Source organism: Vulpes lagopus, chromosome 2, assembly GCF_018345385.1.
Source record: "Vulpes lagopus strain Blue_001 chromosome 2, ASM1834538v1, whole genome shotgun sequence".
Taxonomy (NCBI): domain Eukaryota; kingdom Metazoa; phylum Chordata; class Mammalia; order Carnivora; family Canidae; genus Vulpes; species Vulpes lagopus.
This window is the reverse complement of record NC_054825.1, coordinates 154397529-154540101: the sequence shown is the minus strand read 5'-3', so window position 1 is coordinate 154540101 and position 142573 is coordinate 154397529. Positions and strand designations below refer to the sequence as shown.

At 48.5% G+C, this 142573-nt stretch overlaps 2 protein-coding genes across 10 annotated transcripts; both read left to right on the top strand.

Annotated features, from left to right (window-relative positions):
• The first annotated feature begins 42090 nt into the window (after positions 1–42090).
• Positions 42091–116442, top strand: SPIN1 (spindlin 1). Of its 9 annotated transcripts, XM_041739646.1 has the most exons (9): positions 42091–42154; positions 43467–43587; positions 43776–43837; positions 79444–79654; positions 80456–80540; positions 94422–94470; positions 105076–105329; positions 109618–109851; positions 113064–116442. In XM_041739646.1, the coding sequence occupies exons 4-9, from the start codon at positions 79649–79651 to the stop codon at positions 113261–113263; spliced, it is 828 nt and encodes a 275-aa protein (XP_041595580.1). In that variant the 5' UTR covers positions 42091–42154; positions 43467–43587; positions 43776–43837; positions 79444–79648; the 3' UTR covers positions 113264–116442. The 9 variants fall into 9 exon arrangements, with proteins under 9 accessions (XP_041595580.1, XP_041595543.1, XP_041595532.1 ...); XM_041739609.1 differs by lacking the exon at positions 43776–43837; XM_041739638.1 differs by lacking the exon at positions 43467–43587 and having other exon boundaries at positions 42123–42154.
• An 18178-nt stretch (positions 116443–134620) lies between these two features.
• On the top strand, positions 134621–141865 carry NXNL2 (nucleoredoxin like 2). Its single transcript, XM_041733580.1, has 2 exons — positions 134621–134922; positions 141697–141865. Exons 1-2 carry the CDS (start codon positions 134621–134623, stop codon positions 141863–141865), a joined length of 471 nt encoding a protein of 156 aa, XP_041589514.1.
• Positions 141866–142573: the final 708 nt, after the last annotated feature.

Below are 142573 nucleotides of genomic sequence, written 5' to 3'. Positions count from 1 at the left end.
ATGGCCTATATAAACGGATAAATGATCCATATAGTAAGACTCAGTGTTGTAGAAACAGAAAAAATGCCAAATGTAAGTTCATTTTGTTTAAAATGATAATTAAAACTGTAAGTGATGTGTATCCCATAGATGTGAGGGTATATAGTAAGAAACCTTCAGAGAAAGAATCAGTTCATTCTGTATTTGATCTAAAGGCCAATATTTAGCCAGTAACTAAGATAAATAAGACTGAGAAGATCTTCATTTCATGGTCTCGAAAAATTGACAAATAATTACAGAGCAAAGAAACAAAATTCTTCATTTTAAACTTATATGTAATCATATTTCTTCTTAAATGTTTAATAAGTAAGAGTAGAATGACCCTATGATATTCAATTTATAACTAAATAGGCTGTTAATCTATAAATTCAAAGAAAATTCAAGGATGATCCATAAACTGTATTTGCTGGAATGTCAGGATGTTTGTTACATACACATATAAATTATATTTATTCATTGAAATCTAGGAAGAATGTTTGCTGTAAAATATTTTTTTAAAGATTTATTTATTTATTTATTTATTTATTTATTTATTTATTCATGAAAGACACAGAGAGAGAGTCAGAGACACAGGCAGAGGGAGAAGCAGGCTCCATGCAGGGACCCTGACGTGGGACTCGATCCCAGGACTCCAGGATCACACCCTGGGCCAAAGACAGGCACTAAACCACTGAGCCCCCCAGGGATTTCCTATTTGCTGTAAAATATTGAATTTGTTCCCCTACGTTATCATGACCTACACACCGACTTAGAACTCTACCAACATACAAACACTATAAATTATCTGGAGAATTAGGGAAAATACATCTAGATATTTCTCCCTGGTAATTTCTTGTTCATGAACAATTTCAAATCTGTGTAACTTAATTCATAAATTTAATACAACCCCATGAGGATATTTTATGAAACCGGACAAGATAATTCTAAATTTGATTAGGAAAAGAAAATGTAAGGAAGTAGCCAAGAAAGTTTTCAAGAGAAGAAACGAGGGAGAAAATGTTCCTGCCAGATATAAAAGCATGAATAACCGTATGGATATATATTTTACATGATACATTACACACATCCTAGCAACTGAAATGTTGGCACAGAGTTGATGCAGGAAACCGTGGGACAAAATAGAGAATCCTGGAACGGTTACAGCGGAAAGTTAGATCTTATCTCACGTTGTACAAGAAACAGGAAAAAATACTCCAAATTGTGCACAAAAGTGCACTTTACAACAGAAAAAGAAAACCTTCTGAAGAAAGACACGAAGTCCTACAGACATGATAGTATGGTGTATGGTGACTGTGGTGCATCACATGTAAAACTTTCACACAACAAAAGACTGTAAACCAAGTAAATGGATGAGAGAGACATGTGCTGTGTCCACGAAGGATTACGAGTCAGAGTATGTGTTTGACTCAACACTGGTAAGTCGGGTTTTAAAAATAGAGAGGAACCCAATGTAATTAGACCATGTTCATGGATGGTTGAACAAATGGTGTGAAAACACACATATCAACATGTCTCCCCTTTACTAACAATCCTAGGAATTATTTAAAATATCTAAGACGGAGGTTGTTAACTCTCTCGGAGGGACTTCCTCTGTTTAATAGCAAACCACAGAAAAGAGAGTAGGTGGGGATAGGCTCCTGGAGGGCATCGTGGCAAGTCAGCTGCTCCTGTGGGTAGGTGGACTGGAAGAGGACACATTGCCACTGTGCATCTGCCCTGTCTTCTGGAACAGGAGTCCTGTCTGTCTGCCACGTGAGTCCCCTAGGACCCTCAGCTGGGAGCACATCATTGTCCGGCCTAAGATTTCAAGGCTGCCTTGACATCTTTGAGCTTCACAGGCCCCAAAGGCCTGACTGTGAGATCCTCTGCTCCCCCCTAGGCACGCCCCTAATCCGACAGCAACACTTCCCTGCCTCTCAGCTGGTCCTTAGCCCAGGGAGGGTCCAGCTCCCGGCCAAGTGAATCTGCGGATTCAAGACAATTCCTGTCAGAATCACCACTGACTTCTTTGAGGAAATTAGTGAACTGATGTTAGAACTTACATGGAAATTCAAGGGTCCTTAGGGACACCTGGGTGGCTCAGTGATTGAGTGTCTGTCTTTGGCTCAGGGTTTGATCCCTGAGTCCTGGGATCAAGTCCCAAATGGGGCTCCCTGAAGGGAGCCTGCTTCTCCCTCTGTCTGTGTCTCTGTCTCTCTCTGAGTCTCTCATGAATAAATAAATAAAATCTTAAAAAAAGAATTCAAGGGTCCCAAAGTAGCTGAAAGCACCTTGGAAAAGAAAAGCAACATTGAAGGACTCGTGCTTCACAGTTTAAGACTTACTACAAACCTGCAGTGATCAAGATGGTGTCATGCTTAAGGAAGGAAGACATAGATCGATAGAATTGGGAAACCAGAAATAAATCCTTGTAATCACGGGCAATAGGTTCTCAATAAGGGAGCCAGGACAATTCAGCAGGGAAAGAACAGGCTTTTTAACAAATGGTGCAGGGACAACTGGACATCCACATGTGAAGAAGGAAGTTGGACCCCTATCTAACACCCTATACAAAAATCAGCTTAACTCAGTCCTGATCCCAGGGTCCTGGGATTGAGTCCCACATCAGGCTGCCTGCTCAGCAGGGAGCCTGCTTCTCCCTCTGCCGGTCCCCCTACTGTGCTCTCTCTCCCTCTCTCCCTGTAACAAATGAATAAATAAAATATTTTTTAAAAACTAAAAGAAACCACCCCAAAATCAACTCAAAATAGATCAAAGATCAAAATATTAGCCCTGAAACTATAAGACTTACAGAAGAAAACATAGGGGTAAATCTTCATGCCTCTGTATTAGGCAATGGTTTCTTAGATGGCAAAGTACAAGCAAAAAAAAAAAAAAAAGACAAATGAGACGTTACCAACATGAAAAATGCTTGAGCTTCCAAGAACACCATCAAAAAAGTGAAGGCACAACTCGTGGAATGAGCAAAAAAATGTGCATGTTATGCCTCTGAGAAAGGTCTTGTATGTAGAGTAGAAAAAGAATTCCTACACCTCAATAGTAAAGAAAGAACTCAGTAGATGTTTCTCCAAAGAAGATATAAAAAATGGTCAAAAAGTGGAGAAACTGGAAGCAACCCTCACGCAGTAGTGGTTTAAGTGGAAAACTGTCAGATTGCTCCAGCAAAGACTAATCGTGCAGTTGGTGTAATCCAGTCATTCTGTCCTGGCCTCGTGTTCAGGATAAGAAGAAAGCACAGGGCCACACAAACACTTGCACACACATGTTCAGAGGGTGATAGTCACAACCCCTGAAAGGTGGGAATAAACCAGATATCCATCAGCTGATGATTGGATGAGTAAAATAAGGTAATACACAGTGAAAAATTATTTAGTGATAAAAAGGAATGAAGTGATAAAAACTACGACATGGGTGAACTTGGAAAACATGGTAAATGAAAGAAGCTGGTCATGAGAGAGCGAGCAAGTGAGTGAGAGCAAGAGAGGAACAAGGTATAAAGTACAGCACAGTGTGTACAAATGTCAAGATCCATGTAAATATGCACGTGTGTGTGTGGGCGTGCACAGATGTGCTTGGAACACCCCCTGGCACCGTCTCAGAGGGCTCCGTGAGCTCCAAACTACGTGCACGGTCACACCAGGGCATCCTTCGCCTTTTGCACCCAGTTACTGCTTTCACGATGGCAGGACAGCAACAGAGGCTAACACAACTGGTGCCATGACGCGGGTTGGGACACTGGCACCATGTCTGCCACAGCCTCAGCTCAGTGCCACTTAGGAGCAGCCCTAAGAAACTAGTAAGGGCACCTGGGTGGCTCCATGGGTGACAGGTCTGCCTTGGGCTCAGGTCATGATCTCAGGGTCCTGGGATAGAGCCCCACATTGAGTTCCCTGCTCAGAGGGGCGTCTGCTTCTCCCTCTGTCCCTCCCCCTGCTTGCGCTCGCTCTCTCTCAAATGAATAAGTAAAATGTAAGGAAAAAAAAAAGAAAGAAACTGTAAAAGCTAATGTTTTATCAAATCTCAACTGTCAAGCACATGTCTTTTGGGAGCCTGGCGGGAGAAGGAAAGCCCGCGCCTGGCTGGTGTCTCGAGGAAACCTCGTGGGCTGACTTAGATGCTTGTTTCAGGCAACAACCCCTGCGACCCAAAGCAACAACGGACCACAGGCTATGGGGATGCAGATCTGGGGATTGGATCAACGCTTTCTCAGAAATTAGAGTGAGCTTGGCCACGGCAGGAAGAGAACTGACCGTATTTATTACCAATGATAAAAGTGGAGCTTGCAGGCACATGTTAGGATTTTGGAAAATCTCTCTCTGCCATCGTGGGCTTACAGCAGCCCCAAACTTAAAGACTTTTTCTGATGAGATGGGTGGCACTATTAATTAATGTGATATTTTTTCATGCAGCGTAATGAAATGTGCCAACTTTCCAAAGATCCGCTTACCTGGGCGAACCCGTATTTTCCAAATGGCAAATGTACCATGATATAAAGTGATGTACAGATTAAAAAGAAAACATGCAAAGTGCAAGATACTCCAGTCGAGTTTACTGTGAAGCATGTTGATGTAGCCTCAGAGTCCACACTGCAAGTATCCTCTAAGAGAACTTCCACCTGCCATGTTTTGGTGCCGTAGCAAAGGATATTGGCAAGGCTTGTGGGTCTGATGTGTCCTGCTGTGGTGGTAGTGCGGGGGGGTGGGGGAGGCAGTCCTCGGATCAAATCAACCCCCTTGGCAGGAGTGCACAGCTCGGCAGCACAGTGGGTGACCTTCCTCCTGTCGTCCCCCGTGCTCCCTGCCCTTGGCTCACAGCTGATGAGCCCCCTCCCGCCGTGCCCCAGGGGTCCCAGCCCGCCTGGCCTCTACCCACCCCCAGCGGCCTGTCCCCAACCCCCCACCATTTTCAGCAGGCCTCACTTGGTGCTTGTCTACACCTGCGTCTCCTCTCTTCCCAGGAGCTCTGTGGCTCTTCCCTTGGGCTTCAGCCCAGCCACGTACTCTGGGTGACCTCCACTGATGCCTCCTGAGGTACAAGGACAGACTTTTCCGCCCACCCAAACCCTACCCCACGGCACCCTGAGCATCACAGATGGCCCGCCCCAGGCACCTGGCTGGGGCAGGTCACCACAGGGCAGGACTGGAGCCGTGTGTGCACTTGGGGCCCTGGGGAAGCCGACGCTCCGTCATCACCTGGGGTTTGAAGATTTGCTTTCTTCTGTCACTCGTGGCCACACGGATGGGCAGGGGCAGGGGACACCTGACCACCACCCTATTCCTCCACCCCTTATCCCCCACCCCGAGCTCCCCGCCCCATGTCCTCCCACCTTGTGTCCCCCACACCATGTCCCTCTGCCCCATGTCCCCTGCCCTGAGCCCCCCTGCCCCGTTTCCCCACCCTGCAGCCAGAACAGCTGTGGCTTTCATCCCTGTTAGTGATTCGCCTTCCAAGGGAAGGTTTCCCACAAGCAAAGAAGTTCTCTGGGGCTGAGCATCCTAGAGCTTATAAACCAGCGACTCCTCTCACAGTACAGAGAGGTAAACTGAGGCCCAGAGAGAGCAGATGCCGGGTGCTGCCCAGGAGCCCCCTGCTTGTTCACCTTCCCTTCCCCGGCAGTGGTGGCACAGCCAGACGGCTGCGGTGCCCAGGGGTTAGGGGAGGAAAACGCCAAGTGTCCATGCATGCCCTGTGCCCACGTCCCAGGTTCGGCCAGCGGTGCTGGGCAGTCTATATGCGGTCCCCCCGTGCTGCTGTCCTTGCTCATCTCCACGGTGTCCACACCGCTGCACATTTGGATCTGATCGTGTCATCACATGCGATGGTTTAGCGGTGAGCAAAGAAGGCGAGGTTATTCCCACCTACGTCCACAGCCCTGGGAATCTAACTGAGCTGCGCTCACCGCACATTCTCCTCCGCAGACAGGAGGGCCTGACTGCCATGCACACGTGCAGGCCTTGCTGAGACGACATCACATTCCCAGCACGTGGTCGCCGTCAGGCTCGCGCTGCCCTCCGTAGGGGGCGGGGGGCACTCCCCAAACACTCGGAAATAGCTGCTTGGACAACTGGAGAACACTCTTCAGGAGGTTTTCACAGTAACTCGTTAAAAGTCTGTGTGCTCTAAGCAGAGAATCTGAGACAAAAGCACCCCCCGAAAGCTGATCCCTGCACAACGTGGGGGTTAGGGGCGCCGACCCCACAACACTGAAAATCCACACATGGCTTCTGACTCTCCAAACACTTAGCGACTCACAGCTCCTGCTGCCCGGAAGAATAACCAAGCATGGGAACAGTCAGTTTACACATGTTCTGTGTGTTGTATGTATTATGTCCTGTTTTCTTACAATGAAATCAGCCAGAGAAAAGCAGCGTCATTAAGAAAACCATCGGGAAGAGAGAACGCATCTGCAGTTCTGCACCGTATTTACCAAAAAAAAAAAAGCCCCCGCATAAGTGGAGCTGAGGGGATCAAATTGTTGCTCACGGGCCTGACCTTTGGGCTGCGTCTCTGGGTCGCCCTTGGGGATGGCACTATTGCCACCGCCTCCTTGACGGGGAGACAAGAGGTAGCTGGACAAGTTTATGTGACAAGCAGGACCCCACCAGCAGCTCTGCGCACAGGTGGATGACAGGCACGTGAGCAGCGGCTGCTTCCTGCCCACTGCCCCTGCCCCCTGCCGGAGCCTCAGCCAGACAGCACGCTGCCCGCACCAGGCCCAAGCTCCTGTGACACACGCACTAACCAGAGGTTGCCCCGGCAGTGGTCAGGCGGCCACAGGGAGCAGACGCCTGCCTCCCGTTCTCTGCCGCCGGGTTGCAGTGGGGCCACCCCTGGGCGTTGGGGTCCCTGGGCCGTGGCTCGTCGGGGATGTGTCTCAGTGCCTCATGTGGCCACAGGCCTGGCTGCCACCATGCATTTTGTCCGTCCTGATTTCGAGAATCATACAGCTTCACATCTGCAGAGCCCACATCTGGGCTGCAGCCTGCAAACGACAGCAGCTTCCCATTTTAACCCGTTGGTGCTCAGTGTCTGGATTCCAAGGGTCCTGTCGACCCCGGACCTAGAGGTAGGAAATCCCTGTGACCCTGATGCTTACTCAGTAGACCCCAGATTCTTTCTTTCCTTTTCCCATTTTCGTGGTGTCTCTCAGGACTGCATTTGCAGGGTTCCTTGAGCCTGAGGGGCTCCAGCTCACACTTCCTTCACCCTCTGGGCTCTGTGGCCCCTCCTGGGACCTGTGCTGCTCTCCCCTTGTCCTGCACTCTGGTGGCCAATAAACATCAGCTGATGGATCAATCCCATGAGGTCTCTGCATGTAGAGAAAGTAAAACGAGTAGAGTCTCCACGCGGCCTCCGTCCACTCCCCAGGTGTGGTAGAGCTCCCTGGGCCTGCTCCCTCACTGTCCAGCTGCCACCCAGGCCACGATGCTGTCGCAGCCCCGTCCCGGTGTGTGTCAGTGCAGCAGCCTCGTTACCTGCCTCCTACCCCCCATCACGCAGCAGCACGATGCTTGGCACAAAGCAGGTCCTCAGCAAAAGGTGCAGATGAATATGGGGTGTGAAGATGGGGTGCGCAGTACCCGATTTTGCAAGGCAGAGATGAGCCAAATTTCCCCCCCTCCAAACAGCAGGCATGCAGGCAGCTAGGTTTATTTCTGTCCAAAGCTGCAGGTTTTAAAAGGAAAAACTAAACCAAATGTTCCCCTTGACTCACCAGGTCCCCTCGCCTGTGGAGATTATTTCCGTTAAGAGCTTCCAGCTTGCGCCTGGCACCCCAAGCGACCCAGGCCGACTGCACAGATGTAGGTCACTGCTCACGACAGAGGGAAAAAGTGAGCTCACGGTTGGCTTAATCAAGAAACACGACCTCAACAAGCGTGACTTGTTTGTGAACTGGAGGGGCTCTAAGAAGTGGGAAAACAGTGACTGGGACATTTATGCTGCACTCACTCGGGAAAGGAGCATCTCCTCCCAGGGAATGCGCCCCTGGCTTTCTAAAGGGGTCTCTTCCCAAAGTCTCCTCCTGTCAGGGTGCCCTCAGGTGCCAGTGTCTATGGTGTGGGGAAAGCTGGTAGCTGAGTTCTGGAGGGTTCGATGTGTTCATGTGGTCCTCAACACAGCAGGGTCTGGTGGCTGGCCTTTGGAGGAGGCGACAGTGACCTGCTGATTCTGGGAGTGGCAGGAGGGAAGTGCATGTAAGTCAGGGGTGGCCCAGGCAGGTGTTGCAGACCTTCCAGGGGATGTACTGACAAGGGCAGTGGGGACGGGAAACCATTCTTGGACACCCATCCAGTTCAGCCCCTGCTCTCCTTGACCTAAGTGGGAGTATGGGGGCAGTCTTAAACCTTTGTTTAAACCAAACATACCAGGAAATAAAAGTTTAAGTTCAAAATAGCCAAATAATAGTTATTTGGAAATGGTTCTTAAAATGCATTTCTTGGGGGGCACCTGGCTGGTTCAGTCGGTGGGGTGCATGACCCTTGATTTCAGGATTGTGAGTTTGAGCCCCATGGTGGGTGCTGAGATTACTTACAAATAAAATCTTTATTTGTTGGACACCTGGGTGGCTCACCTGGTCTGAGTGTCTGCCTTCAGCTCAGGTCATGACCCTGGGGTCCTGGGATCGAGTCCTGCATCAGGCCCCCTGCAGGGACCCTGCTTCTCCCTCTGCCTGTGTCTCTGCCTCTCTCTGTGTGTCTCTCATGAATAAATAAATAACATCTTTTAAAAAAATCTTTATTTGTATTTTAAGAGTTTACTAAATTTACACTGTATTTAATCTGACCGATGTTTGGGATGTATTTTATCTATGTCATGTGTTGAGTGGTGGTCCCCCAAGAGATATGCCCAGATTTTACCCCCACTCTTCATGTATGAATGTGACTTGTTTAGGAAGAGGATATTTTCAGATATAATTAAGTTAAGGATCTTAAGGTGAGATCCTCCTGGATGAGTGAGGCCCTAAATCCAATGACTGGCGTCCTTAGAAACAAGACGAGAGACACAGACACAGAGAAGAAGCCATGAGAAAACAGAGGCAGAGATAGGAGGGACAGGGTCATGAGCCAGGGAAGCCCGGAGACCCCGAGGCAGAGGAGGCAGGAAGGCCCGTCCCCTAGAGCTCAGGAGGGAGGGTGGCCCTGCCCTGCCTGGATCTCAGTGGCCCTGCCCCACCTGGACCTCAGACTTCTGGCTTTAGAACTGAGACAGGATAAATGTCTGTGCCTTTATGTCACCTGTTCAGTGGTGCTTTGTCAAAGCAGCCCTAAGACACTAAAATGACCTATAAGAAATTTTATTTTGGGGGAAAGAGAAGAAGAGGTTGAAAATGAAAAGTTAGCCACAGAATTTTATGGCTTTTTTCTTTTCTTTTTTACAATCCTATTTCTGTTTTCCATGTCAATTTTTCAAAACCCTGCATGGAGGTTTTCAGAGAGGCTTTGAGCTGGTTTTTTCTCTAGGTACGGGGCAGGGCTGTGCCCTCCCGTGCACAGACTCGCAGCCAGGGTCTGGCTGGCCATCCTGGGCACACTGGGGGTTCACGGGGCTGCTGGGGGTGTATGTCTGTGGCCCTCTCTGACCCCCCATAGGGGTTGTTCTGGGGTCTTGGAACATTCTGATATCCCTGTAGGGACTATGCCTCTCCCCTTATTTCTTCCGAGAAAGAGTGAACTCTGAGTGTCCATCCTGTGTCCAGCTAGGGAAGGTGGAGCCTGTGCCCGAGGCCGTGGCTTCCCTCATTTTGGAGAAAGAAGGCATTTCCACCCCACAGGATGCTCCCTCAGGTGAATGGGGCCACAGGGGGAGAGGAACGAGTGGCCTTTTTCAGAGTTTTACCTAAGATCCTTCTTTTCCCCAAGTGCTCTTAGAGGGATAAGTCCTTCGTCCGCCCTTCTGTGTCCAGGAGGGACTCCTCCCCCTTTGGACTAATAAATCATGGACTCGACAATGTGGGGAGGGAGAGACCTGGGTGCCCAGTTACTGAACGGGCCTGAGCTTGGGTTCCTGACTGTGCAGTGGACGCTGATCTCTCCAGGCTCGCGTGTGGGCCTCTCTGACGCCCGGGGACCCCTGGAGGTGGGACCCTGGGAGAGACACTTCCCCTTCAGCTTCCCCTCTGCCTCTCCGGGGTCAACAGAGAGAGAGGATTCCAAAGGGAGAGACTCCAACAACAGTCTTGTTGCCCTCAGACTGCAAATTTTTACGCAGAAAAAGTGATCTCTTCACTAGAAGGAAGAATGCTTACAGATGCAGAAATGCAGCCTAATTTTTAATTTCTTGTTCAATTTCTACCTAAGAATGTTCTGTGACGACTGCCGTTTGATGGGAAGGCGCCGGGGTGTTCACCGTGCAGGGTCCTGTGTGTTTGCTAGAGGACAGGGCGCTGACCCTCAGTCCCACCAAAGCCTTTACTCGAAGTGGGGAGCGGCCCCTCCTCGCCCAGGAAGAACCACTGGCGGCCTCTGACGTGGCCCTGCTGGCACCTGGCTCTCCCCAAACGCGGTGGGTCAGCGCGTGCCCGAGGGTCTGGGTGCCCCAAGGGTGTCCACCCGGCCCGTGCACCCGGCCCACCCTTCACGCCGGCGTTACTGTAGCTAATCCACTGACCCAAGAAGAAATCCAACCCTTTCCTGTTAGGCCAGAAGCTCCGGGCCGGCGGCCACTGCTCAGATGCTTTACCTGGACTGACTGGAGGGGGGCAGGGCTCGGTTCAGGGACAGACAGACCCCTCCCTGTCCTGCCACCGCACTAGCAGGGATCTGCCCTCCGCCCGCTGGCAGGTCCTGCTGTCACGCTTGCCTTTCATCGCTTCACACAAAAAATAAAAGGATTTATTTCTGTATGATTCGGAGCTTTCTTTGGGGCAGAGGGGGCACCTTTCTGGTTCTAACAAACAACCTTGTTTCTTGTGTGCCTTGAATTTCTGTCTGAAAGTCCCCAAAGCCTCCAGTCTGAGGGAGGCGATGCCCCACTGCACACAGCCCATCTGAAGGTGCTCCCAGGGATTGCACTACTCCTGCCACGAAGACGGCACTAGTGAACCCGCAGTGCACGTGGAATCACAAGCCTCGACAAACACACTGACCAGGATGAAATCTTTGCAGTGATCATTTTTCTCCATGAAGAATAGAAAAGGCTACACAGGGACAGTCTCGTGCAGAGATTTATTCGTGATTCCAGAGGCACGTGTGCCCCATCTCAGTCTGGGAAAGGCACCCCCACGTTCCTCACCCTGGACTCAACAGCGGGAGTGAGCAGGGTGCCAGGCTGGGCCAGTGCTCCAGTCACGGGGCCACCAGGGGACGTCCATGTGGGCCCAGGGGGTAGGCGGGGTCTCTGGAGAAGGCCATGCAGTGTCCACGCCCCCAGTGCTCCTCTGCGGCATGACCAAGTGCCCCCTTTGCATCTGGGCTGGCCATGGACAGACTCCAACCACAAAAGTGTGGCTGCCAGGACCCATGGGGACTCGGGACAACTGGGCCCTGCAGCCCTGAGCTCCACATAAAGAGCCACATGGGGACAGGGGCCCAGCCAGCTCCCAGGCTTCAGCCCCCTGGGTATGGCCAGGTTTCTGAGTGTCAGCCCCTGAGGTCTCAGGCTCCAGCAGATTTCCCACCTGACACCACAAGAGCAGAAGTTCCCACTGGACCCAGCCCCAGCTCCTGGCCTATAGAATTTTGCATAAATCAAATGATGATTGCTGCCCTAAGTCACCAAATCTCTGCATATTTGTCATCCAGTGAAAGAGTCGAGTGGCCCCATGTGGCTGGGGTCCCAGCAGCCTGACAACGAGCAGTGTGGGAGAATCTGAGCACCGATGGCGGGAGGTGAAGCCTGAGTGACTGTGTCACCAGCCACACCAGGGTAGCATTCCCCATGCTGGGCCCATGGTGCAGAAATGACTTGAAGTTGTCACAGCAGAGAAGGCCCACAGGAGTTCCCACCCGGGGCGTTAGCTGCAGAGGCAGAGGAGCTTGAGCAGAACCAGGTACCGAGGTCAAAGATCCGAGCACACACAAGGTTGGCCTCCCAGAGCTGGAGGGCCAGTGCCCACAGACCCCATGGAGGATCAGAATGGGTGTCAGCCTCGGAGCTACGGGTCTGTGCGTGCAGGGACAGAAGGGTCCGGCTCCCGCAGATGGCGGGCCCATAGAAGATGGGCCGGAAACGGCCCCTCATGGGGGATTCCAAGAGCATTCAGTGGAGGAGGAATAGTCTTCTTTAAAAAAAAAAAAATTTATTCACAAGAGACACAGAGAGAGGCAGAGACACAGGCAGAGGGAGAAGCAGGTTCCCTGCGGGGAGCCCAATGGGGGACTGGATCTCAGAACTCCAGGATCATGACCTAAGCTGAAGGCAGACTCTCAACCACTGAGCCACCCAGGTGTCCCTGAAGGAATAGTCTTCTTAACAAATAGAGCTCGGATGACTAGAGTTCCATATGCAATAACATGGAGTTGGATGTTTACCTAACGCCATCTACAAAAATTCGCCCAAAATGATTCACAGACCTAAGTGTAAGTGGTAAAACCACTGGAGAACACAGAGCAGGACCTTCATGCCTCATCTTGGGTGGTGCTCTCATAGGTATGACACCAGAAACACAAGCAGCAAGAGAAAAATGGTGAATAGGTGAAGAAGGACCACGGCAAAATTCGCAATTCCTGTGCCGCGAACGAGGTCGTCGAGCAGGTGAAGAGAGCTCAGACTCCAGAACAAGGTGTCAACAAGATGTATGCTCGGGAACAGACGTGAATCTAGAGCGGATAATAGCCACAGCCTGACAGGAAAAAGACAAATAACCCAACCTGAAAATGAAGGGACGTTTCTCCAAGGAGGCTGTGGTCCCTCCTTCTCTGCAGGGGTCACAGCCCCCGATCCTCACGGGATGCCCAAGATCTCGGATGATACCCAACCCTGTGCGCACCATCTTTCCTGTACTCGCGGGCCCATTATAGAATTTATTTTTATTTTATTATTTTTTTTAAAAAAAAGCATTCCCTTCAATCTTTTTTTTTAATATTTTTAATTTATTTATTCATGAGAGACACATATTGAGAGAGGCAGGGACACAGACAGAGGGAGAAGCAGGCTCCCTGCGGGGAGTCAGATGCGGGACTCGATCCCAGGACCCCAGGGTCACGACCTGACCCAAAGGCAGATGTTTCCCCGACTGAGCCCCCCAGGCAGCCCCTGAGTTATGTTCTTTAAAGGCATGAATTGTATGGTGAAGGGGAGCAGAACATGCCACCTCACACAGGCCACCTGGCAGCAGGTGCAAGAAACAGCTCTGCTCTTCCCCCATTTGTTTAAAAGCGGGACGTAAATTTGTAGAGACAGTCCTGCCGCCCTGTCTACGGGGAAGGACGGACGGGGATCAGAAGACAGCCCTGGGCCCCCCGCGCCCCGAGACCCAGGGGAGGAATCGACTCGCTGCAACTAGCTCTCCCGTCTGTGGATTTCCCTGCGTGCTAGCCTCCCCACGGTTTGCCAGCCCTGGACCCCTGATGTCCTCCCTGCCTGCATCCTGTCACTTCTCCATGACTTATTGTTGCTTTGTGGACGTGCTGGGTAGGCCCATTACCTCCCTGCATCACCTGTCTCTGGGCGCTCCTGGAGCACCAACCTCTGGCCTGTCCTCTCTCTGGTTAATCTGTCTTGTGTCAGCCACAAGCATCCAAGCATCCCAGAGGATGGACCTGACATGTGTAGAGGGAGCTCATTTTCTTCCCCTCAAAATCATGTGAGGCTTACCTTGGGAGAGCTGCCGCGGGAGCAGACAGGCCCTGCCCGGGAGAGCTGGCTGTGTTGCGGGAGCTGAGCAGGTTCGGGCCTCACCCCACTGGCCCCGGCTCCTGTCCCGTGCTCCCTGGGCCACGACAGCCACCTTCACCACTGCTCCACGAGATGCAGGATTTTAAAAAATGGTTTTAATATAAAAGAAATAAAGGATCTAGATTGCACTCTTTAATAATTCGCCTTTTGTGATGTGTTTCATCCATTCCGATTGTCAGTAGTCCGGCCGTCCAGGAACCATAGGTAAGAAGTGTGGGTACAATTATGGTTTTGCCTGAGGGCGTAAGGCTTTACTGAATGTATCATGGAGAAAAACGCATCTAGGTTCTAATCGGAGAGGTCAGTGTGACCCCACAGAGGAAAAGCAAATGCATCTCCCCTGTTAGGATAGCCGGCGGACGGCACCATGGCATGTCTGCCCATCCTCCCTCTTCATGTCCATCAGTTTCCAACTCTCTTCTCCCCACAAGGACCCAGGGTGTCCAAGGCCATGTCTCCAGGCAGCGAGAACTCGGGGGCACCTGCCGTCTTGGGGAGTCAGATGGGAGCCACCATGGGGACTCCCCACAATGGCACTGTGAGGCTGGCCCTCTGCTCAGTGGTCTAACAGTTAAGTCCAGGTGAGACACGTTAACAGGAGGAAAACTAATTCAATCCCGTACGTAATGACGTCTGTACAGAGGCTCCACAGACACGTGAGGTCAAACAGGCAGGTTTATACATTTCATACAAAGGCACGATGAGTTTGCAAGAATTCGACATGATGAAGAGGGTCAGGAACCATAGGTAAGAAGTGTGGGTACAATTATGGTTTTGCCTGAGGGCGTAAGGCTTTACTGAATGTATCATGGAGAAAAACGCATCTAGGTTCTAATTGGAGGTTCTGTCTTGTGTCTGGGTGCCAAGAGAGAGCGTAGCAGTGGGGGGGCGGGGCGCAGGTGACTCTTGATCTTGGGGTTGTGAGTTTGAACATCATATCGGGTGTAGGGATGACCTGAAAATAAAATCATAAAACATAGGGATGCCTGGGTGGCTCAGTGGTTGAGTGTCTGCCTTTGGCTCAGGGCATGATGCTGGGGTCCTGGGATCGAGTCCTGCATTGGGTTCCCCGCAGGAAGATTGTTTCTCCTTCTGCCTTTGTCTCTGCCTCTCCCTCTGTGTCTCTCATGAATAAATAAATAAAATCTTTTTTTAAAAAAATCATAAAAAATAAAGTGAGCAATCGGTGACTGCAAACAGTGTCAGGGTCACTGAGGAACTATCCACGTGTAGGATCCGGGGAAGCAGGGATGGCCTCAGCTCCATCTTCAGGTGGGCAGCCTGGTTGACTCCACAGCTCTGCCTCTCTGACCACAGGTGAGGAACCAGAGAGACACAAAGGCTGTGAGTGGGCGGCTTACATAATGAAAGACAAATGGTTAATAAAAACGCTCTCCCCCAGTGGTTATTAGAGAAACGTAAATTGAACGGTGAGAGAGCACGTCAGTGAATCAGACGGGCACCAACTGTGAAGATTAGTAACATGCACTGAATGGGAAGGAAGAACCTATTCTTTTTGTTTTTTTTTAAATTTATTTTAGAGACAGAGGGAGAGCATGAGCAGGGGAGGGGCTGAGGGAGATGGAGAGAGAATCCAAAGCAGACACCAATGTTGAGTGTGCAGCCTGACGTGGGGCTCGATCTCACAACCCTCAGATCACGACTTGAGCCTAAGCCAGGAGTTGGACGCTCAACCACTGAGCCCCCTGGGCGCCCCTGGAGCATGTGACTCTTGATTGTGGGGTCATGAGTTTGGGCCCCACATAGGGTGTGGAGATGACTTAAAAATTAAATGTTAGCAAAGAAAATCTAGGTGCTTCTCTGTGTTAAAGAACAAATTCAGCTGAGTAATTAAAAAGACCAAATTGGGTTTCATCAACGACTTGTAATTCAGGCAGCACCCCACCCAGCAGCAGAGGGGAGCTCTGCGGGGCTGCAGAAAGGATTTTAAAGGCAGAGAGGGAGGGACCCCCGAGGTGGCTCAGTGGTTGAGCATCTGCCTTTGGCTCAGGGTGTGATCCTGGGGTCCTGGGATCAAGTCCCGCATTGGCTCCCCGCAGGGAACCAGCTTCTCTCTCTGCCTGTGTCTCTGCCCCTCTCTCTCTGTGTCTCTCATGAATAAATAAATAATTTTTTTTTTTTAAAAAAAAGGCAGAGGGGGAGCTGAAAGGGGAAACTGTTAGCAAAGAACGTGTGGCTCTGGTGAGTGGCCTTCCCACCTCGGACTCTCCAGGGCTGACTAGGGAGCTCTGCGAGGACAGGTCCCACTTCTGGGAGGTTGAAAGTGCTGCCGGGTTAGATATGAAGTCTTGGCTGATGTTTGACACTTGCTGTGAGGGAATCCGTCCTGGGCCTGCGGTTTTCTTTTGAAAAGAAATTGTATTTTGTTTTCTGGGGGTTTCTAACTGACCTGGTATTTATAGCTGTTTGCCCAGGGAACCAAGGCTGTGGTTTTGAGGCCCCCACCCCCCTGCCGCATATACCGCGATGTCCCCTTTCTCCTGGTTTCCCTTCACAGCGAGCCCCTTGCTGCCAAGCTCCAGGCCGAGAAGTCATACACTGGAGAGACGAGCTAAGATGTCAGTTTACAACATTATCCTATTCTCCTCTGGGTTTTATGGACAACTTGGTAAGCCACCATGTAAGCTGTGCTGGTGTCACCTACCAGACCCTGAGAGCTGACCTCATGGTGCACCTGCTCAGGCCCGCTCATCTTCCTCCCACATTTCCCCTCCAACTCTGGGTCTAGCTCTCTGTCCCCTCAGGGGAGGGACCTCCTTGCACACCAGCCCCATCTGGACCCGGAACCCAGCCCTCAAGCAGTAACGCTGCCCCTGGGGAAGAGCTCCGGTGCTGGGCCACCCTGATGAGTCCAGTGTCATCCCCACTCAGCTCCCCTGTGACCCATGAGGTGACAGTTATCTCTACCTCTGTGTGGCAGTAGGATGCCCTCCTGGGGGCAGTGCAGGTGCATGCAGGGCCTCGGCCGCCACGCCGTGACGCGGCTTCCTGGCCTAAGTGTCATTCTTATCCTTCTCAAACAAGCTGAAGGGAACCTGGCAGTTGATCAAATGGTGAGGCACTTTGTTCAAAACCTTCAGGCCTTGGACAGTGAGAACCTGACTGCCATGCAGCAAGGGAGCTGCTGACTGGGCCATGGAGGGTGAGGGGACTGTGTAGGGTGGGGGTGGTGCAGGTGCGGGCTGCACAGGGTGGGGGGATCATGTAGGGCAGGGGGCGCACAACGTGGGGGCTGTGCAGGGTGGGGGGACCGTGTAGGGTGGGGGTGGTGCAGAGTGGGGGCTGCACAGGGTGGGGGCCCTGTAGGGTGTGGGGTCTGCAGCCATGGAGGGTGGGGGCCGCACAGGGTGGGGGGGCGTTCAGGGTGGGGCCCACACTGGGTGGGGGCAGGAGGATGGAGAACCAAAAGGGGGGTGGCCTCCAGGGGAAGGCGGTGCGTTGTCAGACCTTGGGGCGGCTGGAGGAGTCTGATCCCTATCAGGGTCGGAATCCCCAGACTGACTGGGCAGGATTCTTTGCTGAGATGTCCTCAGGGGCCGAGACCTAGAGCCCGTGTGACGTTGGAGCCAGAAGCGTCTTTGTGAAGCAGCAGGTTTAAGCTGCCCACAGGTGTTCAATTATGGAAGCAGAAGAGGCAGAAAAGAGGCAGAAACGAGCTCTCTTGTAAGAGCATATCTTACATGACAGGGTCCCTCTTGCTCTGCTGGGGTGTCTGTCCCTGCCTCTGTCTGGGATGGGCAACAAGTGCCACATAACCTGCTCTGGGGGATGAACCAGCCTGACGAGTGCAGGAAGCCAGACAGCAGTGGGGGCTGCAGGGGTGGTGGGGGAGGAGGGGGAGACAGGGGAGGGTGCAGAGGGCACAGTGGGGGGGCTGCAGGGGTGGGGGGTGGGAGGAGGGAGCGGTGGGGGAGGAGGGAGCAGTGGGAGGCTGGGGGGAGGGCGCAGAGGGCATGGTAGGGGCTGGGGGGGTTGGGAGGGAGGAGGGCGCAGAGGGCGTGGTGGTCCGCACACTCCTCTGCTCCCACCTGCAGGATGGCTCCATCCCCACGGGGTCCCCTGAGGGCGGGGGGGGGGGGGGTGTCTGCACACTGACCCCTAGACTGCATGGCCTTCCTGCTTGAGCCAGGCCTTGAGTCCACTGGTGGGGTGGGCACATGGAGGGGGAGGCAGGGCTGGGGCACTCCAGGGCTCTGAGGCAAAGGGGGGGGGGTGTCAGGGAACCCTCTGAGAAGTCGGCAGCCCTTGCTGACCTTCCTCCTTCTTTCCTGATCCAGGACCAGTCCCCTTGCCCTGATGTGTAACCCATATGTGCTGATGGAGCCCTAACGCACGTCAGACGTTCAGTAATAGGAATTAGGGTTGGTGACTGGACAAGCGCTTTCAGCCCCAGGATGTGCACGGAGACACCCTGGCCCGAGCTCTGGGCGCCCACAGCACCGCCTCCTCTCTGCAGCTGCTCTTCCATATTCAGGGTCACTCTCCCCCCCAGGTCATGGAGGGGGGCAGTGCCCAGCCCCACTGTGAGGAAGGCACATTTCATGGGGCAGGACCAGCGCTTCCTTGGCTCCCTTCTGGCTCAACCACTGGGCCCGCGTCACCCCCTTGGGAGCCAGGCCTGCAAGACAAAATCACACAGGTACTCGGGTGTGCGGTACTGCGGGGCCCCTTGTGGCAACCGGACAAACCTCTGTCCATCTGTGGGGAGGGCGCAGGCTCAGGAACAGGTGTCCCCAAGCTGGCTCCCAAGGCAGCTGTAGAGCAGCTTTGTCATGTAGACTCTCCTTCACACCTGGGGATTTTACAGGCGGGAGGGCGAGAGCTCTATTTGGCATCTGCCTTTCCTCAATTGTCTTTAGCTCAATCCTTATGTCACAGTAGCCTCTTGGGGGGTGGTGTGTTCTGAACGGTGGCCAAGTACGACTCTGCCCTCCAGGGAGTTGTGGCGGGAGGGAGCCATGTGGCACCAGGATGGCAGTTTCTGGCTGTGTGGCTCCGGCTGAGGAGCTGGGAGCGACTTCTCCATCCACACAGTACTCAGCGGAGACCACAGTGACATGCCCATGAGTCAGCAGGTGTGGAATCCTTAGGGCATCAGGCACGCACAGTAGGCGCTCCATAAATGCCAGCTTCTATTACTTAGCTACGACAAGCCTTCAGCAACAATCTGCACCCGCAGGAGCCCTGTGAATTTTGGGGTGAATGTTGAAAGACTCAACAAAATTTAGTCCGTCCCAGGCAGAGAGCATTGGATGGGCCAGAAGGAAGGATAAGGGGATAGAAAAGAGCTTTGAAAAAACAGAGCTTTGAAGAAACAAAAACTTGTTTCTTTTGCCGATTGCCAATTAGGGTTCTGCTGCCAGGAGGTCACATGACACCCCCTAAATTACCCCCTGCGTGTTGGGGTTCCACACACCTTGAGGAAGAGAACGAGAGCATAGTCGCAGCCCAACTCTAGCATCCTCATCCCTGCGTGACACTTCCCTGCCCTGCAGCGTGACGGGTAGCGCCTAGTAGAGAAATTTTGGAAGCAGCTAGTGTCTCAGACAATGGAATGTTATTCGGCACCAGGAGGACCATCCTATGGGGAGGCTGCATGGGGCGGTTGGTGGGAATCTCTGCACCTAACTCTTAATGTTGCTGTGAATCTACAGCTGCTCTCAAATAAGTCCGCTTCCATAGAATACACCGGAGACAGAGAAAGACAAATGGTCCAGCAAAGAGATCGGCTCGTAGTTGTGAAACTGTTTCTTGGCAGTAAAACGTTCCAGCAAACAGCAGTTTTACAAATAGCTGGTGCTCGTGCCGGCAAGGTGGGTGCGGGTCAGAAACACATTCCTTCGAAAGGCCGGGCATTACCGTGCCTGTATGGGAAGATGGGTCACCTGAGCCTATCGTAATCATTTCCTAGAATACGTGAATCGGGCCATCACAGTGCATCCTTAAATGTGTACGGTGATGTATGTCAATTATTTCCCACCAAAACTGGAAAAGTAAATAAATAAAAAGAAAAATTATAAAAAAAAAAAGGTCATAGGAATGTGGATAAAGCTGCTCTCACCCTTCGATCTGTAGCTTTCTGTGACAAAACAGGAGACAGAAGAGCAGAAGGCAGTGTTTTGAGGGGAATTTAACGGGAAGGAAAGACAAGGGTGTTGAGAACCATGTGTAGACCTGCCCTCTGCTTGACGTGTGTGTGTGAGACACCTGCAGGGCCACCCTCACTCTCAGTTACCGGCCACAGGTGCTGGTTTCATTGCCCTCAGCTGGTCCGGGCGCCGGGCCAGGCAGGGAGCAAACGGGTAGCCACCCGAAGGACACACGTCTCAGGGCACAGGTTTTCCAGACTCTGCGAGAGGACGCAGAAGAAACAAGCATGTTGAAAAGCCTCCTTAGGTTTCCTGCTGCGGTGGGTGGGTTGTTCTAGATCTCTCTGCAGCCGAGAGTAGAACTGGTGTTCCCGAATGGCCGGATTGGGTAAGTGGTGCCACTTAGTTTGTTTGAGGAGACATTTCTTAAGGATAGGACCACCTTCCACGGCGACACTAGGAGTTTCCTACCAGTCCTTCTATTAGATGTGAGAACTCGATATTTGCCTCCATGAAAAGGCCAAGTGTTGAGGCACCTGGGGTTTCCGTCAGTGAAGCGTCTGCCTTCTGCTCAGGTCACCATCCTGGGGTCCTGGGATGGAGTCCCACATCAAGCTCCCTGCTCAGCGAGGAGTCTGCTTCTCCCTCTTCTTCTGCCCCTCATCCTGCTTGTGTTCTTTCTCTCTCTCAAATAAATAAAATCTAAAAACAAAACAAATAAACACCCAAGTGTCTGACTTGAGCATTGCTGCTGAGCATGACCTCCCCCCGAGGACGATGCAAGCCCACAGCTGCTGGGAAGCCGTCCAGGGCACTGGGCCCAGGGGAAATATCCCTACCTACCAGCCCAACCGCGGCCAGCAGACGATGCTCTGGGTGACACAGAGTCACTCAGCGTGCGAAGTCTGGTAGCCGGGGTCCTGCCATCCTCTCCCACAAGCTCTCACCTGGACACAAGGCCAGCCAGGCAGGGTGCTAGTTGCTGTGAGCACAGTCCTGGGCTGCTTGCCACCCTCACCGCAGGCCCCAACCCTGCCAAATCTTAGGACAGAGGCTGAGCTGGTCCTCCTGAGGCACTGATGCTGTCCTGCTGGCTGGGGGTACAGGTGGACTGGTGGAGGATGCCCGCATGGTCCTTGTCTTGGTGGAGCACTGGGTGAGCTTGTACCTCAGCAGGTGCAGGAGGGACAGGGCCTTGCCAGCCAGGGTGCTAGCTCTGCCACATGGCTTACCCAGGCCGTGACACAAGCACAGGCTGAAAAGAAGAGGCTTCAAGGTCCTGAGAAATATGGGAGGAGACATTCTCCCTGCCCTTTTCTTTCAGAATGCCTCTGTCTGTCCTATTTTAAATATGCAAAAGTCTGGGGCATCTGGGGGGCTCAGTGGTTGAGCTTCTGCCTTCGGCTCAGGGTGTGATCCTGGGGTCCTGGGATCAAGTCCCACATTGGCTCCCTGCAGGGAGCCTTCTTCTCCCTCTGCCTGTGTCTCTGCCTCTCTCTCTCTCTCTCTCTCTCAGTGTCTCTCATAAATAAATAACATCTTTTTTTTAAAAAAAATAAAATCTTTTAAAAAGTAAATGTATGAGAGTCTTTCACAGCCAAGGAAGCACTGGGAGGGGGTGGGCTGGACTTTTCACCAGACTCCGATGGCAAACCTGCCCCAAGTGTGGCTTGTCTGCAATTTCCCTCTGTCCCTGGGGCGCTGCTAGTGGCTGTCCATTGGTCGTGGGTTTAATGATTATCTGAGCAGCATTGTTTTCTTTCTCTTTTACGGAGTGATGTTCTGGGGTGTGAGGGGATTTTGTTTGCAGCTCTATCTCCCTATCCTGGCCCCCGACAACCCCCACTGCACCTGCCCCAGAGAACCTGCAGATGGGTGCAGATTCTGGGCCCCCGCCCCAGCCAGGGCTCCTTTTCTGCCTCCCCGAAAGCACCACCGGGGTGCTCCAGCGGGAGCCCAGGCCAATCACCAGCAATCGGAATTTCTGGGCCAGGGCTGGGAAATCAGATGTTTGGCTTGTTTTTCCCAGGAGACTCCAAGGTGCAGGCACTGCTGGTATTTCCACCTTGGGAGACAAATAAGCCCAACTCTAGCAGGAATTGGAGCTGCAGCAGGGCCGTAAAGGAGCCGGGTCTCTAGTCTACTTTCTATTTGGGGAATAATGAGTTGCCATTAATTTAATTTCACTTGTTGGCTCATAACAGAAAACCCAATATAGCTCTCCTAAGGAAGTGTGAAGGAAGAAGAAAGTTGCCCGTGACCTTCTCAGCGCCCTCCTCCAGGCGTATGGAGGGCTCCTCTAATGCAAGGGCCTCATGCCCAGCTTCAGGAGGGGGGGGGTGAGGGGGGGTGGGAGGGTCAGAGAACTCTGCCAGCACCTGGCATATCTCAAATCCCTTCAACTTAAAATAGTCAATATGCCAAGGTGCCAAGATGTCCCCAATCCCATGAGAAGGAATCACTAGCGTAAGCCTTATAATGAAAATCTGACCATGCGTTAGATTTTTTTCCTAACCTCTCAAAGCTTAGAAAATCCAATTCAAACTTTTTAAGACCACGGCTCTTTTAAAGAAAAGATTATTCTGACATGGGCATGGGCACTTGGCAGCAAAGATGCTGGAGATGTGTGGGTCACCTGTCACATGGGGCCGGTTTAGCCAGAATCCCCTCCTGATCGGTTGATCTTATTATATCCCAAATTTTCTTTAAAACACCTGGATTTTAAAACATTATGTGACTATTGCTATGATTAGATTGTCAACTATTTGTGAGAAGAGATCCTTGTATAGTGTCAACACCTGGCATGGTGTCTGACCCCCCGAGTAGTTTCTCGAATGTAATTAAAGTAAACACAAAGACATATATTTCTTTGAAATAAAATAATAGCCAAAAAAAGAAAGAAAGAAAGAAAGAAAGAAAGAAAGAAAGAAAGAAATAGAAAAAGTAATGAATTAAGTGTAGACTATAGTTGGTAGATTACAAGGCAAAGTAAACTCAGGGGTCTCACCACGGAGCCACCCGTCGGGTCCCCAGGTCCCTCGCCGATCAGCCTTCTTTTCTGCAGCTTTCAGAGTCTTGTCATGTTTGTTTCACGTTCAACATCCAGTAAACACGTTGTACTTAGTGAGGGAAACCAGGGTTAGGGAAACCACCATGACTCCCCTATCATGAAACGGATTGTTTGAAGAGCCACATAACTCCTAAAGAAACGGAGTCTGTAATTTAAAACTCTCAAAAAAGAAATATTTAGGGCCAGATGGTTCCATTGGAGACTTCCACCAAATGTTTAAAGGATGAACCCCAATTTTACAGTCTATTTCAGAAACATAGCAGAGCTGGGAACTCCTCCTGAATCATTTTATGAAGTTAGTATCACCTTGATACTAGAGCCAGACAAAGAAAATACAAACAAAGATAAAAAACCACAGACTAATCTCCCTCTTGAGTGGAAGTGAAAAAATCCTTAAAATATTAGCAAGTAGAATTTGACAGCATATTGAAAATTGCACACCATGACCTGTAGAGTTGGTTCCAGGGATGTGAGACTGGTTCAATGTTTGAAAAGCAATCAACGTAATCCACTAAACTAACGGTGAAAAGAGGGGGAAAAATCACATGATCATGTCAAGCATTGCAGAAAAAGCTTCGGAGAAACTTCAACATGGGTTAATGATAAATTTGCTGGTGGGAGTATGGAACAGAACCAGCCACTTCTGTGGTTCCTCAAAGTGATCAACGCGGTGTTACTACGTGACTGGGAGCTCATTCCTAGGCACCAACCTGGAGAGATACAAGTGTGAGACAACGTGAAAACTTGTACACAAATGCTTGGGGCAGAATTTTTCATAATCGCCTCCAAAGAGAATGATTCAAATGTCCATCAACTGATGAGTGAATAGACAAAGTGTGATCTGTAGGCTGAATTATTATTATTCTTTGATAACAAGGAAGGAAGCATTGACACCTGCTAACACGTGGATGAGGCCTAAAAACACGCTGAGTGGGAGGAGCCAGTCACAGAAAACCACATCTTGTAGGATTCTGTTTATACGAAATGTCCAGAACAGGTAAATCCTCAGATATGGAGAGTAAATCAGTGGTTGCCCAGGCCAGGGGGAGGAGGGAACGGGGAGACACTGCTAATGCTACAAATAGATTGTAAACTGATTGTAGTGATGGTTGCACAACTCTGTGAATACAGCAAGAATATGGAACCGCACACTTTATTTTTTATTTTTAAAGATATTTTATTTATTTATTCATGAAAGACACAGAGAGACAGAGGCAGAGACACAGGCAGAGGGAGAAGCAGGCTCGATGTGGGGAGCCTGATGTGGGACTTGATCCCAGGACCCCGAGATCATGCCCTGAGCTGAAGGCAGATGCTCAACCACTGAGCCACCCAGGCACCCCAGCTTTGTGCTTTTTGCTGTAGCTGCATTTCACTGTTTCCAGGGATTATTTGCATCCTGTTAAGCGCCGTCATCCTTGGCACCTAACAGTGGCTGGACACTCAGTAGGCACCCAGTAAATAGTTATTGAAGGAATGAGGGCAGAGGAAGAGATCCTGGTAGAAGTACATTGCAAACTCTGTTATTTCTATTCCTTTGGCATAAAAGATTACCTCTCCTGCAAAAAGAAAAAGGCAGCAAACATCTTCTAGGGATCTGCATGCTAGGGGATGATATTGTTTAATTGTGCTGGAATTTTTATAGCTTCTTTTGGAACATTGTTTGTATTTTACTGTTATTACATGCTGTGATGGTTTTAGGTTGGCCAGGGTGGTATTTGCCCCATCGAAGGCTTCCTATTACTGTTGTAATTGTCTCCTCCTGATGAGCACAATCCGTCTCCAGATGCAGTGAGCAGAGATACAGGAGTTACACAGAAGAGCATACGGACAGCATTAGTAAAAATACTTACAATACTTTGTCGACAAGCCTTTTACAGTTATTGTAATGAAATTTGTGAAAAAACGTACTCGTTACAGGGTGGAAACTTGGAGGACATTATTGAGTGTTTTGTTAGACCTGGAAGCTCACCAGCTTTCTCTTGTAGGTGGATGGACAACTTACCTGGTCATTCATTGCCTGTCTCTCAGAAGCCCCTGGATGTAAGGACACATCTATCAGAACCGAACACAGCAGAGATGCTCGACGAATGCTGGGGTGGCTGGGGTCCAAAGTATTTGATCACCTATTATGCTATAATGTGGGGATCACATTTCAGAATGAGTTGGAGTGTATCAGAAGGAGCACCGCCCTTAGGACATAAATGGATTAATGATTAAAATGGATCCAAAGTGGCCTCCCCACATTCATACACTCATCTTGTCTTGACATTATGTTGGATGTACTGACAAGATGCTTTAAAAGACGAGAGCTTTGGCTACTCACCTTCGTAAAAAGCACACCTGCTGTTGGAACATGTTCCGGTGAATCTTCTACCCGTCCTTGTCCCTTTGTTCTCTTGACAGCCAGGTAATTTTTAATTTTCTACCACAAATGAGCCTCTGGTTCACTTGAAGTACTGTATGAGTGGCTGACATGTTTACCACACGTTTTCCATGCCCAAGCGGGAAGCAGGTTGTCTGCTATGATGAAATAAAGAGACACCTGCAGCCCAGTGCTGGGCTCACCACAGAGTTAAAAAAGCTTTACTAGGGGTGCCTGGTTGGCTCAGTCAGTGGGGCAGGTGACTCTTGATCTCGGGGTTGTGAGTTCAAGCCCTGATTTGGATGTAGGGATGACTTAAAAATTAAAAAAAAAACTTAAAAAACAAAGATTTATTAGTAAGAATGGTTTTACATGAATACCAACATGATACCAACAAAAAGGAGGATCTTCTGTCAAATGCAATAAAATGAATATGGGATCAAGAATCCTATGGTAATGATAATTTTGCTGTGAGTGTTCTAGACCAAAGGCAAGCTAAGCAACATGGCATTTGTTCCTGCCATGGATAGGATTGTTAATGAACTCATATTCCTGTGGCTTTTATTTAAACTAGAGTATGGATTGTATTGCTCTTGAGTTTGTTTCCTGGGGCAGCACACAGCTTGTGTATGACGCACCAGGGAGACGAGTTTAAGAGGAAGAGTGTGCTTCTGGAGGGTGGGTAGCCCCCGAGGCCGGCTGCAGGGGGTCATCCATGGCCCCACAGTCAGCCAGCCTGAGGGTCCTGGAGGACCGGCCATGGAGAGACCACAAAGGGAGTGTTCTCCTTCTAGTAAGAGTGTGGTAACAGGCATAGAATCTGTCCCTGGCCTCACCCAACCAGAATACATACCAAGTATAGGAAAGCATCTGAGTCAGCCACTGGGGAGCAGGTAGGCCAGACGGTGGCCCCTGGATTCCTACCTGGAGAGTTTGCTGGCCACAGAGCCAAGAGCGGCCCCCCTAAGGGAGGGCAGCCAAGGGGCTTGGTTTCATAGGGCAGCAGCCAGTTCCAGGAATCTGTCTGCAGACTCCGCCGGCTTCTGAAAAGTGAGTGCACAAGCGGCTGAAGGCCAGAGAGAGATCGGCCCTGGGGAGCCGTCCCCAGGCTCACTCAGGCCAGGGCTAATTCATGGTCCACCAACGAGCCTGGAAGGACTCCCAAGAAACCACGTGTTGAGGAAGGTATTCAAAAGGGTATTGTCCTGCTGGCGACTCCAGAATAAATAAGCCTCTGAAGGTCAAGCCCTTTCCACCACCTTCAGGAAACACCACAGAAAAGGCTAAGAATATCTCAAGGGATTTAAAAAGAATAATAAAATAAATAATCCTGCACCCAGGGGCATATTTACCACATCTCTGAAGCAATAAAATATTTCCAAATATGCAAAGAAGGAGGAAGATATTACTCATGATTGTTAGAGAAATGAGTCAGTGGAGACAGATCCAGGAGGACACCAGTGCAAGAACCCGTGGACACTCTGATAGACTCCAAACGTGCACGGTTGCTCAGGGAATCCATGTGTACAAAACAGATCTAGAAAAAGGGACCCAAACAGAAAGACCTTTGAGAAATGAAAACACAACATCTAACACGAAAACTGCACCGATGGGATTTGTGGCCACTCAGACAATGTGGAAGAAAGGTTAGCAACGACCGAACAAAAGTGTCCAAAGTGCAAGCGCACCAGTGAGCTGCACACCATGAATGCTGCCCAGTAATTCTGTGATTTGAGCCCAGAAGTACTGAGTAGGGGGAGCTGGTGGGGGGATTGGACGAATACTGTAAACCCACAGCTCAGGCAAGCAAGAACGAAAAGCAGAACTCGACAACCCGGAGCAGAAGGATGATGGCTGCACTTTTAGTCTTTGACAACAGATTGGGACAAAGTGTGTCTGGCAGTGGTGGCAGCCTCTGGGCGACTCTGCTCGGACAAGAGCTGGGGTTCCTGGTGCCCGGAACCCTCAGGATCCAGGATACCCAAGCTGCCCTCTGGGGCTGAGGGGACTTCAGAGAAGGCTTCTTCCCGCCTTAGGTCTTCAAGTGCCTTCAGTTCAAGATGATCAATATACCAAAGAGGCATATTTCTGGATGGCATGTCTGGAACTCCTTCTAGAGACCTCAGCATTTGTGGGTGCAGAATGAGGGCCCCCAGACATACAGGATCCAAGAAATGCCACATAATATCTTACAGCCGCAAAAGGCAACAACACCACACACAAGGAGGCCAGCTACTGCCTTACAGGGGAGGCTGCAGATCCTTTAACTTGAGTCCTGGGGACATGGGCCGGGAGGCCCTTTGGCACAGAAACATGTCCCTCATTTTGAGAAGGTCATGTAGGTTTTCTGGGGTGGAGGGATCACCTCTGCTTGGGAAGGGCATCCTTACCCCTCTCCTGTCTTTGCTGTGTGAATGGATTTCAAGATTTAAACATAGATGTGGACCCGAGGACACAGACACAAGCATATTAACAGTCTTGTACATGCTTGGTATTTTAGGCATTTTTAAAGTTTAAGTACTTGGGGCACAATAGTCTCATGATTTCAAATTAAAGTGTGTAAATAGGGCTCCTGGGGGGCTCAGTTGGTGACACGTCTGCCCTCGGCTCAGGTCATGATCTCAGGGTCCTGGGATCTAGTTCTATATCAGACTCCCTGCTCAGCAGGGACCCTGCTCCCCGCCTCTGCCTCTGCCCCTAACCCCGCTCGTGCATACTCTGTCAAATAAATAAAAAATATTTTTAAAAACTAGTGTAACTGTTAGATACTAAATAGAGTAATAAGAATTATAAGTTTAACTTGAAGAACTGGGTTTTTACATTTTTAAAATTCATGAACTTTATATTCATCCCTTTGGCAAAGCGAATATTGACTTTAAAAAACAAAGCTTGCCCCACAATGTAGCTTGAGTGTGTGTAGGGAGCCACCCTCAAGGATATCCAAACCTGTGCTTTGAAAGGAAGTGACTTTTCCTTTTTTTTTTTTTTTAAGATTTTATTTATTTATTCATGAGAGACACACACACACACACACACACAGAGGGAGAGAGAGAGAGAGAGAGAGAGAGAGAGAGAGTCAGAGGGAGAAGCAGGCTCCATGCTGGGAACCCCACGTGGGACTCGATCCACAGTCTCCAGAATCACACCCTGGGCTGAAGGTGGCGCTAAACCACTGAGCCCCCCGGGCTGCCTAAGAAGTGACTTTTCTGATGAAAGAAGTCCTCCGGAGGTCAACAGGAGTGGCCCCTGAGCAGTGGAGGCGAGCTCATGGTACACATCTCTGGTATTCCTTGTGTATTGCTCAACAAGCAAGATCACTTTTCCAATAAGAAAGTGTTGAAAAAGTGAATGCTGCCACCTGTCCTTTCTTATCACAGGAGAGTTGGACTCAGAAGTCCAGCTGTTCATCTGCAATCCAGGGGGAGGGCTTGGGAGCAGCCTCCCCCACCCAGGGTCCTGCTCCCTGCCTGCCTGCAGCACAGGTGGTGACCCAGGGCAGCTGGGGAGTCATTTGCCCTTTGTAGGGACCAGCTGACATTTGTCCTTGAGAACCAGAATCCATCTCTCCTGGGCAGATTTATTTTTTTTAAGTAATCTCTATACCTAACATGGGGCTTGAACTCACAACCTGGAGACCAGGTCCACTGACAGCAGCAGCCTGGGCATACTGAAAGCTCTCCCTCTCACTAGTTAATCACAAAACTCAACCAAGCAAACCTCAAGATCTGACTGGCTTTATTGGGTGAATTCTGAAGGGGCAACCCCCTCACCTGGCAGGTGGAGAGGCGGTGTGGGGAGTTGTGTGGCGTGGAAGGTTGGAGGGTGGGAGCAAGAAAGTTCGTGGTGGAAGAAAGGGGGCTGTGTGTAGACAGCTCGGGGTCTGACCACGCTGGTGACCTGCTCTTCTTTCTGGGATAAGGAGGCCTGGGCAGCAGGCGCCCCCTGTGCTGCGGAAGCAAATGTTTCCTGAGTGGCTGGGGAGCCACATTTCCAGGGGATGTGGAGTCACAGTCAGATGGGAATACGTGTAAGTGATACGCGTGTCACCATCAGCATGGTGCCACCGTGCACTGGCTGGCTGGCTGGCTGGCTGACCCAAGCCACATTTAACTCACATCCACAGCAGCGGGGAAAGCTGTGTTTTGCCAGTCTTATGTGTATTCTTTTTTTAAGATTTTATTCATTTATTTCAGAGAGAGAGAGAGAGAGAACACGCAAGAGGAGGGGCAGAGGCAGAGGGAGTGGCAGATTCCCTTCTGAGTGAGGACCCCCCTAACCCCCCGCTCAAAACGAGGGACCCCATAACCAGGACCCCATGATCACTACCTGAGCCGAAGGCAGACGCTCCACCATCTGAGCCCCCCCCAGGCGCCTCAGCTTTCCCGTATTGACGTGCAGCAGCCTGGACACTCACACGAAGCCCACTCCACGTGGGGAGGCCTGGGGCTTTTAGTTGCTGATCAAAGATGTTTGGAATCCAACTGTTTAGAACCTGTGAATACCCCTGCCTCAATGGAGGGGGGTCAGAAGAATGAAAGAGAGCACAACTCTTGCCATCTGATGGACAAAATGGGCTTCCAAGTTTTGCAGGTAGGGGTGGTGGTTTGAGACAGAAATGGGAGCCCTACAGGCCAGGCTTCAGACTCAAACAGCCAACCTCAAGGACACAGGGACCCCGGGGTGCAGGGGTTGGAGATGAGGTCAGCCGGCCCTGCCCTCCTGAGGTCAGGATGCTCTCCTCATCCTCCCAGGTCCTGAAGTCTGCCAATGCCCGGAAAGATACGGGGCCTGAGTCGGAGCTTGGCGAAGCCCATGGCAGGAGGCTCTCAGCCCCGTGCCATGTAGGCCACGGGCTAGTGTCTCAGCAGAGGGCCTGTGTGTTGGTCTGGTCCTGATCACGGGCTGCACAGCAGGGGGGCCCTGGACGTGTGTGGTCCCCTGGAATGCTGGTGCTCCCCGCGGACCTCAGCTTTGCTCTGCCCACGTCAGCCTCACACCTGGAGGAGGTGTGCTGGGGCCTAGCATCACCCTCGTTGGGATACCACCCTCACACGCACCCAAACTGAAGCTGGTCCACTGCCTGGAAGGGACATTGTGAAAAGCTGTGGCCCAGGGTCACTTCGCATGCACTTTGGCTTCACAGATGTAATCTCTCCCACTATGGGCTAATTATTCTCATTTTTCAAATCAAAGAAGCGAGCTTTTATGCCTTTATGCTCTTGAGGTGAACATGGGAGTGGGGTGCGGGCTCTTGGCTCTAGCACAGTAAAAACGGCGTGCCCCCTTGGAGCAAGGGCAATCTCTCTCTCTCTCTCTCTCTCTCTCTCTCTCTCGTGACCCTTGGGAAATCTTGTTTTGGATTTCTAGGGACATCATCTGTGAATGATCCAAATATTTATTTTTTTAAAATTTTTAAAAAAGATTTTATTTATTTATTCATAGAGACAGAGAAAGAGGCAGAGGGAGAAGCAGGCATCATACAGAGAGCCTGACGTGGGACTCGATCCAGGGTCTCCAGGATCACGCCCTGGGCTGCAGGCGGTGCTAAACCACTGCGCCACTGGGGCTGCCCCAGACAAATATTTAAACACGATAGAAGATGAACATCAATGATGTTGGCTATTGGACAATGAAATCCACATTAAAAACATGGGCAAATGTTTAAAGACAAAGTCAAAACGACTCTTTTCTAGTGCTTAAAGTTATATTGTATAATTCTAAGTTCCTAAAGAACCAAAACAACAACAACAACAAAAAAAGTTTCTGAACATGGGAGGGAAAAATGCATTATCTCCTGAGAGGGAAGGTCTTTCCAAACATGGTTAAAAAAAAAAAAAAAAAAAAAAAGAGGCAACGTAAGACTACCAAAGCTGCTTGTATAAAACTTTTTCTTTTTCTTTTTTTTTTTTTTTTAGATTTTATTTATTCATTCATGAGAGACACAGAGAGGCAGAGAAGCAGGCTCCATGCAGGGAACCTGATATGGAACTTGATCCCCGGACTCCAGGATCACACCCTGGGCCGAAGGCTCAACCACTCAAGCCACCCAGGCGTCCCCACTTGTATAAAACTTTCAAACCTTTGCAGGAAAAAAGCAATTCCAGAAACAAAATAAGAAGGCAGATAGAAAATCAGATAAAAATTTTGTTAGCATATGATAAAGCTAATATTCTGCAACATGTAAAGAGTGCCTACAAACAAGGGAAAAAAATAAAGCAAAAATCCAAGTAGAAGAGAAGACTAAGGCCACGGACAATTTGCAAGAAATAGCCGCCCAATGACATTATTCTGTTTTATTCTTTTATTTAGCAACTTATTTTGAGAGAGAATTCATGTAGCAAACAGTCCACCCACCTAACGTATACAATTCAATGGTGTTTGGTGTATTCATATAGCTGTGCACCCATCACCACAAGCAGTACTCCTGTACCCAGGCCTGGGCCACCACTAATCTACTTTCTCTCTCATACATTTGCCTATTTCTGGACATTTGTCTAAAGAGAATCACACCATCTGTGGCCCTTCTGATAGCTGATAACATTGAGTGTCTATTCCTGGGCTTACTGACCATTTGCTTATCGTTTTGGGAGAATTATCTGTTCCAATACGTGGTCCATTCTTGATTGTTTGTTGTTTTATTATTTTAAGTTCTTTACATGATCTATATGCAAGTTCTTTTCCAAATATGTGATTTTCAGATATTTTCTCCCATTCTGTGGGTTTTCTTTACACACTTTAAAAAAAAAGGTTATATTCATTTATTGGAGAGACAGAGTGAGCACAAGAGTCGGGGGAGAGGGAGAGGGTGAAGGAGAAGCAAGCTTCCCCCCTGCCGAGCAGGGAGCCTGGTGTGGGGCTCGATCCCAGGACCCTGGGAGCCACCCAGGCTCCCCTCTTTACACATTTTTGATGGTGTTCTCTGAGCTCAGGTTTTAATTTAGGTGATCCACAGTTTATCTATTTTTCCTTTTACTGCTTGTGCTTTTGGTGTTGTAGTTGAGAAACCACTGCCCTAATCCAAGGTCACAAAGATTTACACCTATATTTTCTTCTAAGCACTCTATAGTTCTTACATTTAGGTATTTGACATATTTTGAGTCAATATGTAACATATAGTGGAGTTGGGAGGGGGGATCCAATATCATTTTTTTATGTATGAAATACACTTGTCCCAGTATCATTTATGGTAAAGACCGGCACCCCATTCCATGGTCTTGGTAACCCTGTCGAAAATTGATTGTAAATATGAGGGTTTATTTCTGGGCTGTTTTATTCCATCTATCTGTATAGCTAGTCCTATGGCAGGACCACCAAGTCTCTGTTACTGTAGCTTTGTAGGAAGTTCTACAATTGAGAAGGGTGATTGCTCAAACTTTTTCAATATTGCTTTGGCCATCCTGGATGTCTTAAATTTGCATACGAATGTTAGGATCAACTTGTCAATGTTTGCAAAAAGGAAAAAAAATGTCAGCTGGGATTTTGACAGGGATTGCACTGAACCCATCATAGATCAATCGAGGGAGTATTGCCACCAGTAAGTATGAAGTCTTTTAGTCAATGCCTTAGTTCTTTAATTTCTACACTGTTTGGTGGTTTTCAGGGTATAAAATTTGCACTTCTTTTATTAGATTTATTCCTATTTTATTTTTTGAAATCGACTCTAAGAGGAATTTCTTTTGAATTACATTTTTTTCATTTTTAAAAAAAAGTGATGTCTAGTTGACACACAATGTTACATCAGTGTCAGGTGCATGGCACAGAAGCCCCACAAGTCTGTGCTCCCCAAACGTGTAGGGGCCACCTGTCACTGCATGACACCATCACAGAACTACTGGTTGTTGTGCCATTATCCCTGGGACTCACTCACTCCATAACTGGGAGCTGGGACCTCCTGCTCCCTCCCCCACTGTGCCCGGCCCCCCACCCCTCTGACAACCACCAGTTTGTTTTGTCTTTATGGTTTGTTTCCACTTTATGTTGTTTTTTAGATTCCACATATAAGTGAAATCATATATTTGACTTATGATACCTTCTGGTCCATCCATGTTGTAGGAATGGTTTCCTTAATCTCACTTTTAGTTTGTTCATTGCTACTATACAAAACCACAATTGATTTCTGTATATTGATCTTATATCCTGCAACCTTGCTGAATTTATTACATCCAATAGTTTTTAGTGGACTCCCTAGGATCAAATGACTTTTAAACATCGGAAAAGAGACCAGTTTCTTTTACAGTGTGAGAAATGCAGATGCAAACTATCATAGGATATGGTTTTGCTCACTTACGAACTTGGCAAAGATATAAAATTCTGGTACCATCGTACAGATGTAGTGTCTAGTAACATATAGGCTCCATCAAGCCCACTTGTAGGGATACATCCTACAGCAGCCATCTTCCAGCTTGTCTACAGTATCTCCGGGATGTGTAAATAATATTGAAGGAATATGTGATATGCAGGCATGTTACTGTTTGATTCCATTTATATAAAGTTCAAACACAGGAAAAACTAATCTGTTGAGAGAAATCAGCATAATTGTACTATCATCATAACATTTAATTAAAATTCTCAGGTAGTATTTTTTTTAAATGATGACGATTTCCTTCTTCTCAACCTGATCATAAGGCCATCCAATAAAACAGTAATTTCCCCCTACCATCGAGTGTCCACTGTGCATGCTGTTTGGAAGTCATTGTTTTATTACCCTTTCCATGTGCACTCCATTCAGTCCAATCCATCCCCCAACATTATTACCATATTCTTCATGGTCTCCTGTAGTTCATGATTCTCTCTCTAAATCCTCCTCTAGATAGCATCAGATTGGTACTAACCCGACTGAATGGTGTTAGTTGTGTCTTCCTGGGAAGTGAAACTCCCTTGTGCCTGTGTAGGGCTGTACAGAATTTATTTTGATCTTTTTTAAGATTTTAGTTATTTATTCATGAGAGACACACAGAGAGAGGCAGAGACAAGCAGAGGGAGAATCAGGATCTCTGCAGGGAGCCTGATGTGGGACTTGGTCCTGGGACCCCGGGATCACGCCCCGAGCTGAAGCCAGATGCTCAACCACTGAGCTACCCAGGTGGCCCCTGTTTTTCTTAGATTTTATCTATTTTGATCTTTGACATAACCTTATAAGAGTAGGTAATGAGAATTTAAATTGCCTGATATCCAGGTATTTGAGCCCTGCGTCATAATAAATCCACGTGATCCAGTATTCTCAGAACATGTCATATATTCATCTATAATAGACAGCTTCTGAGTCCTTCCTGTCCTTTAGGAGGTAGATTGATAAGGACAACAAATCTTGTCTCTGCCACCTGGACTTTTTTTTAAAAAAGATTTTATTTATTTATTTATTCATAGAGACAGAGAGAAGAGAGAGGCAGAGACACAGGCAGAGGGAGGAGAAGCAGGCATCATACAGAGAGCCTGACGTGGAACTCGATTCAGGGTCTCCAGGATCACGCCCTGGGCTGCAGGCGGCGCTAAACCGCTGCGCCATGGGGGCTGCCCTGCCACCTGGACTTTTTAACGAGGTGGGGTACAGGCAATACACACATAAACGACTCAATACTGTATGCGATTACAAAACAGAAGCCAAAGAGAAATAAATAAGGATGCACGTCAAAGAGTAGAGAACAATCAGCTTGTGCAGGTGCTCATGGGAGACTTCTGAGCAGATGTGGGAGAGTGCTTATTTGCCTGCTGTGTAGAGAATGATCTCAAGGAGTGCCAGAGTGGACCAGGGCAAGAAGCTGTGTGGTGGACCAAATGGCTGAACTCTGCTCCTGCAGTCTCTACCAGAGTCATTCTTTCTGCCAGCATTTCCGTAGCACCAGGAGATGTTCCCTTCACGAAGTGTAAACGCCTTGTGGCTGTAGACATCCTGCCTCCTTCAGAGGCTAATGCTGCATTTGTGTTCCCTAGGGTGCTTTTGACAATTGCAGGGAGTGGAAAGGCTCTTCTGGCTCACTTCTTCATGGGGCAGTGCCGTGATGGTTTCTGTTGTTTGAGAGAAAACTGGAGGGGCAGGGCGCTCTAATTTGTGACTTTGCTGAAGTCCCAAGAGCAAGTTATTAAAGTCAGAATTGCCTTTGGAGAGAGTGCCTTCTGGGAGAAAGGATTCCTGAGAGGAATGTGGTCCTCCTGGCCCTTCCTGACCCACTGCTGCCAGATGTCCAGGGAGAAAGAGGATTATAACACGCTGGCTCCCTCCCACTCCACCAGGAAGAAGCTTCAGTGTGGGATCTACCAGGTCTGAGGCCCCTTCACTCATAGTGGACAGTTGAGGTGGACCCTGGAGAGCACTGGGTATGGGGAGAGGGGTAAGCAGCCAGGGTCTAGGCCTGGGACTGTGTGGCCCTCCAGAGCCTGCATTAGCATCTCCCGTGAACCTGAGTTCTTCCCTGGAGGATGACTTCCCCTCGAAGTATAACATCTGCACTCAAGTGGTGGAGCAAACCTGGGGAAGCCATCTGTAGACCACAGATGGTGTGCAGGACCTTCAGTGAACCCCTCGCTCTGCTCTAGTCTGCAGATACAGCAGAGAATGGAAAGAAAGGGTCTTACAAGAGATGAGGTGATAGGAGGGTGAGAAGCAGCTTGGAGAATGCATCCCCACCTACTCTGGCCTCCGGGAGCCCTGAGTGGGGTCAATACCTGGAGAAGTTCCAGGCAGGGCTGACCCTGCCCCTTCCTGTGCTCTCCTTACCACTCTCCCTTTTTCTGGTCCCACTGCTGACCTGGCAAACAAGCTCTGGTCTCCTTTGCACTGCATGGCAGCTCTAGACCTCACACATCCTTCTGCAGAGTGTGTATCAGGGTGCCTTTCAGTTAGAGATTTAGCCCTGGTGCCTTATCAGAACCAGCAGACAACAGATGCCTCTGTCCAGTACGGCCACTGTCTTATCAGGATTCCCGTGCTAGGGCTGCCTAATTAACATAGCCATAAATCTGGACCACAGGCGGGAGGGGAAGGGCCAGCCTGAGCTCCAATTGAAAGGACCAACATATTAGAGACTGTAAAAGCCTGAGTGTGCCCAGCTCAACAGCCTTTGCCCCCACTACCTGGGGTGGGGGGTGGGGAGGAACAGACTGTTGGGCCAATTGGAGGATGACCCAGGTAGCCAACAGGGAAAGAGGATCCTTACCTACAAAAAGACTGGTACCTCATCAAACTCATCCACCTAGAGGAGAAGCTAATACAAAGAATTATCCCCGTGCGTGGTGTATATGATGCATATTGAATACTTTCTGCTGTGTTGAATAATTGGATTATTTTATAAGTATAAGTAACTTGAAAAGGCTTCTGAAAGGTTAGTTTTCATCTAACATATCAAGGTCAGTTCACTGTGGGTCCAGCTCACCCTACCTCCATACCACACATCTGGGCAGAAATTTCATCTCTCCAAGTAGGAACCCAGGCACCCAGCACGAAGAGACATGGCTCTAGGGGCGCGTAGGTGGCTCAGTTGGTTAAGCATCTGACTCTTGGTTTTGGCTCAGGTCATGCTCAGCGTTGTGGGATTGAGCCTGCACTGGGGGTCTGCAATGGGTGTGGGGCCTGCTTAAGACTCTCTCCCAAGCTCGCTCAATCTCTTTATCAAACAAATACAATCTTAAGAAAAAAAGAGAGAGAGAAACAGAGACAGAGACATAGGTCTAGGAGAGGTTGGAACTGTTAACATGCCTATTTGTTTACTGGCAATAAATTTCCTGCAGTAGGAAAAAATATACACAGGCTCCTCTGACCTAGTCTCCAGAAATCAAGTGTGGTTGAGAAACTGTAAAGACACTATATATTTCAGTTTCTGGAAATGCGTGGCAAGTTGGAAGAGGGCAGGGACTGCTGACCTAGCATCCTAGAAATTCAAGACATAACTGGGGTTCACTCTTCCAATTTATTTTGGAAAATTTCAGTTTTCCAGAAAAGCTGAATGGGACAATGAACACACATATCCCCATCATTTAAATGTACTGATGGGTAACATTTTGTTATATTTGCTTTATCTCTGTGTAAAATACATCTGTTTCTGAACCATTTGAGATACGTTGTAGCCACTAGGACTCTTCACTTTATTTTTATTTTTTTTTAAGATTTTATCTATCCATTCATGAGAGACACAGAGAGAGAGGCAGAGGGAGAAGCAGGCTCCATGCAGGGAGCCTGATGTGGGACTCGATCCCGGGTCTCCAGGATCACACCCTGGGCTGAAGACAGCGCTAAACCGCTGGGCCACCAGGGCTGCCCGACTCTTCACTTTAAATAACTCAGGACAATGGATGCTTGGGTGGCTCAGCAGTTGAGCATCTGCCTTTGGCTCAGGTCATGATCCTGAGGTCCCAGGATCGAGTACCGCATTGGATGCCCTGCATGGAACCTGTTTCTCCCTGTCTCTGCCTCTCTGTTTCTCATGAATAAATAAAACTTAAAACAACAACAAAAAAAAACAACTCAGGATACATGTCCTAAGAACGAGGGTATTCTCATAAATAGATATCATCACATTGAAACACTCAATGATCACTCAGCAGTACTCTCTCTGAAATGCATTCCACATACAAAATCTTCCAACTGTCCCCCAAATCTTTTACAGCTTCTTTCCTTCAAAGTGGTGTAAGATCAAGGGTCATGTGGTTGTGGATTTGGTTGTAGTTTTCTATGCCTGGCCTGATTCCCTAGCTTTTCTGTGTATTTTTTTGATACTGAGTTTTTGAAAAGTCTAGTGGAACTGTTTCACACAATGTCTCTCAATCTGGATTTGTCTGATTCCCCTCCCCCCCTCCACCCCTCCTCCCCCAACCAGATTCATTTAAGAATTTTTTTTTGGCAGATTTACATTGGTGATGTAGATGCCCATTTCTGACATTCAGCACGGTAAGGAGCAAGGCTTTTGAGGGGAGGGAGGGGAGATACTTCTAGGGGAAGGACTGGTGGTTGCCTACTTGGGAGGGCGGCCCTTTCTGACTTAGGGTGTTGGCTCACCTCCCCCGCCAGTGCATTGTTGATAGCTCCCAGTGATCATTACTATGGGCAAAATTTAAAACAGAGGTTCTCCAAGAGGGAGAGGATGGGAAATGCATGTGGCTTTGTCTGGCGAAAATTCTGGTCGTCATAATGTTGGGGAGGGTGTGTGCTACTGGCATCTAGTGGATAGAGGCCAAGGATGCTGTCAAGCCTCTTCCTTTAAAAAAGAATCACTCAGCCTCAAATGTCAACAGTGGCAAGGTGGAGAAATCCAGGGGACAGACAATGCTGAAGCCTCCTACCAGCAGACTCCCTGGCACCTGCCTCCTTCCCATCCCTTCTGCTCCCCGATCGGCTCCACTGCCGTCTGCGCCTTCAACATTAAACACAACGGATGCAACAATTTTCCAATGCTTCCTCACTGCTAAGTACAGTGACTCGCTTCTCTGTCCGTGTCTAAATTGGCTCTCTACTTGGCCTGTGAACTCCCAGGTCTTGCCAAGTGTGTCACCTGAGACGAGCTTAATTGCTGGAGCAGGCACGTATCAATCTCATTTGGGAGAAGAAGACAAGGTGCCAGTAAAATCCTGCAGAGCATTGCTAACTAGCAGTCGTGCGGCGCCAGAGCCTAGTGCGCTCTCCAAAGTCCTGTCATCTGACCCGATAACACCGCGGAGGCGTTTTTCTGAGAGGTCGATTGCACTCGAGGAACGACCTCTGCTCGGTGACCTGCTGGACACCGGGCTGGTGGGGGGGGGGCGCAGAGCTCCAGCCAGGGGTGCGGGGGTGGGGGGGCTGGGGTTTAGACTCAGGATTCAGCCTACAGGTCCTGCACTCAACACAGCAGACGTCAAAACTGTTCTCACTGCCTTCCTCTCTCCCCTACCTCCCGCAAACAACTAACAAAACACTCAAGGGGCATTTTGGGTCAAAGGAGTCAAACGAGTTCACGAATGACCGTGGGAATGCCTGGCTGCCGATCTCAGAGAAGAGCTGGTCGGCTTCTCCCATGTGTGGTGGGGGCCAGGCTCTCAAGGTCACAGATAGGTGGGCGAGGCCCGGGTCCGGGGTACAGGGGCACAGGTCTGCAAAGATCCCCTCCCCTGCTCCGCCGGGCAGGGGGGTGGGTGGGGGAGGCTGGGGTGGGGGCCCGGGTCTGCAGACAGCCCCTCCCCTGCTCCGCCGGGCAGGGGGGTGGGTGGGGGAGGCTGGGGGGGGCCGGGTCTGCAGACAGCCCTTCCCCTGCTCCGCCGGGCAGGGGGGTGCGTGGGGGAGGCTCGGGTGGGGGCCCGGGTCTGCAGACAGCCCTTCCCCTGCTCCGCGGGTCAGTGGGGTGCGTGGGGGAGGCTCGGGTGGGGGCCCGGGTCTGCAGACAGCCCTTCCCCTCCTCCGCCGGGCAGGGGGGTGCGTGGGGGAGGCTCGGGTGGGGGCCCGGGTCTGCAGACAGCCCCTCCCCTGCTCCGCGGGTCAGGGGGGTGCGTGGGGGAGGCTCGGGTGGGGGCCCGGGTCTGCAGACAGCCCTTCCCCTCCTCCGCGGGGCAGGGGGGTGCGTGGGGGAGGCTCGGGTGGGGGCCCGGGTCTGCAGACAGCCCTTCCCCTCCTCCGCGGGTCAGGGGGGTGCGTGGGGGAGGCTCGGGTGGGGGCCCGGGTCTGCAGACAGCCCCTCCCCTGCTCCGCGGGTCAGGGGGGTGCGTGGGGGAGGCTCGGGTGGGGGCCCGGGTCTGCAGACAGCCCTTCCCCTCCTCCGCCGGGCAGGGGGGTGCGTGGGGGAGGCTCGGGTGGGGGCCCGGGTCTGCAGACAGCCCCTCCCCTGCTCCGCGGGTCAGGGGGGTGCGTGGGGGAGGCTCGGGTGGGGGCCCGGGTCTGCAGACAGCCCTTCCCCTCCTCCGCGGGGCAGGGGGGTGGGTGGGGGAGGCTCGGGTGGGGGCCCGGGTCTGCAGACAGCCCTTCCCCTCCTCCGCGGGTCAGGGGGGTGCGTGGGGGAGGCTCGGGTGGGGGCCCGGGTCTGCCGACAGCCCCTTTCCCAGGCCCCGCCCCGCCGGGCAGGGGGGTGCGTGGGGGAGGCTCGGGTGGGGGCCCGGGTCTGCAGACAGCCCCTCCCCTGCTCCGCGGGTCAGGGGGGTGCGTGGGGGAGGCTCGGGTGGGGGCCCGGGTCTGCCGACAGCCCCTCCCCTGCTCCGCGGGTCAGGGGGGTGCGTGGGGGAGGCTCGGGTGGGGGCCCGGGTCTGCCGACAGCCCCTTTCCCAGGCCCCGCCCCGCCGGGCAGGGGGGTGCGTGGGGGAGGCTCGGGTGGGGGCCCGGGTCTGCCGACAGCCCCTTTCCCAGGCCCCGCCCCGCCGGGCAGGGGGGTGGGCGAGGCCCGGGTCCACACGGACCCCGGGGCCGGGCGGCGGCGCAGTGCGGCGGCGGGTCGGCGCGCAGGAGGCGATGCGGCCCGGCCCCGGCGCTGGCGCCCTGCCCGGCGTGCGGACTGCGTGCAGGCGGCCACGACCCCGCCCGCGGGCGCCCCTACCACCGTACCCGGCCTCGTCCTCCCCGGCGGCGCGCGGGCACGACGTCTGGCGGCTTAGATCCAAGAATGAGGAGGGCCGCTCCACCAGAAAGCGTCCTCCCACCCAGCGAACACGAGGCTTCCCAGGATGCCTGACTTCCGGCGCCCCAACACCGCCCCTTCCCGCGCGCACCTGCGGCCCCGCCCCGCCCAGTCGCCCCCGGCGCCGGCAGGTGAGCGGCGCGCCAGGCCCGCCCCTCGGCCCCGCCCCAGCCTCCCACGCCGCCACCTGGCCGGGCCTGCGCCGGGTCCGCCCTGCTCTGTCCCGCCCGGCCGCCAGGTGAGCCGCGCCAGGCCCCAGCGCCCAGCAGGCCCAGCCCCGCTCCCTTACGCCTCGCCCGCCCCGCCGCCAGGTGAGCAGCTCCAGGCCCCGTCCCCGCTCATCCTTCCGACCGCCAGGTGAGCTGCTCCAGGCCCCGCCCCACTAGTGGCCCTGTCCCGCGCCGCGCCGTCCCCTTCCTTCCTCCCGGCTCCCAGGTGAGCACCGCTAGGCCCCGCCCCACCGCCAGGCCCTGTCCCGCGCCGACCCCTCCCATGCCTCCGGCCCCCAGGTGAGCAGCTCCAAGCCCCGCCCTACCGCCAGGCCCGGTCCCACGCGGTCCCCCCTCATCCTCCCGGCCCCCAGGTGAGTGGCGCCCTTCCCCGCTGGGCCACCCACCAGGCCCCGCCCCGCCGCCGACCCAGGTCCTACTTCCTCCCGCCCCGCCGTGCCTGCCCCCAGGTGCGCAGCTCCGGGCCCCGCCCGCCGCCCCCAGGCTCCACCCAGACGCCAGCACCCGTCGCGCCCGGTCCCGCCCCACCTGCGTCGCCGCGGGCTGGGTCGCGCCAGGCCCTGTCCCGCCGCCAGCCAGCCCGGCTCCGAGGCCTCTTCCCGGCGCCTCGCCGGGCCCCGCCCCGCCTCCAGGTGAGCGTCGCGGGACCGAGTCCGGGCTCAGGCCGCGCCCCGCCGTGCCCCAGGCCCCGCCCCCAGCGGGCCCCGCCCACCGCCCGCGGCGCCTGCGCAGTGCGGCCCGTCGGGCCGGGGCCGGGCGGCGCGGCCGGCGCAGTCGGCGGGCGCAGTGCGCGTGCGCCGTGCGGCCGGGGGCGGGCGGCGGCGGCCGCGGAGCGGAGCGGGGGCGGGGCGGCGCCGTCTGGCTCGGTCGGGCCGGGGCGGGAGTGCGGCGCGGGACGGCGGGGCCCGCGGGCTGAGGACGGCGGCCTAGGCGGCCGGCAGGTGAGACCCGCGGGCCGCGGGGGAGCGGGCGCCGCTCGGGGCGGGGAGGGGGCGCGGGCGGGGCGCGCGGCGGGGCGGCGGGGCGCGGGGGAGCGGCGGCCGGGCCGCGGCGCATTGTCCGGGCGCGGGCGGCGCCTGCACAGCGCCCCCTGCCGGCCGGGCCGCGGGGCGGGGGGCCTCGGGCTCGGGCCGCGCGCCTTTGTTCGCCGCCCCCGCCAACATGGCGGCCGCCCTGCCCGCCGGGCCGCGGGCCCCGCGCTTTGTTCCGCAGGCCTGGGCGGCGGGGGCGGGGGCGGGGGCGGGGGGCGGCGGGGGCGGGGCGCGGGAGCGTTGCATAACCCGCCGGGCGGGGCGGGGGACGGGACCCCCGGGCGGAGGCGGGGCGGGGGGGGAGGGGCGGGGCGGGGCGGCCGTTCTCCTCCCTCCTCCGTCCCTCCCGCGGGCCCGGGTCGCCCCCGCCCCGCGCCCCCGGCCCCGGCCCGGGCCCCGGCCGGGGTCTGCCCCTCGCCCGCGCGCCCCCGCATCCCGGGTGACCTTGAGCGCGCTGCGCCCGGGGCGCGGGGATGAGCCGCACGACGCGGAAGCTTGCGCAGTGCCCGGGGTGGGCTCGCGCGCCTGCCCGGAGCCGGTTTCGGGGGGCGGCGGTGGCCGCGGCCGGGAGGTGGGCGCCCCGAGGCTGTTGGCGCGGCGGCTGCGTGCGGCGGGGCCGGGCCCGGGGCCGGGTGCACGGGGGTGTCCGTGTCCGTGCTCGCCGGGGCCGCGGTGGCGGGCACCTCGGGGGGCAGCGCGGGACGCGCGCCGCCTGGGCCGCCGTGGGCCGCCGTGGGCCGACACCTGTAACTTTCTTCTGCTGGAATCTTCTGGAAGGAGCCCTGCAGGCCGAAGAGCTGGAGGGAGAGGGCACAGCTTTTGTTAGGAGACGAGAATCCCGCGTGCGCTTGGGGTGTTTCCAGGGCGGGCTGGGTTCGGGAGGGCCCTCCGGGTGCTGACAGTGCAGGCGGGGGTCAGAGGGAAGGGGCGGCTGCCCCAGGGCCTCGCCCCAGCCTGGCGTGGTGGGCAGACACCCCAAGTTGTAACCGCCGGGAATTCGCGGAACAGTCCTTGTTAGACTGGAGAATGGCGAGTAAACGTCGCACACTTTGTATATGTCACAAATTTATGGATAGTAGGTATTAGTTTTTTGTGGGAAAATAGAATTTATTTTTCATTTAGAGGAGCGAGTAGATGTTAAGATGCTGTGAAATGGCTAAGGCAAGCAAAGGCTTTCTAGTCATTTCTTTACATTTGACCTACAGGTTTTTTTTTTTTTCAGAAACTTTGGCTGATCCCAGGAATTTGGCTAGTAGTGCTTCCACAGTACTTCCGGTTCCCAATCCAGGCTACAGTAACAGTACCGACTTAGTTTTGGAATATCTGAAGCGGTGCTGCTGAAGGTAGTGCGGAACTAGTCTTAGATGCTACTGGAGAAACAAAGGGTTCCTTGGTCACCTCAGTTTGGGAAATAGTGCTGTGTTCTGTCCTCCCTTGGGGTCGGAGTTTACCGCCTCCAGTTAAGGGCTCTGAGAAATATTGTGCTGTTTCCATAGTTGGCTGCAGATCTCTTTGTTTTGTTTTGTTTCAGCGCCCATGAAATCCAGGTAACAGTGAAACGTTGGTCATTGCTGTCCTCAGAGTGCATCTTAGGTAACGGTACCCACGCCTTCATGTGCTTTGTGATGCCTGTGCATCTCGTGGTCAGGATCTCAAATCTGGCTTTTAGTCTTCAGATGAGAATTATTAATTTGAAGTTGTAAGTGGAGAAACGTAATAGCAGTGTTTTCGCAGTGACTTAACTTGAATGCCCACACACTCGTAACTTGTCTTGCTGCACTCCTTAATCGTTAGCGTTTTTTTTCTGGTGCATTAAAAATTTGTGGAAAAGATACTGTTTCTGAAGAATTAATTACATCAGTCATTTACAGATTAAAAGTAATGGTGTTGACTGTATTTTTGATTTAGCTGTTAGTATTCTAATTTGCTGACAGAGCAGGTGATACATATCTACATAAACACTTTCTTAATATTTATTGATGCTTGAATGTCTCCCCCCCGTTCCTTGAATGAGAAGAACTTGGAAGAGGGAATGAATTATTTTACCCAGGTATTTTGTTCAATTTGGCACACACACTGTGGTGTTGTGAAAAGGCTCTGGGCTCTGAAGTTGGCCACTGAGAGAGTGTGGCCTTCAACTCTGGAGAGTCTGGGTGGAAATCAAGCCCTACTGGGTCCTGATCTGAAGCCACACAGCTGATCCCCCTTCCCAAACCCCTTGTGTTCTTTATAATTTGCCATTTCTTCCCTGTAAACTGGGAGGAGACGTGTCACATGAGGCTCTTTCGAGAACTACATGAATTTGTAGGGTTCCCAGCACAGTCCTGCAATGCAATAGCTGCTGCCATTCATCGTTCATTTCCTTCCCTTCTGCTTTTGAACTTTGCTGCAGTTAATGTTGAAGTGAACCATTTGGTTCGTTGTGCTCTAGTATTCAGTGTGATTTTTTTTTTTTTTTTTAAGATTTTATTTATTTATTCATGAGACACACACACAGAAGCAGAGACACAGGCAGAGGGAAGCAGGCTCCATGCAGGAAGCCTGATGCGGAACTCGATCGCAGGTCTCCAGGATCATGCACACATGGCCTGGGCCAAAGGCAGCCCTAAACCGCTGAGCCACCCGGGATGCCCCTTCTTTGTGATTTTTAGTTCTTTATTAGGTGCTTAAGGCATTTAAAGATGCCATAAGTTCTTAATGCAGTGAGTCTAGTATGGGCATACTGCACAAACATGTGCCCATGGAGACCTTCCAGTCTGGTAGGGAGGATACGCATGCACAGGATGAGGGCATCTGGAAGAGAAGGCAATGCTCTAGCAGGGTCAGGAGTGTAGAGCAGGAGAGCAAAGAAGTCCAGGTGGAAGGACAGTGCCAAGATGCATGTAGAGGGTGTTTGAGACCATCCTGGATTTGAATCCCAACCAAAGATTGCCCCATGTTAACATTTACTTCTAAGAGTGTGTTTATCTGTTAAACAGGATGACACCTACCTCATCAAGTGTAAGCTTCTAGGGCTTTGTGGTAAGTGCCCTGTGGGTACCGACAATGATGATGAGGTCACCACTGCTGACACCACCTGTACTTTGTCAGGGCCGGTCTGGGTAGCATGAATTTGGGGCCAGGTTTTACTTGATCTGCATACCATGTCAAGGCAGTTGGGGTTTTTTCTCTATGTGGGGAAAGCCATTGGAAGGCATTAAGCAGCATGAAAGGTGGACCAAGGAATATGCCAGCACAGGATCTCGATGTAGTCCAGACTTGGGGGTGGTGGTGGATGAAGTCATTTGGGACAAGGGGGATCAGTCTGGAGCCACTACAGTGTTGACTGTGTTGAGTTTTTCGGGCAGAAGGGGTGGAGGGAGAAGGATCCATTCAACACGGGTGTTGTTTTATTCAAATGTTGACAGTTAAGTAAAGAGACTACTAAAGCATTTTTTATACCATTTTAGATACTTTTCAATTGTAGTAACCTGTGTTTTTAGTTTTTTAAATTTTTTTTTATTTTTTAAAAGGCAGGGATGCCTGGTTGGCTCAGTTGGAAGAGCATGTGACTCTTAATCTCAGGGTCATGAGTTCAAACCCCACCTTGGGTGTAGAGACTGCTTAAAATAAATACATAAAAACTAAAAGAAAAGATGGAACAACTTTTTTTTTTTAAACTTAGATTGTATTTGTTTATAGCAAGTTCAATTTGCTTATAGTTACATCCATAGAGTGTAAATGTAATTTTTGTACCTGTTGGTGGCCTATGTGTTTGTCTACAAATGAAAACGAATCCATGTTTATAGTTGTATATGTGAATGTGTGTTTATATATTAACTAGTCCCGTTTCTTAGTTAATATTAATCATTCTAGGCCCTGGCAGGTGATTAGAATATCCTTTTTTCCTGTGTCCATGGTTGTGTTGTGAATTTCTTCCTTTTTGCTTTTTTCTCATTTGAAACCACTGTGGACTGATGAAGTTTTGTGTATTTGGTGTTATTAATCAAGTAGTTCTTGTTCTTTTTCCTCAGCTTGCCCTAACTTGGGCATGGTGCACTCCCTTCAAGCTGGATCTCTTCCCTGGGATGCCACCCCATTAATCTTTGAACCATTTCTTGCTTTCTGATACTAGATGTCTAAGATTTCATGATCAGCTGGTTCTTTCAGCTCCTCTTATTGGGGGATGGAATTTAGGTACTGAAATCTGGTGCTTCGTGTCTGTATTGCTACTGGAATGCCTCTACTTTCATTGGGCAGATGCGGGAAATACATAAAATTCGATTTTGTGTGTGTGTGTGTGTGTGTGTTTTTTAAGATTTGATGTATTTATTTGACAAGGAGAGAAAGCACAGTAGGCAGAGCAGGAGGCAGAGGGAGAAGGAGAAACAGAGCCTCTCCTGAGCAGAGAGCCCAATGTGGGGCTTCATCCCAGAACCCTGGGATCATGACCTGAGCCAAAGGCAGACGCTTCACCAACTGAGCCACCCAGGAGCCCCTGTATTGGTATTTTCAATTAAATTTAACATTGCAGGGTTTTTACTTTGAGTTTATCTTTTTTTCTCCAACGTTGAAAATTTGCATTCTTTGCAACATTACTTCTCTTGTCCTGCAGTATATAAATGATATTTGAAAACACCGATAATAAAATGCTGGCTTATATTTCATTACAGTTCTTTTGTTCTTAAAACATATCCATGTAAGGGTGTGTAGTTGACATTCTGAATTATAAAATGACTTGAAGATACTTTTCTTTCGATGATGTTACCAGTTTGATTATTAGTTTGGTTTATTTGTATGAAATACTTAAGGTTTAAGGGTTGCATTATGTTTTTAATGTATTTTTAGAAATTTTATTATGTAAAATGTTTATGTAGTTTAAAAGTCAAAGCTGTGTTACAAAGGTATATTCATAGTCCTTCCACTGCTGTTGCCTGCATCATACCCATAGTGCCCCCCTTTTATTTCTGGTTTATTTTTCCAGTGTTTCATTTTTGCAAATACTAGCATGGACACGTATTTTTATTTCCTTTTCATTTTTAGACAGAAAGTAGACTTCAATGCTGTTATTTTTTTCCCCTTAGTGTAGTCTGCAGATTGCTTTATATAAGCTCTTTTCCATTTTTACGTTCTTGTAGTTTTTAATGATGAACATGGGTTGTTTATATTCTGTTGCTCTTATAAATGTTGCTACAGGGAATAACCTTGTAGATATGTTGTTTTGTATTTGTGCATGTGTAGGTTTAAGGAAGATTTTTGGGTAAAAGATAAACATGTTTGAAATTTGTGTAGTGTCAGAGTTTAAAAAAGCAGATCTGATTATGTCACCCTTTTACTTAAAGCTCTCATTGGCTTCCCACTGCTTTAAGTACTGAACTTCGTAACGTGATCTCAGGGGCATACGTGTAACTTTTATCCTTTGGGACTTTGGCCACATGTCTCCCCTTCCCTTGCTCCAGCCACGCCTGTCATTCTTCTGTCTTCTGTGCTCAACACCTTCTCCTTCATAGGGCACGTGGCACTGGTTCTTGTTCCTCTGCCTGGAATGTGTTATTGGTGTGTTTGTGTTTTGGTCCTGTTTCAGTTCTTTCTATAGAGTTTGTCTCAAGCATCATTTTTTTCATGAGATTCTTTTTGAGCAGCCTTGCAAGGCCAGCCCTGCCTGGCATCAGTGAGGAGAACCAGAAGACCAGCGGATGCAGACTGTACAGATGTGCTGCCACATGTGCTGCACAGGAACGTCTCTTGTGACCCACCCAAACCAGAAGCAAATGGGAAAGGAAATTCTGGGGAATGTGGTTAAGTCTAGCCAAGTTAAAATCTTACATTGCAAAATGATGAACCCAGGGTTTTATATGCCTTACTCAGGTTCCATATAAGGGACCAGAAAGTTTCTGTGACTGCCCTAAAAAAATGCAAATTGAATTCTAAATTTGTAAGCCAGGGCATTGGTTGGTAAGGAGTGGGATCCTAAAAATTGGATTAGAGACGTATGGTCACATTCTGATTAAGCTGGAGACCTAAATTCTGCTGTGCTACCTTTGCCAGTAGAAGTAGCTTTTCCATCCCATGTGGGAACTTGATCTCTGTTTGCCTGGCAAACTGTAATTGCCTGCCCTTCCCCAAGGATCATCCCAGCAGGCCCCAATGTGGGAGGTATAGAATGTGACCCATGAGGAGTTCCAAAAGATTGGTTTGCCGTTAAATTATAGGTCAGACCTGAGGGATATTTGTGGGAATGGATCTTAGGGTTATGGGATAATGGTGGAAGGGACATGAAGGTGCGTTAGGATGAATTTGTTGACACGGGCTCATAAGCAGGCATTCTGGATCAGTTTTGTACCTTGAGGGGGTAAGAGTGCTGGTGATTGCCTGAAACAAATCCAGAGGTGGTCTGAGCAAAGCTGAGATGCCAGAACCGTCTTGCTATACCATGGAAGAAGGAAGACAGCTTAAAGGCTTTGGGAGATTGGAACGTTCCGAGTGGCTTTGTTGTAAAAGACCAGCTCACCACCCTGGGAGGATTCAGAGCTCATGCATTATATTCCAGTTACAAGGGGAGCCTCAGTATCCTAGAGAGGTCTGGTCACTTTTCTCCGTAGGTCAGAAATCACAGTGGGAACCACAGGAACTGTAAATGCAATGATGACTGGGGTGGTAGGTCTGTAGAATGATCTTATTTTACTTTATTACTTTTTAAAAGATTTATTCATTTCTTTTTTTAGACAGCGAGTGAGCAAGCAGGGGGAAAGGGAGGAAGAATCTCCAGTAGCTCCCCCCGCCCCTGCTGGTTGTGGAGCCTGATGTGGGGCTCCACCCCAAGACCCTGTGATCTTGACCTGAGCTGAAATCAAGAGTCAGACATTCAACTGAGTCACCCGGGTGCCCAGGAATGGTCTTACTTTAATTTAGGATTAATTTCTTTTCCTTTTGTATCATGTATTTATGAACATATTTTTATTTATTGTATATATTTTTATTGGAGTTCAATTTACCAACATATAGCATAACACCCAGTGCTCATCCCGTCAAGTGCCCCCCTCAGTGCCCATCACCCAGTCACCCCAACCCCCCCACCCACCTCCCTTTCCACTACCCCTTGTTCGTTTCCCAGAGTTAGGGGTCTCTCATGTGCTGTCACCCTCACTGATATTTCCCACTCATTTTCTCTCCTTTCCCCTTTATTCCCTTTCACTATTTTTTATATTCCCCAAATGAATGAGACCATATAATGTTTGTCCTTCTCCAACTGACTTACTTCACTCAGCATAATACCCTCCAGTTCTATCCATGTTGAAGCAAATGGTGGGTATTTGTCGTTTCTAATGGCTGAGTAATATTCCATTGTATACATAGACCACAGCTGCTGCTTTTTTTTTTTTTTGACCACAGCTTCTTTATCCATTCATCTTTCGATGGACACCGAGGCTCCTTCCACTGTTTGGCTATTGTGGACGTTGCTGCTATAGACGTTGGGGTGCAGGTGTCCTGCCATTTCACTGCATCTGTATCTTTGGGGTAAATCCCCAGCAGTGCAATTGCTGGGTCATAGGGTAGCTCTATTTTTAACTCTCTGAGGAAACTTCACACAGTTTTCTAAAGTGGCTGTACAGTTCACACTCATCAACTGTGCAAGAGGGTTTCCCTTTGTCCACATCCTCTCCAACATTTGTTGTTTCCTATCTTGTTAATTTTCACCATTCTCACTGGTGTGAGGTGGTATCTCATTGTGGTTTCAATTTGTATTTAAATTTAGGATTAATTTTTAGGTTGCAACTACCAGTGATTTCTTTGCTAGCTCTGATTTTATTTTATTTTATTTTTAAAGATTTTATTTGTTCATGAGAGACACACAGAGAGAGAGGCAGAGACACAGGCAGAGGGAGAAGCAGGCTTCTTGCAGGGAGCCCGATATGGGACTCGATCCTGGGACTCCAGGATCACATCCTGGGCCAAAGGCAGGAGCTAAACCGCTGAGCCACCCAGACATCCCTGATATTGTTTAATCTTATAAAGTTTTCCCCTTAAATTGATTTAGTAAAAGATAGAAGTGATCTTATGTACTTCCATTTGTAATTATTTTTCATAGTTTCTGAGGTGTTAGTCTGATATAGTAAAATTCATCTAAAGTATACATAGTTTATCAGTACATTATGTCATTGGGGCCTTGTTGGAAGGTAGTTTCAGTATAGAATCTTTTCAAAAAATTATTTTAGAGAGGGAGAGTGGGAGAAGGGCAGAGGAAGAGAATCTTAAGTAGATTCCCTGCTCAGCGTGAAGCTTGACACAGGGCTCGATCCCATGACCCTGAGATCCTGATCTGAACGGAAACTTAACTGACTGAGCCACTGGGACGCCCCTATACTTAGACATTTTTAAATACCTGTACTGTTTGGCTTAGCAGTTTCACTTTTAGGAATTTGTTGTATAGCTGCGTTTGCAGGATTGTATAAATCTGAGTAAGATTTTTCATGACAGGAGTATTTGTGATATTATAACTATGAAACACTTGTCCAATATTGGGGTTAGGGTAAAATAAATGAATTTTATACCCATACATTGGCATGTTATGTTATTAGTAAAAATAAGAGAGGAGTAAAAATAAAGCTCTGTGGGAAGCAAGACATTTAGTAAGCAAGTTGTAGAACTGTATTCTTGGTTGTGTGTTTTTTTTTTTTTAGTCTTTTTTTTTTTTTTTTTTAATTTTTATTTATTTATGATAGTCACAGAGAGAGAGAGAGAGGCAGAGACACAGGCAGAGGGAGAAGCAGGCTCCATGCACCGGGAGCCCGACGTGGGATTCGATCCCGGGTCTCCAGGATCGCGCCCTGGGCCAAAGGCAGGCGCCAAACCGCTGCGCCACCCAGGGATCCCTTGGTTGTGTGTTTTAAGATGTTTGTGTTTTTGTGTATGCTTTATTTTTTTAAAGTTTTTTTTTTTCTTTTCTTATTCATGAGAGATCTAGGCAAAGGAAGAAGCAGGCTCCCTGCGGGGAGCCTGATGTGGGACTGGATCCCAGGTCTCCAGGGTCACACACTGAGCTGAAGGCAGATGCTCAGCCACTGAGCGACCCAGGCAGCCCTGTATCTGTTTGTTAAGTGTGTATAATAGTATGTCAGATTCAGAGCAGTGTTTTAGAATTGGTTACTTCTGGGGGTGGGCTGATGGAGGAAGGCGTGGGGAGGGCGATGGCTACCATAGTAACAATCAGGCTCTAAATAGCTTAATCTGAATTAATAGCAGATTTACCTTTGGTTTGAGGATTGTTGACATCTCAGAATCTCGCTTTTTTAAAAAATTTTGTGTGTGTGTGTAATGTATAGTAGTGGCATGTTCATGGTTTGTGACACACGAACTACTTACCGTGAATTTCATTTATGTGGTCACTAGAGTTATAGTTTATTTGTGTGTATACTATTTGTGGGTCTTCATCCTCTCATTGATAAACATTGGGCCCTTCTCAGTTTGAGACTTTAGTTCAGATGACCCAAGAACCAGAGGACAGCAAGTTTGGATTAGATTTATTTATGTAGAAGATGTTATTTACTTGAGAGAGTCAGTGCACAAGCAGAGGGAGACTCCCTGCTGAGCAGAGAGCCTGATGTGGGCTTGATCCCAGGATGCTGGGATCATGACCTGAGTGAGCCAAAGGTAGATGCTTCACCAGCTGAGCCATCCAGGCACCCCAACTTTGGATCAGATTGATTTTAATTTAAATTTTTAAAAAGATTTTATTTATTCATGAGAGACAGAGAGGGGCAGAGACACAGGCAGAGGGAGAAGCAGGCTCCCTGCGGGGAGCCCAATGTGGGACTTGATCCTGGGATCCCAGGATCATGCCCTGGGCTGAAGGCAGACGCTCAGCTGACAAGCCATCTAGGCATGCATCCCTGGATCACATTTAGATGTAGTGGAGGAAATACATGTGTGGGTGCTGTCAGTAACTTGGAGGTGTGCTACATTGAAGGAGGAAGGGATAGAGAATATTTAGGAGGCAAAGTCTGATGACCACAGTGCAGTGTAAGAAAGTTTAAGCAAGGCCAGTGAGGAGTCTTCTAGCCAGAGTTGGGGATTACAGGAATCCCTTGTCCTGTAGGATTCAGCCTGTGTTAGTATTCTGCTGTGTCTGGTTATTGGTGAGAAACCACCAATGTGGTTGGTGCTAGTGTGCAGGGTGTTGGTGGGTTCAGAGTGCAGAAGTTTTTCGTAGTAGGTGACCCAACAGGCTCATTTTCATGGCTGTCACAGGGCTTACATGAGTGGACTTGTGAACTTTCAGGTATGTGTTTCTTGCATACTTTTCTGTTCAGTGCACTTAGGAGTAGAATTGCTGGATCATATATATCAGGTGTGTGTTCAATATTAGTAGATAATGCCAAACTTTTCCAAAATGGATATACCAGTTTCTATTCCTATTACAGTGAATACATCCTTGTGACTGTACATTCTCACCCAGTATTTGGTATTGTTGATATTTGTAATTTTAGACTTTTCAAGTGGGGGTGTGGTAGTCTCTGGTTCCCTTCCTGGACTAGAGGTGGCCGTGTATTTATCTTGGTCAGTTCTTGATGGATACATCTCATAAACTTTAAGAACAGTGGTGAGATTTGCCACATTCTCTTCCTCCTGCTAGTGATCATGTTTCCAAATGGAGCTTCCTGTAGTGCTGGTCTTTTATGTGTCCACAGTGAGCAGAAAGCAGAAAGGTAGAGGAGGAGTAAGGTGTGGAGGAAAGAGGAGGAGGAGTGGGAGGGCAGAGGTGGGAAATGGGAATTATTTTGAGTTAAGTTTTCTTAACTAAGATTTCTGGGGTTTGTAACCAGAGCATACTTAACATATTCTGACAGTTAAACCTTTTTAAAAAGTAGACTTTATTTTTAAGAGCAGTTGTAAGTTCACTGCACAACTGGGCAGAAAGTGCCGAGTTTTCCTGCACCTCCTGATCCCCTGACCATGTCAGCATGGTCACCATGTTGACATCCTGCACCAGATTGTACTTTGTTTGTTAGGATCACTGAACGTTTGTTGACACATCATTGCCATTCAGTCTAAGTCCATAGTTTTATGTTAGGATTTACTATTGATGGTGTATATTTTATGGGTTTTGATAAATATGCAATCTGTATCCATCATTATAGCATCATTCACAGTGGTTTCACTGCTCTTAAGAATCCTCTCTGCTCTGTGTGTATTTCTGTTTTAATTCTGTGGCCAGAACACTATTTAAAAGCTTATGTAAGTTTTGAAGCTTGCCTTATGGCCCAGCATACGATGAGTTTTTGTTAATGTCCATCCAGTGTGTGCTTGGAAAGAATGCTTCTGTATTTGTTGGATGCAGTGTCTGTATATGTCAGTTTAGCTTGATTAGTTGTGTTAACTTCAACATCCTTGCTCTTTTTTCCTTTTAGTCTACTGGTTGTATTGCTTAGCAACAGAAACGTGTTAATACTGTGATCTTGAATTTGTTCCTCCTTAGTTTTGATGGCTTTTGCTTTATATATTTTGAAGATACGTTGTTAGGTGCATACATGTTTAGAATTGTACATCTTCCTCATCAGTTGAGTTTTGAAAAATCATCTCTTTTTAAAAGTATTGTTAGAGATTAAGTTTAGTTAGCTGAGTATTAATGTAGCTGCACTGTTTTTCTCGATTAATATATGCAATGCCCTTTTTTTTTTTTTTACCTTTTATGTTCATACTTTCTATGTACTTGTGTTTTGAATGAGTCTGTTGTCAACAATGTGTAGTTGGAATTTAAAAAAATTTAGTCTGACAATATTTCATACATTTGGTCTGTTGACATTTAACAAAATAACTGACATAGTTGACATTTAAGAAAATGACTGACCTAGGGTTTAAATTTTATATTAAGTGCTTTCTCTTTATTATACCTGTTTAATGTGCTTTTTCTCTCTTTTTTTGTTTTTCTTTGGTTGCTTTTTTTTTTCTTAAGTTGGAAGTTATTTAAAACATGTCATCTTTGATTTCTCAAAATGTAATATTTGTTTTTTTTTCTCTGGGTATTTAAGCTCCATTTATCTCATTTCACTTACATGCCACCGTTGTGCTCCTTTAATTCTGTATCTGTTTTAAGAAATTATTAATTTACATAATCAATAACCATTTAGATTTATCTTTTTCATTCATTTATATTATTCTAGTCCTCCATCTTTGAACATTTTTCTTCTTCCTGGAGAATGCTCTGTTTCTCACCTGTTGGAGGACTGCTAATAGTGAATTCTCTGATTGTGTTAGCTAAAAATTTCACAAATTGATGTTTTTTTGAAGGATAATTTTGATGTATATTGAATCGCCTAACTTTGGTTGGTTTCCTTCTAAGATGTTGAAAGAAGTTACTGAGTTACATACCTAGCTTCTGTTCTCTCTGAGAAGTAAACTATCAGTTTAATATTTGCTCTCATGAGTGGAATTTGTCTTTTCTTACTTATTTAAGACTTTTATGGTTTTGTTTTTGTTTTTCAACAGTTTTATGTGTGTAGGTATGTTTTTGTGTGTATTTTCTTTTGGTTCTAATTGAATCTAATGAAGTTCTTTTCATTCTTTTGAACAGTTCGTAGCACCATCTTTAAAAGTATTTCTGCTGCCTGCTTCCCACTACCTTCTCAGAATCCATTGGAAAGCATATAAGACTGTTTCTTACCCTCTCCATGCTTCGTTTAGGATATTTTTTTATTTTAAAGACCTTATTCATTTATTCATGAGAGAGAGAGAGAGAGAGAGGGGCAGAGACACAGGCAGAGAGAGAAGCAGGCTCCATGCAAGGAGCCTGATACAGGACTCGATCCCGGGTCCCCAGGATCAGGCCCTGGGCCAAAGGCGGCGCTAAACTGCTGAGCCACCAAGGCTGCCCAGGATATTTTAACTCACTTTGTTCACTAATTTTTAACAAGAGTAGCCTACTGTTAATGTCATCCATTGAATTTATTGAATTTTTTTCACTTCTGGAAAATCATGGTCTTTGATACAAGAGTAGCCTACTGTTAATGTCATCCATTGAATTTATTGAATTTTTTTCACTTCTGGAAAATCATGGTCTTTGATACTGTCAAAGGTTCAAAATAGCCAGAACAAAACCAATGAATAACTGAAGTAATTAGTAGAAGTTTGTTATGCACGCACCAGAGATACAATTTGCAAACTAGGAGCACTCAAATCAGAATATAGAATGCAGTTAGGGTTATATTGTTATAAATGATTTTAGTGAGGAGACAGTGACTGTTTATTTTTCACAATGATTAGTTACAGTGTTAGAATTTTCTTGAGGATATGGAATTGGTCAGTGGTTACCTCATATTGACCTTGAGAAACAGTTCAAGTTTTGCTTGTGATTTTAAGAGGCACAAGAAAGTAATGATCCAGTTCTAGTTAACCTTGCCAGGTAAGCTGACTTAGGCTTTGCCTGCGTGACTAAACTGGTTATCTCTGCTCAGGGAATCTTCAAGGCCTGTCTCTGCCTGTCCGTGATTTAACAGTTCCCTCTTTGGTCATTCACTTAGGCTGAGAGTATTATATGGTATTTCTGGTTACTACTGCTGATGTAGTCAGGCAGAAGAATAAACATACTTGCTGTTTCCATGAGTTGCATCACCAGGCTGGAGGTCCATGTAGTTCATGCTATCATTTTTGTGGTTATTGTTGATATCTTCCAGTTGGTTATCCTGGTGTGTGCCATTTATCATGTGAGTGGCTGCTGACAGGCAGTTAAAAATTCCGAGAGATGACAGTGCACCAGATGGGTTAATATGAATATGAGGAGGACGATAGCCGAGGATTGAAAAATTTCCCAGGGTGAGGATTCCCAGGAGCTAAGACTTATTTAGTCACTCAAATAAATCAAATGGGTTATAACCAGATTCAAGTTTAAGCTAAGACAGTTTACATTTTTTTTTAATGATTACATAGAGCACAACATAACGTGTAAGCAAACACGTTCAAAATACGTCGGATAGGGTGAATGAGAGGCTGTTGGATATCAGAAGGTGGTGTTGCAGATGGGCTTTCATGTAAATTAGGCCTCTGTAAGAAGGGAGCTATCAGGTAATTTAACGAGGCATTTCTATGGAAATAAGGAAAAAACAAAGGTTAATAGTTCGAGTAAACTATAAATTCTGTTTTGTGAATTTAATGAGACGTTTTTAAAAGCAGGGTTCTGAGTATCCTCAGATGGAGTGAGGGCAGGTAGTGGCAACTGGACGGATTTTCCTGGTTTGCAGCATGAATGTCCCTGGTGATCTTTCTGAGTAGCCACATACAGCAGCATGCATGAAGACTGTCCATACATGAGCAGTGTGGTTCCTCCGAAGTTTCTATCAGATTGTCCAGATTTAGCTTATATGGCTTTAGGGAAAAGTCAATTTTTAGTTTCATGGTGATTTCATCTAAAAAAAGGTGAGAGAAAATTGGAAATGTTAGAGTTCTAGCCAAATATTAGAGGAAACTTAAATTCAGGAACCAGTCAAATTCACTGGTAGAAAACAATTAACATACTAATATGATAGCTATAAAAGGTGTATTACTTGATATAATTTTTAATATCAGTTCCATTTCTATTAAAAATAAGAACATAAGACTGTTCTTGCAGATTAAATCTAGATTTGATAAAATTACCTTGATTATTTACATGAGTGCCAGAAGAATAGCATTTTGACTATAAAGACTCTTTTTAAATCTAGTTCACAGGAGTTTTTCATAAGGAATCTTGGATTGGACTTTAAAAGTCTCTTGGTTAAAAACAAAAAGTCAAGCCTTGTCTAATTGTTTCCTGTTATAGGGAGAACAGATTTTTTTTTTTTTTTTAATATCTTATTTACTTACTAGAGGGTCTCCAGCACACTTGAGCAGGTGAGGGGCATAGGGCAGAGGGAGTGGAAGAGGGAGAAGCAGATTCCCCATTGAGCAGGCAACCTGATGTGGGGCTGGATCCCTGGAGTCCCCAGACTGGGAGATCATGACCTGAGCCGAAGGCAGATGCTTCACCAACTGAGCCACCCAAGGGGCCCTGGGAAAACAGATTCTTTTTTTTTTTTTTTTTTTTAAATTTTTTTTTTATTTATTTATTTATGATAGTCACAGAGAGAGAGAGAGAGAGGCAGAGACACAGGCAGAGGGAGAAGCAGGCTCCATGCACCGGGAGCCCGACGTGGGATTCGATCCCGGGTCTCCAGGATCGCGCCCTGGGCCAAAGGCAGGCGCCAAACCGCTGCGCCACCCAGGGATCCCGGAAAACAGATTCTTATTGAACTTATGCAGAAACGTACATTGTCAACCTTTGTTATAAAGCTATACCTTACTAAGTTGCTGTTAACATCACAGCTAGGTTGAAAGAAAAAGGGCGTCCTTTAAATCAGGAAAACAAAACGTTAAAGAAACATTAAAGAGCCAGCAATGTTTTAAATGAAGGCATAAAAATCGCAATCATCTTTATCAGCTTATTCAGTCTTCTGTAATTAATTCTTGTCTTCTGTTAGCAGTTTTATGAATTCATCAGTTTTTGCATCAGAGTCTTAGAAATTCTTATCCTGGTTCAGTTTTACCATTTAAGAGTTTCAGAAGTCTTTATTCTAGTAGAGTATTTGTCAGGGTTTATCTCCATGGATCTCCTTGAAGATGAAGCATTTTTGCAGGCACGGTTTTGTGAAAGCATCAGAGTAAAACAGTTGTGACAAAAGACTTAAAATTTGGGGATGGTTAAACTTCAGATTAAAAAGAAAGTCAGATGAGACATTGTTATAATGTAATTGACAAAGAGGTTTAGTTATTTTTGTATTATACGATATTTTAAGACAATAGCTGGAATTATGACTTACAACGTGCTAGGACATTAGAGATTTTTAAGATTTCCATATAATTTCTGGAATACTTATATTTATGTAAATATAACATAAAGAAGAGTGTTACTTTTTATTTGATAATGCTTGCCATGTTATTTCATATAGCCATACTTGTTTTATTGCACTTCAGTTTATTGTTCTTTGCAGATACTGCTTTTTTTTTTTTTTTCTGTGGCAGCCTTTTATTGAGTCTGTTAGGGCCATTTTTCTTTTTTGTTTACTTTTTTATAAGATTTTATTTTTAAAAGTAATCTCTATGCCCATTGTGAGGCTTGAACCCACAATCCCAAGGTCAAGAGTCCCATGTTCTACTAATTGAGCTAGCCAGGTGCCTTGGTGCCATTTTTTTTTTTAACAGTGTTTGCTCACTTTCTCTCTGTCACATTTTGATAATCCTCACAATATTTCATACATTTTCGTTATTGTGATAATTGTTATGGTGAAGTGTCACCACTGATCTTTGATTTTACCACTGTAATTGTTTTGGGGCACCATGAACCATGCTCAGATGAGATGATCAGCCTAATCGATAAATGTTTTGTGTGTTCTGACTGCTCCACTGTTTGGCTGTTCTGCCATCTTTTGGTCTCCTTTGAGACACAATAATATTGAAATTAGGCCAACAATACCCTATAATGATTTCTTGTGCTCAACTGAGAGGAAGAGTCACATGGTTCTCACTTTCAATCAAAAGCTAGAAATGATTGAATTTAGGAAGGCATATTGAAAGCTGAAATGGGCTGAAAGCTAGGCCTCTTGCAACAATTAACCAAGTTGTGATTGGAAAGGAGGTTTTTGAAGGAAATTAAAAGTACTACTCCAGTGAACACACAAATGATAAGAAAGTGAGGCCGCCTCCTTGCTGTTATGGAGGAAGTGTGGTCTGGATAGATGATCAGACCAGCCACAACATTCCATTTAGCCAAAGCTTCACCCAGAGCAAGGCCCTGACTCTTCAATTCTCAGAAAGCTAAGTGAGATGAGGATGCTGCAGAAGAAAAGTTTGAAGCTTAGCAGAGCTTGGTTCATGGGGTCTCAGGAAAGAATCTGTCTCTATGACTTAAAAGTGTAAGGTAAAGTAAGACCTGCTGGTGTAGATGCTACAAGTGATTCAGAAGGTCTTGTTGAGAGAATTAGTGAAGATGCTTCCACTAAACAGCATATTTTCAGTGTAAATGAAACAGCCTTAAAGTGAAAGATGCTATCTAGGATTTTCACAGCTGGAGAGAAGTCCGTGCATAGCTTCAAAGCTTGCTTTAAAGGACACTGTCTTGTTATGGGCTAATGCAGCTGATGACTGTAAGTTGAAGTCATTTACCATTCTGAAAAATCTTAGGGAGCTTACGAAGTATGCTAAATCTACTCTGCTCGTGCTCTAGAAATGGAACAACAGTCTGGGGACAGCACATCTGCGTACAACATGGTTTATGGAATGTTTTAAGCCCACTGTTAAGACCTACTGTCAAGGAAAGAAGTTTTCTTTCACAATATAAATAACTGCTTGTTGACAGTGCACCTGGTCACCCACGAGTGCTAATGAGGTGTCCAATGAAATTAATGTTTTCATGCTGGTGACACAACATTCTGCAGCCCATGAATTAAGGAGTAATTTCGACTTTTATGTCTTATTGAAGAAGTAATTTTTGTAAAGTTATAGCTGCCATTGATAGTGATTTCTCTGATGGGTCTGGGCAAAGTCAGCTGAAAACTTCTGGAAAGGATTCACCATTTTAGATGCCATGGAAAACATTTATGATTCATAGAGGCCAAAATGGCAACATCAACAGGAGTTTGAAAGAAGTTGATTCTAGCTCTCATGGATGGCTCTCATGGATTCAGGACTTCAGCGGAGGAAGCCACTGCAGATATGGGAACAGCAAGAGAACTGGATGAGAAGTATGGTCTGAAGATGTGACTGAACTGCCCCCAATCTTGGGATAAAACTTGAACAGATGAGTTGCTTCTTATAGATGAGCAAAGAAAGTGGGTGCTGGGGTGGGATTTACTCCTGGTGAAGATGCCATGAAATGACAACGAAGGATTTAGAATATCATGTGAACTTAGCTGTAAAGCAGGGGCAGGGTTTGAGAAGAGGGACTCCAGTTTTGGAAGAAGTCCTACTGTGGGTAAAATGCTACCAAACAGTGGCACAGGCTATGGAGAAATCATTCACGAAAGGAAGAGTCAATCCATATGGCAAACTTTAGGGTTGTCTTATTTTCAGAAATGGCCACAGTCACCCAGCCTTTGGTCACCAGCACCCTAATGGATAACAGCCATCAACACTGAGGCAAGATCCTCCACCAGCAAAAGATTACATCATTAAGTTAGTGTTTTTCTTTTTACTTTATTTAGAATTTGATTTGGGAAGTTTATTAAAAATGTCAAGCTTTAAAGCATTTGATCAAATAGGACCCATGGGCCTTTGTGAACAATACTTTGTTATCTCTTCAACCAAAGTGATAGTGAAAAGATTTTGGTAATAAGTACATGTAAAAAAACAAAAAACAAAAAACAAAAAAACAAAACCCAAATTTAGAGAAGATTCTGTTATTTTTTCTAAGAAGTCAAAGATCTGTTGAAGACAATGGAAAACAGGAAATATTCTTGTAAGATATCACATTAAAGGCCATGAAAACTTTGTTTATAATTTCTTATTAAGAGCAGACCAGTAGTCTACAAAGAATTTTTTCCATTTAACTTCTAGAAAACCAAATTCTAATTTTGCACTAGGGTACTTTTGAGATGAAAATAAATTAGCATCTCCTCCTCCTTCCTTTCCTCCTCCCTCCCTCCTCCTCCTTTTAAATAGGCCCATCCTAACCTTAGCTTGATCATACACACAATTTTTTTTTGAGGTTCCTTTTTCCACCAGTCTTCTACAACTTTATTTAGGTTTTCTGTGTAATTTTTTCTTTTTCCCTTATTTTGGGATAATTATTTTACCTAAGGATAATTTATTTCCTTCAGCAAAAATGCATCTCCATTCCTATCTTTTTTTTCTTTAACAGAAACTACATATCCTATTTTTTGTATACAGTCCTTTTCTTTTATCTTTATTATTTCTAATAGTATAAATATGTGGAAAAATATACTACTTTGGTGGTTTGCTGGCAAGTTAGAGTAGGAGGACCTTAAGCTCCCTTGTCCCATGGATGTAACTAGATAACAGCCCAAATAACTGAGAAAATGACCTGAAGACTGGCAGAACAAGCTCCACAACTAAAGGCAGTGAAAGTGCCATATCAAAGAAGGGAATGGTGAAGATGTGATCTGGGTGCAGAACAGACTATGGCCATTTGAGGTGGGGAGGGAGCTGGTGCAAAGAGAAAGGCAGAAAACAGACTTCTATACCAGGGAGCCCAGATATGGGGAGGACGAATCACCATAGTATTTGCTTTTGAAAAGAAGAGGAATTTGTGAGTTTTTATAATCAGCAGGACTTAAAGCCTGGAATTTAAAACATCAGCAGGCTCGACTCAGAACCCAGAGGGTGAGGGCATAGGTAAGGTGAATCCCCATCCTTAAGAGATAGCCTGAGCAGATGCAGCATAGAACTAGCAGTTTGAAAAATGCTGGTACCAGCTGGGAGAGTGATTTGCTCATTTTGAAGTGTGGTCCAGAGAGGGATCATAGGGAGGGTCCCTTCTCCCTCCCATGGGAACCAGTGTGATGCTGACACTCCTAACTTGCTTACACTTGCGCTGCACACTCTCCCCCAAAACCCCTCCTCTGCTTTGGCAGATCTGCCCTTTCCAGTCATGCTGCTTCAGTCCTAGTGCTGTGGGCCCCTCACCCAGAAGACCAGCACAAACCCTGCCAATACCACATCTCCTGGTCTGCATGTTTTGCGAGATGTCAGTTTGGGCACAGGCCTCATTTTGCTAGCAGACCACTGCATACCTTGTTAAAATGAGCCTCAGTCCCTGGGCCCCAAATACTGCAAACAGTAAGCAAGGAGAACCTCTACAGACAACTGGACTGAAGGAATAAGCGTCTGAGACTTAATAGCAGAGCACATACAATACATACAGGAGGCACTCTCTTGGGTGCCAGGCCCTGGGGAATGGGACACTGCACCGCAGGGCACTACAAGACTTCTTCACAAAGCTATTATCAAAAAGAAAAGTAGTTGGTTTTCCTCACAGAATGAAAGAACAGGATTAAACCACAGCAAGATACCAAAGTGAAATGCTTAGGAGTAATATGCTTGATAGGGAATTTTCAGTAATGATTATAAAGATACTCACTGGACTTGAGAGAAGAATGGAGGACATCAGTGAGACCCTTGATATGGAGATTAAAAAAACTAATCAGATCATGAACCCAATAAATGAGATTTAAAATACACTTGATGGAATAAATAGCTAGGTTAAATGAAAGAGAGGAAGAAATTGATGACCTGGAAGACAGAGTAAAGTAACCAAGCTGAGCAAAGGAGAGCAGAGAAAATGTGCAAATTGAGAACAGTCTTAGGGAATATTGTGACTGCATCAAGCATCTAATAACATGTGCATTGTAGGGATCACAGGAGAGGAGAGAGGTAAGCGGGCAGAAAATGTATTAGAAGAAATGATAGCTAGCAACTCCCTGAATCTGGGGAAGGAAACCTACAGATCCAGGAGGCATGGAGATCTCCCTCCCCACCCCAAAATTGAACCCAAGGAGGTCCACACCGAGATACAGTAATTAAAATGGCAGAAAGTAGCAGTAGAAGGAAAACCTTTAAAAGCAGAAGACAGTTACATACAGGGGAACTATATAAGGGTGTGAGTAGATTTTTTAGCTGAAAGTTTGTAAGTTAGAAGGGAAGTGGCATGATATATTTAAAGTGTTGAAAGAGAAACATCTGTAGTCAAGAATACTCTATCTGGCAAGGCTGTCATTCAGAGTAGGAGAGAAAAAGAATTTCTCAGACAAAAACTAAAGGAGTTTATGACCGTTGAACCATCCTACAAGACATATCAAAGGGGTCTCTGAATGGAAAGAGAAGATCATAAGGGAGAGAATGGAAAATAGAGAAAGCCAAAAGCAGTAAAAATGAGTATTTCTGTAAAACAAAGGGTTCATAAAAGGATGTAAAATATGACACCATATACCTAAAATGGAGGGAGTCAAGAATAGGTTCCAACTTAAGTGACCATTAATTTAATACAGACTACTATATGCAGATGTCACATACAAACCTAATGGTAAGCACAGATCAAAAACCAGTCACAGATAAGCAAAGACTGAAGAGATAAGAATCCAAGTATATCACTAAAGAAAACCAACAATCCATGAAAGAGAGCAAGAGAAGAAAGGATCAGAGAAAATCTATAGAAACAACCATAAAATAAAAGCATTGATAAATACATACCTATGAATAGTTACTAAAATATAAATGGACTAAATGCTCCAGTCAAAAGACATAGGGTGACGGGATAAAAAAAACAAAACCTATGTATATGCTGTGTACAAGAGATTCATTTCGGACCTAAAGACCCATGAATATTAAAAGTGAGAGAATAGAGAAGCATTTATCATGCAAAGCCAGTGTACCAATACTAATATCAGACAAACTTTAAAACAAAGACTATAATAGACAAAGAGGGACATTATATAATAACAATGGGAACAACCCAACAAGAGGATATAACAACTGTAAACTATAAATATTTATGCACCCAACATGAGAGTACCTTTAATAACATAAAAGAACTACTTGGTAGTAATATAATAGTAGGAGATTTTAACACCCTACTTACATCAACAGACAGATAAAACGAGATAGCTTTGAATGACACACTGGACCAGATGGATTTAACACATTTAGAACATTTCATTCTAAAACAATACACCTTGTTTTCAAGTGCAACATGGATTATTCTTCAGAATAGATTACATATTCAGTCACAAAACAACTCAGAAATTCAAATTGAAGTCATACCATACATCTCTGACCACAACACCATGAAATTAGAAATCAACCAGAAGAAAAAATAGGGAAGGAACACAAATACGTGGAAGTTAAGCAACATGCTACTAGACAATTGGTCAACCAAGAAATCAAAAAAGAAATTAAAAATTACATGCAAGGAAATAAATGTGAAAATACAATGGTCCAAAGTCTTTGAGATGTAGCAAAAGCTTTTATAAGAGGGAAGTTTATAGCAATACAGGCCTGCCTCATGAAGCAAGAAAAATTTCAACATAACCTTGCACTTAAAAGGAGTTAGAAAAAGAACAAACAAAACCCAAACCCAACAAATAGAGGGAAATAATAAAGATTTGAACAGAAATAGATGATAAATAGAAACTTAAAAAATCCCCAGGAGAACAGATGAATGAAACTGGGAGCTGGTTCTTTGGAAAGATCAACAAAATTGATAAACTTGTACAAGGCTTGTTAAAAAAGAGGATCCAAGTAAACAAAATCACTAGTGAAAGAGAAGAAATAGCAGGGTGCCTGGGTGGCTCAGTGGTTGAGTGCCTTCAGTACCCGGTGTGATCCCTGGGTTCTGGGATTGAGTCCCACATTGGGCTCCCGGTAGGGAACCTACTTCTGCCTCTGCCTGTGTCTTTGCCGGTCTCTCTGTCTCTCATGAGTAAATAAATAAAAGAGAAATAGCAGTCAACACCACAGAAATACAAAGAATTGTAACAATATTATGAAAATTATATACCAACAAATTGGACAGCTTAGAAGAGATGAGTAAAAATTCTTAGAAACTATAACTTCCCAAAACTGAAGCAGGAAGAAATAGAAATTTGAACAGAATGATTACCAGCAAGGAGATTGAATCAGTAATCAAAAATCTCCAAATTAACAAAAGTCCAGGACCAGTTTCACAGGTGAATTCTGTCAAACTTTTAAAGAAGCTATTATCTATTCTTAAACTACCCGCCCCCCCAAAAAAAAACATGGAAAGAAAACCTCCAAATTCATTCTGTGCAGCCAGTATCACCCTGATACCAGAACCAGTTAAAGACACCAGGAAAAAAGAAGGGCCAGTGTCTTTTATGAATAAAGATGCAAAAATCTTTAACAAATTGGCAAACTGTATCCAACAATATGTTAAAAGAATTATTCACCACAATCAAGTGGGATTTATTCCTAGGATGCAAGGGTGGTTCAGTATTTGCAAAACAATGTTGTACATCACATTGGTAAGAGAAAGAATGAAAATATTACTTCAACAGATGCAGAAAACGCCTTTGACAAAGTACAACATGCATTCATGATAAAAGCCCTCAACAAAGCAGGTTTAGAGGAACCTATTATACCTCAATGTAATAAAGACCATGTATGAAAAACCCACATTGAGCGTCATACAACAGAGCTTTTCCCTGATGTCAGAAACAAGACAGGGGTGTCCATTCTCACCACTTGTATTCACCATAGTACTGGATATACTAACCACAGAGGTTAGATGATGAGAAGAAAGAAAAGACATGCAAATTGGTGAAGGAGTAAAGCTCTTTTTGTAGGTGACTGCAAATGATATATATATCTTAGTGTATATATATATATATATATATATATATATATATATATGTATATGATACTATACATATGAAACCTAGAGACCCAGTGGGAAGTCCTGGAGCTGATAAAGGAGTTCAGTAAAGTCATAGGATATAAAATCAATGTATTGAAAGTTGTTGTATTCCTATAAAACAATAATGAAGCAGTGGAAGTGAAATTAAGGAAACAACCCATTTATAGGTACACCAAAAACAACAAAATGTCTAGGAGTAGACTTAATGTAGGGGGTGAAAGATCTGTTCTCTAAAAACTGTAAAACATTGGTGAAAGAAATTCAAGATGTGACACAAAGAAATGGAAGAAAGATACTCCATGCTCATAAGTTGGAAGAACAAATATTTTGAAAATGTCTATACTACCCAAAGGAGTCTACCAATTCATGGCAGTCTCTCAAAATACCAACAGCATATTTCACAGAACTAGAACATACAATCCTAAAATTTGTGTGGAACCACAGAAGACCTCAAATAGTCAAAGCAGTCTTGAAGAAGAGAAATCTGGAGGTACCACAATTCCATATTTCAAGTTATATTACAGACATGGGTTGTAATTAAAGCTGTATGCTACTGATGTAAAAATACATAGATCAATGGAATAAAGCAAAACCCGGGGCACCTGGCTGGCTCAGTTGGCTAAGCATCTGCCTTCAATTCAGGTAATGATTCTGGGATCCAGCCCCAAGTCAGGCACCCTGCTTAGCAGGGAGTCTGCTGCTTTCTCTGCCCCTCCCACTTGTTCTCTCTCTCTCTCTCAAGTAAAAAAAAATTTTTAAAGAAAACCCAGAAATCCACAATTATGTGGACAATTAATTTTTGACAAAAGAGGGCTACACTGGGAAGAAGCCTTCTTAACAAATGGTGTTTGGAAAACTGGACAGCATCATGGGAAAGAATGAAACTGGACCACTTTCACCATATAGAAATATAAGCTCAGAATGGATTAGAGACCTAAAGGTGAGATCTGAAACCATAAAAATCTTTGAAGAGAACACAGGCAGTGATCTTTCTGACATCAGCCATAGCAATATTTTTCTAGATAAGTCTCCTAAGGCAAGGGAAACAGAAGCAAAAGTAGGTTACATCAAAATAAAAAAGCTGCTGCACAGTGGAGGAAAACATCAATAAAAGTAAACAACCTATGGAGTGGGAGAAGATACTTGCAAATGACATATCCAGAAAGGGATTAGTATTCAAAATATATAAGGAACTGATACAGCTCAACACCAAAGTAACAAAAAAGCAGAGGAAACAAGTGTTGGTGAGGATGTGGAGAAACGGGAACCCTGTTGCACTGTTGGTGGGAATGCAAACTGGTGCAGCCACTGTGGAGAACAGTGTGGAGGTCCCTCAAAAATAAAAAAAACCTATGATCCAGCAATTGCTCTACTGGGGTAAACACCCAAAGAAGACAAAACTACTGATTCAAAGGGATACACGTACCCCAATGTTTATAGCATTAACAATAGCCAAATTATGGAAGCAGCCCCAGTGTCCATCCATAGATGAATGGGTAAAGAAGGTGTGGTAAATATACAAATATGATGGAATATTACTCAACCATAAAAAGGATGAAGTCTTGCCATTTGCAACGATGTGGGTAGAATTAGAGGGTATTATGCTAAGTGAAATGAGTCAGAGAAAGATTTCACATGATTTCACTCATGTGGGAGTTCAACAAGCAAAGAAGAAAAGAGAGAGATAGACAAACCAAGAAACAGACTCTTACCTACAGAGAACACTGCTGATTACCAGAGGGGAGGTGAGGTGGAGAAAATAAGTGATGGGGATTAAGGAGTTCACTTATCATGATGAATGAAAATCATAAATAAGTAAACAGATAAATATTTTTTGCTGACAGTTGCAATTTTATTAGTTCAGATCTTAATTTCTAAAACTTGCCACTCTTACCTAGAAAAGAAATTCGCAAGGCAGTTGTTACAGAATAAATGACAGGCTTACTGGTAGAGGATAATAAAAGTGTTCGTATAGTACATTGAATGAGTATAAGTTCCCTGTACAGAATTAATGTGAACCATATACCTTCTGGAGATTACAGTGTGAGACTGTGTCTGTACGGTTCTCTTGACATCGCTCTGCCAGGGTGGATGTGATAGGACAGGAGGGGGCCACAGATCCCTCATTATTGCCGACGGGGAGAATCAAGATTTGAAAGGTGAGACTTGGCTTCTAAACTGATAGAGCTGTAAATCCTGTGGATCTGCCCCTGGAACTCACAGCCCTCAAGTTCAGTTGGCCCTTGAACAGGGACTGTGAACCACATGGGCCCTTCACCTACAGGACAGTGTTGTAAAAATATTCTCTCTTATGACTTTCTTAGAGATGTTTTCTTTTCTCTATTTTATTGTAAGAATACAGCATATGATACTTGTAACTTACAGAATGTGTTAATGTGTTACGTGATCGCTAAGACTTCCAGTCAATGGTGGTGATCACTGGTTAAGATTTTTCGCAGTCATAAGTTATATGTGGATTTTCAGTAGTGTTGGCAGTCTGTGTCCCAACCCCAGTGTTATTCAAGGGTGAATTTTAGTTATAAGCAATAGAAGTTTTTTAAAATACGGATTGTTGCCTGGCTGAGAAGAAGGCAAGAACATGTGAGACTATCAGTGCTCGCAGCCTGTCCTTGGGGTCTGTCACTGTGCAGGACAGCAGGAGTGGTGGTTCTTGTATTGGTCTTTCCAACTGGCTGCGTAGACCCTTTTGTTGCTCAGTAGACCGCATGAAAGCAGTGACTTTAAAACATTTTGGATAATTACACAGCAAAAAATACAGGTATATTTTGGCCCAGCACATACTAAATATGTATGTGGATACCATGTAAGTAACTAAGAGCTTAATAAACTGACATGTATTTCCTATTTTATGCTATGCATGTACTCTTGCACTTTTTGAGAATCTTTCAATTATCTGTAGATAAGTTTATAATTCACTTGTAACATAGATAAATTGAATATAATCCATTTATATAGGTCGCTACTAATAATGTGTATATTTCCTACTTATTTCTTAAAAGATTTTATTTATTTAGATAGAAAACATGTGAGACCCGGGAGGGGCAGATGAGGGGAGAAGAGGGAGAAAGAATCTCAAGCAGACTCTGCACTGAGCAGGGAGCCAGACAAGAAAGAGGCTTGATCCAGGGACTCAAGATCACAACCTGAGCTAAAACCAAGAGTCAGATGCTTAACTGACTGAGCCACCCAGGTGCCCCTCTATTTCCTGTTTCAATAAATGTTAATGACAACTCACCAAGGGTCTGTGACTACAGTTTGAGAAACAGGAAGTTACAGTAACTACTCCACAGTAGGTGCTGCCCCCCTTGCACAGGGCATCTGCTGCCTTGTGTGCACATAGCGTGTGCAGAGTTAATTTGTGCCAGTACTTTAAGTGTTCTCGTGTTTTCTCTGGTGCACTTTGCACTTCCAGCCTCTATTGAAACTTCTAACAGATCTTAACCTTGCTTTCAGGGAAAACCAGGAGGTGGGTGTTGTGATCAGTTTTCATATGTTAGCATCCTCTAGTAGTAGATTAGCAAACTGATACATGCATTCCAAAATTTCTAATCTATTTTGTCTCAACTTTTTTCAGTGTGGTATGAAACATGTTTATTAATAGAGCCAAATTTTTAAAAAAGATTTTATTTATTCATGAGAGACAGAGATAGGCAGAGACAGGCAGAGGGAGAAGCAGGCTCCTTGAGGGGAGTCCGATGTGGGACTCGATCCCAGGACTCTGGGATCACGCCCTGAGCCAAATGCAGACACTCAACCACTGAGCCACCCAGGCATACATCTAAAACCAAATTTTTTTTTTCTCTATAAAAATTCAAAAGCCAGAATTAACGATATTCAGCATTTAATGTTTATCTAATATAGAAATGATTTAGATATTCAGTGAAAGTCCATTAGTTTAACAGTAGAGAGTTCCCATTTACATTTATTTAAATTGCCTGCTTCTAACGAGGCTTAGGTTAGACATTAAATAACCATCATCTTAAGTTTTTTCTTGTGGATACATTCTGTAACCTTGGAGACACTGTGATCTTACCTGATCAGTAAACCTGGATAGGAAAGTTTCCTATTTGTATTATATTCAGTATTGATCACTCTCAAGACATGCCTGTTTTTGTTAAACCAAGAAACTTCAACTACCTTTTATTTATCAGAGATTATCCAGATCTGATGAACTTGAAGAAAGTTTGGGTTAGTATCTGTGTTTCTTTTTTTTAATTTTTTAATTTTTTATTTATTCATGGCAGACAGAGAGAGAGAGAGAGAGAGGCAGAGACATGGGCAGAGGGAGAGGCAAGCTCCATGCAGGGAGCCCAACGTGGGACTAGATCCTGGGTCTCCAGGATCACACCCCAGGCTGAAGGCAGCGCTAACTGCTGGGCCACCGGGGCTGCCCAGTATCTGTGTTTCTAGGGGTATACCTAATATATAGAAATGCCCAATTTTCTTTAAGCCAATTGAATAGAGCCTTTAAAATTAATTCTGGCAGTATCATTAAGAGGTGAAAATGAATCACATCTACAGCATATACACAGGCATCATAAATCTCCAGATAGACACAGAGATCTTACAGCTTTTGTTTCAATAAATTGTAGTCATGTCCCAGATAAAAAATTCAAAAGAATAGTTGGATCCAAATTATGTTTTTGGCAGATGGAGTAGGTTAAAGGTAACTTGCTCAGATGGCCAGAGATTTTACTCAATTTTATTTGCATGCTGTAAGGTTCCTTTTAGAACTGGTTTTGAAGTCATCTTTGTGTTTTAGAAGCTCCTGCATACCAGTCAAACAGAGCATTCCATTTATCTATGGAGGTTTGGGATCCTCTTTTAAGGGTGTTTCTTAAGGTGGACTCACCTAAAGAAAGGTTCCCTCAGTGACCACTGCAGTTCACCTGTTTGTGGAGGAAGGGCGGAGAGCCTGGTCCAGGGACGAGGTGGAATCTCTTTGCCTCTGGATTCCCTAACACGCCTGAGCTATGAGGGCCTTAGTTTCTTTTCTGACAGTTGTTCCAAATCACCGGGAATCATGTGTTTCCTCCCTGTGAACAGGAGGGGTGACTTACCCAGAAGTTTCCACAAAGGGAAATAGAAACCAGAGAGCAGCGCAGGGACAGGAAGCAAGTGCACAAGAAGCTGGGAGAGCTTGGAGCCCAGAGAGACTTAGCTTCAGCCTCTAGGAGTGGGGAGGTGGGGAGGGAGGGCTCTGGGTGGGAGGGGACTCTGAGGGTCCCAGAGCTCTGGGAGCCTCACTTGCATTCCACTCCTGATACTGTGAAAGGTCAGAGGCTCACAACAGCCACAGGCAGACACAGTGGATCATGCAGCTTATTGTGCGCACACTCCAATAGCAGTTTGCAAGCTGGCATGTGGAGTGAGGCTCGGGGGCAGCTTCTCTGGTGAGACATCGGTGATTGTCTTCTTCCTGGGGATTGGTCACGATGCTAGCATGATCTCCAGTGATCGGGAACTGGCCAGCGGTTACCTCATACCAATCTTGGGAAAACACTTCACGTGTTGCTCATGATGTCCAGAGGCCCCACCAAGGGATGACCCAGGTCCAGTCAGTCTTGCAAAATAAATAAGCCAAGTTGAGTTTTGCCTGCATGACTAAACTGGTACCGTCTGCTCAGGGGAACTTCAAGGCTGGGTGCCGGCTGTCCTGCATCTTAACAAAAGTTTTCTACCAGTTTTTCTCTTAGATTTTACCATTTGGAGCATTGATGCTTGACAGCTGTTTTATTTTTCATTTAACAGTAATTATATTTATGTATTTTTCCCCCTAGCATACGTTAAAGTATGATTTTGCAACTCCCAAGTACCCAGCAACTCTGTGGGTCTCCTTTTTTCATTCTGTTTTGTTGTTTCTGCCTGTTTTTTGTCTCCTTGTGGGCCAGTTTGTAAGTGTGCACATGTGTGTATCAGCAGATTACATTTTGAAAATTGTTTGAAATAGTCTGGAGTCTGGGATGATCTTCGTAGGGAAGATTTGATTGATGCTTGCTCCTGCCAGATACCTGAGGGAGTGGAGTGGGCAGTTAGTGCTTCCCCCAGCGCTGTGTTCGGAGTGCAGACCAGTTACAGGCACACTGCAGTTCTTAGCCTGCCTTCCTACCATCTCCTGGTCACCACAGCCTAGGTTCACAGCCTCCCCTTGCTGTGCTGGTCCCTGATCGTCCTGAGCTTCTGGTCTTCAGCTCCTTGCAGAGCTGTCAGCCTTTGCCACCCCCTTGCTCTCAGGGATATGAGTCGTTCCAGATGTGGGATTTACCTCCCCAGATCCTGCCATTGTGAGTGCAACAGTCATATCCTTTGATGCCTTCAAACTGCATTCCAAATCTTGTGGAAGTCTTCAGTCATATTCAGAACTTAAAATGGTTAAGGGAACCTGTCTGACGCTCCTCCAGGGATGTCTCCCTGGCTCTGGTAGCTTCCTGGCTTCTGATACCTCCAGGTGTTCCAGGCTGCTCCTCTAGGTCCTGAACCTGACCTGGAAGTAACTTCTTTTCTTTTCTTTTCTTTTCTTTTCTTTTCTTGTCTTGTCTTGTCTTGTCTTGTCTTGTCTTGTCTTTTCTTTTCTTTCTTTCTTTCTTTCTTTCTTTCTTTCTTTCTTTCTTTTCTTCCTTCCTTCCTTCCTTCCTTCCTTCCTTTCTTTCCTTTCTTTCCTTTCTTTCCTTTCTTTCCTCTTTCCTTTCTTCTTTCTTTTTTTTTTTTTTTTAATATTTTATTTATTTATTCATGAGAGACACCAAGAGAGAGGCAGAGACACAGGCAGAGAGAGAAGCAGGGAACACGATGAGGGACTCGATCCCAGGACTCCAGGATCACGCCCTAGGCCAGAGGCAGGCGCTCAACTGCTGAGCCACCCAGATGCCCCTGGAAGTAACCATTTCTGTAAGAAACCCTGGTTCCTGGTAGTAATTGCTTTCAGATTTTGTTTTGATTTTCTAGCTTTCAGAGGAGTGTTCTCAGTGACTAGTCCTTCCTACCAGGAGTTGTCCATTCTTTACCTGGTGCTTGCAGGTGACCTTTAAAGATTTAGTTGTTTATTGCCAGTGGTTTAGACAGGGTTAGTTGTGTTGTGGTCCTTTTGGCAGTCTGCTGAAACCTGTGGATACTTTCTGGCAGTGTTTCTGAATACAGTAGAGAAAATAGAAGGGACCATAAAAGAAGTCAGTTATATTTAAATGGTTATAAAAATACAAAAAATTTAATGGTGCTATGACTTTAAGTACAGGATGGTATTGTTAATATATGCATCATTGAAGTTTTATATTTTAAGATACTTGAATGATGGCTTTTTGACACTCATAAAAAAGTAAATTGAGGTGGTCTTTGCCTTTTCTTCCTTCACATATTGGTCAACAGGTATTCAGTGAGAAGGAACTAGAGAGCAGTGCAGACCTGTGTGGTGCCTGCAGCACAGCCTCCAACACCAGCTTCCCGGGTGAGGTCACACGTCCCTGACCTCCACATAGCTGCCCTCACTGCAGACCTCAGCCCAAGCTTGGGGGCCCCCAACCCCCTGCAGTTATGACCAGTCAGCTACAAATGTGAGGGTTCCCATGGCCCCCTCAGATTTGAGGATTTACTGGAACGTCTTGCATTATGCAGGCATCCCTCACCTTAGTGGGTTCACGTCATCGTGCTGGGCAGATACTGTGTTCTTTACAGGGTGAGGGTTTGTGGCAGCCCTGTCAAGCATGCAGCACCGTTTTTCTAACAGTCTTTGCTCACTTTTTGTGTTTGTGTTCTGTTTTTGTGATTCTTGCAGTATTGCAAATTTTTTCATTATTTGTTACAGTGATCTGATCAGTGATTATGACTTGCTGAAAGCTCAGATGATGGTTAGTTTCTAGCAATAAACTTTCCAAATTAAGGTGGTATTTTTTTTAGTCTTAATTCTGTTGCATACTAAATGGACTACAGTAGAGTATGAACTGTACATTTTTATGCACTGGGAAACAAAAAATTCACTTGACTTGCAGTGGTCTAGAACCCGAATGTGCAGGTATGTATCTACTTGCAGAAAAGGGTCCAAATCTTAACAATCCTAAGAGGAAACACACACACACAAGATGAGGTCTGTGAGGGTCCAGATGGGAAGCTTGTAGTGCTCTTCCGTGGAGTTGGGAGCATTGCTGACCGGGGAGCCCACTTCAACTCTGTGTCCAGTTTCTTTTGGGTTCCATTATGTAAGCATGATTGATGGATCATTGGCCATCAGGTTGAATTGAACATCTAGCAGTTGGGCTGCCATCATGGGATTCAGAGCTTCAGTCCTCCAGGCCCATGGTTGGTCTTTCTGGTGTGACCAACCCCATTCTGAGACATCTTGTCAGCACAAATCATCTAGGGGCCACCATGAATCATAGAGACTCCCATCACTCTAGAAGCTCCAAATTCTCCCTGGAATTTGGACCAGGGCTGGCCAGGTCTTTGTCTAACACCATCACCAGTTCTGTTTTCACAGTTGGAGGACTGCTGACCCAACAGCTGGTCTACTCTGGTCCAGTCTGTTCTGCAGCACGTGACATCATTTAAAAGTATTGATGAGCTAAAAAGTGACTTTGGGATCTATAACACATTCAGTGGGATGGAAATACTACCCTTCCCATTGAGGAAGTCAGAGTTCCTAGTAACACTGTAGTTTGTTGTATACATTCATGGTGGAGGGAGATGCTGTCTTTTAGAGGAAGGTTAGGAAAATGAAGACAGGTTTTCCCCATCTAGATTTGGCTCCCATGCATTAGGTCCATGGTTCAGAGCTCCATATTAGGACATGGTATTTAGATGTGTAGGGATTTTGGCTGTTCAGTAATTTTGCTCATACTGGTATATGAGAGTGTGGGGCTCTGGAGGCCTTCAGATACCCACTTGGCATTCTAGCCGAACACTGGGTGAGCAACAGCCTTCATTTTCATCCTGAGGTTTGGGCCAAAGGGACAGCCTGTACTAGAAGCCTCTGTAATGTGGTCTTTAGGTGCCATCCATTGAACTTTTCTTTCTTTCCTTTAATTTTTAAAGATTTATTTTAGAGTGAGCACAAGTGAACAGGGGAAGGGGCAAAGGAAGAGAGAGAATCCTCAAGGAGAGGATTCTGTGCTGAGTGTGGAGCCCAGTGTGGGGTTTGATCTCACAACCTTGAGATCACAACCTGAGCTGAAGTCAGGGGCCAGCTTCCCGAGTGACTGAGCAACCCAGGTGCCCCTCCATTGGACTTTCTAGTACATTTTAGGAAGTAAATTTTTTCTTTTCTTTTTTCTTTTCTTTTCTTCTCTTTTCTTTTCTTTTCTTTTCTTTTCTTTTCTTTTCTTTTCTTTTCTTTCTTTCTTTCTTTCTTCCTTCCCTTCCCTTCCCTTCCCTTCCCTTCCCTTCCCTTCCCTTCCCTTCCCTTCCCTTCCCTTCCCTTCCCTTTCCCTTTCCCTTTCCCTTTCCCTTTCCCTTTCCCTTTCCCTTTCCCTTTCCCTTTCCCTTTCCCTTTCCCTTTCCCTTTCCCTTTTTCCTTCCCTTCCCTTTCCCTTCCCTTTCCTTTCTTCATGAGAGATACATAGAGGCAGAGACATAGGGAGAGAGAGAAGCAGGCTTCCTCAGGGGAGCCTGATGTGGGACTCCATCCTGGGACCCTGGGATCACGACCTGAGCTAAAGGCAGATGCTTCACCCACTGAGCCACCCAGGCCTCCTCCACCGAGACTTCTTAAATTTTCTATACACAGAAAAGTTGAAACTGTAGTTGAGTTATATCCATATGCCCTACATTGAGATTCTTTTGCTAATATTTTGCTACATTAATTTTTTTTTGAGCCCTTTGAAAGCTTGCATGGTAAATTGCAGATGTCACAATACTTCTTAGGGATGTTTTTCCCTATAATATTTTAACTAAAAAGGTTATTTAATATTTAGGCCCTGTTGAGATTATAGCTGTATGTCAGTTTTTACGTGTTCGTGGTAATACGCATTCCTCCCACCCATGTGGAATCCTCTGTGACAGTAGCTTTAAGACAACTTGGGGGCAGCTCAGACTTCAACTCACCCTGGTTTATTTTGGCCACTAGTGCTCCCCTGTGCTTTTCCAGTAGTGGTCTGGGTATCGAGACCTTTTTGAGACTTAACATCTTTGCTTAAACAGTTTAGGAGATTTCTTTTTATAAACAGCACAGTTTGATGGTAGCAGCTGGGAGCAAATACTTTGATAATGTAACTTCTTCTTGTATTTATTCTTTTTTATCTGAAATGTTGAAACACTCATTTTTTTGCTTTCTGGAAATAGGATTTAGTGGCATTGAATTTTGTGGCACACTCTTCCTTTATGGGAACAATCTATATGTTTATTGTTAAAATAGGAAATTATCTCAGCAGTGCTCCTTGCAGTCTGTGTGATCGTGTGCAAGCTGCTTTAGCTTCTGTGCTGCAGTGTGGTCACTGTCTGTGCCTCCTGGTGGCTGTGAGGTGCCTGAGCAGATGCACACACAGCAGCGTGTGGACGCACAGTGTGTGCCTTGGGACATATTTTTTCTGTGAAACTGTGAGAATGTCCCCATTATTACGGAGAGAGAATTTTGAGCTTGAAAACTAAATTAATGACACATTTTAAAGATTGTTTAGCAAGATTGCAAACCTGGATAGTTGGCCTTATTTTAGCAAAGATGGATTTAGCAAAGGAAAATCCAGGATCCTTTCTTCCTCAGCTTTTTATTCTGAAAAATTTCAAATTGAAGTAAGAGTTCAAAGAATAGCATTGGTATGCATCACTTAGATTTGAGAATTGGTACTTTGTTATTTTCATTTTCTTCTATGTATTTCATTTTCTTTCCTGAACCATTTGAAATTCATTTTCAGACCTTATGGGAGTCTGCCTCTGAAATCTCCATGTGTGTTTCCTGAGAATGACTGTGCAACCCCAGCGTCACAAGTGTGTGCAGGGGGCCGTCAGTAATGCCCGAGTGTCCATCAGATTCTCCACTCCAGCCTGCACATCACGGCTCCTGTAGTCCAGGCTGGAGCTGTATGTGGCTGTCTGGCAGAGTGGGGCCTGCTTGCCTTGTAGACACTTGCGTGTGGCTTCTGTGTCAGCCAAATTCACCGTAAACTGGGGCTGAGGTCCAGAGGCTTGAGGGTTTCTGACAATGTCGTGTGAGCAGTGGTGCCCCTGGAGGCTGTTGGGGGATGCCCAGCTCATGTGAGGGGCACTGGCTTGAGTGGCCTTGCAGCTGAAAGCCACGTGGCCCTGTGGCGCTGTGGCACCCTTCCCCTTGTGGCGGCCACGGCATTGGGCCTCTCCAGACCTACGGCTGCCTTTCTGTGGCCTGGGACAGCATTTTCTGTAATACTTGGAAAAAAACTTTTAGAATTCCCATTCTCCTAGAAATAAGGGGTTTTTACTCTGTCACCATTTAAAGTTCTTAAAAATAATTTCTTTTTGTTTTGTTGACTAAATTAACCATTTAATAGAGTAACTTAAGGGAAAGTTTATTAAGGTAAAAAAATAAAAATTTTTTGAACAAATTAAATTTGTCTCTTTCCAGACAGAAGAGTGAGATTTGTTTTAGGAGAGATTTTCTAAGCATTCTGTGGCAGCTGTTGGAACAGAGCAAAGTCAGGGGCGCGAGTCGGCGCCGGGTAGTGTTCTCACTCAGGCTTTCCTTTCTCTCTGGACTCACAGGCGTCTGGTAGATGAGGTAGTTGGGATATTGACTGTGTCTCAAAAAACGGGGAAAACCTACCTGGATCTAAAATTTTGTACTCTTAGCTTATTCAGAAAGCTCCTTGCAGCCTTCCCCACAATGGCTCTCTCACCTCGGGCATTGCACTGTCTTGAAGTAGAACAGGGGTGACAGGTTCATCCCGGTGATCTGTGCAGTAGGGAGTGTCACCGGGAGACCCTGAGTGTGCTCAGGAGAGGGGCGGGCACTTCAGGACCCCAGGAAGCTGGGTTTCTCATGGTGCAGAGCAGATTTACTCGCCAGGGAGGATACACTGGTATTTGTATAGATGAAAACCTGTCTCAGTCTTCGGGTAGCTCCGTGAAGGGGTGGATGTTCTCTGGTTGGGGGGTGGTGCATCGTTTGTCAAGTACCACTGAGGATGCTCTGGCGGTAAGGGGGAGCCAGTAGGGGAGGCAGGAGAGAGCTGACGTCGCCCTCGGGGTGGGAGGTGTGAGGGTGGGTTGTCCTCTCTCATGCAGGGCTGTCCCCCTGGCAGGTGGCCACGTGCTTGCCTGCTTGCTCCATTGGTTGTCCATACCTGGTAGCATGAGCCGTGGGCACTGGAGACTTTGCCACCAAGGGGACAGGACAAGAGGGGTGAGAAAATGGAGGCAAGCAGGGGAGTAGCTGTCGTGGGTGATGTCCGAGGAGTTGGAGCAGTTGCAGGGGCAGGTTGGCCCCAATGATGCCCACGAACTGTGGGACAGTGCTGAGGTCCCGGCGCACCAGGGAAGTGTGGGATAGAGCATCCATGCAAGGGGAGGGGGACGATCAGAGGTGGTTTGAGATGTGAGGTCCTTGCGGTGAGGATTCCGGAGCTCTCGTAGGCTTGGTGGTCAGAAGGTGCAAGCTGTGACCCTGGAGCTTGGGGCGGGGGCAGCGGTCTTGAAAGGAGGGTGTCAGAGACCTGGGGGGCAGACTGCAGGAGTGCATCGTTCTGAGGGCATGGTGAACGTGGTGGCACGGTGGAGGGGATTGGGCATGGGGGCCTCGGGCGGCCCCAGGCGGCAGGCTGGCATGTACGATATTCCCGCGCTGTGGCCTGGTGGCCCTGTGGGTGGCAGATGGGGAGCTGTGGGCAGGAGTGGCCACTTGTGGCCTTCTAGAGGGTGGGGGCATTGTGTAGGATGCTGGAGTGGCTGCGGGTGGACCTGGGAGATGGGTGGCAGCCTCTGCGGGGGCTCCCCAGGCCTTGGGTGGTGAGGCTGCAAGCCCTAGAACCTCAAGGGGGAAGAGCCAAGTCCTGAAGAGGTGCTGCTCCTGCGCGGCATGTTCTCACTTCGGTGTGTGCTGCCTCCCTTCCTCCTGAGCCCCAGTGGGGGCCATAGTCGCTGAGTGAGTTCTAACATCTGGTCATTTTTAAGTCTGCCTTGAATATGGAAGAGTTTAATATAGTTAAGAATTTTCATCTGTTAAATGGATTCTTATTTCCCGATTAATGATTAATAAGGCTTTTTAATCATTTTATTCTGTTACATTTTTGTCTTGAAAATTAATTCAGCACTGCCTTCAGTTCTTGAACCTGTGAACACGTGGCCGTGGTTGCATGAAGACTAACCCCACGAAGCCCAGGGTAGTGCTGTGCATCTGTGAGATACGCAGGAGGCATTGTCTCCACATATGTGTTACTCTGGATGCAGCAGGAATCAGATTTACCTTAAGGGATAAACTGCTTCCCTAAGATGACTTAACTTTTGCATGGGTACAGGAGTTGCTGCTCTTCCCTCTGGTTTCTGGAAGCTCGGGAGTAGACAAGGCACTTGAGTCCTGTTGGCTGTGCTCCTCTCTCTGACCTGCTGGCCCCCTTCCTCTGAGGGAGGACCCTGTTCACTGCCATCCCGGTGCTCTCCCTTTATGGCTGTGGCAGCAGGATGGGTCTTGGGCTGAGTGCAGAAGGCAGATGCAGTGTGGGCGATCCCACGGCCTCCGTGGGTGGTGCAGCCCCTGGTGCCCAAGTCTGAGGAAGTCAGGCTAATTGCTTCTGGGCAGAGCAGAAGCAATTTGTGCTGATGTTGTGTTTAAAATTTTACATTAGTTGGTGGCTCACTCGGGTAGTTTTGCTTTTGTGATGCTCTAGTAACGAACCATTACTTCACTGTTTTACAGAGTCCTTATGATTTCACATGTTTTTGCTGAACTTGTAAAAAAAGGCACTTGGATGATGGATTAACAGGAACATTGAGATTCTGTGAAAAGTTTCAAATCGGAGAGTATTCAATTTTCACCCTAGTCCAGCAGCTGTGCTGCTCACTTAAATACAGATGAATGAAGACCCCATTCGGGAAGACACCTGGCCAGCGGTCCAGAGCGGATGCAGGTAGGCGGCCCCTGCCTTCGTTACTACATGTGGAACATGGTAATATCCAGGAGTCTGTCACATGGCTCCTACTGGTTGGCTGTTCTTAAAACTTTGTGCTTTCCAGGGTTCCAGACACATACATGGGAAATAATAGGTCCCTTTTTTGAAAGGCAGGGAGCATGTTAATATTGTTTTCTGTGGTCTTTCACCTTCTGGTAAATACAGATGTCTGCTAAATACAGCAAGTGAATTATAAATACTCACCTCATGGGATTATAATAAATGAAGGATTTATCATTTCTTTTTGAAAGAAATGAAAGTGATTTGACTAGAACAGTATGAGTGTTAGGCTATTTAGTGATTTTAAGGAAAAAAGCTTTTGTATGTTTATTTGAAATAATTTATTGGGATGAAATGGGTGGAAATGAGACAAATATTTACTAGACACGAACTCTTGTGGCACACAGCTACTACAACTAGATAGAAGGTTAGACTTTGCATGATCTTTACCCACCCCAGAAGCAAAGGTAAAATCTTACAGGCTTACATTCTGGAATAGGTAAGTGATATTTTCTTTAGGCCGTAAGTTCTTCTCCAGTAATACATTTGAATGTTGAAAAAAGTCTGTCATAACATTTTAAGATTCTATGATAAATGAGAGAATTCTGCTGGTAAAATAATAATACTACAAAAATGGTTGCTGTTTGATTTAGAACTCTTTCTTACATTTATTACCATACCATGGTATTTGGAACTCCTTTTTAGAAGATCCACAAGGATTAAGATTTTTAAGTTCCCCTTGTCTCTTCTTTATTTTAGCTCTTCTTTTGTGAAGATAATATTGACTGCAGTGTTCAGGATTTGTCAGTAAGATTATGTTGGGCCAGAGATGACAGACTGAAGTGTAAGCCATCTGTGACTACGTTATCTTATCCTGGCCCTCTCAGCCACATAGACATGGGCATGCTGCACGTCTTCTCAAGCCTTGGTTTTTGTCACTTAAGTAGGGGTGTGCTGTGGTATGGACCTGCTGAGGTTATTGGGAGAAGCGGGGTGGGGCTCAGTTGGGTGCCTGGTGCGTTAATAGCTGTCCTACAGAAAGCATTGTTATTTATGATCATACTATTTACAATAAAATATTTTTAATTTTATCTTGTTGATTGCAAAAAGCTGTCAAGTTTTTTTTTTATTAGTGAAACCTCCCACGTTAGTCATTTGAAATAGTGATTAATTTTCCAGGGTTCTTTTTATGCACACCATTTCAAATTCAGCAGTCCCGTTTTCTTTTCCTTTTTTTTTTTTTTTTTTTTTAGTCCCGTTTTCTTCATTGATTTTAAGTCCTTTTGGTCAGGAGAGCGAGCAGATTACACTGATTATGTCCCATGGTATAAATGCCTGAAGGATTTAAACCAAGTGATGCTGTTGCTCTTAAGGGAGAGATTGTTCATACAGCCAGTACTTTGTTTGATCTTAGATTTTCTTTTTCCTGGACATTTCTAAGAGCACCTGGCATATGGCTAAAGACAAAGCAGGTACTCCTGTAAGTTCTCGTCGGCCCGTTGTTTGATACTTCAGTGTGAGATCATGGAGTCCCTTGTTTCCTACTGTTGTGTGACAGATCGTATTTTGGAAAGATTGCTGACCCCTTGATCAGTATTGTTTATAAAATTGTCTTAAATCATTCTTCCAATTTACATAGACCAGGGTTTTGTTGCTTTTAAATCCCTATGTCAGTTATGAATGTGCCCATTTACAAATAAAAAAAATTCACCCAAAAGGGAGGTGTCTTTTTTCATGGAGCAAGAAGCCTGGGTAGGCATTCCAGGATTGGTACAGTGGCTTAGCTATGCCTGTAGGTGGATCCCATCTCAGCTTACAGTGGAGAAAGGCCCCCCCCGCCCCCCCAGACAGGCACAGCTGTGAGGCTCTCCTCGTGGAGCCTGGGGCCCTGGGACTCATGCTGACTGGCCGACTTGCTGCATAGCCAGGCCAGGCACTAGGGAGGGAGCGTGTACCATGCTTAATGGGAGAAGGGTGAGGAATTTGAGGCCATGCCTTAAATGTGCCACCGTGGTAAGTAGATCAGTAGGCAGTCCCTAGTACTGGGTTCTATGGTTGACGTGGAGCGTGGGTGATCAATAAAAACTTGAAAAACAAATGTTTGCATGCTCTTGCCCTTTTTTATATTTAGTTCAACATATTAGGATTTTTTTTTTAAATTTCTATTTTAATTTTTTGAAAGATTTTATTTATTTGACAGGGAGAGAACCAGAGAGCACAAGTTGTGGGGGGAACAGCAGAGGGAATAGAAGAGGCAGGCTCCCTGCTCAGCAAATGCTCAATAGTGCTTGATCCCAGATCCCAACATCATGACCTGAGCCGAGGGCAGGCGCTCAACCAATTGAGCCACCCAGGCGCCCCAGGAATTTCTATTTTAAAATAACTTAGGTTTATCTATATAATTATGTTGGAATTAAATTGGTTACTAAGATAGTAATTTATATACACTTAAAGACAGGCACCAAATCCTATTATATGGTACAATGTTTTTCATGTGTTTTTTCCTAGAGTTAGTCTCCATTTTTACTATTTTTTCCAAGGTTGCAGTTTTTCCCTTTTTAGGATATACTTGAATCATACAGATAGGTACAAGGAACATACATACCCATGTGTCTAATACTGAGATTTAGCAACTACTTTTGTTGTGTTTAGTTCAAATATTTTTAAAACTTTGGTTTTATTCTCATCAAATTAATAAAAATTCATTGTTGAAAAAGTTAAGTAGTGTCAGAAGACTTACAACAAAAAGCAGGCACTCTGTCCCTTCTGATGTTTACCTTTACCATTTGTAAATAATATGAGTAGGTAAATTTCTCTTGAATCTGACCGTGCTGAACCAAGTAAGGCAATGAGATGACTTTCTTTTTTTCTTTTTTTGGTACATTTTTTTCTTGGAGTTTTAGCGATTTCTTGTTTTTTTTCTATTTGCTTAAATTTCTTTGCAACTTGAAGTCTCTTAAACACTCCCAACAGCTTTATAGAACTGTCAGTGTAATATGCCACGTGGCCGACGCCATAGACAGCCCATTTGTCCGTGCTTCCTTGGGAACTCTTCTCCCGTTTTCCGGCCTGTCATGTGAGTTGCGTCCTCTAGCCCCACGGCTGTGCTGTCATTCTTGGAACATCTGTTTCCTGTCTGTAGCTGGGTTCTCCTCATTTCTGGTTGCTGTGCCCTTCCTGGTTTTGGTGTGTATGTTTGCCTAGGTACAGAGTCAAGAAGCTTCCAGAGCAGACAGTGAGTGAATTCATGGTTAAAGTGACAAGTGGAGGGGCACCTGTCAATGGTTGAGCATCTGCCCTTCGGCTCGGTCCTGGGATCAAGTCCCACATCGGGCTCCCTGCTCAGCTAAGAGTCTGCTTCTGCCTCTCCCTCTGCCCTTCCCTCGCTCATGCTCTCTCTCTGGCTCTGTCTTTCAAATAAATTTTTAAGAAACCTTTAAAATGACAAATGGAATGTGTAGTTGGTCATATTCTCTACTTTTCTGCCTATGTAAAATGGTCTCTAATAGACTTTTCTGAAAGTGCACCTAGGTGAGGTTCTTTCTGAGACCTCACATCAACATTGTCTTCTTTCTCTCCTGCCCAGTCTTTGGTCGGGCCAAAGGTCTAGGTCGAAAATCACTGTTGCTTCAGAATCTCCAGGCATTGTTGCCCTCCTTGTCTGAGACCCCACCATTGCTGTTGGGGAATTGGATGCTGTTTCTGAACCTGTGTGTGTATGTCCAGGGGTTTCTCCCTCTCCTCTGAAAACCTCTGGGCTGGATTTTTCCTTTGCTTGAGAATGTATGACAGTGCGTGTCTCTGTGGGCCTTTCTGACTCGGTGCTTGGGCTTTCCGTGTCACGTCTGTCCCCTTGTGGGGGGAGTTCTGTGTTACTTCTTTTATGTGCTCATTTCCTCTTCTCTGGAATGCATGATGCTGGGACCTTTGCTTCTGAGGCTGGGCTTTCTATTTTTTCCCCTAAACTTCTCCAATTATTCATTTCCATTTTCTCATTCTTAGGAAGTTTACGGACTTTATTTTCCAACCTTTAAAAATGATTTCAGTGAGCATTTTAAGTTTCTATTAGCTCCTTTTTGTTCTCCTATAATTTTATTGATGCAAGTATTCTGTGGCTGTAAATTGTAATTTTAAAAAGACTTTTTTGAAAAAAAAAAGTGTCTTTGTGTCTATTTGCTTTTTAGTCTGTTTTGTTTGGAGGTTTTCCTCAAATTTCTTGAGCTCCAAGGTGGATCCTTTAGCAAGGCACAAAAAAGTTAGTTGGAAGCTGTGTGTATAAGTGGTGCTTGGTGGCCTTCAGTTACATTATTGGGGCCTCCCAGTGTCAGTATTTGGCGGTGTTTTCTCTATAGATAGGTTTTTAGATTTCCTGGGAGTATAAGGAGAGAATATTGATCAACCCTCAGATACCCTGATTTCTCCTCTGTAGTCCTGTACCTTTACATCTGTTGAAGCCTTGCCACCAGAGACCACTTCTTGTCACATGAAACTGGGCTTACTAGATTTATTCAGCAGCAGGGCGAGTGCCCTTGACAGCCTCCCAGGGAGATTTCACAAGACGCAGAGCTGTTCCCAGGGAGGACTGTGTGAGTTGGTAGGGTTGGAGACACTGAATGTGATGTGGATGAGATTGGTGAGGATTCCTAATTTAAACAAGGTGCTGAGGGATCCCTGGGTGGCGCAGCGGTTTGGCGCCTGCCTTTGGCCCAGGGCGCGATGCTGGAGACCCGGGATCGAATCCCACGTCGGGCTCCCGGTGCATGGAGCCTGCTTCTCCCTCTGCCTGTGACTCTGCCTCTCTCTCTCTCTGTGACTATCATAAATAAATAAAAAAATTAAAAAAAAAATAAATAAACAAGGTGCTGGAACAGAAAGGGTTTTTATCTTTGGGAAATCTGAGTCCACTCGAAATTTACAGCTAGTAAAAGGCCTGTCTGGTAGCTGTTGCAGCTTCAGCTCCAGACCACCATGATAACGCAGATATCGCAGTACTATGTGTCAGATGAATTTCTTGGTTTCTCGGTGTGTATATGAGTTATGTGTATGCTCTGCTGTAGTCTACTGTGTGCAGTAGTGTTATGTCTATTTTTCTTAAAGGATTTATTTATCCATTTTAGAGAGAATGCATGAGGAGGGGGAAAGGACAGGCAGAGAGAGGAGGAGAATCTCACAGACTCCCCACTGACTATGGAGCCCGATGCGGGGCTGATCCCGCCACCCTGGGATCGTGACCTAAGCTGAAACCGAGTCAGATGCTCCACTGAGCCACCCAGCCCCCCCCCCCCCGCCCTTTTTAAGTAAACTCCATGCCTAGTGTGAGACTTGAACTCACAGCCCAGAGATTGACTTACATGCTCTACAGACTGAGCCAGCCAGCTGCCCTGATAGCATTATGTCTACAAAACAGTGTACATACCTTAATTTTAAAAAGTCTATTCCTAAAAAATGCTAACCATCTGAACTTTCAGCAAGGCATAAGCACTGATCACAGAACACTGTAATAAATATTGTAATAATGAAAAGATTTGGAATATTCTGAGAATTACCAAAATGTGACACAGAGACACGAAGGGAGCAAATGCTGTTGGAAAAATGACGCGGACTTGCTCCATGCAGGGTTGCCACAAACCTTTGGTTTGTAAAAAGCACAGTATCTGCAAACCACAGTATCTGCAAAGCACAGTAAAGTGAGGCTCAATAAGAGGCGTGAGTGTTTTTGGAACATCCATCCCTGAATGAGCTTCTGTTAAAGCAGTTTGAGTGAATGTAGTTTTTCTTAGGTGTCACAGTTTAGTACAGTTTCAATAACTTTTCTGAGTCTACTAGAACAGTTTATTTTGTAAATTATGCCTCTGTTTGTTTTCACATTTCAATCAACAGATAGATGTAGTACCTAGTAAAGGATCTTGTTCTGTTTTCTCTTGGACAATCTGTGATCAAGTGACTGATGCCACCCTGACATCAGGGCGCCTTTGTTACTTGTCCCCTGCTTGGTGTGTGCTGATGACACTCCTCAGCAGTATGAGAGTGCCTCCTTACCGCTCTTCACAGCTTGGGCATTCCCACTCATTTGTTCCGAGGCCACTTAGTTGGACATTAAGGTTCTTTCTGCTCTTCCTTATTAGACATGATGACTACAATAAATAGGCTTGTCCGTTTGTCCTGCCAGTGTGTTGTCATTGGGATAGCTTTCCAGAGAGAGAAGGACTCAAATCTTAAATGCATATGCAATTCTGTAAGGTATTTGTGGACTTTGTACCATTTTGCCCTCTTACCAGCAGGCAGTCGAAGCAAGCCTCTCCTCCAGATTTGGTGCTGTAGTGTGTTGTCAGAAGGGTGAGGAAGGAATCTCTACTTCCATGTATGAGGTGAATATCACATCCTGTAGGGCCTTCCCTTTTCTGTTTCGTTTTTTCTTTTTTCTTTAAATTCAATTTGCCAACACGTAGTATAACATCAGGTGCCCTCCTCAGTGCCCGGCACCCAGTTACCCCATCCCCACCTCCCTCCCTTCCCTTTTCTGTTCTTATCTCCCCTGATTTTCTTCTACTTTTAGAAGCTCTTTTAAAGTCAGTTACTAACCTTTGTGATAGGAGTTATTTCTTAACCCTTGCTGCTGTGTGGCGCTGGCTCCTTGGAGAGGACTTTGCTTAGGTCCCTGGCCTCTTGTTCCCATCTACGTGGGTCTCAGCCTCCGTCACAGAAGCCATGCTGGACTTCTGCACTCCTAGCTTATGTCTGTGGTTACTTTGTGAATCTTTTCTTTCCTGTTTTCTGAAGAACATCCTCCAGTGACTTCCAGAGATTTGTGGGAGATGTAACTTTTGAGGCCATATGTGAACGTAAATGTCTGTACCCTCAATTGGGAATTTCACTGGGTATGGAAGTCTGGGTTCAAAGTCCTTTTGCCTCCATTTTGTGGGTATTGCTTTCTGGTTGATGATGAAAGAGTATGGTACCTCTTTATTTTTTTAAAAAAGACTTTTTAAAAAGGACTTTATTTTTCTTAAAGCAGTTTTAACTGCCCAGCAAAATTGAGCAGAATATATGTTTTTCATATGCTCCTGGTGCCCTCTCCCTCGGCCTCACCTACTAGCAGTATCCCCCAGCTGATAGTACATTGGTTACAGCTGATGCAGCCACAGTGCTATGTCATGATCACCCAGAGTCCATTGTTACCTTAAGGTTCACTCTCGGTGCTGTATATTCTGTGGGGTTTTGACAAATGTATAATCACTCACATCCACCTTTCTGGTATCATTCAGAGTAGTTTTACTCCCTAAAAAATCCTATTTTCCAGCTATTCATTTCTCTCTCCCCCAAGCCCCAGCCGCCACTGACCTTTTACTGTATCCATAGATCTGCCTTTCCCAGGATGTCATAGAGTTGGAATTCTGTGTAGCCTTTTCAGATTGGCTTCTTTTCACTTAGCAGTATGCACTTAGGGTTTTCCATGTCTTTCTATGACTTGATAGCTTGTCCTTTTCAGTAGTGAGTAATACTCCGTTTGTGGACGTACTATGGTGTATTTATCCAGTCACCCACTAAAGGATGTCTTGGATGCTTCCAAGTTTAGGGAATTCTAAATAAAGCTGCTGTACACATCCATCGGCAGGTTTTTGTGTGGACATGTTTCCAGCTTCTTTGGGTAAATATCAAGGACCATAATTGCTAGATCACATGGTAAGAGTATGGTTTGTAAGAAGCCACCAAACTGTCTTCCAGTGCGGCTGCACCAGTCTGCCTTCTCTCCTCCATGAATGCGAGTTCCTGTTGCTGTACATCCTCTCCAGTGCTTGATGTTGGTGTTTTGGATTTTGGCCATTCTATTAGATGTGTAGTGGTATCACATTGTTTTTAGTTTGCATTTCCCTGATGACATATGATGTATAGAGCATCTTTTCATACAAGTTTTTTGCCATCTCTGTTTTTTGGTGTTAAGCTCTTTGGGCCATGTTTAATCAGGTGGCTTTCTTATTGTTGAATTTTAAGAATTCTTTGTATATTTTGGATAACAGTTCTACATCAGTTTTCTTCTGATTGTCTTGTCATTTTCTTGATATGTCTTTCACAGAGCAGCAGTTTTTTAATATTAATGAAATCCAATTTCATTATAATTCATAATCTTATTAATTTCTTTCATAAATTAGGCCATTGGTGTATTATCTAAAAAGTCATCAACATAACCAAGGTCATTTGGATTTTTTCCTATGTTAACTTTTAGGAGTTTTACAGTTTTGCATTCTGCATTTAGGTCTGTGATCCATTTTGCGTTAATTTTTGTGAAGCATATAAGATCTATGTCTAAATTCATTTTTTTGCACACGGATGTCTAAGTCGTTCCAGCATCATTTATTAAAAAGACTGTCTTTTCGGGACACCTGGGTGGCTCAGTGGTTGAGCATCTGCCTTTGGCTCAGGGCATGATCCTGGGGTCCTGGGATTGAGTCCTGTGTCGGGCTCCCGTGCAGGGAACCTGCTTCTCCCTCTGCCTCTCTTTTTCTGTGTCTTTCATGAATAAATAAAGTCTTTTTTTAAAAAAAGACTGTCTTTTCTGTATCGTACTGTTGTATTGCCTTTGCTCCTTGTCAAAGATCAGTTTACCATATGTGGGTCTTTTTCAGGGTTTTCTGTTTGATCTATTTGTCTATTCTTTAGCAGGTACCATGTTGTTTTGATTAGTGTAGTTTTTATAATATGTCTTAAAGTCAAGTACTGTCAGTCCTCTAACTTTGTTCTCCTCCTTCAGGATTGTGTATGCTGTTTGGATCTTCTTCTCCCTATAAGCTTTAGAACTAGTTTATTGATAGCCACAAAATAACTCGCTAGGATTTGTGTTGGGATTGCCTTGAATCTATAGATCAAGTTGGGAAGAACTGACATCTTGACAATATTGAGTCTTTCTGTTGGTGAATATGGAGTATCTTTCCTTTTTTTTTTTTTTTTTTTTTTGAGTATCTTTCCATTTAGATAGTTCTTTGATTTCTTTCACCACTTTTATAGTTTTCCTAGTATCTACCTTGTATTATAGGGTCTGTAGTTACGTCTCCTCTTTGATTTCTCATGTTAGTAATTTGTTCTCTCTTCTTGTTACCCTCTTTAGAGATTTATCAGTTTTGATCTTTTCAAAGAATGAACTTTTGATTTTATTGATTTCTTGTTTAAAATATTATTGGTTTCTGTTATAATTTTTATAATATCTTTTGCTTACTTTGTATTTAATATGGTTTCCTCTTTTAGTTTTTTAAGATGGAAGCTTAGATTTTTTATTTAGATCTTTCCTTTTTTTCTAATACGTGTATTCAGTGCTATAAATTTATTTCCGTGCACTGTTTTCCCTGCATCCCACAAATTTTGTAAATTGTATTTTCATTTTCATTTAGTTCAAAACATTTTTAAGTTTGTCTTGTGATTTCTTCTTTGAACTTTGTATTTACAAGTGTGTTTAATCTTTGAGTCTTTGGGGATTTTCCAGCTACTTTTCTCTTATTGAATTTATTTTGATTTTATTGTTTTTGAGCAGTTGTAGGATTTCTGTTCTTTTAAATGTGTTAAGATTTGTTTTATGATGCGGAATGAATGCTTCATGGGAGCTTGCAAAGATTGTGTATTCTGCTGTTGTTGGTCTGTTGATGTCCATCACATCCATTTGATTTGTGGTAGTGTTGGGTTTGACTGTCCTCACTGATTTTCTGCCTGCTGGATCTGCCCATTTTTGATAGAGGGGTATTGAAGCATCAAGTATGATAGTGGTTTCCTCAGTTTCTTTTTGTAGTTCTGACAGTTTGCCTCATGTGGTTTGATGTGCTGTTGTTAGGTGCACACATGTTAGGGATTGTCCTATCTTCCTAGAGGATTGATTGCTTTATCATAATCTCTTTTTCCTTGATGACTTTTCTTGCTCTGGAATCTCTCTGAAATTAATATAGCTACTCTCGCTTCTTTGATCAGTGTTAGCATGATATATCTTTTTCCTTCTCTCTACTTTTAATCTAAATATATCTTTATATTTAAAGTGGATTTATTGTGGAGAGTATATAGTATGGTCTTGTTTTTTGTTCCACATTGACAGTCTTGGTCTTTTAATTGGTGTACTTAGACATACTTAAGGTGATTATTGGATTAATGTATGCTATATTTGTTTTGTTCTTTTATTTTTTAAGAGACTGTCTTATAGTTTGCAGGATGCATTTATAACTAATCCAGTTTACTTACAGGTAAGCTACGATAATAAAGTACTTGTTAGTATTCTGAAAAAAATGTTACCAATTCTTGTAAGAAGAATAAAAACAACAGGTTTTGTTTTACCTTCACTGATTCCATCTCTAATGATCTTTCTACACATTTGAGTTTCTCAGTTGTATCATTTTTTCTTCTCTCTAAATAATTTCTGTTAATATTTCTTGTAGCTCAGGTGTCTTGGCAACAAATTCTCTTAACTTTTGCTTGTTTGAGCAGGTCATCATCAGCTCCACTCTTGAAGGGTAGCAGAATATAAAATTGCAGGTTTTTAATTTTATCCCAGCACTTGAGGTCTCTCAATCTGCTCTATGTGGGCTTTCTGAGGAGTCATTGGATGTGATTTTTGCTCCTTTCTCCATGCGTAAGATGTTTTTTCTCTGGCTTTATCAGGAGTTTTTCCGTGTCCTTGATTTGCGGTGGTGTGAATATGACGCACTTCTCTGTGGTTTGGGGGCACTTATCCTGCCTGGCCTTCTCTGGGTTAGTGTTTGACATCAGTTTGGGGAAATAGTCACTTCATTTACTTCTCGTATTCCCCTTGTATTGTGTTACTTCTTTGAAGTTGTCCCAAGGTGCTTGGATATTCTGATTTATTTTTTCCTGTCTTGGTCTTTTTCTCTTAGCTTTTCAGGTTTGGGGGTTTCTGTTGGCATGTCCAGAAGCTCCAGGATTCTTCCTCAGCCCCGATCAGTGATTGCTGGGTTCATATTGGCTGCGTTTCTCACTGTTCCTGGTCCTTGCCCTTGGGCTTTCTTCCTTTTCTCCCTTCCACTCTCCCCTGCCTTGTATGGTTTTAATCAAGCACTTTCCATGATGCCACTTTCTCCATGGTGAGTCCCCCAGACACATCTTCATTCCCATTATGGTGTGATCTCTGCCATATCTTTTTAATTTTTTCTGATAACTTCTCTCTGTTTACATTACTCATCTTTTCTAACGTGTTGCCTACATTTTTTTCATTAGAGCCCCTGGCTTATTATTGATAGTTACTTATAATTCTTGGTCTGATAATTCCACCATCCCCGTCATACCTGGGTCTAGTTCGAATGCTTGCTTTCTCCTCAAACCACGTTGTTTGCTTTTTAATGTGCATTATAATTTTTTGACTAAGACACAATGTACGGAAGAAGGAAGCCCATCAGTCTGCAGTGATGTGACGACGGGCCATGTGGGTGGCACATAGTTTGTGGTGCTGTGATCCCATCTCCTTTTGTGAGTTGTGCCACTGGGTGACCACCTCCTCCTGTGGGGTAGGACAGTAGGCAGCTGGACTTTGCATGTCCCTTCCCTCAGGCCAGCTGGGCTTGGGTATGAACCCCAGAGGTTAGGCTCTTGAGGGCAGGCCTTGTGAAGACTTGAATGCTTCATTGAGTTCTACCTGTGTACTTTTCCCCTCCCTCTCCTGGAAGCAGGAGGAGATTTTTCTCTGATCTTTCCTGAGAACTTGGTGGAACTCCCAGGGTGAAACCTGCAGAAGCGTGGAGCCCTGCGTTCCCTCAGCAAGACTGGTGGCTGGAGGGTTTGTCCCAGACTTGTCCACACAGAGGCTCCAGCTGCCTGTCGCTCGGGCGTCCCTGCCCTGGTTCCCGCAGAAGCTTCTGCCTCTTAGTTCTGTCTCCTTGTCCATATCCCCAGGTCTGTCTCCGCTTTGGGGAGCAGTGGTTCACCCTGTGACTTCGCTTCTCTGGACAGTCGAAGAAGAGTTGTTGATTCTTCATCTTGTTCAGCTTTCTGCTGGTTAGGGGGCAGGGAAAATTCAGCTCCTCAGGTGCCACCTCAGAACCATCCTTTCTGCCCACCACGGTCGGTTTTCAGGAGCTCTTGCTTTCCCTCTTGTTCCCATGTGGTGACTGTGATGGCCTCAGGGTTCTAGAGGATACCAGTTCTTTCACTTCATCTGTATAGCTCTGAGATCATTCCATGAACAGCAAGCTGCTCGTCTTAGAGAATGCATACTGGTGGGGGATTCTTGAGTGATAAAGAGAAGACTGTGTCCACCGTGGTCCTCCTCTGGCTGGGGTGTGTGGTGACTTGTGGGCCAGAGCTTTGCCTGGCATGCAGACGGCACAGCCCAGATGCTCAGCTGCCCTGTCCTGCAGTGCTCCACGTGGGAGGGGAGGGTGCAGATGCCTGTGGCAGGTCCAACAGACCTTGGGCGATCCTTCGTGTCTGCTTGCTTACCTGCTCTCCTCAGCCCATCCACCCCAGGCCTTGAGATGTTCCAGGGATGCTTCAGGGAGATCTGCTCTCCTTCCGGGCTGTGTCTTCCCGGGTGGCTGGACTGGGTCGAGGTCGGGAGGATGTCCCTCTGACGTCACCTATGAACAGTAACAGAGTCCTGCACAGACCGGTTGGCTGTCTGTCTCCCTGTTTACTTAACTTTAAAATTATAAATGTAGTATTAGGAAATGTGTGTTAAAACACACTTCAATATGAGGCCAAGGAGAGAATGCTTTGGGGATAACCCACAAGCCTTCCTCCTTCAGCCAGGGAACCACCATCCTGAGCTTGTGGTCTTGAGGCTCTTTGTTCTCTGTATAGCTTTGCTGCTCAGCATGAATTTTGATGACCTTAGTACCTGCTGTGATAGCTGCATCCCATGGATTGTGTTTCCAGTTTTCTTCAAGGTCTGATTTCATTGTGGTTTTTGTCTTTGAACTATGGACTTTTAGAAGCTTGGTGTTTAATGTTCAGAAAAACAGGTATTTGCGGATACTATTTCTGGTTTAATTCTGATGTGGTCAGAGCACGAACTTCTTAGGATTTCAGGTTAAGTGTATGGAGGGTTTGTGTTAGGAGCAGGTGGTGTGTCGGGGTGAACGTCTCGAAAAAAATGCACGTTGGCTGTTTATGGAGTTCGGGTCTCTGTGTCCCCACCAATTTTCTACCCACTTGCTATGTCCGTTACCGAGAGAAGAATTCAAGTATGTACAGGGAACGGTGGGGGGGGGGGTATTTTTCCTGCGGGGTTGTCAGATCTTGCTGCATGTACCTCAATGTCCTGGGACAAGGTTCACACGCAGCCTGTGGTTAAATGTGGCTTCTTGGTGTGTGTATGTGTGCTGTAACCGTGTGCTCCATTGGGGCTGGAGGCTGCTAAGTCCATGCACAGGGCTTCCTCAGGCTAGCCCCACACACTCTCTTCTGTCCTGGCTCCGCTCTTTCTGACAGTGAATCTGGAGCCAGGATTCTATTCTCTTTGTGGCCGTACATTTAATGCTTCTTTCATTGGCTGGCTGTCTTAAAAGTATTTTATTGGTTGCTGGTTTTTAGAAACGTGATTTAGGATGTGCCCTCGTCTGGTCATCGTTGGCGTCATTGAGCTTACTGGCCATGTGGTTGTGCACTTACTGCATCGAGAGGGCTCCCTTCTTCCAGAGTTGTTGTTTCTTTGCCATGCAGCCCCCTGTGTCATTGGTGCAGTTCGCTGTACGTGGGGCCAGGCGACACTGGCCCGCAGGCCACCAGGGCCGTTCCCCACTGCTGGACAGCGGTACTGGTCTTTGTGTCCGTTGGGCCTGGCCTGTGGCTCACCACGTCTGCTCATCTTCATTTCAGAGCATCTGTTTTCCACCCGGTCATTCCCGTCCTTTCTTTTCTCATATTTTTTTTAAGTTGTATCTTCCTTTATGTATTTGAGAGTATTTATTACAGCACTTTTAGCACCTCTGCTGGTTACTTATACTGACTGGGTGTGGTGCATGGTGCCGCTCCCCATTGGTAATGTGTTGTGGCACATCGGGATCCCCTTGGCCTCTTGAGTTTGTTGGGTCAGCAGATGCCAGGATGGGCAGTAGCAGTTTTTATTCGTAGGGCTCCTTCAGCCTTCCTGCTGAGGGGCCATCTCTTTGTGGCTTTTACTGATGGCCCACAGGTTCAAATAGGTGGCTGGCTGGACTTGGAACAACTTCCTGCTTCCCCCACCTCCAGGTGTTTGGAGGTCCTCTGAGACCCCCTGGCCCTTTGTCCGCCCAGCTCTGGCTCTCAGCTTGGTGTGCCAACTGCTTCTGGTTTCCTTCTCTTCTTGTCATCCGCATGTTGCCCCAGGAACACTGTCTGGGTCAGCATGGGGCCCCGTATGGCCTTCTCATCCCGGGGTCTTGTCCTGCCCATCGTCCCAATGGCCGACACCCAGGTCTGCCTGCTGCACCTATAGTGGCTGGTAGCAAGAACACAGTTTCTCTACCTGCTAACTTCACGCAGGATCCTTATTCACTTTTGTAATATCTGTCCATGTGATTTTGGGTGGTTTTTCGTGGCTGATTTAGGGAGGTAAGCTGTTGTTCTTGTCATTTTATCTTCCCAGAACTCCTCTTATCTCCTTTTTAAAAGTTAGATACATAAATGGCTTTCTACATGTTGGCTGTTTATGGTTTATTTTCATTTCATGCTTTATATAGCAGCTTTTCAGAATTTATTTTTTCCCAAGTTCTGAAGTCTTTTCTGTCCAGTTTTTATTGACTTATGTTCACTTCTCTTTTAGGCCATGCTGGTGTGTCTGCAAGCATGATGAAGAAAAGGACATCCCACAAGTAAGCAACTCTGAAACTTGCTTTTAGCTAGCAGGTGTGGCCTTAGGTGGCATAGGGTTTGAGACGCCAGTGTGATGCCATCTCCCGCTGCATGTTGGGGACAGGCATGCAGTCATGCCCCTTGGCCTTGGCCTGGCCTTCCCTGTCTTAAAGCCCCCTGGCCCATGATTTCCCCTCCAGCTCCATGGGGCTAGACTGTTGTGGTGCGGGTGGCAGGTGTGTTGTGAACCTCTTCTGCTTTTGTCCTCGGAAGGGCTGCACGTTCTTGGCATGTGGGGTCTCTTCTCAGATCTGCTGCTGGACAAGAAGCTCCCTAGGGACAGAGGCCTGAGCTCATGCTTGAGGGCCTGCCTAGCATGCTGACGGGCACTTGCTCACTGCTTTATAATGTCTCCAAATAAATGAAAAGCTTGTAATTTAGAAAAGGCATATGCATATTGAAAGACAATGAAAAAACTGTGTATTTTAAGTGACTGGTATGTCATAAATCCTAAATTCTATAGGTACTAGAGTAAAAAGCCACTTTTCTCCCTCAAGTCTTTGCATACAACATAGTTACATTTAAAAAGAACATTGAGACCCTCTCTTAAATGAAAATACCGTGCTTGTACTGAATTACATTTAACGAGTTTCACAGAACCCACCAGGTTCTGGTCGTTGCTACTGCCCTACGGAAACCACTCTAACGATCCAGTTCTGATTATTTGAGTCTTAATTGTAGACTCTTAACCCTGGAAGAAACCCTTGGGCCCTAGCTACCACCTCCGGAGCCTCTCCGTACAGCAGTTCTTTCCAAATTATTCATACTGAAAGGCTTGTGAAGCACCTCAGTCACCACCCTTTGTGGGCGAAGAACACGAGACACTGTGGCTGTTGCAGAGGCTCTGGATGCGTAAGCGTGCTTTTCTCTGGCGCTCGGTGGTCAGAGCACACGTGCTTCCTCGTGGACATGTAAATATCTGTAGTGCGAGGGCCAGCAGATGACTTGGAATATAAAGTGTGATGTTGAGGTGAGTACATGTGTCCTGGAGGTTTGATAAAGCACCTCCCAGATTTTGTGGATTTGCCCATTACCTTCATGGTTCTGTCACATCCAGTGATCTACTTCATCTAATAGATTGCTCTTCGTGATCAAACCATAGCATCACTGGAAATGGTAAACCATCCCTTGACCCAAGTAGAAGGTAACAAAACAAACACAAGCCTTAAGTATTAGGTAACGATAGAAACATAAATACAGCAGGGGAGAGAAGCAGAGCACAATGTTAATTCTGTGAGGCCAGAACAGTTCCCACAAAACAGATTTTGCCAGTCAGTTAATACTGGGCTATAAGAATGTAATGTGCATTCAGTTTTATCCTGTTTTACACATTCCTGGGTGTCTGTGACTAGAAGATCCTTTACTCAGGATTTTGGGTCCTGTTGGGTTTGTGCAAGGATTTCACGAGCCCCGTCGGAAGCACTGTCGTTTGTTAACTCTTGGCTCTGAGGTGCTGATGATTTCTTGCCCTGGAGCACGAGGAATAAACACCTACCTGTTAAAGCTTTGCAGTCTATATATGTGCCAGCTGAAAGCCCTGGTCCCCTGTGCTCTTTGGTGCACTAGCTTGGACTAGTGCTTGTTTCAGTTGAAAGAGTGGAGGGCTATGACCAAGGTACTTTGTAGCCAGGAAGAAAGGAAAGCCCGGAGGTTCCCATTTGCCTGTGTCTTCTAATTGCCGCGTACATCTGAAGATGGAGAAAAGAGGGATGATGCACGAGTATACACATTTCACAACAAGTGGCCTCTGGAGGGGCAAGAACGCTGGTGGAGTAGCCCCGGGCCAGGAGCTGGTTCGAAGCAGGATGCTGGATGGCTCTGCTGGGCGCCTCGGCACTTTGTTCCACCTGCCTCGTACCACTTTCTATACCTAAAAATCCTCCTGCGGACCAGGATGGTCCCTCTCCACAAGGAAAATGTGTGTGGAAGCCACATACAGAGAAGCAGACCTGGAGCTTCACTCTGCCCTGTGCTTCCTGCACCGCTGCCCTCCAGCACGCAACCCCCTGACCTGTGGCCATGCTGCACCCCGAGTGGTTTGGGGAGATTGAGCAGACACCCCACTGCTGGACAGAGGCACAGAGACACCCAGCAGACAAGTACGGTGGGGCCCCCGTCCCTGTGGGTACCAGCAGGATTCAAGGGTTCAGGTCTGTGCTGGAGCACTGCTGCCCCCAGAAGTTCGTGGAGCTACGGAACAAATGTGCATGCCTCCTGCTGGCCAGTCCTCTCATGGTGTTCTGGGAGCACATTGGTGACAGGCCTCTCCCCGCCCCACCCGCGGTAAAAGTGCGGGTGGCCCTAGGACAGCCTGGGCTAGAGCAGCTGCATGGGTCTACGTGGACTGGGCTGCTTTCCATAAACACAGGACGGCGCTGAAAATTATCTTCTCTTCCTTATGGTTGTCTTCACAACCGTCTCTTTTTCCCCAGCTTACGTGATTGTAAAAACGCGGCATATAATACAGCTACATAAAAAATAGGTGTTAATTGACACTTCTGTTACCAGTAAGGATTCTGGTCAAACTGTTCCATTTTGAGTAGGTCAGGAGTTTTACCCAGATTGTTGACCATGTGGGGGTCAGTGCCCCAATCCCTTTTGTTCAAGGCCCAGGAGTGCTTTTCGCAGGGAAGGTACAGTTGGGGCGCGTCTAAGGTGAGTTTAGCTATAGTTGTTCTTTGTTTCAGTTCTTCTTTTTTATTTTTTTTTAAAGATTTTATTTATTTATTCATGAGAGACACAGAGAGAGGCAGAGACACAGGCAGAGGGAGAAGCAGGCTCCCTGCGGGGAACCCAATGCAGGACTCGATCCCAGGACTCTGGGATCATGCCCTGAGCCAAAGGCAGGCGCTAAACTGCTAAGCCACTGAGGCGTCCCTGTTTCAGTTTTTAAATGGACATCTGGTTCTTCCCTAATTTGAAGAGTGGATGCATTTCCACTTCCAGGGTTTTGGTATATTTTCCGCTAATGGACTTTAGAGAATGGACCAGAGCTGTCACATACTAAGTAGAGGTACTTCCAGGGAGTGCTGTTCCATTTGTTAAGATTGAGGTCACTGACAGTGACAATGACAGAAACTCTCCCTCCTCTTCCTCGAGTCCCTGGATGGCCTTGGGCACTGTTCATGGCATTCCCATCGAGGGGAACCCTGAGTCCTTTCCTGCACAGAGACTGAGTGGCCAGTCCAGGCTCCCGCACGGAGTACCCAGCGAGCACACCGTGTTTCCATGGGGAGCGTGTTCCTGCCTCCTGTTAAAGAGTGGGGGTGTCCATCATAAACGTGGGGACTACAGGGGCAGTGGAGCAGCCATCTAGGTGGAGCCCACATGGTGCTGAGGGCCTTGAACTGATCAAAACCTACAAGACTTTTTAATCTGCTTGTGAGTCACCACTCTTCAACCAGTGAGGTGGAGAGTGTGCTGGAAGGCCCTCAGTGGTGGGAGGGCTGGTTCCTGGAGCCATAGCATAGCATGTAAACAGCCACAGAACTCATAGCAATTTGGGTGGAAGATGCACTTGCCCTGTCCTGTTGTGATACTGTCCTGTGACGCCGGCAGTGGCATAGCAGCTGTGGAACTTTTATTAAAGCCACGGCTACAGGAAAGCAGTCTTCTTTCTCTGTGCTGCTGTGCATCTTGTCAAAAGACAGCCGTGTTGATTTAATCAGTATTTTCTTCTGAAGTCTGCTAGAATACAGAGCAAGGGAGCTGCTTTTCTAGGACAGTACTAAGTAGAATAAAGAGAGAGTGTCATGAATTTATATGTCAAAGTACAAAGTCCATACTGTGGGACAGGCATTTACTGGTTCAGTGCTGTGGTAGTTGAATTTGGATTTAGGACGTGTGAGCCCTTTACTACTGGCTACTGAAATAAGACCTTCCAGTCCTGGAGGGCAGTTCGGGGCAGTTCAGGGTGGGTCTCAGGCATGGAGGGAGCCTAGGTAAACAAGTGGAAGGTCTCCCAACACAGAATTTCTTCTCTGGATGATAGAACAAGTGGAGTGGTCGATTCAGAACTTAACTGAAGTGTTGAGCAAGGTACAGAAGTGCCCCCTATGGTCTCGGTGTACTTTTTCCGAACACGAGTGCATAGAAATTTGTGTTGGTTCCGAGTTGTGCTCCCCCAGGTTGCAGAGCCTGTTAGGTTAGAAGGTTGTGGGATCATGGACTCAGGGCCAGCATGGGCCTACCACATGCGCTCTGGTGCCCTTGTTCCTGGCTGCGGCTCCTCGGACGCCCATCAGAGCATGGAATAGGTGTTGCTGGTGCAGTGAGAGTGGCTGTCTGCCAAGGGGCTGGCCCCCGTCCACTCTCCCTGACGGTCCTCACTGTGGGGACACATGGCAGCTCATCCCTCCCAAGGCCAGACACCAGAGCCTGAAACCAATTGTTTCAGAGATGGCTTCTGGAGATCAGGAGCGAGCAAAGTAGTCATCCGTGCTTATCTCTGCTCTCTCCACTTTATCCTCCACTCCTTGGATCCCGACTTGGGGTGGCCTTTCCCTTGTGCTCAGCCGTAGCCCAGTCCCAGCCCAGAGTGAAACATCTAGGCACCGGTTGGCAGCGGCTGGCTCGTTCCCAAGAACATACAGCAGGTTAAGGGCGGTTAGAAACGTGTGTCCAGGGGAGCTCTCATTTTAAATTAAAGTTGTTTCCGTTGATAATATCCCACCTGTGTGCTGCTCTTTGAACTACCCAGAGATGACCCAAGGGTGTGTCTGCGTCTCGACCTTCTCCAGGAATCAGCCACGTTCCTCTGAGTCTGCTTTTAGGTACTCAGCTCGTGAAAATAAGCTTTAATTTTTATTACAGTTCTTGATTTTTATCTAAATTAGCGATTAGCAATTAAAATAAGAGTTAACAACTTGGTTAGGATACAATTTTTAACCTTTCTAGTTACATGCACAATTTAAAACATACACAAAAATGAGTAACGTGTACTGCACCCTGTTAGCCAGCGTCAGCAACTATTGGCATTTTGCCCCATAATAGACTAATAGACTAATGTGATACGTGAGCATGTTTCTTGTTACCCAGGGAAGTTCCCAAACTTGTCGCCAGATCGATACTGGTTGGAAGAACTTAAATCAGTTTATAAACAATGTATATTTGTGCACTCTTAAATTATATTTGATATTTTAACATGTATAAAAATATTTTAGAATACTGTTCTGTAAACTGGATGCAGGGGCAGTCAGGTGGCTTGCAGAGTCATGTCCCGGTAGGTGGGGAGCTTGACTTCTGGCTTGAAACACAAGCGTGTTGTTCTAATTACTCATCTTTGTCTTTGGGGCTCCCTCAGGGAGAGCCATCTCTGTCACTTCTTCAGCCACGCTGTTGATTCTTCTTTATTTACTTATTAATTCAGAGCCATTGAAGTGATGCTCTCTAGGTAGAGTTATCTGTGACTAGATGCAGGCACTAGGAGTGAGATTCGGAATTGTTAACGGTAACATGCATAAATCTGTTTTTATATGTAGTTTCCTGCAGAATTAAGATATTCATTGCATTAATTTGGCAGTAATTAAATTAAAAATTGCGGTTCATTTGCCTGTAAAAATGAACTGATTTTAAGTCATTGTAGGAAAATTTAAAAGCACAGGTAGACACAGAGGAAGACAAGTATTTCTAATGCCATCCAGGGATTACTCACAGCTCTTAGTACTTTAGTTTTAGAAGTCTTTATTTCTCCATATTTGTATGGATAATTATGTAATTATGTATCCAAGGCTTCTCTGTCCCATTTCTTGCATTTCTCTGTAGAGTGCTCTTACGCATGCTGCAAGCCACTATATCAGGGGGCCTGTTGTCGAACGTGCGCACTCTGCTCTGCCGTCATGACCTGGTGTCTGCCCACTACCTTCTGCAGATAAGTTCCTGCACGTGGAATCACTAAGAGAACTGTATCTGTACCATAAGCAGATAGAGGACCTGCCTCGCCATAATTTCACATTAAAATAACTCCTCAAACTTTGAATTTTTGTTGCTAATGAACTAGAAAGTTCATCCTACATTATTCTACTGGGAGGCCAGAACACTAGAAATTTCTGGGAGACCTAAAGCATGTTGGAGCAGATTTCTATAAAATGTGAGCTGAGGAATACTCTGCCACTTTGAGGTGAAAAGGAGGACTCCAAAGAGTGACGACCAGAGTAGGCCCTGGAATCTGTGTAGGTCAGAAACCACCAGGGCTGCCTGTAGCCGAGGTTGCCGGAAAGGGGATCCAGCTTGCCTAGATGCCCAGGATGTCCCTGGCCACCGTCCCCAAGGTCTCGGCTCCCTTGCCTCCCCACCACTCTGCAGCCCCCTGCACCACAGCTGCTTATCAGACCCTGCCCAGATCTCAGGGCTCCCCCGGGCCTGAGGGAAGTGCTCCCACTACAGATGCTCTGGTCTCGGCCTGCATGTAACACAGAAGCACCAGGGACCGTCAGGCACCTGAGGAGCACTGATGGAGGAGAGTCACACGGCACCCACCTGCATGAACAGGGCCCACCTGCAGAGTTCATAGGGTATCAGGAAGGACGTGAACCTTACCCTTGGATGTCAGAAGGCTTGTTAACTTTAGAGTCACTGTTCAAGAGGAGATCAAGCAATCAGTTTCTAGAAATTAAAGATACTATGTAAGGTATTCAACGGATAGGCTGAATTTCAAGCCTATTTTACCTGATTCAGGAAAACTTGGTTCTGAGGCTTTCAGGAAGGTGAGCAACCCCAGGAAGGTGGATGGTGGATGGACCTGGAAGCACTGCATACCTCTCCTGAGGAAGGGATGGAGGGGGAAGGATCAAGAATAAATAGGGTAGATAATTCTGCACATCTTATATGGACCAAGTGCTAGTTGAGGGGTGATTAAAAACACAAGTCACAAGTTCTGACATTTCTGATTGCAGGAACAGAGAGAATTCTAAAAGCAACTCAGAAAATCTGGTTAAAATGAAGGACCGATTGGCCTGCTCTCTGTAACTTGGAAGATGGGAGACAGTGAACATAGTGTTTGCTGACACAGGTCCTGAGGGAGGAGGGCCTTGAGCCGGACGTGTAGACACGGGTGCAAGGACAGCGTTGGGAGGCTTGCGGGAACGTGTACTTGCCTCTGGGAACCCGTCTTCACCAGAGGATATATCTAGAAAGATAAAACGTCTATGAGATGGGAATGTTACAAGAAGCAACAAAAATCCTTCCTTGTTGGTTTCTAAGTAAGGTAATGTATTTAAAAAGTTATTCAGATAAGAATGAAATGAAAAATAATGATTTAGAATAGCAGCCCAGGTTTGAGCATGTCAGGTGGGGTTACTATGTGCCGAGGTGTTTTTCAGTAATTTTCATTCTTTTACTAAGAATTTTTTGCTTGTTTTTGTTCTTGGTAGAGCTAGGAAAGAAAGAAAGCATAGATTTTGATTAATCATAGGTTTTAGTAGGAAAACGTTAAATCTAAGCAGCACTTCAGAGGTTAGAGGTAGCTTCTGTAAGACCAGAGCTAAGCTCTGTGGCTTCCAGTGAGAGCTGCACACGGGGCTCAGAAGCCTCTGTCATCAGCCACACGGACAAAAGGAGATACCACGGGAGGAAGTGAAGGCACCGTGTCGCACAGACACAGAACTAGATGTGGGACCCGCCCAGGCTTCCTGTGTATGGCAGCAGGACTTGGTGCTTCCAGTTCCCATAATGAAGGCGGAGGAAAGGACTGCTGTGTTCCGGGGTGACGGGTGCAGGAGCCCCTTTGGAGAGGACTACCCAGCAGCTCCCCATGAGGGAGAGGGCCTGCGCTGCTGCTGGCCACAGCAGGATAAGGGTCTTCTGCTTGGAATTGCAATGATGCACCGTGGCATGCTCCCTCAGGAATGGCTGCAAGCCACAGCACAGCACCACTTGTGAGCATATAGGGGACGTGGGGGACGCGTGGCCAAGCTGGTACGTGCTGCTCTGAGTCTCCAGCTGCCCTTTGTTTGGCCATGTTTAGGTTGGTTTTGTTGAGAATCACAGGAACAGAGGATGATCCCTTATGTGCCTCTGAATCTAGAATAGAAATCTGCTGGCTGTAGTTTTTTTTGTAAGCCGACAGAACCAGTGGAGATTGTGTGTGTGTGTGTGTGTGTGTGTGTGTATACAGATACACATGCACACAAGGACAGAGGTTATTGCCCAGGGAAAACCTGGTATTGCTGCTCCAGTCTGGGGGGAAATTGCGTCTCCCTGTGAGACCACATTTTCTTATGACCTTCAACTGACTAGATGAGGCCCACCTACATTGTTGAGCAGGGCATTGCTGATGTACATGTCCTTCTAGAAGAGTGCCTTCACAGAAAAACTTACAGTAATGGTTGAGCACATACCCAAGTACTGTGGCCCAGCCACCTTGACAGAGTTAGCTAAACCATGACATTGGTGCAGATGCTGTATTGCCCTCATTTTGATAGTGACTGCAGAGTGTTGATGTGGATCACTGAAATGCTGCGTGGGACTGCATTCCTTCCTTACTGGGGTTTGGGAGCGAGCCTCTGCCTTTGTGTGCAGAAAGCCTGACCCTGTATACAGTGCATCACTGGGATCTCTGCCTAAATGTCACAAGAAGTAGGTGATGGACTGATGGAGAAGAAATGCCATGTTAGCAGGATTGCTCCCCGTCCACCCCACATGGGGCCCATCCGGTACAGCGGCATGCTCCCAGGGGTTGTGAAGAGGCCTGAAGTTGACAGTTTTGGGGGTTGACCTCTGCCTGGGGTTGGCCTCTGTGGTGCTCCTGTGACTTCTCAGGAGGTGCTGGTGAGGACAGTCTTCCTGGGCCTCAGTGGTCAGTGGAGAGCCTTCGGCTCATGTTTCTGTCCTGAGAATCTGACCCCTGTCACTCTGTTGTCTGGTGGCCCCAGTGTCACTGTCAATGTTCCCAGTTTGTTTGCTTATACATGCTGTGGTCCCTTTGCCCAGATGCCCACAAGATGCTCTGTTCCCTGAGGTCCATTTGTCTTACTAGAATGTCAGTGTCTGTGGTTCGGGCCCACTTTCCCAGGGTGGCCTTCACAGATTTGGGGCATTTCTCTAGAGTAACATGGTGTCGTCCTGTTGTTTGGAAGCTGGAACTGGTGTCTGTCACTGTCTCTCTGTTACTGTCCTCTGTCCTCTCTCCCAGGCGTGCCCCCCAGTGTCTGTTGGACGCTTCAGTCCTCCTTTCTGGGCTCTGTTGTATGTCTAATGGTTGCAGATACCTTTGGGGGTATGCTTCCCTTGGGGTCCTACTCCCCGATGGCTGTCCTTGCTGCCGAGCTCAGAGCCCCTGTGTCTCTGTGAGGTCTCTGTGACGTGTCTCCATTGTCTCTTTGTCTCTCATGGTGCTGTTCTGCTGGAGAGGACGGCGAGCCCCACCTTCCTGGGCGGCAGGTTTGCTGGGTGCTTGCCGAGCCTTCTTGGGGTGGGGGGCAGACCTATGATTGCTGCTGTCCTCACAGCCCTGCACGGAACCTCGGAACCTCAGGACCCCTTCTCCAGCCCAGCATGAGACGGTTTACTCCTGGGCCGGCGCCTCTGGCTGAGGTGAAGTCTGCAGCAGCTGACCCTGGCCTCCTCAGGCAGCCGTGCGCTGCTGGCACCTGTTTCCGTCTCACAGAACTCTGGGCTTGCCAGACTCTTCTACTGGAAATGCATACCTCTGTAGCTTTAAATGTTACAGCCTCCAATAAATGGTTTTCCTTTTCAACGTTTGCGTGTGTGCCAGTTGTTCATCATTTGCGCTCGTGCTGCCGCAGCAAGAGCTTTCTGTCTACTGAAGGTTCTTGTTGCAGCATAGGCAGGGCTGGGCCGTCCTTTATGTGCGGAGAGCTAGGTGGAACCAGGATCCCAGGACCCACATGTACTGCTTGTAAACACCATGCGGAGAGTTTTCAGTTTTAGTCTGGGAAGAATATGTTGCTGTAACACTTTTTAACGTTACATTAAGTATTTGTCCCAAATCTCAGTGTGTAAGATCGCATGTTTTCTGGAGACGTCCTGATGGTACCGTGTGGGGGTCTGACGGCGCGAGATGCCAGTCAGCCTGGACTGCTGGCCAGGGAGAAGGGACAAACTCAATGTCTAGTGTCTTTTCACTGCTTCAGGTGGTGGAGGCTTGAGATGTGGCCACCACAATGGGTGACACTGAATGTTTGCACATTTTGTGTGACGAGGAACAGGTTCATGCTCTGTAAAGCCATGTGCATGTTTACATATTTCACGTGGTCAGTCCTTCTCTTCCTCTGATTAACTGGGATTGTTGTGAATTGATTGCATTAAAGGGAACTCGGAATGCTGACAACAGGATGCTCATGCTCAGTATGAGGGCTGATGGGCAGTGTGCCCTGCTGCCTGTCCACAGTGGGTACACGGGGAGCCCTGTGGCTGCCATGCCATGTGCACATGCAGTGATGGGGGTGGGGGGCTCACCTATAGGCACCTGGACCGGGAACGTGGCACCGTTAGCCAGCGCAGGCCTGGGATTACCTGGAGGAGAGCATGCTAGCTAGCGGTAGCGTTGGATCGAGGGGTGCATACTTCTGAGATGATCCCTTACGTGTGTATATGTGTGAATGCAGAAAACATCGGAGCAGTGTGGGGCCGAGCAAACCTGTTTCCCAGCCCCGGCGGAACATCGTAGGCTGCAGGATTCAGCATGGGTGGAAGGAGGGGAATGGCCCTGTCACCCAGTGGAAAGGAACCGTTCTGGACCAGGTGCCTGTAAATCCTTCTTTGTATCTTATAAAATACGATGGATTTGACTGTGTTTATGGACTAGAACTTAATAAAGATGAAAGAGTTTCTGCGCTCGAAGTCCTCCCTGATAGAGTTGGTAAGTTCTCTTTACTATTTGTGCGTTGTATGCTTTAAAAATGATTATCGAAATGGATGCTTTTTGATGATTCTTTTGCATTATTGGTGTTTTTATTTTTACTGGAGTGCAGGCACTCCCGGTACACAGTTAAGTCACTGAAAGCACAGTCCAGGGAACTGTTAGGGATGTAAAGATGTATCAGGTTATTGGTGAAGAAATTGACAATCTGATAATTTCTAACATGGTTATTTCCTACATTTTGCTCACTGTTCACGTGGACTCTGATGGGTAAGAATATTTTATTAGCTCAACTATGCTGTGTACTTGTTTCATCAGACTGTGGTAGCTTATGCCTTTATTAGAAGCCTTATGTGAAGTGTAGCTTTCATCGTGTAATGTCAGTGGCATTGCATTTGCAGCCACACCTGAGGCAGCCACCCCCTGTTTGCATTGACTATGGAAGGGAGTCTTTAAGTGTCCCCCAGATGTGTTCCTCAAGACACAAGGTGTCCGTTAAATAATAATGACTGATTTTATCCTTGGGAATGAACTAAAATGTTATTGTTAAGATCATCTGCATTAACCTTACTTTCTTCAGAGTGTTCACTTTGAAATGTTTCCTTATTACAGTGATGCTACTCGTGTACGAGCATCTATCTGTTAATGCTTTTGGAATGGTCTTTAGAAGCTTCCGTGTTAACAAACTCCATCCCAGCAGAGGTGGACCTGGAGGGGTCAGGTTGTCAAGAGATGGCGCTCCTCAGTCCCCTGTCCCCTTTGTTCTTGCCCGTGTGTTCTTAGGACACACACTTCCCCCACCAAGTTAATTCTTTGCCAGGTCAGCAGGTTTCTTGTTGGTGTTCCCTGAGGATAGCAGTGCTGTGTATTTGTCTTTGTCAGGACAGCTCAGTTCTCACAGAGATCTTGCTTTCCATCTTTCTTATCCGTTTATTCAAGGTACCTCACTGAGCGGTGTTGCATCTTCGGCACCTGTTATATCTTCACCTGTTCCTGAGCCCCCCCCCCCCCCCCCCCGTAGGATGCCATGGTTTCCTCTTGATCCCCATGTGCGCCCATTTCCAATGTAGGACACAAACATCAGAGAGTCTTACCTTCAGGTGTTGAAAATGTCCAAACCTTTATATCCATTGTCTGTGCTGGGTAGTGATCACATATTCTTGTGACCCAGAAGTTTAGTCTCCCTCCTTCCTGGGGCGAGGCTGCCAGCCCACATGAGATTACCTGCATTCTGCTGCGTGGCCTGTGCCAGATCTCCTGAGTTCTTCTGCCATTGTAGGACAGAGGAAGTCCTTTTATGTTGGTAAAAACATGGTTTGAGCAAACCAAAATAGCCCCAAATCTAAGTATTTATGGTGATGGACTCAGAGTGCCTCCTATTTTCTTGGCAGTTCCCAGCAGGAGGCAGGGTTGCTTTTCTAGGGACTTACCAAGGAAATACAAAGGCTGCTATGCAAGCCAGGGTATCGCGTGCTGACTTGAATTGCTAGTTAATGTCGGTATTCCCTGTGGACCTCAGTCTGGAAAGCTGTGTAGCGGTCACTCTCATTCCACTGGGAAGGAGGCAGTGTTCATGGTCTGCATCACTCAGCAAACACAGCATCTTCTCTATGGGACCAGATCATGTGCTGGTAAAGGATCCATTGGATGATCAACAGGTTGGTTTTGTGGTGGTGAGAAAACATGTGACCTGCAGTTCGCTACCTTGATTATTCTTAAGTGTCCATAATTAAGCGAGTGTTTAGTTGTGTTCACATGGTCGTGGAGCAGGTCTCCAGAAAGTCTTCATCCTGTCGGCCTGTAGCTCTGTCCCTCTTTACCACCACCCCCCCCTTCTCCGTGGTGTTGATCACCTGAAACGCCTCCTAAATGGGATTGTAGAGTATTTGTGTTCTTGTGACCTCACTGCGCCCTTGCAGTTTGCAGCACCTCCTTCTCTCTAGGGCTGCACCATGCCTCCGTGCTCACGTGCACCCCTTCTGTGCCTCCCGCCCTCTGTGGGGCTGCGGGGGGTGATGCTGCTGTGGAGGTGGTGGGCCCCTGCTTTCCTGTCCCTTGAGGACAGTGCCCCAGGTGGAATTGCTGAGGTGTCCGTGTGCTGTTCTTCACAACGCTCGTAGCATCTTGGGTTCCCAGCTGCAGGCACAGGCTCTGGTTTCTCTCCTGTCCTCCCCGACCCTTGGCGTGCCCTGTTGGGTGGTTTTTTTTTTCGTTTGTGTTTTGTTTTTTTAAGATTTTATTTATTCATGAGACACAGAGAGGCAGAGACATAGGCAGAGGGAGAAGCAGGCTCCATGCCGGGAGCCCAGTGCGAGACTCGATCCCAGGACCCTGGGATCACGACCTGAGCCAAAGGCAGACACTCAACCACTGAACCCCCCAGGCGTCCCTCTCTGTCAGTTTTGATGTGAGTCTCCCTGACATTTAGTGATGTTGAGCATCTTCTCACATGCTTTTCGGCCACTTGTCTGTCATCTCTGCAGAAATGTCTATTCGGATCCTTGCCCACTTTCCATCAGATTATTTATTTTTTTGCTGCTGAGTTGTAGAAGTTCTTTATCTCTTCTGGAGACAGTTTTATTGTGACTGTGACAGGTTTGCTGATAACAATTCCAGATTCTGCACCACACTTAACCATGAAGGAGCTACCACATGTTGATTGTCAAGTAGCATCACAGGGGAGCATCTGGTTTCCTGAAAAGCCCCTGGCTTTCAGCAGCAGGGCTTTGTGAGGTTGGATTTTGTGTGTCCACTGGAAGAGCATGTGACTGACTACTGGAGCATATAGAAGAACCTGGCTGCCCTGTAGAGCTGGGCATCAGGAGGTGTACAGAGATGTGAAGCTACACACTTCCTACTACATTTTTATAAGAAGATATAGTTATTTTTTGTTAGAAATGAATTCTGTAGATTTGTCATTTATAATTTCCAACAGCTGATTCTGATAGTTATCCATATACTAAAGTGCATTTTATTTATTTATATATTTATTTATTTATTTATTTATTTATTTATTTATTTATTTATTTTTGCTAAAGTGCATTTTTAGATCCTCAGAAATATTTTAAGAATATAGGAGTCTGGAGATCGAACTTTGAGAACTTCTGGCCCAAAGAGTAGTAGGCTTTGTTTTAGTGTGTGGTGGGGAATTTTATGTAATTTTGGAGAATTCCTGCATGTGTAAGTGGAGAGAACCACCATATGTGCTTGAAGTGTCCTCCTAATAAAATTAGGTAACAGTATCTTTAGCAAGAAGTTACAATCTGTTCCTTTGAATTTTAACAGAAATAGAAGCGATTATGAATGAGTGAAATAGAAGTGCTAATTTGTTTTTAATGACAATTGTCTAAAATGTGAGGACAAGAGAAATCTTTGCATTAGGATCCTCCATGATTTTCCCACTATTAATAAAAGGAAGGTTGTGATTGTCCGCCTGCCTCTTCACACAGAGCAGGCCTGAGAATTAGTTTGTACGGTAGTTGTTGATGCCCTGGGGTCTCAGTGTGAGAATGCAGACGCTGTCTGAGCCAGGAACAGGATCACTGCAGGTGATGCCAGGTGTCATTAGGGCATAAGTAAAGTGGAGGACACGACAGGTGGCTGGTGTGGGGCTGATCTCACCTTGTGGTCTTGGAGACAGGAGCCTGGTGGGAAGGAGAGAGGCCCGTGGGGGCAGGGGGACAGGCCAGGAAAGGAGGCTGCCAGGCCCAGGGAAATGGTTTGATTTTCACATGACCAGGTGGAAGCACTGGGGCATTTTAAGCCAAAGCGCTGGCTGCCGTGATTGACACCAGGTGCAGTCTGGTCACCATGCATATGAGAGTCCCCTCTCTGGCCTGGCATGGGTGAAAATTCTTAGCTTGCATCCCTGGCTTGTGTTACCCAGGTGTTAATAAAGGGAAGGGGGGTGATGGTGTATGTGACCGCTCCTGCCCTGCAGTTAGAGTGAGGCTGTGATTACTCAGTATATAAAGTAACCATTAACACTAAACACTTTATATCTCGAATAAAACCATTGGAAGTTCCAGGTAGAATCAGTGTAGGGCAGAGGAGTGCAGGAGAAGAACCAGGAGCTGCCTGGGGACAGAACCAGGAGGTGCCGTGGGAGCCTGTGCTCTGGGCCCCCAGCAGTATTGTGGGCCTGGCCCCTGCTGCCTCCGGCTGGCCCTTGTGCCACTACTGTGGTGCGTGGACCACGTCTCAGGCTGTCCCTCTGCCGGAGCTCAGTCTCCACAGTACGGATCTTGTAAAACCCCCATGTGAACCGTTGTTTGCTTCTTGTCCACAGCGACTTCTCGAATCAGTGATGCCCACCTGGCCGACACGATGATCGGCAAGGCGGTAGAGCACATGTTTGAGACGGAGGATGGCTCCAAGGACGAGTGGAGGGGGATGGTCCTAGCGCGCGCCCCTATCATGAACACGTGGTTCTACATCACCTACGAGAAGGATCCCGTCTTGTACATGTACCAGCTCCTAGATGATTATAAAGAAGGCGACCTTCGCATTATGCCCGATTCTAGTAAGTGTACATTGGCAATCTTTGTTTCTGACAATTCCAAAGGAACTTGAATTTTAGAACGAGATATTTGATGATCTATTTTTGCACATGTATCTTTTTTATTTTGATCACAAGGGTTAAATTATTCTTCTAGTCATGCACCAAACATAGGTTGTGAAGTTTTGCATTTTTGCCTCAAGTCCTGTGCTTTCTATTTGGGTGTCCTATCCTGGGTGTGGACTTGTCCGTGGGTGGAGTGTGTCATGTAGACTCCTCATGAGTGACTTCCTTATTAACTCAGCATTTTCAGGGCTTATCCATGTTGTGACAAGTGTCTGTGCTTCATTTCTTTAAATGGCCAAGTACAGTTGCACTGTATGCACGTTTATTCACCCATCCGCTGATGGGCACGTGTGTTGTCGACCACCTCTTGGTGATGATGAAGGATGTTGCTGTAAACCTTTGTGTGCAGGTTTCTGAGTGGACGTTTGTTTTCAGTTCCCTTGAGTGCTTGCTGAGGACTGGGATCCTTGGGTCTGTGGTCACTGCTGAATCTTTGGGGAACCGTCAGACTGGTTTTCAAGACCGCTGTACCCTTTTCCATGCACGTCAACTGTGTCTGAGGGCTCTGACACAAACACTTCGTGTTACCTGACGTTTGGCTCTAACTGTCCTGGTTGCAAAACACTACCTCACCATGGGCTTGGTTTGCATTTCCCCGACCGCTACAGACGCCAGGCGGCCTTCTGTGTGTTACTGGCCGTTTCCATGTCTTTTTTGGAGAAGCCTATTGGTGCTGTCTGCCTGTTTCTCGTCGCCGCCATTCTGTTGCTGTGTTTATCAAGTCTGGGTCTTGGTGCGGATCTCCTGATGTGTAGGATTTGCAGACACTTTCTCATATTCTGTGGGTTTCTTTTCACGGTCTTGGTGGTGTTCAAAGCACAGAAGTTTTTCATTGTGATGAAGGCCACTTTAGTTTTCCTTTTGTACCTTGTGCTTTTGGTGTTGTGTCTGACAGTCTTTGCCAAGGCCAAGGTCATGATGACCTACCTCTTCCTTTTCCTTTACGGGTCTTGTAGGCATTGCTCTTACGTTTAGATCTTTGAAATGTTTTGCATTAATTTTCATGATGTGCTGGAGAGTCCACCTTCATTCTGCGCGTTACCTGAGCACTATGTTGTGGAAAGACTTGTTTCCCTGCTGGTGGTGGAAAGAAGCTGGCTGTGGATGGACAGCTGTGTTCCTGGGCTTTGGGTGCTGCTCTGTGTGCCTGTGCCTCGGGGGGCATGTGCCACACTCGGTTACCCGGCTCTGGGGTAAGTTACGATGTTGGGCAGTTGCTGAATCCTATGTTCTCTCTCAGGATTGTTTGGATTTTTCTGAGTTCCTTGCGATTTCATGAATTTTGGAATCAAGTTTCTGCAAAGAAGTCAGCTGGGACTCAGAGGGGGATTGAATCCGATCATCTTGACAATGTAAAGCCTTCTGACCTGGGAGCACAGGAATACTCTCCGCTTTGCTGAGATTTACAGATGTCTATCAACAGTGTCTTGATGTTCTCAGAGCAGCAGTTTTGTACTTCTTTGTTAGGTTTTATTCCTGAATATTGTGCTCTTTTTGATACTGTTATGAATGAAATTATTCTCTTAATTTCATTTTTGGGTGGTAAGCCTGTTCTTTTTTAAACTGCTCCATAGCCTTGCCTCCAGCACTGGGCTCCCTGGCCTGGATGGGGTGACAGCATGTCTGTTCTCGTTGGGTTCTTCCTCCAGCACTTTTGCTCATCTGGCCCTGACTTTCTACCTTCTTCGTCTTAGGGTTTGTCATAAGTCTGTAATGGAAAATATTTATATGGGCAGGAATTTAATTATCAGGAGAGTGTTCCTTAAGAGCATTTCTCCAGCCTATATGAAGTTGGATTTTTAACTTTTTTGTAGAGAAGGACCCACAGTAAGGACTGCTGCCTCACTGTTGGAAAGCGTGGGCCTTTGCATTGTGTGTGGTGTCCCCCAGACCCCCTTGCCCTTTTCTTTTCCTCCCATCCGTGAACTGCTTCAGCAAGTGTTTGGCCCACAATGATGATGCTCCGGTGTGAGTGCTGTGCAGGGGCCTCTGTGCGGGGGGCCTCGGCGAGAGGCCCTGACATCCTGCCGGGGTTGCTGAGGTGGCGGCCGTCCTAGCTCCTAAAGCTCTGTAAGCTCCCGAAGCTCTGTAAACTGGAGGTGCTCCTAAAGTGAGGCGGGCTTGGCGCCACTGCCTGGCAAGGGAACAGTGTGTGGCTCGGCCCTGTGGCTTGGCCAGGCTTCCTTGCTCAGAGACCCGCTGAAACAAGGCTGGGCGTGGGCTGGTCGAGGTGGCAGGCTCAGGGCTGCGAGACTGAGGGTGCTCCATATGGTGTGAGCAAGGCGCCTGGGGTGGGAGGCCGGTGCTGCTCCTGGCTGAAGAGCTCGCCGCACGTGCCCTACTGCTCCCAGCTTCGCCGTGGGAGCCGGTGGTCGCTTGTTGCTGTGCTCCGAGCCGTTTTCGCCCAGGGTGGCGTGGCGTGGCTTTGCCAGGGTCACCCGACAGGCCCCGGGCAGAGGGGACCTCTGCCATCTCGGGGGACCCGGGAGACCCGTTGTGATTGGTCTGGGCCGGAGGTTGGCGCTGGGCACCTGTGTTCAGAGCTCGGGAACTCATATCAGAGCACGGGAACTCTTACTCGGAAGCTGAGCTGGGGGAGACTGTGTGTGGTGGGGTGACCTGGGAAAGCCCAGGAGGGTGTGTCTTCTCAGCGTCCCAGGGGGCACTATTACCAGTGGCAAGTCCTGTGGGGCTCAGCTTTTCCCTGGTCTTGTCCTGCTGAGCCCTCACCTCTCATTCTCAGCTGTTACTACACAGGAGCCACGGGAATTTCTGCTTATGATTTTCAAAATCCTTTACCCACCCTGGTCCTGGGGGGTGGCACACTGTTTTAATAAATAAAGTTTTACGGGCATACAGCCACACCTTTCACTTAGGCACCCCCGCGGCTGCTCCCCTGTGACTGGCAGAGCTGAGTAGTCTGTGCAGACACCATACAGCCTCAAGCCTCACATATTTACCATCTGGCCCTTGAAGAAAACATTGCCGACTCTTGCCCTAGATAATCAGGGATGTGAAGTTTTTAAAAAATTATTATGAAAATAGACACGTGAATTGGTACATACCTAAGATTTGACTTTAAATTCTTTTCTTTCCCCTTTTTAACACAGATGATTCTCCTCCAGCAGAAAGGGAACCAGGAGAAGTTGTGGACAGCCTGGTAGGCAAACAAGTGGAATATGCCAAAGAGGACGGCTCTAAAAGGACTGGCATGGTCATTCATCAAGTGGAGGCCAAACCGTCTGTCTATTTCATCAAGTTTGATGACGATTTCCATATTTATGTCTACGATTTGGTGAAAACATCCTAGATGTCATCATGAACTTTGCCAAATTTGTGGAACTATTAAATGTATAATTTGTAGACATAAAGACTTGATTGCTTTCCAGTTTAATGAAAGCTTAAATGTCCCTGCGAACCCACAATCTCTGCCAGCAGAACTGGTTTTGTTCTGAATAGTACAGATTTATGTGAACACAAAGCATTTTGTGTAAGGAACTCCTTCCTCTTAAAAGAAGTCTGTGTGTCTGGAGGGGAGTTAAGGCAAGTTTGGTGCAAGTTAAGCTAGCATTGCGGTCGTGTAGAACTGTACTGGATCGTCCCCAGCTCCCCGTCACCATAGCTCTCCTTCTCTGCTGCCACACTGCAAGCGTAGTTTGGTACTGTCAGTACTGCCTTCTTTTTTGAGACGTGTATGTATCTCTATCTACCTGTCCAGCTCTGTGTGTGTCCATATGCACTACGCGCGCGTGCGCGCACACACACACACACACTCTTCCTTGGCAGTCCTTTCTTTGTGGATTGGGGTGGGGGTTCAATAATATTCTCCAGTTTAACAGGAGTGCTTGTCCTAAGTCAGTCCTATTTTGTATATTACTGCTGTCTATTTAAAATTAAATGTGGGCACAGGAGACAACATCAGGATGTTCAGCATGTTCTGGAAGTCGGAAGTTCAGACACTGTTTCAGTCTGGAGGCTTTAAATCATGAGTCCAAATATGAATCCCTTGAGAACAGCTGCTGGACCCACATTAGAATTCAACAAAACATTAGAAATCTGGGTCAAAAGCTGCCTTTAATTCTAAGCTTTGTAAATTTTTGTTTACATTTTTTTTTAAATCATAAATCCTCTTTCTGTTTTAAAGCAAAGCCCAGGTACTTGTGCACACACAGTGGTGCAGGTGTGTTTTGGGCGGCCCAGGCGGTCCGTTCATGTGTACAAATCAGTCTGGATTCTAGTACGTGGATCTGAGAGGCAGCAGTGCATCAGTGGTTTGTGTGTGTGTGGTAAGTTCCTGGCAGAACCTAGTGCTTTTATATTAGAAATACAAGTTTCAGAATGGTGTTGCCGCCTGCCAGCAGGTTCTCTGGAACACTTACTTTTATTACTGTTCTTACTGGTACATGGTTGTGGTCAGAAGGTTTTTCCCCACAAGAGGATCTAGATGCACAACAGCCAGGTCCCCGGCCGCCTTCTGTGGTGCTGCACGGTCTTGCTCCTCGAGTGCTGTTGATGTGGGCTCTCCCCATCCAGGGGCCCTGCCACGTCAGGGCCGGTCACTGCACTAGCCCCCCGGGTGTGCCTGGAAGCAGCCCGTGGCTGCATGACCCTCTGGTGGCTGATTCCCGCAAGTCGGGCTTCACCGGAATAGACCCGCAGAGGTAGTTGGTGTGCCAGCGACACGGCCATCTGTCCCTTTGTTTTGGATGAGCCCTGACCGTATGAAAGCCAGGAGAGAGGCAGGATGTCAGACCAGTCTCTTGTGGAGATTGGAAAACTTGCCTGAGTTCTGGGAGTCAGCTCCCAGATCGTGAGGCCTCAGAGACACTGTAGCTGTGGCCTCGGCATACTTGTCCGCATGGTGAGGCTGTGTGCTGTGGGGTGGTGACCTCGCGCGCTCTAGCCGGGCAGCGCCCGGCCTGTGTAGGTTGTCTCCCTGCGGTGAGCACCTGGTCTCAGACGCTCCTCCTGCTTGAACAGGGGTCATGCTGCACACCTGTCACCTCCTTCCCTGGAGGCTCTCGTCACAGTCCCTGCATGCGAATCTCCAGGCTGGACCCAGCTCCCAAGCGCATGTGGACACGTGTGCCCAGAGAGTGGGTGTGCCCAGCGTGTGCACCCGGACGTGACGAGGTGGCTTCAGGCTGAAAACCAGTGTTCTTGGGAAGTGTCCTGAGGGTTGGGTCACTTGGTGACTTGCATTGGGGTTTCCCGGAAAGTACCTGTAGCAGCTTCAGTACTACGTGGTCTGCCACTCCCCAGACGAACGTGACGCGTGACGATCACCGTTATGTTAATCAGTGTTCCATGTGTTGCCTTTAGGGTGGAAGGAAGGGGAAGGGGTTTTTTTGTTGTGTTCTTTATTCCCCCCATTCTTTTTACTTTTGGTGGCTCAGCCCACACTTGCGCGGTGACTGACTGCACTCCCTCGCCCGGTATTTCAGGCTTCGTTCTAGGCTCACGTTTCAGATCTGCATGCATTGCTTGCCTTTTCCTGCTATCAGAATGTTGGTTCCTTGTTCTAGGAGGCCAACATGAGTTTCCAAAATTATCGTGGGACTTGTGACCACACAAGACCTGAACCTGTATAAAATGTCCCGGCCTTCCTCACTGACCTGCTCTAGTGTTCTCGTGTCGTGTGCGTGTGACGTCCGGCTGCCACGTGAAGCTTCCGAGGAGAACCTTAGACGCAGACCATCCTTTTTTGCATGCTCTATTCTAAGTAGGATGTTCAATGTAACTAACTGAACTTGCATGTGAAAGATATTTAGGTTTTTTGTTTTCTATCTTTGTTTTTATTTGTTTTCAGTTTTCTGTATATTTGCTTCCTGTGCCGTTTTAGTGGTCGTAGGATGAAAGTGCACTGGCGAAGCCATGCAGTGCCAGCAGCAGGTGACTTCCCAGCTCTGTCGTGCAGCATTTGAAGGGACTGTGCATTCTCGAAGCCTCACAGTTACTTCTAAGCCAGAGTTCATTCCTGTCCTTGTTTTACGTGCCAAACCCCGAAGTGCATTGGGCTTGAATCTCTGAACGCTGTGGACCCATTAGAGGACTGTTCTGATTGTCACAAATTGTAGTGCCTGAAAACATTCTTAAGCTGATTGTCTTAAAAAAAAAAAAAAAAAAAAGAAAGTTCTCCAAAGACAAAACAGGAACAATTATTATAACAAAATAATTATGGTCGAAATGTCTGTGGTTCCTTGGAAATGCTGCGCTTTTTGTATTTCCACCATTAGTGCGGTGTGAGCGGATGTGTATAGTTCAGGGGTCGTCGTGTTCGCATCTTGCAATTAGGTAAATGACCTCATTTTCAGGCTTGAATTCATTTTTAATTTTAATTTTATTTTATACGATGTGTAGACAGTTCCCTGTTCTCTGCATTTAGAAGTATAAACAATATAAATCTGTTAATTCTGTAAGTAATTTTTATAATTATGATGTAACTCTATCCTATCCTTAAAACATTTAAAATAAACCCTTTATGTGCAACTTCTGACTGTAAATTTTGTGCTCATGAGCAAAATGTGATGTGTTAAACCTGCTTCTGGAAAAGTTTCTAAAATTTTACTATATGATTCTGAGTAACCTTTTCCCCATTTTCACCACGTGTCAACTGTCCGACGCACGCAGAAACGGGAAGAAGTCGAACTCCTACTTGCGTGAGGACACTTGGCAGTCCCCGAGGGGAGACGGGCAGGAAGCGACACTCAGGATGTGTAGTCCAAAATAATCAAGTTTGTGGTTTGCCATTCATGAGAAATTTATCATAAAATTTTAAACTTAACTATTTTAAATAGAATTAAATAATGCGTATTTTGTACTTTCACATCTAGTTTTGCTTTGTATATTGCTTGTAATGCTGTTAATACTTTAGTACCAACCAGTGCGAGTGCAGGGGCAGAGCTCCATATCTCCAGACGGGGACGCAAACGGCATGTGTGTTCTGTGCTTTATCTTCCTGGGTATAATTTTAATCAGTGAGGTTTAAAGAGTATTCATGATGTGCCTTTAATTAGATTTGTTTTTTGATGTTTCCCTGTTGAGCTGGGCCCACGGATCACATGGTTAAGGCTGGGGTGGGACAGGCCACCTTCCTGCTATGCTGGTGGCTGTGGGTACTGGTGCCGGGGCTGTGTGGAGTTGCAGGCAAGTGCTGGGGACTCGGGGGCCAGACTGGCACCGCCGGTGGAGGGCGGGTCTTATGTCGTCCTCCTGACATGCACCAACCCTTGTGCTACCGCAGGCGCAGCTGGGGAAGCGTTTCCCTGAGAGGGGCGGCAGGTTTCCCAGGATGGGTGATCGCTGGCCGCTGGTCACAGGCCTGCGAGTGGGTCTGTTTGAAGCAGTCCCGGCTTGGAGGATTGTGGGGGAGCCAGCCGGTTCCACTGTCCTTGGCGCAGCCACGGCGCTGGTGGTGAGTAAGGTGTGGGAGGTACTCCACAGCCCTCGGCCATCATGGTGTGGGACCCCAGGTCGGTGGGAGGTGCCCACGAGAGGGCTGTGGGGTCCTGGGGCACCCAGAGCCCACTGTCTCTCTGGACACATCTCTGACCTTCCTTCCTAAGTCAATGGCAAACTGTGTTTTCTTACTTTGAAATTATGCTGAAGAAATGTATGCTTCCGTTACAGGATTGTAGGAACTATTCTCTGTTTTTTTTTTTTTTTTCCTGTTTCAAAGATACTTTGAACATGTCTAGGTATTCTCGTCAGACTGAGGCTTCTGAGCCCATGTACATGGTCTCACCTCGTGTCTGTAAGCTCCCAGGCTGCTGAGCCTCAGGGTTAGGGGAGTCTTTGCGTTATTTCTGTGGATGTTTCAGAGAGTCTCTCGGCCCTTGTATTAGCCGTGAAATCTTTCAGCTTAGAGATCTCTGTGACAGATGGTTTTGGGTTCTTTTGTCTTGGCACATCATTTTGCTAAAAGTGACACTGTGTCTTTCTGCTTAGACCAGGTGGTGCGTTGGTCCCTGCCAGCCCAGGCGATGGTGACACTGAGGTGCGGGCCCTGGCTCACATTTCCTTCTGCTAGCTGTTTCCAGCGGGTGGTAGGGCGCCGTGTGCCCTGTGGGTGAGTCCCCATGCCCCTTAGCTCCATGCTGTGGACTTGGGTGCTCGGGCAGCACAGGGCTCAAAGCCCCGGATGAGCTACCAGAGCCCTTCATGGATCAGCACCTACACCTACCTGGGAAACTGTCTTTGTGTTGGCATGGCTGCGGCGGGTGTGAGCAAACAGGATAGAGGCAGGCCTTCTATGGACCTTGGCGCAAACGCAGAGCTGGCTGCCCTGGATTGAAATCCCGAATTTGGAGCCGACTTCGGCTGCAGACGGCAGAAGTAGCTTTAGAGATTTGCCTTGAATTTGTGTCCTGCTGGATGCGTGAGCCATCTGGTGGCTTCTGTTCAGGCACTGTGTGTACGTGTGACCAGAGGGGGGCATCCCCACCAGGTAGACAGGCAGGGTTCTGTCCCAGCAGTTCTTTACTGGGGACTGTGTGCTTGTCACCGACTGGGGGCTTCGTTTCAGCAGAATGTTGCTTCGGCTTGCCCTGTGATGCTCGGGTCCAGTCACCTTCACCCCTTGGTCATGTCTCCGTCATCTCCAGAATGGCCCTGTGCAGGGGAGCAGTGGTCAGGGGCTGAGGAGCATGTCTGAGGGGATGGAGCCCTGTCCATGTCATCCTGCAGCTGGGACTCCTGCCTGAGCAGCTGGAGGGGTCACGTCCACACTCGGGGTCCTGGCCCTGTTCCCAGAGGGCCCTTTGTTGGACTCGCACTTGTACTCAGAAGCCCGGACGTGTCTCAGCTGCCCTCACTGGCCTTCTTAAGGGCTCTGACCACACAGTGGGCCATGGGGGGCGATGGTGAGAGCACCCTCCTGCCGTGTGCATCAGGCCAAGGTGGTTTTAACTGCAGGTGCTCTCCTGGGGCTGAGGCTGGAGGTCAGGATGCAGGTGGGGCAGGGCTGGCTCCCCTGAGGCCTCTCCTGGCTGTGTAGACATGTGGCCTTACCTCTGTCTGTAAGGACACAGTCATACTGCATCGTGTCCCTCCCATCTAATCTCATTAAACCTCAGCAATCTCCTTAGCACCCCATCTCCACACGCTGTCCCCTTCTGAGGTCCGAGGTCCTGGGGTGTAGTTTGGGGGGCACCCTGCAGCCCACGGCCCATGTTCACATTTAGTTGGGCTTTCTTACTGTTAACCTAATGGGAAAGAAATCTCGCTGGTGGGGCGTTATTTTTGACAGACTTTTCTGAGTGATAAGTGAGGTTCTATTCTGGTATAAAAGGGGCGCAGGTAGATGTCACACACTGAAAAGCGAGAAATCATAGAGTTCTAGGTGTGGCCGCCAGCACTTCCAGGCAGGTCAGCTTGCCCTTGACCTTGCCCTCACCTGTGCATTGGGAGAGCCCTGGCCGGCCTCCTGGGTCCAGGGCAGCACGCACCTGACGTGGAGGCCACCAGCCACTGAGCAGGGATGGTCTGCCGCCCTCACAGAGGTTGCGTTGTCCCTCAGGCCTTGCCATGTTCCCTTCTCCATGGTTGGCTTCGGCTCACAGGTCCTATATCCTGGAACAGTGGGCAGGTTGTCATCGGTACCCTTCACGGAACTCTAGCGTCTGCCCACTTCATTGCCATAAAGCACCGTGGAGGTGTTGGCGATGTGTTCTGCAGTTTGTTTTATGGTGACTGAGAAGTAGACACGAATAAAGGTGTGTATGGGAATCTTCGTGTGTTTTCATGTTGTCATGGGCCCTGAGCTTCACGCTGCTCCTGACAGCTCTTGGAGACGCGGTGCTGGAGGATGTGGTGGCCGCTGGCTCCCCATGAGTTGTTACTTACAAAGTAGGTCTTGTCTCAGGGATGGTGGCTGCCACACAGGGAGGTCGTGCTCTTTAGAAGAGGCCGTGATGTCGGGCTAGGGGCAGATGTGCTCGCATGGACCTTGCCATCCCCCGAGTGGCTGCTTTTCTTCCCCTTTCTGATAATGTCTGACACTGCTCCCTCTTAGGGAAGTTGTCAGAGTTGACCAGGTTTCTAGGGGACGAGAAATTTGCAGGTGTTAAAGTTCATTGTGATTGTGGCCTCCGTTCATTAAGTTCCTGATGTGGATTTTTTTTTCTTTTTTTAATTTAAGTAGGGTCAGTGCCCAGTGTAGAGCCTAACTCGGGGTTTGAACTCATGACCCTGAGATCAAGCTGTGAGCTGAGATCAAGGGTCAGATGCTTAACCCGACTGAGCCACCAGGCGCCTCTCTGGTTTGGGTATTAAATATTCATCCCCTTATGGTTTGTTTGTTTCTTTTCTTTCTTTGTGAGAGAGACAGAGAAGCAGAGACACAGGCAGAGGGAGAAGCAGGCTCCATGCCGGGAGCCCGATGTGGGACTTGATCCCAGGACCCCATGATCACCCCCTGAGCCAAAGGCAGACACTCCACTGCTGAGTCACCCAGGCGCCCCCTCCTCATGGTTTCTAGGTAAAGCCTGTTGCTTTACTTAAAATGCTGCAGAATCTCATTCTGTTTTGATGTGTTTGCTCCAGAGACACAAACACAAAGGTTCTCACAGGAGAGACTGGGAGCTGGTGTGTAAGAGCATTGTCTTCTGTGGGAGGCGGGGAGACTGAGTGCATGGGCTCCCAGGGCACGTCCTTGTGGTTTTGCGGAAGCAGAGAGATGAAGGGACAGCTGCATAGGGGATGCTCTGGACCTCAGTCTCCATCAAAACTGGAGGTGAGGGTTTGATGAGACTTCATAGGGGAGTCCCCGGTGTTGCTGTCCAACGGATCTTTGATCCGTCACCAAGTCCGTTCTGACTGATTGAGCATTGATGCTGTTCAGACAACAGCAAACACACACCCTCTGGTCTGTTGTGTACGTATGGACATGGACACATTCCATTAGCCCCCAGGACGTGTCACGGAGCCAACGGGTGTATTTAGTTTGTCCTTAAAGTTCTGCATCCTTGAGTGGTGGATTTGTGAGCAGAGCCGTGGAACATTGCTCACTCTTCGGTACCACACATGGGAGTGCTGGGGCGCCCCCGCTGTGGTCTGACCTCAGGGGGGCAGTCATCCAGAACTGCTCCTAAACTTTGTGGCCACCGGATCTGTGGTTACACGGCAGCTGCAGGAACCGTGCTGTGGGGCCGGTTCCCCGGGCCGAGAAAACCACCCTGGCAGGGTGTGGGATCTGGTCTCCGTTCTATTTGCAGACCTCTCTATGCCCCAGTGTCTTTCCTTGCAGGGTTTGTCTTAACCTCTCCAAACTTCTCACTTTTTATCCAGAATAATACGATTTCCCATTTCTTTAAAGCACTTGGGAAAGATGAGTAGTGTTCACAAAAACAGCTCAGAAGGTGGTAGACCATGTCGTGTGTATGGTAGTGGAGCTGGTGCTGGCCCCAGTGTCACTGCATCAGGCCGTCCGTGCCCCCCTGCCCAGTGAGCTGCCTTGTGCCTGGGCGTTAGCTGATGGACACAGGGCTGTGGGGACATTTGTTCCTGTTGTCTTCCCCACTGTGCCATGCTCCCCGGAGGAGATCCCGTCTGCCGACTGCCATGTAAACATTTCATTTCTCTGAAACCAGAGAGCAGCATGGAACATAGCAAGGCACAGATTGCAGCGTGTCCTCCGTTGGCATTGCTCCCCGCTGCCTAGGAGTCAACCCCGTGTTGGGAGTGTGGAGTCCAGTGGGTCCAAGACCCAGACCTTCCACGGGATGCCTGGTAGGATGCGTGCATGCTCCGGCAGCCCCAGCGTGGATCCCAGAGACAGCCGTCGCCTTGTTTGCCATCACCTCGTTTCCTGTTACCGGCAGAAAACCCTGAAATTTTTTCCCTAGTTTTTCTGTCTTTGTTATCTTAAACATCCTAAAACTGTGTCACGTGTTTTCACGTTTCAGGTTGCAGTGCCAGGCTGGCCGCAGGCTGAAGAGCTAGCTGTCTGTGGTTTTGCTGGACACCCATCCTGTCGGCAGCTGCCCAATTTCCGTCTATCGTTACCTCTGCCTCCTTCGGAGGAAAAGACCAGCTTTCCCTTTCGGGTGGGGATATCGCTCCATTTGGTGGATTTCAAAAAGCTTAAATATTTGGAAGAAAGAAACTTAAAATAGGACTTTTGAAAACCAAGGCACATTAATGTTTTCCTTATTCTGTGGAAAGAATGCTGAGTTTTACTGAATAGTTCACATACTGATTTAGCACAGAGCTGAAGGTAAAGTAGAAGTTCTTCAGAATTGATTTGAGAGGCCATTATAATCAGCCGCTTTAGTTTGAGGCTAGTTGCTAAATCTTTTCAAGACAATAAAGTTCCTTATGTAACTAAACATCCTGCTGAAATTCCTCTGCACTTTGTGAAACCAATAATGTCTATAAAAGTAAAACGATCATGCCTTTAATTAGGGATCCTTCTTAAGGATCATGGTAATGGAATTTTATGCTTGATGGATGGGTTTTTTTATGACCTTTAAAGGCAAGATTGTAAGAATCTCATGTTATGGATGTTTTCAGATGGTTATGACCTAGTTCACAGGAAGTTCTGTCTAGAGCATCCTCCTGGAAGCACTCTGGTGGGAGGAGGCATGTTGTCCATGCAGCACCGAGGTGGAACTCTTGGAGCAAGTGCGCCCTGGGGTCACCCAAGAGCCCATCCTAACGGCTCCCTGCTCTCATCAGCTGCCTGCCAGCCTCAAGCACGTTGGCATTCCTGTGAAGCTCAGTGCTCAGCCGAGTCGGGAGGTGCCCCAGCTGTTCTGTCCTCCTTCAGGAGCTCTGGCTGCCAGCCTGCATTCCCATAGCATCGTGACCAGTGTCCCTGGCCACCCAAGTGTTGGCGTGGTCACCTGGCACTGCTGTCGTGAAGTCCCTGCTGCAGCCCAGCTGCCAGTATGAGTGTAGTCCTGGTGACAATGGCTGTGTGGTCAGCAGAGGCACAGACCCAGAAGGCATGAGGTCCACCTGCCCCAGCCCTGCCGTATGGCCTCTGCTCAGGCTGCTGGGCGGAGAGAGGACCAGGACAGAACCGCTTACTGCACACATGGTGCTGTTCCTGAACATAGCTGTTCACCCTAGAATGGCCCTGCTGGTGGCAGTCAGGGTCTATGAGGAGAAACACCAGATCCCAGCCCCATGTGGCTGTGCTGGACTTAGAGCTGCGGGCCATGGCCATCTGCGCCTGTCACTGCGGAGCGGTGTGTGCAGGTGTGGCTTGCTGTGGTACGTGGGAGCGTGTCCGCCCTGTGACGTGGGGCTTCTTTCTGAGAGGTCCTGGGGAGCGGTGGGGGTCTCACTGCTCCCGCACCTCGCCACCACGCTGTGCTGACCACGGCTTGCAGAGAGTGGCCAGTGGGCCCCAGGCTGCATGTCAGAGCAGGTGGCCAAGCAGCAAGCACCATGCGAGGCAGCGGCGTGCCAGTGGATGGGGCTGCTTTCATCTCCCTTGTGCTGTCCATGCCAAACGCACTTTTTCCATAGGCCACTGAACATGGTTGTCAGAAGCCTAGCTAAGCCCTTCTAGAAAACTGTGGCTGCCTTCTGTCTCTAAAAGGTGGCTTTTATGTCCTTTCTCCTTGGCATCTGACATGGCTCTGGGATGAGAGCCAAGAAATAGGAATTCACTGCCTGCAGATTTTGTCAGTCTGAGAGTCCTTAGAAGTGAATAATCATTAATGGTCAGTAAGAGGAATGAGATGCTAACCCCCTGGGCTAGCGTTCCTGGGTGCGCTGTGAAACTTGGCCTCAGGATGTGCTGAGGCCTGGGTGAGATGCACTGGGAATGCAGGTTCCTGGGCTTCAGGTGCTGATTTGGGCCCAGGAAACTGTAGTCTAAGGAAACACCTCTCCAAACCCAGGGTGGTGTGCTGCGCTCACCTCGGAGACTTGCTGTCTTGGGGCTCAGGGTTTCATGAAAGTCGTGGGGTTTTTGTTCCTATTTGCAGAGCTGGATTTCTGGGGTGATGAGAAAATAGCTTTTACATTTCTATTGACTGTGACCTGAGTTTTCTGTTTTAAACCTCCAGATTACGTTTTACGTCAATACAAGAATCTTACTCTTAGAGGATGTTGGGATCCTGGAAATGGTTAAAGTTGCGTTTGGAGTTCTAGGAATGCTTTCTGTGGTTGGTTGCTCAGATTGTCAGCGTGTGGCATGTCTGTTCTGCCATCTGCGAGCCAGGCCATGGGCCGTCTGTGACCTCCGCCAGGTGGCCCTGGTCTCCTGCTGCCTTTCAGGAATGCCTTCTGGGCGAAGTTTGGCCCTCCAGTGTCAGCACCCTAATGATGTTGGTGGCTCCATCTGAAGTGAAATGTAACTCCTTCTAGATAGCTCCATTCTCTTCCAGAAAGGACACCCACTACGTTTTAGAACAACACACGAGGGAAACCTGCAGGCCTGAGCAGTGCTTTGCACAAAATGACTTCTACTTGCAAGATGCTCTTGCGTCATCTCATGTTAATGCAACTTTGGAAGATGATGTTTTGTAAGTTTGGAAGATACGTATTATTTATTACAAGAAACCACTGCTTAATTATGGGAACAGAATAATAGTATCACAGAGCATTTGTTGTGTAGTCTTAGAGTTTCACCAAGTAACCATCTCAGCTGTGTGTTCCACAGAATTCATGTTTGTCCTTAAGAGGCTGGAACTCAGTCCACAGACCATCTGGGTTAGGACATAGATTGTGCAGCGGCTTAGTACCAAGCATATCCCTGTGTACTTTGCACAAAGTTCTCATCAGCTGGCTTCTGGGACTATGTGCAGAGAAAAAGGAAGAGAGACTGTGAGATGCTGCCCTATTTCCTTTCAGTACATGTACTACAGAGCTTGGATTAGTTAACCGACAACCTATGTTTTATATTAAACTCCTTGATACTTTCTTGGAGTTTGACTTTAGCAAAAACCGTAATTGGTCATTAAAGAGGTGTTTGTAAATAGAATATTACTTCCTAGTGTTAATCACAACACAGTGTAATCAAATTTATGAGATGCAGCAAACCCGTGCTCACAGGAAGATTTACAGCTGTAAATACCGAAGAGATTTCAAGTCAGGAATCTAAAATTCTACCTTCAAAAAACTAGCAAAAGAACAAAATAAATCCAAAGCAAACAGAAGGAAAGAATAAAGATTAGTATGAAAACCATGACACAGGAAAGGAAAGATAATTGAAAAAAATCAATGAAACCAAAAACTAGTTGGTTCTTTGAAAAGATACATGAGTTTGGCACACTTTTAGCTATAATGACAGAGGTGACACAGATCGCCATCGTCAGGAATGAAAGAGGAGACATTACCACCAACTTTACAGAAGTTATAAGGGTTGTGAGGAAATACGTGCACAGCTTCATGCCACATGCTGGATGACTCCAGGGAGGTGGGAAGGTCTTGGGTACAAATGGCCGAGACAGGTGGGCAGACACAGTGGGGAATATCAGAAGGCCTGTGACAAGGAGAGATGTTGAAACAAAAAGCCAAGGAGTGGATGGCTTTGGTGGTGATGCCACTGAACGTGTGCAGAAGTAAGTAATGTGTGTCTTTCACGGTGTCAGGAAAGAGAATGGGGGATGCCTGCCAGTTGTGTGCTCTGAGCCACACAGAACCAGGAGGAGGGGACCGTGGACCAGGAAGTGTCCTTTGGAAGTTCTGTGGACTCGTGGAGACTCGTTAACAAATCCAGCAATGCGCAGGCACACCTCCGAGACACTGTGGGCTTCTTTCCCAGAGAAAGCGGTGTCACGGTACAGCAAATCAGGTGAATTTTTTGGTTTCCTGTACATCTAAAAGTCATGTTTGCACTACACCTAGTCTGTGAAATGTGCAGTTGCATTGTGTCTAGAAATATGTATGTACCTTAATTGAAAAATACTTAATTGCTAAAAAATGCTCTTATCTGAGTTTTGAAGGAACCCTCATCACTGATCACAGATCACCGTAACAAATATAATGAGGAAATTTGAAATACTGCAAGAATCACCAAAGCGTGTTGCATAGATAGGAAATGAGCCAATGCCGTTGGAAATGCCGACAGACATTCTGGCAAGGTTGCCAGAAACCTTTGATTAAAAAAAAAAAAAAAAGTAATTGTGACGTGCTATAAAATGAGGTGTGTCTGTATAGAAGAGTTGAGGTGCACAGCCAAGTGAGGTTTAATATCAGAAAACCAATGTATGTGTCTACCACATTAGCAAGTGGAGGACAGAAGGTGCACATCCGCTCTAGAGGGGAAGAAATTATTTGACCAAATGTGATAGCTGTTTGTAACAAAAACTCGGGGAACGTGGAGTAGGAAGCAATTTCTCAACCTGATGAAGGGCCTCCTTGAGAAGAATCTATAGCCGGGGCCCCTGGCTGGTTCTGTAGGGAACACAGGTGACTCTTGATCTCAAGATCGTGAGTTTTGAGTCCCGTGTCAGATGTGTAGATGACTTAAAATCTTTTTTTTTTTTTTTTTTTTTTTTTTAAGAAATCTATAGGTGTCATTGTACCTGGCTTCCCATAGGATTAGGAATGTCAAGGGCCTCCACTCTCATCACTTCTCAACATTGTACTGCTGCAGTCAGATAGGAAAGAAAGAAATAAAACCATCCTTATTTGCAGGTGACATGATTCTGTGTCAAAAATCCCAAGGGAAACACACACAAAAAACTTGAGATCTAACGAACTCGGCAAAGTGGTTCCATAGATCTCTATGCAGAAGTCATCTACGTCTCAATGTACAGTACGAGTGATCTCAAGTGAAGTTAATTCCCTCCACTCCTGCATCGGAAAGGTTATACTACTTGGGAATAAATTTAATAAAAGCAAGATTATGCCCCGAAGATGAACACTGAGAAATTTCATGTTTGTGGATTGGAAGAGTCCTCATTACTGTGGCCATCTCTCCCGGAAAGCTGGCCAGTTTGTTGCAGAAGTAAGCAAGCTGCCTAAAATTTTTATGGATGTACAAAAGGGCTCCAAATACTCAAAAGACTGTTGAAAATCTGGGTAAGTTCTGATGTCAGAGCTTTCTGTAAATGTGTGGTAAGATAGACCCAAGGTAGGGTGGTGCTGGTATAAGGCTCTGACTCAGAAACACAGGAGAGTCCCAAAACCTGCCTCCACTCATGGTCAGCCAACCTTGCTCAGAGGTGCCACGGCACCTCATGGTCCTTCCTGCATGCCAGGCTGGAGGAATTCGATGTCCACATGCAAAAACATGGATTTAGACCCTTTATATACGAATATTAAAGAGTGGACCATGGGTGAGCCTGGAAGTAAGAGCTAGCATGGAAACCCACAGGACATCCTAGGCAAGAGTCTTCATGACGCTGGGGTTGTGGAACCTCCCGTGGGACCCCCAAAGCACAGTCCACAAAGGCAGGTGACGTCACATAAGGCTTCATCAGGGTTGAAGTGCGTACTTCGTAAGCACCTGCTGATAAAGTGAGGGAAGGTGCAGATGCGGCTGTGTCTGGGTGGTGGAAGGTTGGTGCCCAGAATGTGGAAGGAGCTCCAACAAGAGGACAACCCAAGTGAGAAAGGGAAGGAGCCGTGGACGGTCTCCTGGAGAAGGTCCACAAGGGCCAGGAAACCCAGGGAAGCTGCTTGGTGTCCGAGTCACTAGGGAAGGGCAGGTCACTAGGGAAGGTGAAAGCTGCGCCTCGGCTGCCCGCTGCTGGGCTGGCTGTAGCTCATTCCCAGGACGTTAACACAGACTTCACACAGAGGACGGTGGGAGGTTCCTGGGGAATCCACGTAGACAACCTAAGGCACTCGTGTGCAGAAAACCCGTGAGCCAGGTGTGGGCATGTTGTCTGTGGGCCCCAGAGGGATGTGGGGCATGTTCCTGCCGGCTGGAGCATGCCAGGCAGCCTGAGAGCACAGACACTAGCCTGGGGGAGCACCTGGAGGCCGCCGCAGCCTGTGAATCCGCCTACGTGCCTGTCCTGACGAGGGAAGACTAGACGGAGAGCGGGCTCCACACCGTGGGGCTGAGTGAGGAAGGCCGACCCCGCCGCTGGGTGCAGGAGGCTTCTGGGTGAAGGTGGTGGCCTTAACTGTGGGGCAGAAGGGTACCCCACGACCTTGAGGAGCAGCATCTTTGCCTCCCGGTGACAGGAGGTCCAGGGGGTGTGTATGCACATCAGTGGGGTGGGGCTGGTGACCCCGAGAGTCCCCTGTGGAGGGGAGGGTGTCTCTCCTTTACCAGGAAGGTCTTCCGTCCTGTGGGACATGGAGTGGGTTGTGGCTGTTGGGGGCCTGTGGCCAGGGCGGCCCTCCCCACCATCCCACCCCCAACGTTCTTGGGTGTTCAGTGAGACCGGCTTGCAGGGCCTCCTCCCAGGACCTGCTGGAGGCTCCCCAGCAGCTCACCCGCTGAGGCCCCGCTGCTGCTGTGGCCCCACACCCACCAGAGGGCCAGCTGGACGCATGCCCTGAAGCCAATCGCTTGGGTCTGCACAGCTGCCCTGTTTCAGCTGGTAGCATGAGGGCAGTGTCTCCTGTGTTTTCATGCTTTTTATCCTGGCAGGGAAGCCCCTCTGCCCTTGCAGACGCAGCTGCTGCCCACCTTCCTTAGAGCTGAGGCTCCGTGTGCGTGCATGTGCATGTGGGTATGCATATGTGTGTGAGCTCTGCGTGTGTGTGTTTGTGTGTGACTGCGTCTGCGTGCATGTGCGAGCTCATGTGAGAGTGTGTGTGTGTGAGCTCATGTGGGGGCTGCTCTGAAAACAGGAGAGACCCAGCGCGGGGAGGAAGGTCCTGCAGCGTTTCCTGGAGGGAGGAGGGGACAACTGTGGGTTTTCCAGTGACCTGTGTTCCTGTTCCGTGTGGGATCCTCTGTGGCTGCTCGGCGGGGGTGACCTGTCCAGTGCCCCCCCCTAGCCCCTGTCCACTGTGGTGAGAGACGGTTTCAGAGGGAGCAAGCTTGTGACCTGCTCAGCCGGAGGCTGCACTAGGCAGCCGGCCATGAGCAGTTGGCCCACTGTGTGACGGGGACACTGCCCCTAGCCGGCATCCCTAGCCACAGGCTCTCAGCGGCAAACCAAAGGCTGCTGTGCGATTTCTCTATAAAAAGGAGAAAGGTAAGCAGATTTCAGCAGCTGTACCTGGGGATGGAACCGAATCCCAGCAGGTCCCCGGCCTGACAGGCTTGCAAGGAGACAGCGTGCCCTCCTCTCAGAGTGTGCCAGGCCGTGCGCCACGTGCTGGCTCCAGTCACGTCTGCCCCAACAGTTGCCCTGCACCCTCCCTCCTCGTGTGGCCGCTGGACACCCGAGGGACCCCCGGCCCTGCCCACAGCCCCAAGCCGGTGAGTGGTTGGGGGCCGAGGCCAGAGGGCAGCTGCAGCAGGGCTGCCTGGCAACCTGGGTCAGATCCCGCGGCTGTTCGTATTAGGAACTCCATATTTTACAGGAAAATCATAAACCCATATTTTACAGGAAAATCATAAACCCAAAGGTGAGCTACAGAATCAAAACAGGAGCGGTGCATCCACGGCCCTACAGCGCCCAGGTTGGGAGATGTCTCTGGCCAAGAACTTACATGCACCTAGACTTGTGACCTCGTTACTGAAGACTCAGAAGGATCTTCCTTAACGGCGGGTGCCCTCTGGTCTCTGGGGTCATAGCCTTGTGCCGGGTGTCGCTAAGATGACGATTAAGATGATGAGCAGGCCCAGCAATTTCACGGTTTTCTCCTGATCCACAACTTTCCCTGGGGGGCTCCAGGTTGGCCTGGGCGCGTGTGAGACCAAGCGAGGTCCCCGCCTGAGTGTTGGCGCTGCCATCCACAGCTTGGGCCCCCTGACGTTACCCAAACATGACAGGAGATGTGGGGTGAGGGGGGTGCCTGATTCCAAGCCCCAGGGAGGGGGCCCTGGGTCAGTCTGGCCCTTAGGAAACCATGGAGCCCTAAGTGGAGTCCCCGGGGATGGGGAGGGAGGGGACACGGCAACATGATGAGCGACAGAACCATCCAGTCCTGGACAGTTGCAGCACACGGGGTTTTACTCAAGGGCCGCATGGAGGGAGGAGGACATTTCCGTGTCCGCAGAGCCCCCTCCACACCCACGCACAATTCTCCGCGGCCCTTGTGTGGGCCTTGTGTGTTCCCTGTTCCGGAGCCGGTTTTACTGAAACAGGACGGACAGTGGGACACAAGAGCCAAGGTCACTGGGTTCATGCACGGGGGTGGGGCCACAGGCTGCAGAGAGACAGGGTGCCTCTCGAGAATGGGGCAGGTGGGACCCCCCTCCAGAGAGGGCCCCAAGCTCCGGGCACCACCCTGGCCACCCTGCGAGCGCACCTCTGCTGCAGGGAGTGGGGTGCTCCGGGGCTGAGGCGGTGGCGGGGGTGCGGCACAGGGGGCTCCTGGGGCACCCGAGGCAAGGGTTCGGTTGCCGGATCATGGGCTGCGCGTGCACATGCCCACTGTCACACGCTTCCACACACTTGCACACATGCAGGCACAGATAGGTGTTTCACAGGGTAGGTGTCATTGTTCAGGAGTGCTGGGGCCAGTGGGTCATGAGATGATGACATGGAGGGGATGTGGTCACCTCTCCTGCCAGGGGGAGGGTCACACAGGTAGCATCGGGGTCAGACACAGTGCAGGGACGGTGAGGCTGGGGGAGCAGGCTGGGCACTGGGCTCAGGGCAGACGGGGAGGAGCACAGATGAAGGAGGTGGCTGGGTAGGTGGATGTGCGTCTGTCTCTAGGCAGCGGTGGCCTGGGGGGGTCCAGGGGTCCCCCTAGGTCAGAGGGGCCTGATGTCAAGCATCAGGTACACATGGTCGATGCCCTACCCCCCCTTAGGTTAAGGGCTGGGTTCTACACCCTCATCAGGACTGGAGCTTGGCCTCTGCTGGCCGCTCAGTGGCTGCTGGGAAATGTACAGCCTGCGTGTCTGCAGCCTTCCGCCATCCTGAGGCCACACCGAGAAGCGTCCTGCCGGGGCCCTTTTAAGTTTGAAGAACAGTGTGCACAATCATTAACTTCTACAGTGTCATCATCAACATGAAGTAAAATTGGCTTTTTCACTGGGAATGCGCATAAGGAGATAAGATGGTGACCGCTAAGGATGGTTTGGTGCCACTTGGCCCGATTCAGGTTGTGCCAGCATTTTCCCACTGCTCCCTGTGCACCATCAGTGCCAATGCCAACACACCTGAGAAAGCAGATACCGTCCCCGTGTCATCATGAAAACAGTTTCCACCCTGCAAGCCATCTGAACGGGCCTCCCAGTGTCCTGCAAAACAGACTCTGAATACTGCTGAAATTCGGGGTTATTCTTCTCACAAACCACCTGTAAGCCTCCAGGGGACCGTAATGCTGGTTGGGCTTCAGGAGCTGCTGATGTCAGAGGATGAGGCAGGTGTCTCCAAAATTTTCTTGACTTACTCCTCACAGACTCAAGGTGGCTGCAGCAGCTCCAGGCATCACGTCCTTGCTTAGCATCCAAAGTCAGGGAGAAGGGGTAGCACCAGGCAAGGGCTCTTGTTCCCCTCCTGTTGGGGAAATGATATACCATTCCAGGGAGGGCCTTCCATCTCCCTGGGCAGGCACTGGGGAGGGAGGTGGGGAAGGAAGTGTTTGGATTGCCCCAGCACCTCCTGGAGGGTGGCAGGCAGGGAGGATGGGGTCAGCCATGGGAAGCCTTGGGGCCTCGCCAGGTCCAGCACTTTCAGACTATCATGCATAGCATGGAGCTTTTGTCTCATGTGATTAAAATTATTTTAATTCTTGAAAGATCTCATTTATTTATTCATGAGAGACACAGAGAGGCAGAGCCACAGGCAGAGGGATTCTCCTGCGGGGGACTCCATCCCCAGACCCTGGGATCACGACCTGAGCCAAAGGCAGATACTCCACGATTGATACCCCCAGGGGCCCCTCAAATACATTAAAAAAAAAAAAAGAAAATGAGTCCTGAAGACTTCACACTATCATTCCCTAGGAACAAATATTTAAATACGGGAAAACGACCCCAGCGTGACTACCTGAAGCCAGGAACTGCAGACAGTGGTATTTGCACACTGGGATGTCTAATTTGTTTGCGGCGCTGATCAGAGTAGAAAGTTTCCCTGGAGATCGTTCTGCGTTCCCACGCAGCGGTGGAAATAAGCGGATTGTCCTCCCGTGTGCGCCTTGTAGTGAAAAGAAAAAGTCAGTTTCACGTCCAGTGGCCCAGCCGCTGGCACGGAGGAGCAGCTTGCGTGTGGCGTCCGAGGGCAGGGTGGGCGCCAGGCACGCTGGCCCGGGCTTCCCCAGTACTCCCGCTCAGAACATGCCATCTCCTGAGGAGCAGCCTGGTCCCCACACGCCCGGAGCCTGCACGCTGGCCCCACGCGCGGGGAGCTTACGCGCTAACGAAGGCTGGCGGAGCCGGGATCCTACCGTAGCTTTCTCCCCGGGGAGGCTTTGAAGACCCTGTGCGCGGCCGGCGGCCGGCGTTCTGCAGTCGCTCTGCAAACGTTCTGCCCTTGGTCAGTGAGCTGCGGGGAGGCAGAGCCAGGGCTGAGGGCAGCGGGCAGATTTTGCGCAGTCCTCCTGTGGGGAGGAGGGGGAGGGAGCTAAGCTCCACTCTGGATACAGGCGGGGTTGGGGTTAATGGCCCACTGAGAGAATGCGCTGGGGCCAGGGGCCCCCAAGCCGCAGAGATGAGACCCCAAGGGCAGGGGATTGTTGCTGAATGTAGGCTGGGCGATCCGCCCAAGGAGGGGGGATAACTTCGCTGGATTCCTTGCTAAGACTGCCAGGGGAGGGCTCTGGGGAGTCTCAGGGGAGTGTGGTCCCCAGAGGAGGAAGTGCAGAGAAGACCGTGCTTCAGTTTGGGTGGGCATGGGTGGTAGGGTGGGACAGAGGTCATGGACTGTTCAGAGGATGGCAAAGGGCAGGGAGACGGCTCTGGGGCAGCAGGGTGTGGAGGGCAGGCCCAAGAAGGCCCTCGCCTGGCTGCTCACAAGCCCGAGGACGAGGACGGGGAGCACTGTCCTGCTGGGCTGTGATTATCTAGGGCACACAAATCAGATTAGCTGATGCCTGTGCTCAGGAGCGTTGGTACATGCCCCCTCCATACATGCCCAGGAGGGCTTCCAGAATGAACTGTCACTGCGTCCCAGCTGGGATTAGAGGTCACTAAATCCGGCTTCTAGGACTCCACTTGTGGATGTTCTTGCGTTGGCTGGAGGAAGTTGTGTAGGAGAATTGGTCCCAGCAGAGGCTGGAGAGGGTGCTGGGCTTCCCTCTCATGGCACCTGTAGCCCCATCCCATCTTAAGGAGCGGCCAGTGGGATGGGGTGGTGGCCAGAGACACAGGCTCATGTGACAGGAAGGGCCCTGAGGAGTCCCGGGAAGCCTGGTGCTGCAGGTGCATGAGCTGTACTGGCCCGGGGTCCCTTGCTCTTCTCTGCAGGAGCTCTGGAGCACAGGTCCCTTCCTTCACACACACACACTCAGACAGGCTGAGGAGGGTCCCCTGGGGAGGGGGGGTGTCCCCAGATGTCCCCTCCCAGCAGAGCCACCCGGGTGCACACAGGGTCGCAGGAAGGCTCCCATAGCACTAGACAGTATTTACACCAGTAGCTGGACATGTCCCCGTGGGAGGGTGTCACTAAAAGGAATGTTCCCTACTTTGCTCACTGTTGAGATAAGAAAAAAGAGGCCAAACAGGTCGGAATAGTCTTGGCGACATTTAGAATTCAGGGGCATTCCGTTCTGATAAAAGTCAGACTTCCACACAAGCAAGGGCCCCCTCTCCACTTTTTTCTCCCGTTCCCCAGATCTTACGCTTCCACAGCGAATCTAGGCGTCGGCAGCGCGCTGCTGGGGGCAGCACGGGTCCCCCAGACCCTCTGGACAGACGCTCGGCCGGGCGCTGCGTCCCGGCGGCAGGTGCATCCCCCGGCGTGTCCCTGCGGCAGGTGCATCCCCCGGCGTGGGGCGCCCATTTCGCCCGCACCTAAGTCCTTGAATTCTGCTCCCCGCCGCTTCGCACCCTGCCCAGGCAGAGCTGAGACGACTTTGCTGCTTCCCCAGGGCCTCCAGCGCGCCTGCTCCGTCAATACTGTCACCTCCTGGGCCGCCTGGATGCTCGGGGCGGGAGCGCGGGGTGGGGAGAGCTGAAGAAGTGGCGACCCGGGGCGCAGGGGAGCGCGGTGGCACGGGGTTGGGGATGGATGGGGCGGGGCGGGGCGCGGCGGGGCGGGGCCGGCCGGGGGCGCAGGGTGGCGAGGGGCGGGCCGGAGAGCCGACGAGCTCGGAGCTCCCGGGGGGGGCGGCCTCCTGGGGGCCAGAGCTGCCGCCGCGGCCGCTGCTTCTGGGTCGCAGGTGTCTGCGAATGTCCCTCCAGTCCCCGGGGCGCCCGCCCCTGACCCCCCAAGGCCGAGGCCGGGACGAGCAGCCACTGGGGGCCCAGGTCCCCGCGCAGCCCGGGCAGCGCACGTGACCATCTATTTGCATCCCCGCCCCCCGCGCCGCGCAGGTGTCCGCGCGCAGGTGCCCGCCCGCAGGTGTCCGCCGCAGGTGCCCGCCCGCAGGTGCCCGCCCGCAGGTGTCCGCCGCAGGTGCCCGCCCGCAGGTGTCCGCCGCAGGTGCCCGCCCGCAGGTGCCCGCCCGCAGGTGTCCGCCGCAGGTGCCCGCCCGCAGGTGTCCGCCGCAGGTGTCCGCCGCAGGTGCCCGCCCCGCCCCGGCCATGGTGGACGTCCTGGGCGGCCGGCGCCTGCTGACCCGCGACGGCGCGTGGGTGGAGGCGGACGCCGCGCTGCAGAACAAGGTGGTGGCGCTGTACTTCGCCGCGGGCGGGTGCGCGTCCAGCCGCGACTTCACGCCGCTGCTGCGCCGCTTCCACGCCCAGCTGCTGGCCCAGGCGCGGCGGCCCGCGCCCTTCCAGGTGGTGTTCGTGTCCGCCGACGGCAGCGCGCGGGAGATGCTGGACTTCATGCGCCGCCTGCACGGCGCCTGGCTGGCGCTGCCCTTCCACGACCCGCTCCGGCAGTGAGTGCGCGGAGCTAGAGCCCGCCCCGGACTGGCCGCTCCCGCGCGCGTCCTCGCGGCTCCCGGCTCCAGCCTCCCCGTGGGTCCGGCGGGGCTGCCGCGTCCCCGGGCCTGGGGGCCGGGCCGGCCTCGGGGCTCTGCGTTCCCGACCAGCGCGGCTGCTGAACGCGGAGGGGCCGGGCCGGGCCGGGGCGGGCGGGGGGCGGGGGGCTCGGGTCGGAGCTGGGGATCCTCCGTGCGCTGCCGGGCGCACCGGGACGTGGGGGCAGGGACCCCAAGGCCAGAGGAACCCGCTTCCCCCGGGATTTCCAAACTGCTGGGCTGCAGGGGAGTTCATGCTGGGCGCCTCGAAAATTCACCTAGGGGAGCTCACCCAGGGGAGCGGGACCCGCCTGAGAGGGGGGGAGGAGGGAGGAGGTGGGATGGAGGAGGGAGGACAGAGAAACAGAGAAGGTAGGATAAAGGAGGTGGGCGGGGGAGGGGGAGAGGGAGAGCACAGGGGCACAGGCGTGTGGCAGGGCTCGGATTGTATGCTGGGGTCTGTGTTGCGGGGACAGCCTCCAGCCTTGGGTGTGTGTTGCGCTTCACAAGGTGCGGTACCCGCATCCCTGTAATGGATGGGGAGTGGGTTTCTGGGTGTGAGTGACGGGGCATGTTTCTCATTTCTCTGGGGGCTATTACTCAGACGCAGAGTGACACACACACACACACACACACACACACACACACACACACACACCGTCCGCTCTACCATCCTGACCACAGTCCTTGTGGACAGTTAGAAACGGCAGCCGACCCTGGACAGGTCCGGAGGCGAGTGGTCCTCCCCACAGACACAGGGGTGGGTGATACCAAGGGGGAGCGGAGCCTCGGGCCTCCCCGGAGGAGCCCGCGCCCCAGGAGAGTCCTACTGTGGTTGCTGTGCACAGCAGTGGAAATGAACCAACGTGGCAACCTAGTGAGGAGGACTCAGGGGGTTTCAGGCCACGGATTCACCGCAGGGTCTCCCCAAGAGGCAGAAGCCAAATGCCTCTGACGTGCTCAGCTCCCAAGTTCTGTGCAGCTGTTGAAGCAACACACTCTGCTTTGAAAGTGACCGGGTGGCCGTGCTGGGCGTCGGGCGGAGGATCCAGGCGGCCAGCTCTGGGACTTTGGGTGCTGCAATGGGGGGTGTAGGCGAGGCATTTCCCAGCCCACAGTCAGGACGCCCTGTGAGGTGTGGGGGCCCAAGTTTGCAGCCGTGGTGGTGGTAGTGTGCCCATTTCACAGATGTGTTGTGGGGCGCCGAGGAAGAACCTGACTTTCTGCTCTGGTGTTTCCTCTTCCTCCCAGGAGAGATGGGGGGCTCCAGGAAACCCAAGCCTCAGCCCAGCAGCTCCTGGCCCCAAGGTGGGGGTGGGGAGGGTGCGGCCAGGCTCCTCCGCTGTTCCTGTGATGCAGGCAAAGCCTTGCGTCTACTGCAGGCAGCTGAACAGCCCAGGGCCAGGTGGCCAGCCTGGTCTCTGGAAGATTCCAGCATTGGTTTTCTTTCTGGAGAGGGGAGCTCCTTGTCCTTCTGCTTTCTAAACGGCCCCTCATGGGCTCTCCTTGTGATTCTGTGCTCGGAAGTAGGCTGTTCCATGGGAATATTTGGACCTGTGCCCTAAGTTCCACTCAGTCCACCTGGATACTCAGAATCAGGTTGTAACAACCCGGAAACTGCCACCAGCATGGAGAACTAGGGAATGCAGGCTGCATGCAGGCGGCCTTTTGGGAAGGTTCCCGAAGCAAGTGCACCCTGGGGAAGTGCAGCCAGGACAGCGGCTGCCTGGGCCCGGTGGGCCATCATGGTCAGTGGCCACCCGCTGGATGACTGCTGACCACCGAGTCCTGGGAGGAGGAGGAGGAGGCTTCACCTGAGAGCCCCAGGGGGGTGCCCAGAGCACGGCTGGGAGCCAGATGGCTTCAGGGCCACAACACCCTCTGCCTGGACACACTCTTGCTCACCATCCCCACAGCCCGCGCCTGTGTGCAGGGAGCGCACAGCCTGAATGTGGGGGCAGCACTGAGGATGGGGCGTCCTTTGAGCCTTCCCTCACCTTTGCCTGGCACCCAAGTGACAGCCTCTGCGTGCGAGACCCACTTAATGGTGATTTTCATGTACTTTCTGGTTGTTTCTTAATAACACTAGTGCCCCCGTGGGCTCTTCCAGGCCCTCACAAGGCCTCAGTGACCCTCCCCACCCCAACCTCTGCCTCCAGTCCTCCCTGGCTCTGCTGCCTCCACCGTGGGCCAGGTGGACGGGACGCCTCAGCCTCCGGGCGAGGAGGATAGAGGAGACAGGTGGCCGTGGCTTCATGTCTCAAGAGGAGGGTGGCTCCGTTAGAGCCGTCCACTTGGTGGGGCCAAGGGGCCCGTGCTCCCTGCCCTCTCCCTTGCCCGGTGCTTGGGCTCCCCCGGGCCTCCTGACTCAGCCTGTCTCCATAGCCACCGAATCCACTAGGTCTGAGTTTCTCCTCCTTGCCACTTCCCTCCCTTAGGCCCTGGACCATGGGAATATTCTCACCCATGCCCCCAGCCTCAGCCTCCAGAACCCACCTCCTCTTCTCGAAGGCAGGTGTGGTTGCCCCAGGGCGACCCCAGCTCCCCAGGCCCCTGCCCAGGGGGCTCAGTCCCTGTCCTGCCCTGGCCTCTTCTTACCCCCTCTGCACCTGTGTTCTGGCCAGACTGGGCGGCTGCTGTTCAGGAGCACCCCATGCCTTTCCTACTCCCAAAGGTGGGAAACCCTCGACCCTGGAGCCCCCATGTCCCCGCCTGGTGGCCCCTACTCCTCCTCCGAGCCCCTGGGGCCCTGGGGGCATTCCTGTGCTCTTCTTGCACCCAGCGCCATCCCCAGCCAGGAGCGCCAATGTGGTCCTTAGGGTTGGGGCAGACACTTCAGGGCACCTATGGGCTGCTTCTTTCTTTCTTTCTTTCTTTTTTTTTAAAGATTTTATTTATTCATGAGAAACACAGATAGAGAGAGGCAGAGACACAGGCAAAGGGAGAAGCAGGCTCCATGCAGGGAGCCCGATGTGGGACTCGATCCAGGGACTCCAGGATCATGCCCTGGCCTGAAAGGTGGCACTAAACCGCTGAGCCACCCGGACTGCCCTGTGGGATGCTTCTTAGGTGGGTGTCTGACTCGAGGGATGGGAAGAGGCTGGAGCCAGAATTGCCATGGCAACCCAGGAGGAGTTGTGCCAGGGAGGAGGACCCAATGTGTCTGCTGTGTCCACTGTGTCCGGTGATGGGAGGGCTTCCTCACCAGTGCTGAGGGCAGGGAGTAGCCGGGTACGCCCCCCCCCCAAGGCACACCAGTTCCCTGGGGGGACAGTGCCAGAGGAGGCAGAGATGCTTCCGTGGAGATGCTTCCATGGCCCTCCGGGTGGCTCCAAGGTTACGGTTGTCCCCAGGCACAGGCTGCCAGGGCGCGGTGACTGGAGGGCCTATGCGGCTGACTCTGAAGATATCCTGGAGCAGATGTCAACTCCAGACTCCAGCTCCCTCCCCTAAGCCTGGCTTGCCTTGCATGCCCCCCTCCTGGGCATCAGAGCTGATTTCACGAGGCCACAGCTCAGCGCTTGGATAGTCAAGGTTGTTGATCAGATCAGCTGAACTTACACACCCTGCTGGTCTCCAGGGAGCGGGGAGGCCAGTGAGGCCCGTTGCGTGGCTCTGCTTTCTGCTCTGCCTGCTTCATGCTCAGGCTGCAGCCCCATTGTCACCTGGCAAATCCTGTCTTTCCTCAGGGTGGCAGAGTGGCTGCTGTGTCTCAGGCTGCACACCCTCACACCTTCCTCTTTCCTAGCACCCACACAGGTGCTCTGGGGAGTCTCATGGGTTCTCAGTGTGCTCAGTACCTATTCCAGTGCTGGTTAGTGTCACCCCCTGTGCTGCATGGGACGGTTGGCCCACTTGGACTTGGGGGCGAGCCTCCCCATCAGTAACAGCCAGCATGTTTTGAGCATTAGTGTGCTGATCCCTTAGCTGGGCTGTACGTATATGTACCATCTCATCATCCCAGCAACCCAGGGAGGTGGGTTCTGTTTTCCCCAGGTGCAGGCGAGGACCCTGGGGCAGGGGGAGGCTGTCCAGCTTGCCCGAGTCCCTCAGCTGATTCATGCCAGGAAAGGCAGAGCTGTGGGTTCTGGGCAGCGAGGCGCAGGCCTCCACGCCCCGAACTGTCAAAGGCATGGTTCTCAGCCTCCCTCCCAGGAGGCCCTGGAAGACGGGCAGGTTGGCAGGGGCGGGAGGCTCCCTGGCACTGCTGCTACTCTGGGGCCGCTATGCCCAAAGCAGTGCTGCTGTGCACATGCTGCGCCATGGTGAGCCGGCAGGGGTGTACATGCGGAGTCAGGAATGCACGTGGGCTCCGCTGGGAGGTCCCTCAACACCCTCCGGGAGCCCCCGAGGCCTCCCCTTAGTCTTAGGGGCTCAGCCTCAGGCCCTGGGAGGCACAGCCCCAGCGGGAATTTGTGACTCGGTACGTGCTGCATGCTCCACTGTGCTGCCCAGAGTGGAGGCCTCCATGTACCCCGTCTGCCCGAGCTGGGGGACAAAGTGCCCGGGGGCCACGGGCCGGTTCCTGCCAAGGGCTGCTGGGTGACCTCTTTCCTTTGTGTTTGTTTTATGCTTTGGGATAAAGCTGATTTCTTAGGCATTTCAGATTTTGGGGGTTGTGCAGGAGTCTGCAAACCTTGGAGGGGGACATGTCCTCCCCATCTCCCGGGTCACACCCCCACCCTGTGTGTGCAGGCCTGTGGGGTCTCTCCGTGTCTGGGCGTTGGTTTGTCAGCCTCAGTGTGCATCTCACTGACGGTGATCACTTCTGCACCAAGCTGACCTCGTTCCCTCCTCACATGAGTGTGCAAGGGACGCTGTGTGGGCCGGCTTCCAGGAGCTGCTGGGGTGGCGGCTCACTGAGCGTGGGTTTCCTTGGGGAAGGAGTGCTCAGGGCAGCCATGGGGTGTTACAGCCGTGACCGCAGGCCACGCCTGGCCACCGCCTGATTCCTGAGGCTCCCGCGTCTCCCTCTCCATGAGCAGCCCTGGCCCTGCTCTGATTGCTACCCCCTGGAACCAGCTTTGGTTTGTCTGTCAGCAACTCCCACACACTAGGCCTTTCCTGGTGTCTGCTGCAATGGGCCGTGTTTGCCTGTAGACACAGCTCGTCTACATGGAGGCTTGTCGTTCAGAAAAGTGTGTTGAGGCCATAACTTCCTGTGTCTAATGGAGTCTACGGTTTGGCTTCCAGAGTGTATCCCGTGTAGTTCTTTTAATTACATTGTAGTTGGTGTTGCTGTTCCATGTGTAACATATGGTTATTTAGGTTTTTTTTTTAAGAGTTTATTTATTTATTCATGATAGACATAGAGAGAGAGAGGGGCAGAGGCACAGGCAGAGGGAGAAGCAGGCTCCACAGAGGGAGCCTGACGCAGGACTCGATCCCAGATCCCCAGGATCATGCCCTGGGCCAAAGGCAGGCAGCAAACTGCTGCGCCACCCAGGGATCCCCCGTTATTTAGTTTTTAAACCCATTCTAAAAATTATTTCATATCGGTTTCCAATTTCTGTGACTTTAGGGTCCGATTAAATGGTCTGTGTGCTATTGATTATTTGCACTGTATTGAGATCCCATTGTGGTGGAGAGCATGCTGGTTTCATCACTATCTCACAGATGCCTGAAAACAAGGCCGTCTCTTTGTTGGGTGGAGGTAGGATGTATTTTTTCTGCTTGATTTGCGCTTTTGTGTTTGATCTGGGTGTGGAAAGCCGCAGGAGGGCCATGATGGAGATGTTGTGGGGAGATTTGGTAACAGGAGGGTCTCACATGCGTTTGTCCTTCCGTGAAGACTCACAGTCTTGGAGGTGACAAGTGAGGGAACTCGGGTAGATTACTGTCACTGGGAGGCCCGGGGCTGGCCTTGGAGACAGGGAGGGATTTTCATCGGCTGCCCTATTCTGAGGACAGTAATCCAGGTGAAGGTTATGGGGAGGAGCCAAGAAGGTGGATGCTCCTTTCCCTAGATGAACACAAGAACTTTTGTAAAACGGTTGCTCACTGGGTTGCACACGATGAAAAAAGTAGCCAAGAAATGTGTCATATGTTGTTTTTTTTAAAAAAAGATTTTATTTATTTATTCATGAGAGATAGAGAGGCAGGCTCCCTGTGGGAGCTCGATGTGGGACTCGATCCTAGGACCCCGGGATCATGACCTGAGCTGGAGGCAGACACTCAACCGCGGAGCCACCCAGGCACCCCGAAATGTGTCATAATCAGTGTGTCCTTGAGTTTGCTGGGCAGAAAGTCTCACATGCTTTGCATTGATGTAGAACTCACGGAGTTCTATCTTTGACCACTGTGTGTGCCTGGTATTTTTCCACATCTAGAATGTAGGAGGGATGTAAATTTGTTGGGGTCTTCGTGTGTCTAGAATTGCATGTCCCATACGGTAGATGTCTGCCTCATGTAGCTACTTCAATTTAAATTAACTGAGATGAAAAATTCATGTTCTGAGACTCGCCACCACGTCTCGGGTGCTGTGTGGTCCCAGGCGGCCATGGCGAGGGTGCGGGCAGCTCAGGCCCAGAGCGGCTTCTCCCTGTGGATGGTCCTCTGGAAAGCACTGGCTTAGCACCGGCCGCTGAGGGTCCACTGGGTCCACTGGGTCGGGGAGGCCCTGGTCACCTCAGTCGTGCGTGTGGCCACCTGCCCGGTCTCTGGCTGACCTGGCCCTGCCTCTTCTCTCCACAGTGAGCTGAGGACCATGTACCACATCTCGGTCATCCCCAGGCTGGTGGTTGTGAAGCCCAGCGGGGAGGTCATCACCGACAAAGGGCGCAAGCAGATCCGGGAGCAGGGGCTGGCCTGCTTCCAGAACTGGGTGGAGGCAGCCAACATCTTTCAGAACTTCTCTGGATGACGTGGGGCCTCGGCCCCGGGCAGGGGGGCTGCACACCTGCTGCAGCAACCTGTGCCTGAGACAGGGAGAGTGGCCCGCCTCCCAGAGCTGGGGTCCCCACAGAAGTCCCAGGTGGGGACTGTGCGGCCCAGGAGCAGGGCCCTCCCGCACCTGCCAGGACGTGTTTGCACCATGCTTAGCAAGGCTTTCTCCCTGAGCGCTTGAGCCGGTTCATGTCCAGCTATTGGAATCTGGGGAACAGGTGTTTGTACTGGCTCTTCAGGGGACGTCATGGACTTGCTGAGACACCATCAGGGACTCAGTTCACGTCAGCGATGTGGACAACTGAGGAACCCACGTGCTTTAATAAAGAGACTCCTCCCCGGAGCCCTCACCCCCTTCTTCCTCGAAGCAAACCTTAGGGGCTGTGACGGGGAAAGTGAAAGGCTGTGGGGACACCGTCCTCATAACTCCGGACTTTCCCAGGCCGCGTGCTCATGTCTCTAAGATCCAGTGCATGTCTCCTAAAGGTGCTGGTGCATCGGGGGAGCCGAGGCCTGCATGCTCTCTTTGCAAAAAGCATGAGGAGGCCTGTCAGGGTCTCACACCAGCCCCGGCCTCCACCTGGCCTTGCCCCCCTGCCCTCACCCTGCCCATCACTCACCACTGGAATCTGGACATACCGGTCCCCTGCGGCCTAGTTCCCCCTGCCCCCACTGCTCACTCAGC

Excerpts from the sequence above, each read along its gene's own strand:
- SPIN1 (XM_041739598.1), top strand. Across the intron at positions 94,471-105,075 it reads AAGAAAAGGACATCCCACAA|AAAACATCGGAGCAGTGTGG; the intron begins GTAAGCAACTCT and ends GTGTGAATGCAG. Across the intron at positions 105,330-109,617 it reads AGTCCTCCCTGATAGAGTTG|CGACTTCTCGAATCAGTGAT; the intron begins GTAAGTTCTCTT and ends TCTTGTCCACAG.
- NXNL2 (XM_041733580.1), top strand. The coding sequence starts at position 134,621 with ATGGTGGACGTCCTGGGCGGCCGGCGCCTGCTGACCCGCGACGGCGCG. Across the intron at positions 134,923-141,696 it reads TTCCACGACCCGCTCCGGCA|TGAGCTGAGGACCATGTACC; the intron begins GTGAGTGCGCGG and ends TTCTCTCCACAG.